The sequence below is a fragment of the Lates calcarifer genome, linkage group LG24 (genome assembly GCF_001640805.2).
Source record: "Lates calcarifer isolate ASB-BC8 linkage group LG24, TLL_Latcal_v3, whole genome shotgun sequence".
Lineage (NCBI taxonomy): Eukaryota > Metazoa > Chordata > Actinopteri > Centropomidae > Lates > Lates calcarifer.
Window position 1 is genome coordinate 5502973 of NC_066856.1, and position 144179 is coordinate 5647151.

Genomic DNA, 144179 nt, shown 5'->3' on the forward strand with positions numbered 1-144179 from the left:
TTTTAAGTTACAATTCAGTTGAAACTAGATTTTTTTTATTGTTTTGAGTATTGAAATCCAGGGCACAGGTGGGGAAGGCTAATGGGCTGAGTGCCTGAATATTTTCAGCAAAACCACCATCGCTCACCACATGGTGTATATATCATATTGAATATGAATAGGCTCAATAGTTCAGGCTTTTTGTCCAATTTTGTGGTTTATTACCACATATTTGCAAAACTACGGACATTCTCATCAGCCTCAGCGGTAGTTGGTGTTGGGTGCTGTTTATTAGTTCCAATCTGTTTATGTATGAATATGCTTTAGCAACATATTTTTCAAAGGACAGTTATGCCAGGAACGCTTTATTATCTTGAATTTGCTCATATTTTTATTTCGATGGAGACAAAAAAGTGTTAATACTGGAGGATGTCAATTAGAACTTCATATCATCAAAGGTTAACATTTGGGTGACAAAACATTGGAAATATCAGAGTTTAATGAACGCTCTGTTTTTCTTTAGCACCCAAAATGTCAAAAAAATTTTTGCCGCTTTAATGAATACCAGTTTCAGTGGCAGCTTCTTAGAGGACTTTTAACACATGCTGTAATTGGTGAGGTTCACCCACTGTCTATTGAACACACTACTAAACTCTCTACTAAACAACTATACTTCTATTTCACTTTTTAAAGTTAAGGTGAGAATGAAATGTTTGTGTACCTGTGGATACTGGCCTCAATAACCAGTACTGACAGTGTTTGGATGGTAGCTGGTCATTAGTTAATTCATTAAAGCCCAATGAAAAAGCCACTACAACATGTAAATTATTAAAACCATTATATGCCAGATCCCAAAGCACCTGATTGCTCTTCTCTCTGGTTAAAGGAACAGTTCAACATTTTGAGAAATAATGCTTCAAGTACAAAGCTGGAGTTAGGATGTGGTTAGCTTAGCTTAGCATACTTACTGGAATCAGGCTCAAGTTCACCTGCCATCACCTCTAAACCTACTTGTACCTACTGTTTACACAAACACACACAGCTATGTAAAAGTGGCAATTTATGGTTGTAGTTGAGAAGATGGATACAAAATATAAGTGAATTATGCGTTGGTATGTAGCCACCCTGTCTTTATGCTACACTGAGCTTATTGCTTGTGTGTTGTAGCTCCAAACTTAATGCACAGACATTAGTGATATTGATCTTTTTTTTTTTTTATCTCACTTTAGGAACAAAAGAAAAAAGGTTTGAACTGTTTGTTTAAAGATAACATAATCAATGACTTTTAATGTGAGATCTGGATGAGAAAGGAGCTCAATTTAAGATCCCAAATAATTTGTAAATGTATTCACATACACTGACCTGTACTTGATTTCCGCTGTGTGTCCCAGCATGTTATTATTAGGCTTCTTATCAGAGGTTCTGTGCCTAGAGTCAGGAAAAATGAGGTGGAGAAAGGTTGATGTGAAATATAGAACAGTGTAAAAAATAGATTCACTTAGGACAAGATGATGTAATTATAAGCAATGATGTAATTTTTCCCACGTTTGTGTTTGCAGCCCCTTAAGTCATCCTTGTTAACTCTGACACGTACCTTGCAACTGTGTGCAGCAGAGACTGGATTCACATCTGATTGGTTTCATCATTGATCATTCACCTCAGGTGCTGAATCTGAGAGGGTGTGTGTGTGTGTGTGTGTGTGTGAGAGAGAGAGAGAGAGATAAAACAGGAGTCCCGGGTTGAATTTGTATCTCAGTGGATTGAAGATCAATGTCTCTGTCCCCGAGCACACTTCACACACCTTATATTTGGAAAAGTTTTGAGCTGTGAGCAGAGGTTTTGGGAACTTCTGTAACAAATGATACATCAGAGCAGGTCTTAGTGTTCCTTTCCAGCCTTCAGGCCATTCTGCAAATACATTAGTAACTGGTACAGTTGTTGAATATTGCTTGTTGTTGCTGCATCTGATGCTTTAACAATGAATCTGATTAAAAAAAAAAAACAAATCCCATTTTCCCATCTTATTATTTTCAGTGGTGAGGCTACACATTTTAAATACCAGGTGTTGAGCTGAGATTGTGTCTCACAACAGATCGTGATGAAACACACTGATAGTTGTGGTATTGCTCTTTTTATATATATTTCATGAAATATGCATCATGTTTTTCCATTTTTTTTTAATTAATGGCACTATTACAAAGTCAAACACAGCGATGATGCAGAGGAAAGAATGAGCCATACAAACCGTAGACAATTTGGTAAGAGAGCTCAAACATGATATGACCACAACACACACTATGAGTGACAATGGTCCTGGGTGTTATCATTAGAGAAACCACCTCAGCTGATTGGACTGACTCCTGGAGGCTGCCGGAGGGTTTACACACTCATGACAGTTGGCTGGTTCAATTTCACTTCATTACACTACATTTAAATCATATGGAAAGACAGGAGAAATGAGTTCCCTGCTAAAAATAGTCTTCCCTCAGCTTCCAGAGGACTGCCAAGTTGGCTGTAAGGCATGAAAAAAAACAAAAAACATAGTGTAGACAAAGACTAACATTTTGGGAAACTGGACTAGCTTTCTTTCTGAGAGTGAGATATGTTAACATACAGCCACTTTACTTTTGCAAAGATCTGTCATGTTTGGCTTTTCCTGCTAGCACTGCCAACTATTTTCAATGTAAAATAGCTTAAACCTGCACAAAAAATTCACTCTTGTAAACTAAAACTTTGCTGTAGCAGTAATATTTACTCAGACAAACAATGGGGTGATTGGTCTTTTAAGGCACACTTAAAGCCCAGCGTCGCTGCATTTAGCATGTGGGAGCCCTTAGCATGTCGCACACTAACTATATTATCACATGAGATTATGTTCAGGATTAAGACACTTTACAAGCTTCTCATTTTCATGAGTCAGTCATGAACATTAAAAGTTTCCAGCCAACTGATGACGCTAACATTAGTTAGCTAACGGATGAATAAACTATTGCTTGTTAACGATATAGGTCCAACAATATCTACCTCTAAAACCACAAACTCTCACTCTTTAATAGAATACATTCCTCATGTACAATGTATATCTAAGAAACTAGATACAAAGAGTTAATTGCTGGGCTTTAGAAGTGTTGGCATGTGTATTTTTGAGCGGATATAAGATTTAGATCAATCTTCTCAACTCACTCTATGAAAGAAAGTGAATAAGTGTACTTCCCAAAATGTTGGCCATTCTTACAGTTGAGAAATAATTCATTAGAAGCAGAAAATATCTGTAAAGGAATCTTTACAACTTCAGCTAAGTTTGAATGTGTGAACTCTTTAATCTTTAGTTTTTTCCTCAATGTGACATGAAATCAAATTTAACACTGAAAACATAAAAAAGCAACCAAATCCTTGTTGGCTCCAGAGAACAAAAACATAACAATAATCATATTCATAATAATAATAACAATAATAATACACATAATAGATGGAGGAGCCGGGGTGAGGGTTCCCTGCTACAAAGCTGCCTAGCACAATAATACTGTTAGACAATGGGACACATTGTGCTGTACAGGCAGATAGACAAACACATAGACACGGGACAACACACATTGTAGTACATTCTGGAGTAGAAACACTTCATAATTGTCATCATGCAATAAAGAATAGCAACTATTTGTTTAAAAAACATGGCACATAGGTTATTATTATCTCAATCCATTATCAGATACATATCAAATATAGAGACATTTCTTAACAAATATAAAGTTATTGCATTTTTATTATTACTTCATATAAGACACTATATGCAAGGCATACTGTGGAAAATCTTCTCTACCCAAAATGGATTGTGGGTAGTGACTAGCTGATTGTCCTTTTGTTATTAAATGGCTTCTAGTTCATATGTACAGAGAGGAAGCATCCCTTTTAATGCTTTTCAGAGCTACTGGCCTCACACAAAGGGAGTGATGATCCAGGCTTTTCCACTGCTTTAAATGATAAAAGACCGTTCACCTACTGTTAGGGAATGACCTGATAGCGCTTTATTAGAAGTGGTGCTCATAAGATACTCCAGCACACGTTTCCCTGACACACCTGTGATGCCTTCTTCTAATCCTGCTTAAACAAAGACAGAATAATATTCTAGCTAATATTAAGAAATTGTATTGATTTTAAAGGCCCATACCACCAATTTTTGCATGTTCTAATCCATTAAAGGGACAGTCCCCCATTTGTACATATCTAGATCAGTTTGCTCATCAGGAGACTACCACTCAGACTTTAAGAACAGTTATACTGTATCCTCTATTATAATGTTGTACATTCAATACCTTTGTGTTTTGAACTGTGAGACAAAATAAGACATTTAAAGACCTCACCATGGGTCTGGGACAAGAAAAGCAAGCCAATATTTACTCAGGAGCCCTCGTCGCAGGTTGCATGTGTCTATCATTTGTAAACAGTTTAATCAAAGAGCCATGTTCCCCTCTCATATTGTTTCATTCAAATAGTTTTTTGATGCCTGAGATATAAAAACATCTAGTATTTCATATCAAAATAACAAAAATTAGATAAAATAAGAAAATTTGTTTATAATAGTGTGGCATTTGGGAGGAGCTGACCACCTGGAGGGACTGGTGGGAATCTAGGAAATTCTAGGAAAGTCTAGGAAATTGTGATGGCTGTTTTTCACTTCGAATTGTTTCGAAGTGAAAAGAAAATCATCACATAAATCAATAGCAGTTAAGCATTAATTTAAAGAGCAAATGACTTGTACTTAATGGGCTACCATGCAGAATCACAATTGTATGGTCTATAAACTGCCTTATTATCATAACATTAACTTATACTGTTGCTCCATTCTGTTTTATCCCCTCACACTTCTTGTGCAGTGTGAATAATACAGCATGTTCTGATATTTATTTCCACGCATTTAGAATGTATACATAATATATGAATGACATTTTATGAACACCACATCAGGTAAAGTGTTACCAGGTTTGTTTTGGAGAAAAGCCTCATATCATCAGGCATAAATGACACCTAACAGATTTCCAAGATCTTTTTAGATCATAGATCGTTCAGTACACTGCTGTGTGAAACAGAACAGAACCTGGGCTCCGTTAACATTTGAATGTTTTGATTGGCTTGTGATCTGGTCAGATTTCTGGCAATCTGTTCAATCAGTATATAAAACTGACTTCAGAGGCTGGATTAGTTTCATCTGAGCTGGCTCAGTCCTTGAGCACTAACACTGCTGAGGTTAGAGGTTCAAACACTAGGTCCATATACACCTCACATGTATATACATGATGCACTGTAGTATAGACTGTGCATTCTTATTTATCAGAGGCTTTGAAAGTGTCACTTAAATGCTGATCTGACTCCATCTAATACATGATAAGAGTGAAGTCTGGATTTAGTAACACCAATCGTTTTGTTTGAGTGCGTGTGAAAGTGTGTGTGGCCGAGGGAATATCGGGTAATTTGTCAGACAGATGTGCTGCCAGACAGGGATGTTTTGTCCTCATCTGTCTCCGAAATCCAACTGGACATACGCACAGACACACACATGTATAAACACACACACACACACACACACAGTGAGTCATGAAATTTACATTCCCACTTAGCAGCTTTCAGAGGAAAGCAGGCTGCTGGGACTAATGGATACACACTGCTGGTATGAAGTCAGATGCTTCTTAAAGGTCAAACACACACACGCATTCACACACACACACACACACACACTAAAGCACACCTCACTGGAGGGAAGGCCCAGCAAGTTACCCATCCACTGAATAATACTGTTCATCTGTTCATACAAAAGCTTTCCATAATAATAGCTTTTCCACCGCCTTGATTGTTTGACGCGCAGGTTGAGTTAATTGGAATGATTGTCGAATGACGGTGCTGTTGCCCAAACACACTCATCGTAGGAAGGGGGTGGGGGGGGGGGTGGGGGGTACTTTGGAACACTCAACTGTTTGGGGGATGGGGGTGGGGGGGTTAATGAGCACTTAGAGCTGACGGAGGCCAGGGGCTGCGGCGACGAGGAGGCCGAGGAGGAAGCACAAGCCTGGGGGCAGAGGTGAACTCGGAGCAACCCCGGAGGAATGGATGGAGGAGGTCTTGATCTCGGAGGTGAGGAAGGCAGAAAGGGGGACTTGGGAGACAAGTGTGGGGCTGGCATAGTTGATGAGGGAATCGATCTTCTCGGCCTCCTTACTGCAGGCTTCGATCTGGAAAATACAAGAACAACACTGATTTCCAAACTCTTCTCTCTCTGAGTCAGCGCAGGAGCTCTGCCAGCCACTCTCTGTTTCTTTATTGATCTTTTTATTAGTTTTTAAAAGCAACTCGGTTTTATTATACCATTGTCATCCACCTCTTATGATACACTATGAATTTGCTTGGTTACATGTTTGTTCTAGAATTTTATCAATACTAATTAGTGTTATCCTCGATTCATTCAAAGGCAGTTTGAATGAATGAATTGTGTTTGTTGGATTTGCATTCGCACAACATTTTAAAATAATTTTGAGAGTTTTATGTTAGGACCAAACTAGTGCACGTACAGTGTGCACAGATGTGATTAGGGATGCAGAAACTTTGCTTTGGCACTGCCTTCGTTAACCTGGGGATGAATATTACATTACATCACAAACAAGTGAGAGAAGCTGTTGCCTAGTAACAGGTAAAACCAAAAGCCTACCAGAAGAAGTTTACCTTAACCATTGAGACTGTTGTTTGCTTTGTGTTTTCTCAAGTTTATCCTTGTCTTTTTAGTACATCTTCTCTTTAAATCCAGTGCCATTTTACCACTTGTGAGAGATTCTTCCTCTACATCCTCTCATTTTCTGCTACTTTTGAATCTTTTGTTAAGTTAGTTTCATGATTTATTGTTCACATTTATTATTTTCAGAGAGAGGGTTTTTTGTGCCCATAGTATAACAGCTAATGTAGTTTCAATATCAGTATCAGTATCAATATTATTCTCAAAAATGAACATCAGTTACCTATACTTTTAAACCTTTCTTAATTTGCTTAATTTACTTTTCTTAAAATGCTAAACTATACAGACCCTTCTTCACAGTGTTATAGTCTGATACCTCTCCTGCTTTGCTACAGATACGTGTTTTTAGAAGCCTGTCACACTTGGCGCCATGCATTTTTAAGTATAAAAGTGTAAAATAGTAATATCTGCCAGGCCTACAGGTTTGGTTCATTGTTAGCCTAGAAAGAATGAAGCAAGAGAAAAACTGCAGGTTAAAAATGAAGGTGAAAAGCCTGCCATCAGAGCCCTGACGGCAAGACAAGATTGCTGGAGGGGAATATAGAGATGTTTTCTTCCCAACTGATCAACTAAAATGTAGCCTGGGAAGACAGATTGTGTCAGACTATTTGAATATATTTTCCATTCGGGCAGCATGCACACAGTGAGGAACAAACCTGTAGAGGCACAAGCAATCTGAGCCCATTGCAATTGCACTGAAATGAGAGAAATTCAACTCTCCTCCCATATGCTATGTTAATTTTCCAAAATGTTTTCAGCTACATTACCGTGCCGATGGAGGCAATGTTGCTGAAAACATCTGGGGGAATAAAAAGAACATATGGTGGCAGTATCCCTTTCACAAAACACGAACCACATCCATCAACCTTTCTTTTTCTATCAACTTGTTGTCATTTCTTACAAGTGATACATGTTCTCTTTTCTTCAAGACCTTGCCTGGTAATTACATGTGACATGTATCTGGATATTCTATCTGGACAAGGTAAAACTCATTGCTGCTGGTACAGAATGCAATCAGATCAGCTGCAATTTTGATAAAGGCTTGCATTATGATCCAATCTCATCTATGTTTAAATGAAATCCATACAGTGAGACCACATTCTCAAGACAACAATCCCCTTCCTGCTTGTTTAAGCAAGACTGGCAAAAGCTATAAGTAGTAGCAATAGCTAGAGTCTTTCTTCACAAAAAAGTTATTTAAAAATTAATGACTTCCATTCATGGCTTTGGTTGCGGTTGAATGGTCAAAAAATTATGTCATTTGTCTTTTCTAAGCACTTTTTAAACCAAGATGTGAAGGACAATTCATAAGGACCTAGGAAAAGACAACACAGTGCTAAGAGAATCCAAATGCACCTACACTAGGCTATGTGATTATGTGATGGTGGAAGGAATTGTGGTAAGACAGTATCTCTTTTCCTTTCATAAAGAGGTAAGAAAGAAGCCACTGAAACACCTTTCCTTGGCATTTAGATATTTCCACCTGCTCTTATAATAGCTTTTATGTATTACGTCATTTCACTGAGTAAGGAACCCTCCAAAGCAAAAAGGACTAGCGGCAGCCACTGCCATCCTTGGCCTGGGATGCACATTATTCAGTGCGGTCTATGTTAAAATTGTTCCTGTTGGTAGAGGCTGATTGCTCGGCTCGCGTTAATCCGGCTTGCAGCTTTCTTGAGAACATCATCCAAACATCTTCACACTCAACACTTCACTTCCTTGGGTCCTGACCAACACACTGCTGGAGTTGGCTGCTACGCTCAGATAGTGCCATGGAAAGTGCCGTCACAGTATATCATCATCATCAGTTGAGTTCCACCTTTATAAAAACCCTGGCATGTGTGTGCAGTAACTTGTCTGGGTGCTGCATTGCCCTCGTTTTGTAGTTCTGACTTTTAGAAAAGCAATGTTTGAAGCAGAACCACTCATCCAAAAAAACTTCACAGTCATCAGTCTGATTTTTCAGATGTAAGTGAGACCTTAAGTCCAGCTGAAATCTAAAAGGTCTTAAGAAACGTACGAAGATCAGTCAAATCAGCAGCAGTATTTAAAAATTGAGAACATTTAGGATCTAAACTGAACTAACATATGTTTGAGTTTTTAAGCTATTCATTGTGCCACAGGTGGCTACAGCTCTTAACAATGCATTACTACAAAAGTTGATTGAGGTTCAACTATTTTTCGCTGGATGACTGTGCTGGCAAAATGCTTTAATTGACGGTGCTAATGCTGGTTGAACCCCTGAGTCAGCAGAGAGGGAGTCTGTCCACTGTCTGTTTACATATGAACCAAACATCATGTAAGCAAAAGATGAGCCACAGTTTGAGCAGCTCCTCAGTCTTTCCAACTCCCTTAAAAATACAACTGTAAAAGACATTCTGTTTGCTTTGTTAGGAAATACATTTGTATTTCAGTAGGACATGTTGGCTTGGAACTGATATTTAATGAAAGACACTGGACAGGAAGAAATCTCACAGCCATTCATTTCTTAGTCACTGAGGCCAATCATTTCAAATGCTCTAAACAGTATATTAATACCTTTTTTCCAGTGTAACTTTCCTTATTGAAAATACAGTTCCTATGAGGTCACAGTGTTTGTTCATGGGGACAGAAAGACCTTGGGCTAAAAAGAGACGCTAACAAAAACTGAAATATCTGCACCATCATACCTGTGCTTTCCTCCCACAGGCCCTGCTGTTTCCTGAAAGGTTTCAACTACAGTACTGAGCTGTTTTTCTCCCGAAATGACAAAACTAATGTGACCTTTCTTCGTGATACATTTCCTCTGCAAGAACATTGAGAGAATACTCTGCTGCTGTTTCTGCTGTTTATTCTTTCGATGGAAGTGTACTGTAAATTATATTACTGCATACCAAACAAAAACTAGTTGGGAATAAAATTTCTAAAGATCAAGTCAGACTGATGTAATGCAGGTGGCTGAGAACTCTGACCAAGGGTATATTTACTCACTGACTTGTGTAAATACAGTGAAAAGCCTGTCTAGAGTTAAACTGTTTGACTATCCTAAACTGAAGGTTCTCGATCTGTTCTTGATGTTGGAATTCAATCGATTTTTTTCTTCTGACAGTGAGAGATTTCTCTCCTAATACAAAGTCTCACTCCCTCTTGTATTATTCTATCTTCAGATCTTAATTTGCTTGTCACTCCCCTTACTTCCACACTTTACTTCTTCCATTACATTTTATCAGTCTATCAGCAGCTTTTTGTATGAAGCATGTTCAGTGCTTTTGGGCATGAACTGATTCTGGTCTAAGATTAGATTAGATTGCTACCACCAGCAGCAGCAAACACCAGCCTGAAGACATGTCAGCTCCAGATAGTGTGCAGCTGTACATGTACAGTGTTTTTAACCCATTTACTCAGTGACACACATAAACCTCTCCCTATTAGATAGAATAAGCTAACACAATCCCCCTTTTTTTACGAGCTGTTATGAGCTGTTATTTACAGGGTTAATGTTTATACATCTTTGACAACATACATTTACATCTGGACCAATCACTGTACACTTTGAAAATGGTCTCCTAAAAACTACAATTGTTCCCAGCTCTTGCAATGCAGGCACTACAAAAAGTCTGAACTGAATACCATATGTCATATTGACACTGAGCACAAGGTTAAACATGAACAGAGACAGAAATGGAGTAAATGCATGTCTTGTCCCACCCTCTAGATCTAGATTAATTCATTTGATAATAAAGTGGTTCCTTATTTATCATCTTACACACAAAGAAATTTTAAAATAAACTATGAGACATCATGAATGAGCCAATTTTACATTGTTAAGGAGATTGTTCTCACATAACATCACTCTATAAAAATGTTTTTTCCTCTCACAGTGCAGGGCTAAAGAGGTTAAAAGACCACTGTACAATCACGGTAATAATCAGACTGGCAATCCTTTTGTGCCATTTTTCATTTCCATTCAAAGTGCAATGTAGAGGGCAATTGCCCCCAAACTTTTCAATATTTCAAGGTCCTCAGCTGCACAAACCCATAAAATGTTTTGCTGATTGAGCAATGCCAATCTTACCAATTGTGCAACCTTGTGAATTGTGCAAAATTTCTAGTAAATCACTGCAATGACCAGAGCTGAAGTCATGTCACTTCCCTCTAGCCTCTGTCCCACTGACTTCTCTTATTCAGCATTTGTTTCTTGGATTCCTGGGGTTTACTTTCATCTACTTCAGCAGTCAGCATATGAAAGTGAAACTGATTTTAAGTTTAAGTGACATTAAGTGATTACTGTGAGAACACAGAAATGATGAATCACATGACATACTGTTGAGAAAGGCTCTGTTCTAAGGCTAAAGTTTTAATTATTAACATATTTACAAATACCAGTGGGATTTTGTTTGGAGGTTTTCTTACAACTGAAACATGAACCTGGTAGTTCTAGTCTCAGTTTGGCTTGCTATTGTGGTTACATGATATATTAAAGAGTTATAAGTCAGGAGGCAAAGCCTATAAACCTTTGGCAACCATTTATAGAAAAAACAGCATTGATAAGGTTTGGTGATGAATTGAAGTGAAACAGCAGTATATTTAGTCCAACCAGGAGTGAAGTATACAGTTAGATGCCTCTACTAGAAAAATGGAATCCACAAAAAGACTTTTTCTTCCACCCCTTCATTAGTTCATGTGTTAAATATAGCTATAGCCAACTACATGGTGGTGCAATTGGTTAAATGTTTCAATATATAAAGAAGGTGTATGCAGTGTAAATCACATGTGACTTTTGGCATGGGTTGGAATAGATGCTTTTGGGGACACTGCCACTATTCAATAACAAATCTGGATTAAAAACTGACAATAATTACACTAATTGAACTAGATTGTTTTGGTAAATTATGAGCATGTTGATAATGATGAGCAATACTTACTTCTACTAGTGACATCATTTTATTTCCATCATTATGAGTTAATTACTAATCAGTCAAGGTGCAGGAGGAGATTTTGCAATTCTATATGAAAATCAAATTAGTTAGCTAACATTAGTTATTAAATTTATATGATATAGGATAAGGTTTTAATAAATATTAGTTATAGTTTGAGGATGTTTATTTTTGAAACATATTTGCTGCATTTGTCAGTGCCATCTATAATAAATAATCATAACAATAAAATAATGCAAATAAAGAGGAAAAGGGTGAAGTAAGACACTGAAGGAGACAGATGCATCCTCCCCCTCAGTTTACCACTTTAATCACTGTGAGCATGAATATTTATGTCCAGAAGGAGCGAGGTGGGTAATTAGCAGAGCTAAACATGGATATGTTGGGGAATTGCTCGCACTTGTCTGTTTATAATGTTTGTGTGTATGTGTAAAAGGAAATGGAAAGAATGAAAGAGCTCCTGTTGTCTGCAAAACCTGTGCAACCTGGAAAATTAACTTATTCTGTGACTGAAGGAAATGATTTTAAGTAATGAATATTTATGATAGTGATCTATTTATCAGACCACACAATGGATTCTGCAGAAATATAAAGAGACCGAGGGTCTTGACCCTCACTGCACAAACATTTTAATGTAAATAAAACAGAGGTGACAATTACAGTTGGTCATAGCTACAAAATTAGCCATGAATATGTCTCTGATTTTTAGTTTTTAGTTTCCAAAGCCTTGTAAAAATTATTTTTCCTGAACCATAATGCTAGACTGGGGAAATATAGGAAATGTTTTTTTGTATTGAAGTATATGAAAACAGCAGTGTGATGTGTATACTTGGGTGAATCCAGCACCTTAAAGGAAAAGATTAAAAAAAAAAGTTATTTCCTTAAGCTGGATACTAGTTTTTATTTGTGGTGGATTATCTTCAGCAGGGGATTAATACACATTTGGTGCTAGACTGAGTATTTCAGGCAGCAGGATGGTATATGTATGACTGAGTCTAAATGAAAGTAATGTGTGTTCATGGTAATGATGGAACATGTCACCCTGTACAACACTGTTGCTCACTGATGTATTGTAGTAGTTTTTGAACAACACTGGAGCTCTATGGCACAGAGGAATATGATATGCTTGAATACACACATAACACTTGTTAGCAGCATACTTTACTTGTTGGTTTTGGTGTATTTTAATTTTAGCTTTGATTCCTTGCAGGAGGATCTTTTGACACTCTCAAGTTGGTAATAAATGACATTTAAAACACATTCAAAAGTGTGAAAAGCAAACAAAAACAGATATGAACCTGCAAAAAATGGCTAAATGACTGAATCTGAACAGCCAGTAGATAGACCACAGTAGAACTGGAACTGTACATTTGAGCATCAATTTGAGTTTCAGACCTTGGGAGTGTGTGTGTGTGTGAGTGTGTTTTACCTGCAGTGGTGTTGGCTGCTGGTCCACCGGGGCAATGAGGACCACCAGCTCATGGTCGATGCTCAGGTAGCCAAAGACATCACACTGCGGCACCGAGACGTGAAGCCGCAGGATCTGCAGGACGTCGTGGACCGTCACCGGCTGGTTCTTATTCAACTGAACAGAGGGATGAGACAACATTAAATTTATGTTGCTGTGTTTCTCTCTAACTCTAACTTTCTTTCTAACTTTTAAAATGTCAGTAAACGCTGCATGTTGGATACATTTAATCTGGGATAAAACCACTTGCTTTCTTGCATTTTGAATGTAGAACAGTGCTTCAGAATAAATATCCACCAGGGAACAGCTTTTTAAAGCCTCGATTAATTATTGTGAAGTGCTAAGAGCTATTGTTACCCAAATTTCCTGATCTGACGTGAAGACAAAAACAAGGAAAACAGCTGGGGATGGTCTGAATATTATGATTTTTATTTTTTTTTTACACAGACTGGAATACTAAAAACACAGTTAAGGGGAAAAAAATGTATGAGATTTTTATCACTTACATTTATATATTCAAATGAGTGTGACAAAGAGAGAATATAGTGATATGAACATATAGTATGGGTTTGACTAATGAATATATAGCAAGCACAGCTGTTTATCTTTATATGCTATTTCTATTTCTAATTTCTAGCACATATAAACAGCATTAATCATTCATGTAAAGAATAAAATCATCAAAAGGCAGTAAAGCAGACTGAGCTGGACTGAGAGTGACTGAGAGGAGCAACTGTGTAAAACGAGAAAGAGAGTGTGACTTAAATATTTAACCGAAGCATTTGTCTCCTCAGACTCCTCAGGCTTTAACAATTACTTTGATATGTGGGTGCTGGGATTCCAATGAGTGAAAAACATCACCAAAATCTCCACAGTGATTAGATGAAAAGTGGCTTGGTTCCACACTTCTAAATTGCTGCCCACATATCTGAGTGATAACAAGACTAAATGGTGTGGAATTCAAATTAAAATAGAGAAGAAAGTAACTGCAGTGAAAGATGGAAAACAACATATAATAGTCAATATATGGAAATGATATCATTGCATGAAACATAATAACACAGCAATGAGCAAAATTAGTTATATAAGACTTTAATATGCATTTGACACAGCAGTACAGACCACCCTTTTCCCTGTGCTCTCATTACTGTGGTTCTGTATTCATTTGTCTCCACTGGGGCAGAAAAAAGTCTTTCTGTCTCTGCCTTCATTTGAATACGGTGCCAACAGTTCAGGTGGAATAAAACTTCTTTGTGTGTTTTATGTGAATATTAAGAATCCAGTATGTGTATGTAGTTGTAGTGCCTATTGCCTAATACTCTTCTCTTGTTTTTTTGGTATTTCAAACTGAATCATTTCCTGTGTTTTCCAAGCAAAGACATTTAAGCCACTAGGCGGGCACTTCAAGTGTAAAACCAGAGCTACCAGCAGGAAGACTGACATCATGTCCTCAGTATTTCCTCTGGGAATTTGAGTGTTTTAGGAACCTGGTTTACATTTTATATCGGTGAATGTTTAGTGGGCAGTTTCCAATATGTTTTCATTCAAGTAAAGAGTTAATTATTTCCTCATACATTCCCAGCAACGTGCTAACATGAATTCCAGTGAAGACCTTGTGCCTCCAAATTTGGTCATAAAGCTGAAAACACTGCATCTGTAAGTTCATGGTGCGGCCACAGGACAGAGATCCTAATGACTGAAAATAAAATTTACAGGCAACATAATCTGAAGTGGGTGGCACAGTGGTGTAGTGGTTAGCACTGTCGCCTCACAGCAAGAAGGTTCGAGGTTTGAACTCCAGTTTGCCCAGGGTGGAGTTTACATGTTCTCCCTGTGCCTGTGTGGGTTCTCTTTCATAGTCTAGAGACATGCAGGTTAGGTTAACTGGTAACTCTAAATTGCCCGTTCATATGAATGTGAGTGTGAATGGTTGTTTGTCTATCAGCCCTGTGATAGACTGGCAAACTGACTAGGGTGTACCCTCTCGCTAATATCAGCTGGGACAGGCTCCAGCCCCCCTGCGACCCTTAAGGATAAGATGGATAGATGATGGATGGATGGAACAGAATCTGTACTGATAGAATCGAATGGTAAAGGACAATAATAATAAAGATTTAATAATCTTTATTATTCTAATAATTTTGGTGTCCTTGTCAATTTTTTTCTGTGGGAGAGAGACTCTGAGTCATGTCCTCAGAACATCTTGGCAACATAACATATTTATATATATTTTATATATATAACAAAACATATCACACAACCAACTGCCTTTCAGCAACACAAAAATATATAGGTAAGAGCTACAACTGTATCAAATCAATCAATCAAATTAGTTTTCACATATGCAGTAATGCTGCCCCAACAAAATCAGTGGAGTTCCCCTTTATGATCGAATGGCCCCCATCCTCCATCTATAAAGATTGATTTTATGAATGAATGAGGATACAGTGCACAGGTGCTCTCAGCAGGCTTAGCCTCATAATTTAGCGCAGTAACACAGTTACTACACTAAACTCATACGCTCATGTATCTTAGCAGCTGCAGATTAAATCTCTGCTTGTGTTTGGTATTAAAAGGCTTAATGCTGAATCTTACTATGATGTGCTTGTGCTGGGGATTACGGCCAAGTTTGACTAACAGCCAAAGGGGCTTTGTTGTATAATTAAGCTGATCAGAATGAGATGCCAGTGGGACTTATTAGCTGCTAACATGTCAGTGTTTAGGCATCGGCGGCCTTCAAGAGGCTGGGCACACATTCAAGGAGGCTCAAGGGAGGCATGTGAGAGGACACTGTGGTTAAGCGTGGGAGACGTAACCACATTGAGAAAATTAAGTCAATGACGTCTCCATCAGGATAACACCTATGGAACAGACTTGTAGCAAACAGCGGTGGGCATTTGAAATAGGATTGAAATAGGATGAAAAACGATGTTGAAAAGTCTCAACAGTGATACACTACTTTTGTTGAAATTGTATTTCACAGTACTTTACTTCAAAAGTAAGTGTCCTGTTCAGTAACTATACTGTTAATGTAACTGACAGTGTGTTACACTGTGTTCTTCTGAGTGGGATATGTGTGCAGGCTGCTTGTGGCTGCAGTGGGGAACTCTTTAGATTTACAGCTCTCCCAAGTGGCCAAGATCTGTAATTACATCTAATATCACTCGCAGCATCCAGAATGAACTCTGTTAAACCATTCTTAGTTGAACCAAAATCCACTCTTAAGTTGCTTTAATAGCCAATCTCTTTATAGTCTATATATTCTCTAATAACAATTTAGATTTTAGCTCTCAACATTTTTTTTCTTTTTGAGCACTACTGAAACTATACCATAGAATTAGACATAAAATTCTTTGTCTTCCATATACATAAAACCTTCAAGCAACATTCAACGTGTCAAACTCTTGATATTCCCTTTACAACACGACATGAATGATTCGATGAATACGCTGCAACTAGACACTCACAGAAATCCCTACCTTAGAGAAAGTGTTCATCTGTTCTTTGTTCCAGAGAATCTGCAGCATGCTGGCACAGATTGGACAGCATGCTCCTGAAAAGAGGTCAGGGATCAGGGGTTGTCAAAATATTTTCAGACACTAATGCTGTGTACATGTCATATTCACAGTATAGCTTCAACCTGTCTGAGGATAGTTCATCAAGTACAGGTGTAACCTTTCTATCTGAGGTGTTGGTCCACTCACCGGGTGGTGTGACAGGGTGGCAGCCTGGAGTGGACAGAGGTGGACAGGGAATCAAGCTGCACGCGGAGTCGGGGGCTACGTCAGACACGGCCCCCACAGCGTGGCAGGGGCCCTCGTAGTCCACAGCTACCCGGTCAGAGAAGGCATCGCACACTGTGTTGTAGGTCTCACCGTTATGGCCACAAACTTGCTGCTGCTTCCTACAGGCATCCTGAGAACAGAGCACAACAAGCAAATGTAAACACACACACACAGACACACACACACACACAGACACAGATGCGATCATCATGAATGTGATTAGTGCATTATATGTCAATCTGTTCCATTAGAGTGCAATATTTCTTGTCTGAAGCTGAAGTTTTGCCAGACAGCAATGAAAAACACTCACATTCATCCTCTGGGAGTCATGAATGATGTGTACTATACTCTGTGAAAAGAGCTGTATAATGTCAAAGAAAATAGTCTAAATTCAAGATCCACTTTCTAACTTTTTCTGAGTGTATCTCAAAAGGAACAGGCTGGAGTGTCATTATACGTCCTGCGTGTGGAACATCAGTCACACGAACAGTCGTGACCCTTCTCTCTGTTCGAAGAAGATGTAACCAAGACTCCTGAAAAGCTAGTAAGAGGTCCTTGAGTTGAGACTATTTCATCACACATGCTGATTCCAAGGTCAAAAAGGAGCTCCCAGTCCTAGTTGTAAAATGTTCTCCATGTCTCTGAAGAATCTTGGTCAAGTCTGAGAAAGTACCTCTTCTGATGTCAGCCATAATGTCATCAGGGTTATCTCATCTTGGGATTGGAGACAAATTTATAACAGAAAGTCTGAATTACCAACTGTTCGCATGGAGTCTAAAAGACGTGGGCATCAACCAGACAACAAGTGTTTAAGGAAAGACACTATTCCCTACATACCATACCCTATTAATTTTAACTATTGTGTTTTTAAAATCTGTCTATCACAACTTTATCAATAAATCAGCAAACTGGGTCAAAATGATGCCTTATTTAGTCAAATACATTATTTTGTGGCTAAACTCCAGCATGTAGATATTATTCTGTAGTGTAAAGATAGCTTGCTTTGCACCAGTGGGACCAAAACTCCCACTGACAAAATAACCATCATCATTTTCTGAATATATACACTCAACACAAGAATAAATCCACTGATTTAATTTAGAGCTTTCCTTTTAGTGGCACCATTGTGCTAACACTTATGCTGTCCTGCTGTGACTGCTCTAGCCTCTACAGCATGTTGTGTTGACTCCGAAGGCGACAGCTCACTGAGAGGATTATTAGATTTTGACAGAGGACTGCATTCTACTGAGTGCTTTTTAGCTTTAACAACAGTGAGAGCTACACAAGGTTTTGCTCTCAGGTCTGTACCACACAGATGAATTTAAAAAAAAACAAAAAAAAAAAAAAAAAACATCAAGATGAAGACAGCAGTCCCCGAGCCCTGCTGTCTCCTGCTCTCCAGTGTAACCTACCTGGCAGTGGCCCATGTAAGCTAGAGTTTTCCCCGCCTGCTGCAGCTGGCACAGACTGGGGTGGACCAGGCCGTCAGTATCACAGGCTGGCTCCACGCTGTTTTTATCACACGCTGCCGGCCGGCCAACACACTCGTACTGTGGGCAGTCTGATGAGTCACTCAGACACACACGGTACTTTGGGATACACCTAGAAATACAGACACCATATAGCTTTGATTATTCATCTGTACTAACTTTCTTTCCATTTGTGAGGAAACCAGTTGAGAAGTTCCTGTTACATGGAGTATGTATATGCCAGTATACATAATAATTGTGCACACAACCATCGATATATATATAACACAAACACACAGTGAAGGAGGTAAACATGACACATTTAGCAGTACATTTTGGTGAAAAAAGCTTGAAAAAGAGCAAAGAGCAAAGCAACAGGAGCAAACACATAAAGAAACCCTGCTTTATCACCATAGCAACCGCCAAGTCTCCAAGGCTGGGCACCAATCAGGTGTTCAGCAAATCTGAGTTGGCTTGCTGACTTTTACTGCATTGTTTACCCTCAGAACAAAGGGAAATGGTTTAGACGTGGTGTGATCATGTTTGTGTGTATTTGCACGTGTACCTGCACTCATTAGTGTGTCTGTGTGTGCGTGTTCGGTCTTGAACAAAGAGCAAGAGTTATGAAGTTATGCTGTAGGATACAGACGTCATGGTATTAGTGGTGGTAATCAGCTGTGTGTGTGTGTGTGTGTGTGTGTGTGTATAAATGGCAAATAAATGTCTTCCAGACCACATCCCTCAGTGGAAAAAATAATAAAACTCTCATTGAAATGTGTCAACATTGAGGACAAACATGCTAAAACACAGCTTTATAAGTCTTCCATTTTTTATCATTATACCATGGCCATGGAAAATTCTGGATTATGATTGGTTGGAGGAACTTCATTTTATGATGTTTAAAATAGGAAAGCAAGATCAAAATTTGTTATATGAGTAAATTCATGACTGATATATTTAGTTTGAATGCATGTGGCATTTTGTTGGCAAGCAGCCATGGTATCAGTGGGATAATATCCTCCAGTTTTGGGCTTCCAAAGATTGTAATGGAGACAAACCCTCCACTTTGTGTCTGGTGGTTTTTAGCCCCCTGTATATTATCCTTTACTTATCTGGACATTGCAGTTAAGACATTTATCTATATCCACTGCAATTTCTGTAGAATGCAGCATTGCTGGAACTAACACATAAAGGCAGCCTGTACTGTTTTTGACCTTAATCAGTACTATTGATGAGTGGGTCTCATCTGTATTGTCTTATTTTGTCTGTATTTTGTGCACAAGCACAAGGATGCACAAGCAAGCAAACATTAGAAAGAGTGAGATAAATGCCAAACATTTCACACTAAGAAACCTAGCAGAAGAAGACAAAGGAGGCAAACATGGATTCAAACACTGAGGGTTTCAAATTATTAAGAAATCTGATGGTAAATGTTTTAATTAGACAATAAACTAAACATGCTTCTGAAGGCACACAACAGGGTCATTCCAAACTAACTCACCTGGGACCTCCCAGATCATGTTGGATTTTCTAGAAAAATTTCAACTAAAAACTTCTATTAAACTTATGTGACCTTGCAAAATCTTATAGCGCTACTTCAAGTAGTTTTTTAGTTTAGGAATTTTTAAAGTTTGGCTCTTTTATATTTTTTGCAATTCTTTGTAGGTGTATTCCAAACCTCACTAGTTCAACAAATTTCAACCCGGTCCAGTGAGGTGGAGTATAGCTATAGGATTTTGCAAGGTCTCATGAGTTTAACAGAAGCTTTGTATGTGTATTTTTTCGAGAAAATCAATGACATGACCTGAGAAAAGTTCTGAATTCTGGGTGAGTTTGCATGGAATGACCCAATTGGTTTTGATGACAGACACTGAATGTAAATACAACCGTGTTTGTTGACAAGAAAACTCCACAGGAAACCTTTAATTAACAACCAGTAGTGTAAGGGATTATGCTCTTTGAGCTGCTGGAAGGCTTTCATGTGAGAGGTGTGCAGGAGTGTTGAGTTTCACTGACAGTAGATTAACACCAAAGAAGAATTGACTGGATTAACTAATGACTGAAAACAGTGCCACTGTTAAATAAGAAAAACTGAAAGCAGCAGGGTGGTGAGTATTGCATGACTGATGTTGTACCTGATAGGAAGTGCTGCAGAGATGTTCATTATACTGAATTTAGCAAAACAATGAGTAAATTTTAAATAAGTGTTGAATTAGAATTAACAGCAAGCATCAGATCAGAAAAGAGGGAAACATTTTACTAACCACATCTGCAATGATCTTAGATTGTTTTTTTCTGGCGCTCTTCGGCAGTAGCTAACATTAGCTCAGCTTGTTTCTAGGTTTCTTCAATGCTTATCATTCAGGAGGTCTTTACTGGGAGCCAAATAATCCACACAGGTCTTTTTTCCTCTCCAAAACAAACAGACCAAAGTGATTAAAAATGGTAAAAACACGAAATGAAATCGAAGCGAAATCTTTGTCTAATTTTTATTTTTCACACTAGCGTTTAGCACAGCCATAAGAACATACCACATATTGCTTTGAATTACACTTCCTGTAATCAACCTTATCCTTAAATCCTTCAAAACAGGAAAAGTTAGGAATAAATGTCTACCTTTGATTAAAGCTCATTTAAAATAACTGCCTTTCTGGAGATGAAGTAACTAGAGAATTATGTTGTGTTGTTGTGTTGTATAAAGCTGAAAACACATAAGCCCCTAACGCTCCCTGTGTATGTACGTGTTGTAAAAAAGCCTCCGAAACAGCAAACCTGCAGTGCAGATGGATGGAATGGGGGTGGTGAGGAGTTGGAGGTGATGATGATTCGTAAATGAAATGGGATAACAAACCCTATACTGATGAGGGCCTTGTGGCCAGTTACCCACAGCCACCTGAAGCAGCAACAAGTTGTCAGTCACACCCGCAGAAAAAGAGATGGCAGGAGGAGGAGAGAAGGAGAAAGGGAGGAGAAACCTGAAGCTGAACCCACCTCTGGTTTCTCTGGCAGGGCTTGCTGGCGCAGGGGTTGCTGAGGTGGCACTGGCCGAAGACAAACTGATGGTCCTTGAATCCTATACAGCGAGCCACACAGGCGCTGGGATAGGTTCGACCATTAGAGGCACACACTGGGATGAAGCGATCTGGACAGCTGCAGGGAAGACCTGGGGGAGACAGGAGAGAGATGATAATGTGTTCATTCCATCATTTGTGATGATATGAGTATTGTGAGCACATGAAAACTTTCTGTTATTTCTTTCCTTACTGCTGCCTCCTTGCTTCTTCTCTGACTTCTCTGCTATGTGATTGTTAACCTTGTATATCAAAAAGCATTCAAGCTGGTAAAAAAGTAAAAAATCTTGTTATGAAATCAGACTGAAATACACCTTGTTTTATCTTGTTCAGGGATTTTAATTTCGGCAAGTTTCTAGATCCTTCTAGCAGTACACCAGTCTTATCTAAAATAACCACCACTTATTCAGACCATCACTTAGACTGACCGGTGAAGTGCCGTCGGTCCTCGTCTGAGTTGCCAAAGCCAAGACATTCTCTGGTGGAGCAGATGGTGTTACCGGCGAAGCAGGAACAAGTGTGGCAGTCAATCCTGAAAGACGTCCCATGATCTGGTGATAACACACAAAAACACATGCAGCAGGGAAAGAAAAGAGAAGAAAACATTTAAATGAGATGTCATAGTCTACATTCCAAAATGATTTTATATTCCCATCTCTTAAAATATATTTTCTACTTTTTTGTAGTTGATACTGCTCTAAGGGGTGCTAGAATTAAACATAAGACAAGAATAAGATAGTTAAGCTCAGTGCTCTATGTAGTAAAGACGCAAATAATTATCCATCACAGCATCAGGTAGCTATAAAATTATTATTAAACCTACGCTCATGGGTGTGCTGAGGCAGTAGCATCTCTAAACGCTTTGTTTTAGCTGTAAACCGTCATGCTGCCAGAGACACATAACCCACTGACTTCTTTCATTCAAGTGCAATATTTTCATTACATTCTTATTGCATATTTCTGCTCTTCTAACTATTTTTGTGTCATTACATTTTCTGTGGGTGCATATAGTATTTAGTACCTTTTTATTTTGTCTATTTAGTGATTTATCTATGATGAGCTTCTACTAGTGTGGTCATATAGTTTGATTGTTATGGTTCCTATGACCATTCAAGTCATTATTTTTGAGTTCTTAGTGAAATTTATTTGTAATTCATGTCTAGTCAAGTCTATTCTTAAAAAAGTGGAACTTTTTCTTATATTCTTTAAGATAGTATATTTTTCCAGGCACCCCAAATTTCAATTTCCATGGTGTGATTGCTTAGAAAATTGTGACATGGCACCACTCCATTTGGTCATGTTGACCCACACTGATTGAGACCTGAAAGAGACTGAAAGAGACCAGAATCATCCACAGAGGGACCAGAGTTTGTTTGATGGTGTGCAGCTGTGGAGGAGCGATGGAGTTTGATGGTGTTCAGGTACAAAGGAGCAAGCCGCCCCTTGCTGAGTGATGGAGTGTGATATTAGTATGAATATATATATACATCTAGTGTACTACTAGTATTTGACTTATTGCTTGTTATTGGTGTCAAGAATGATCATTAATCTACTCATTCCTACATGAGAGCAGTGATGTATTACTACCATTACTGCCCTGCTGGCTGTTCTTCTTTTCTATTACATTAAAAATTCATATTTATGAAAATCTTTGGGAATGTGTGCACCCATAAAAAGCAACCTTTCTACCATTCCTCATGCTGCACCGGAGAGAGTTAACTTTTTTCTTCTCATTTAGATGACTTCATACTGTAGAGTTTGGGTTTGTCTGTATAAACTGAAGCACGACAATAAGTTTAAGTGTGTGTATCTTCCTGCTAATGAAAAGGGAAACAAATAAATGCATAAGGTTAATGGAATGTAGGGGGTAATAAGGGCTTTGTTCTCTTATGCTCTCTGGCAGACACACAATAAATGCTTAAATGTTCACCTGGTCACATAAGGATGTTTGTTATTGATCTTATTCCATATGATGTTTATCATATTAATTCAGTAATGCACATTAAATAGAAGCTCGAGGAGCTCAGACTTAAAGGGAGCCAAACTTCCACTCAAACACATCATTTTCAGTGTGATCTACTCCTTAGAATTTCTCTCAACAGTAAGAGAAGCGAGAAGAACTGATAGAAATGCAGCTATGCTAATCTAGTTTGTCAGTTGTTACCCTGAGCTCACAGCAAGCAACAAGCTTGCAACAGGCAAAAACAAGCAATTTATAGGTTTCACTTCTCAGACTACATAAAACTTCCATCTAACCGCTCTAAACACACACATTTAAAGGCTCTTCAAACGACAGACACTGATTATAACTGAAAACAATGAACCATGCTGAGAGGTAGGTCAGACTGCATTATAAACACAGCACCCTTCCTTTTGATGTGAGACTGACCTTAATTCTTACTCTCCACGGTCTGAGGCGCAGCAACGCCAACTCTATAATCAAACTCAGTGATATACGCATGCATACACAACACATATTCCTCTTTTTTTTAGCATTAGTTTGTATCCCTATCTGCGTATAAAGTAAATTATAAATCTGACAAACAAACCTGTCTTTGTCTAAAGTTTACTCTTCTTCTAAAGAGATTCTGAACTGAGAACTGGCATACATTAGTTTGTGTAAAGGAACTGGAGCCAGGAGTCCCATTCACAGACCTGAGATTGACATCAATCCTCTAATGTTGAGGTATTGCCTTAAATCACATACTGGTGCTTTCTGTTGCCATAGTGACCAGCCCATCATTTGTACAATGATATGTATGTATATATATATGTGCTGATCAAGGATTAGACTCAATAAGAGTGCACTGGGTTTAAAGAACTTATCTGGGTGAAGTAGCACTTCACTGAACTGGTATCTGCTACCACCTTCAGTTATGTGTTTTTGTGGAGGATGATGCTATAATAAGCTACAGAAATTTTCACTGTACTCAGAACAAAAAACATGCTTCTGCTAACAGCTTACCTTGCAGTCAACAGGCCAATACGATGACAGCCAGACCTTGACTACCTTTTGAGTGTGAACTCTCTCTCAGTCATTCAACTATTTCAATTATTCAACTGAAATATAAACTATTCCCCATTTATCATGGTGCTGAATTGAAGAGAATCTCCACTCACTATCCCTGGTGTTGGGCAACAGCACATAAAATTCGGAGAGGAATTTGGCTCGATACAACACAGAACAGCATGTGTCCAATTCAAACCAAACATCTGTCTTCAATAAGAGAAGAACAGTTGTTAGAAATGCAAGCAAAAACAAACAACAAAACACAAAGCAAGGAGATCAATAACCCTTTGTGGATAAAGAGCGTGAGTTGGTAGGGATAGAGAGAAGGGGGTGACACAGAGTGTAAGTGAAAACCAGGGTCTTTGCCTTTGCAAACAGAGACAGATTATCAGTTAAGTGGAATGGTTTGTTTGTGGAATGGGTACTAATTAATTAGAAATTGCTAAGTTTCTGAAAAATCACACTATAGCAGTCAGTACATTTTCAGCACTTAACTCATGTCTGCCTTTACTACAGACTTGATTTAAGGGAAAAACCCATACATCATTTTGATGATGTTGAGAAAACTGTTGACAGGAGAAGTCAGAATCATCAAAAACCTGGCTAGAGCACACTTCCATGTACAGAGCTGCAAGAACTGTCTGTGCCTTCACTCTATGAAAGCATAACTGTTATTATTGAGAAGTTGACTCTTTTTCACACTTTACTGGCTCATTTCTGTTGATGTCAAGTCTGTGAGGGTTTAGTGATGTGGGCTCACAGTGATGCTCATGCTTATAGAGATGTCATAATTCTGACTTTCACATTTGTAACAAGCCTTTGTGTCAACATTCAAGTTGCAATTATGAGTGGGAAGGTGGGACTTTTCTGAAAGCACTGACCAGGAGCTTAACAATACTACCTTAACAAACAGTCCAACACCAAGCAAATGTGGATTCTGCCCTAATGAGCTGCTAATACACCTAAATTTATCTCATTATATGGCTTTTAGTGGACAGTTTTAGTGTAATAAATGTGCGCTATCTCCCGTTGAAATGAAGCTCTTTAGCTTTCCAGTATCCTTCTATAATTACAACAATATATAAAGCTAAACAGATCCACAATTGACTCTTTCAATAGTGTATTTATTTAAAAAACACACTCTCAACACACTCATCTTCATGACCTACGGGTGGTACATGTACTCTTAAAGTGATCGATGGTTAAGTGGAACCTGTGCTGCTGCCTCTAAGAACTTGTTTTCTGTTTTACAAAACTGTGACTATGCTGATTTTAAGCCTGTGAGAGCTTCAAAGAGGTTACTGCTCTGATCTAGGAGCAGCTAACAGCAGTAACTGACACGGTCTGTGGGACAGATAATAACATTCTGCTTCAGTCAACACCTTAGAGGATATTTTGAGCTTCAGTGCCTAAATTGAAAAGAACTGCAACTCATTAATCTCCACTAGAATGATCTGTGAATGAATTTATGTGGTGTCCCATATAATTTGTTAGGCAGAGGAGGCTAGTGATTGATAACACCTCTGGCTTCTTAATGACATAAAACTTTTTCTTTGATGCTGGCCATCTCTCAGGCCGAGGCTGGATCATGGATAGTTGCAGACTATGATAATTTGTTGATAAATAAATTGATCGATAAATTCTGCTTTATTCTACTTCAGTATTTGTATCCTGTACTCTAAGTCTGGGATAATATGGATGGGTAAGATATAATAATAAGAATGGGTAGATGGTTCACCTGGATGGTTCAGAAAGAAAAATTTACAACAAGCCATGGTATTAGAAAAAGGATAAAAACAGAGTTTACCAAAACAAAGAAGTGAGCTAGAAATAAGCAGATAAAAGACACCTGGTCTGGGTTACATCAGCTGTTTGTAAATCCATCAATACGTTTGTGTTAACAGCTGTAAACTAGTTACAAACTAGTGATTTACTAAACTGCACCATTAATGAAACATCCAGTCACTGAGCTTAAAATTCTGTTATGTGCGATCATGTGATAACTTAAATAAATTCAGTCTTGGGTACTGTGTTCATTTTGGATGAAGTTGGCATTTGTGGCATACACATTGTGACAGGTGGGCTTGTGCCACCCAGTTTTGTGCAAGGCGTCCACAAACTCCCCATGCAGGCTATACATGTTGAAAAAGAGTTTGTAGAAAACGAGTTCTCAAAGCAGACCAGGTCTAAGAGGTACACCCAAACTGATATTCTGGCTACACAGCAGAGGATACCCCTCTCCCCAGCCATGCTCGTGGAGCGCTGAGCCTCTTGCCAGACTTTGCAAAAGCATCTGCAAACGATAATACCTGTTATCTTAAAATGTTATTTCATGTATGATTTAATTAGGCAGAACTGAGAGTTTGTCTCTTCCAGGCTTATTTCAGGCTAGTAGATTTCAATTAACCTTGTACCACCCAATCATGCGCACTGCCCAACTGCAACAACATTTCTGGCTGTGCCACTGATTCAGAGTGGGGAAAAGTACTGCTGGAACCTGAACCAGCAGCTCCTCCTTCCATTTCATGGTTGTATTGCTTGCTAGGAAAAATCTGCAACACAATTGTGATTGGGAAAAATCCAATTATGTAACGTAACCAGTGCTATTCGGTTAGTTTGTTAATAGTGTAATTCACATTTTTGTAATTAGAGCTATAGATGTGTCATTTTTTTCCCTCTCACATTCATATTACCTGATACCCATAACTGATATGGGTTGAATGTAATGTCACTGTTGGTAGAAGGGCATGAGAGAATCAAGTCACAGTTTTTGTGCAACAAACCATCCACTGCAATCTCCTCTCTTTTGATGAAACTACATGGCATGAGGAGAGCAGTGCCCCACTGTTCTAATTTAAAAGCTGCAGATTAATTATACCTGTCCAAATTTCAACCCTCTCTCCACAGGAAGTGATGAATCTAATGACTTATTTCAAATTATTTCATGACTAATGAAATGAGAGTCATCAGGGGACATCAGTTCACCAACAGTGGCCTAACCTTCATCGCTTCTATCTCAATCACGCACCTGCAGATTGAGTTAATAGAAGAAGTTCTTCAGATTTCACAGTATTCATAAACCTTTACAACATATAGAGCAATCTATTGCTATATCTAAACCTTTTGGACAGAAAAAGACATGAAGGAGGTCTTACTCTTCCTCTGTCCTCCTACAATGCAGGGCTTGTTGGTGTCCACGCAGGGCATCTCCACACAGTTCTCCAGACGCCCACTGGGACCACAGCTGCACACCTCGTAGCACCCAGCCGGACCAGTGCGAGTCGGCACCTGGATACGAGCGTCCAGTTGCACCAGAAACTCAGAGGCCTCACCCAGTTTACAGCCTAAGAAGAAAAAACACATACACTCAAAGAGCGAAGTGAATAAACACAGTAAAGCTGATCTGTAACAGTAGTTGGTCCTACCTGGTACACAGAGGTATGGCTGACAGTTGAGTTCGTCGAGGCAGCCCTTCCTGTTGACCTGGCATAAGTGGTTGCTGGGGCAGGGGTTGGGGTTGCATGGATGGATGACCTCTTCAACGATGTTGTTGCCTAGGGAACTGGGGGCTAGAGAAAGAGTGTGAAGGAGTAGAGGTATAGGCAAGGTTTGAAAAAGGGAAGGTTCGAACAGGGTTATCTTTTTGACTTGGAATAACTTAACATCTTCTCCAAACCCAGAGGTTAACAAGACTAAGAGTCTATGGCTATACTTGCAGCTCTGTGAGGTATGGTGCTTTGAGCTACATGCTAATGTCAGCATGATAAAATGCCCACAATCACAATGCTATCATGTTGGTGTTAAGCATGTTCACTATCTTAGTTTGGTGTGTTAGCATTTGCACATTTGCTACTTAGCACTAAACACAGGTATTTTGCAGGTATTTGGTCATTTGGACAACCATAAGTCACCAAGGTTTTTACAGTTCATCCTCAGGACTGAACCAAATGTTACGGCAATCTATCCAATAGATGTTGAGATATTTCACTAAAAGCAACATATACCTTACAGTGGTACTAGATGGAAAGTCAGGATATTGCTCAAGTGGTTATGATTCATCCTCTGGGTACCATGAGTGTCTATGCAAAATTCTATGATAATATGCTATTTTGGTATGGACCAAAGTGGTGGACCAACCCACTGATAGGAGCCAGTAACTGTTTATCTTAAACTTGACAGACAGACATCCCAAATGAGATAATAATGTTTTTCTGTGTCGGTGGAATGATAGTCATAACAGCTTTATAGGATGACATAATACAGTGTTGAGTCTATCACCTTCTGAGCCTCTGTGCTCCTCTGCCCTCTAGTGCCCTCGAGTAGTCAAATCACTTTACTTGCAGATTTGGTTGAGTGAGCATGATCTGAAACTAGTGTGGTGCTAATTCTGTGTTGGAATTTCCATCTATAACTGAGCCCCTCTGCATCTCAGTACATGAGAAAATGACTGCTGCTCAACACTGTAGCTTCATAGACATTTCAAATTCCCCTCAGAAATATGTACTGTGTGCAGTGACTCACTGAGGTATCTGTGGAGGGGGATGCAGCGTTCAGGGTCATCAATGGGCGACAGCAGTTCACAGATCCTTTCTGGTGTTTGTCCTTCATGGAAACGTTTCCTGTCCCCACACTGGGTCAGGATGTCCACACAATCTGACCTGAGGACAGATAAAAGATAATAGAACACAGGAACAGAACGAGCCTGTACGTACAGTGTAACACTGCTTAACATAACATAAAGTGGTCGTGTGTAATTTTATGTTAGTGAGCGTTGTAAGCTAGACTGTGTGCAGAGAGAGAGGCTCTGTCAACACACATAGCCTGCAGCAGCATGTGCACAATGTGTGCTGGTGTAATGACATTCAAGACAAGTGGAAGATTAAAACCTGAGAGGGAGGCCATGTCTGACAAATGACTGAACAAGAAATATAGCCTGGGGGGGTGAAGTGCTGTTATGCAGCACACACACACAAATACACACACATATTGACACGTGACACAGCAGATCCTGATAAAAGGGCAGGACCTCAACCTGTCTATCAAAGCCAAGGTAGACATATTTACACTCTCATCACTCATTACTGGCTACATTACCTTATACTGTGCAGAGTGGGGTGAGAGAACAGAGAGCAGGAAAAGAATGACTGATTGAACCTGATGGTAACTAGGTAAACATGAGCAAGCTGAGACAAAAATACACCACAAATGAGATGCAGAGAACAAGCAATTAAGAGTAATTACACCACAGCAAGTCCATAAAAATGCATATTTTATGATTTGAGCAGCCGTAATCATAATTTCAATGATTACAAAATGGCTTGTGCTGCCAGTAAGAGGCTCTTGTTTTGATCTAGACATTGGAAATGTCAACAGGAACTTGCTGGATTTAATCTAGAATTCAGAAAAAAAAAAAATCAATAGTTACTCTTATTAATCATAAGCACAAGGCTCCATGGCTAAAAATTCACTCTGGTCCCCTGAAGTGTATCAGCAGCGTCTAGTGTCTAGGGACCACTAAAGTGCCTTTAAAATCTACTTAATTTGTTAGAATAGTCCAATAAAAGAGCTTGTCGGATGGCTGAATAGTTTTTGAGCCCCCCTATCCCGTCACACTTGTCTGACATGGAAATTGGGAGAGCTGTGTCTGAAGTTCTGATTTGTTCTTATCTCTCTAGAGCTACTTTCACACGTGCACTGTAAATCTGAACGTTCTAGACATTACTCAACGGAACTGTACGTGAGAACGCAAATATCTGAATCAGTTGGACTTTACCTTGCCAGCTCCCTAAAGTTCGTGCAGTGTCCGACTGAGTCAATGTGTAAATACAGCAGGAAACTGTCTGGAGAATTTACAGCAAGCCAGTGGGCGTGACAATGACATTTCTATCCTGTCCTGGAGTGCCATTTAATGGCACTGGTCTCCTGCACACTCGATCCAGGTGCCACCCATCGCCTAAACCCGACAGAGTATTTCCAGTAGGTGAGAATGTGTCTCACGCAGACATTCTCCGACTGTGTGCCGCGTGTGTGAAAGGGAGTTTAAATGTGGAAATGGCTTTTTGCATTTTAAACTGATTCTTTTTTAGATGTCTTAAAACATAAATGGATCCTTCATACTGGTACAGTCCTGGACTTATCAACACTGAAAACTACAATTTGTGAAAACAATGTCTTACCAGTTATTAAATGTAACTGTAAATGAAGCTGCTTTAGATTATGTAGTAATGTAATGTAACCAATTTATCCATCAGCATACTGAAAACATAAAAGCTAATCCCACTAATCTGCACTGAGTAGGAATATATAACACAAAGCCTATGCATATGTTATATTGTGCTGTTTAGATATGGGACTTGAAACTGATTCTTGACCTGTTGAGAGTGGTTATTGTAGTCTTGTCACCTTGTCACCTGTTAGGTGAGTTTTCTTTTTTCAAAAAACATTTGGATCAACAATACATGGTTGTTGAGCAAAAAAATAAATCTGTTTTTTTATTTCTTTTTTTTTTATCCACCCACCACTACATTTGTAGATTCTCATTTAAAAGCCAGTATTCAAATAACAGCTGAGTCTGAGGCCTGTTGTGATGTTCTCCTTACCAGAAATAATGTTTTCATACTCCAATCCATACTACCAATCCTTCCTGCTTTGCCATACTCCTGATCAGTGTTGCTACCATCAACAAAACTCTATACTTCCGTTTTTCACATCAAAAGCCTACTTATATAGGGAATGCTGCGAGACTTTAAATGTGAAGATCTGGGAGGAGTCGTTTAGTTTCCCTTTGCTGTAAAAGTCAAACAGGAACGCCTTGTTGTGATGGAGTTCCTGGTGTGGAATTTATCAAGACAACAAGTAAACACAGAGGAAGTGCTGAGTTTGTATTATTTGGGGGACACAGGAAATTAGAAAGAAAAGCTTGTATCTAATATGAGCCTGCCCAAAGGCCTGGTTCTCTCTGCCACTGCAGTAAATAAAGGCCCTAGCCACTTGAGAATTTGTGGTATACAGACAACACTATTTACATCTCCATTTACAAAATGTAGAGTGAATGATTAGGACCTAGATGTTGAATGGTAGTACACCTACTTGCATATGACGCTGCCTCTGAACTTGCTATGGCAGGGTTTGATCTGCAGGGAACATGCTACAGCCTTCCACATGTCTGGCAGACACTTCCTGATGTCCAGCACGGGAATGTTCATGAACGGCATCTTGATCGTCCCATTGGACCACAGCTTGATGTCGTTCATGGCGCCCTGGTCTGACTGGACGTTACAGCTGCGAAACAGCTCTGTGGGCCTGTGGACGGAGACAGACAGGTATCTTTACTGGACTTAAAAGTGAAATAAATATTGACAATGAAAGAGAGGGTGATTTTAAGAAAGAAAAAAATATCACATGGTCATTATCTAAACACCCGCAACTGGCATTATGCAGAACAAGGTGAGCTGGCAGCTGTAGCCTGTCTGCTCTGCCAGCCTTACAGAGGGAGTTCAAGTCCCTCTGGATAATGTGAGGGTTGTTTTCCTCTTCCACTGCACCAGGAAGTGTCTTTGATGTCTGATTGGTGGGTTTGGTCTCAAGTGAGTCAGCTAATTGGTGGTGTAAAGGGAGAAGGTTCCAGGCAGAAGTTCTGGGTGTGGTTCCACCATTCCATTTGCCCATGATGAGTGAGTGTTTTGTTTATCTTGAAGCAACCGTGTGTGTGTGTGTGAGTATGGAACCCTGGATCCTTAACTTTATTCAACCACCAAAATGGTGGTTTTCCTCTCAAACCAGGACTAAATGGGGCAATCAGCTGATTCTTATTAGGAGCAACTCACTAAAGATCTTTCCTGTGTTCAGTAATGGAGAATGGCAATCCAAGCAGTTTAATCAGGGAAGAGAATTATAGTCTGCTTTTCAGGCTTAGAGGAACAAAAGAAAATCCCACCTTTTTCCAGGAAGCAATTAGTTTCTATTCATCTCCAATTAGGTGGAGATGAACCTGCTTGAAGCTTGTTTGTTTGGCAGTCATGGTGAATATCACATCTGCTTTTACTGTTGGCAAATCTGTTATTGTTGCACTATTATAAAAGGGTGGCTAGAGTTTGAATTCCACTGGCAAAAAATGATAGACTTTGACAACAACAAAAGTTCATGTGATTTGTGCTTTAATTTGCACTGATTTGGTATCTCGAAATGTAACACATCGCATGAATGCATTAAGCTTGATTTATAGTATCCACATTCTCATGGCCACAAGGGTCCAAGTGTAAAGTTTGTGAAGGTCCGCGCAGACCTACCAAGTGCAGGTGCATGTGAAGTCTAAACACACCGATATCCTGTGTGAACGTGTCCATGTATGCAGACCCCCAAAAAGTTTTTCACGCACCCTCTAACTGTTTCCATTTTCCAGCCCATGGAGTCGCTCTGTACATTAGAGTCCTCCAGCTGAAACCAGATGACTTTCTGCTGACTCCCCACCCACATGAATAACACAAAAACAATGTACTGATACCACTCTTCAAGACTTTCTTAATCTTAAGTGGAAGTAATGGATGAAATTGTGCAATGTCACAGTGTTCATGATGCTCAGAAAAATATATATTGTGTGTGGGTTAGGGTTATGATTGTGTATGGGAAAATGTCTTTTTTTGTCCAGTGGGAATCATATAATCTCAAATTCTGAACGGCCAGTACACTAATATTTTCTCAGCCCAGCATTGCTCCTTGCATTCTTTAACCATGTACTGTATGTACTATTTATCCCATGCAGTGAACGTCATGAAACTTGTTACCATAGATATAGGAGTTGGCATGCTTCAAACTACATGCTTTCTGGATTGGATCATCATATGGCATCTGAGATCACCTTTCCGCCTACATCTTTCAACAGCATGAACTGAGACAGACACACTGAGATGCTGTCAGGAGGAGGCTGTGATAAAGCCCTGCATGCAAGTGTGACAGTTGAACAGGTAGATCCACTTTGGATAACACGTTGTCGGATAACATGTTGTTTGTTTCAAGCATTAGAAACTTCTTTGCATTTTTTGTTTGAGGGCATTTTCCTGGTGATAAATAACAGACAATGCCCAAATGCACCATTGTGGATACATACTGCAGTGCCTCATAATAACCACTAGGGACAGAAAGCCTAACCATGAGAGAAATAATAAATCAATGACTGAGTTATGTCAACAACACAGCCTGACAGATTTAGGGATTTGTTTCTAATTTAAGGCTGAAGAGCTTTTCTTTCTCGTACACCCACACAGACACAAAAAGACAGGCGGACATACACACACAATTATTAGCCCCATGCTCCTTCGCCCCGAGACACCACCTCCAGGCCAGTGTTTGTATTCCATGCTGCTCCCGGCTACACAGTCCAGTGTTTGAACCCCTCAGGGGAGGAGAAAGCCATACACGGCGCTCCTGGATCCCATCAAAGGAAACACAAAGAGCCTTACATGCAGTTTGTTCGCCTGAACTTCAAGTCCCACAATGCCACAGCATGAGCTCCATGCCATCATGATCTAACACTTGTCAAAGGGTTTCCTTTGTGAAAAATAACAGAAAGCTTAGGGTACAATCCACTTTGACTTTGAACAACACATTGGAATACTTAAGGCGTATAATAGTTTACCTATTATATTTAACCTTTTCTAAATTCATAATACTGTTCCCTTTGTGAGAAGGCTGTTGTTTGAGCTCAGCTACAAGTTTTTGTGATCTGAATATTACAGTTGCATTCAAAAGTTTAGCCACCCCTTGGCAAACTCCATAATTTATTGATTTTTGAAGCAAAAAGTAATAAATACAACCCCTGCAAGAAATAGGCATTAAAAATGATCTTCTCCTGTTCATGAAATGTGACTTTTTCTTTCATGAACTTAAAAAATAGAAAAACAGTAACAGTAATTGTGGTATGTGCAAATGTTTGGGCATCCTTATTCTTGTAAAACCCTCAAAACTTTCATTAAGTCATTAGGCCCTAACTGACTTTTACAACTGGTCAAAAACTGTCATTAGGAATTATCAGCTGATGGCATTTCCAAAGCTGATAAATTCTGTGATTCAAATCATGTGGTAACACTCAGTGATCAGGGGCTCGTCTAAGCAACTGACTGAGGATCTGAAAATGAAGCTTGGGAAGTCTATAAAAAGGAATCGAATCGCTTCCAAGTTAAAATTTCTAAAATGTCTAAAATGTCATTCAAAAATGGCAGTTAATAGGAACCGCTGACACTTGAGTGGTGTTTCACTTTGAAGTATGCTTAACTGGATAAGTTGTTGTTTTGGAAACAAATGTCATGGGCAGATGAAGTTGTAATTGAGCTCATTGGTCAAAATCACAAAGGAAGGAAAAAACACCTTGCCAACTATATTATGGGTTACTTAGTATGAACTTTGTAGGGTGCCCAAACTTTGACACATATCAAAATTACTGTTTAATTCCTTCTCTATTTGTTAATCACGTGAAATAAAAAAGTAACAGTGTATTAACATTTGAAGAAAGTGGCAATCTGTGGCCACAGTGCGAACTGGATAATAAAGGGTCAGCTCACCCAAATTACAAAAAGATTTTCAGCCACACAAGCAGTGTGACTCTAGGAGCAACGTCACTAAGATCTTTCTGTGTTCAGACTCAATATGTCAAGGAATCCTGAATGACTGACATGACATTTTAATCCAGGCATCATGATCCTGAGAGGATGTATAGTCTGCTTTTCAGTCCAAGATTAACATTCAGCATTTAGCTCAAAGCCCCAAATAACCCCTTCAAACAGATGGGATTGAAAGTATATTTCTCCTATGCTGTACCAAGCTGATCACAAATGCTATATGCTAATACACACAGAGTTAGCATATGTTAGCATGTTAAGGGTTAATGGATTCTCCTCACAGAGCCACATTAAGCCCCAGCAAATTTTCTATTTAGTGTGTTTGATACTCAAACTTAACATTCAGCTGCATCTAACTGAAATGAACATCTCCTCTCTGGTGCAAAAAAAAAGATCCAGGCTTTTCAGAATGCTCTAAAAGTGGTGTGCGAACATTTGTTGTTGCCTCTCTCACCAGGTGATCAGCAGACTGCTGTGTGTACGTGTGAAGTATATTTGAGTTTGTTTTGATGTGTGTGTGTGAGTGTGACTTCCCAGTGCAGCCTTTGAAGGCGTTCCATTTGGCCTTTGGCCCCATCTGTAGACAGTGTGTAAAACATGCTGTGGTACTGATAACTCCAGGGTCACTCACAGTTCAGTATAAATCTGTCCTTCTGTTTTTTGGCTCTCTGTCTCTTCGTCTCTCTCTGACTCTTTATACTAACTCAGGAAAATTTAAGTGTGCTCACTTGTGTGAAAACTGCAGGCTGTAAACACTGTCAACAGATGAAAATGTATTTCTTGCATATGAAATATCATACGGGTTTCAGTTGAAGTTGTAGCACTGAAAGGAGCTGAAGTGGTAGAACTGATGCTCTGTAAGCTGTGGACTTCGCATGTAAAAGCTAAAAGCAGCTGAATTGTCAGTTAATACCTAAGCAGTGAAAGCAAATGAAATGTCGTTTAATGTTAGAGCACTGAAGGCACTTAAATTGTCAGCAGCTGAGAGATAGAAATAAACGCTGGGCTGCCAGTTGAACTGTAAACTAATAAGCGAAGCAGAGTGGGAAATAGTTGAAATATTAGTCTGTATGTACGCAGAAACAATAGTTGAAATTGTCGAACTGTCAGCTGAAGAGTAGGACTTGTCAACAGATGTGCAGACTGAAAGCTGAAAGCAGTTAAAATGTCGGCTGAAATGTAAGAAAGTAAGGCAGCTGGACTGTCACTTCAAGAATAATACATGACAGAAGAAGAAAAAATTAAACCAGCTGAAATGTCAGCTGAGTTGTAAATGCAGTTATTACATTAATTAAAAAAAAAAACACCTTAACCAGTGGTCTTATTTTTAAAGCCCTGCTAGAACAAGGTATCCGCACTAAAACAGGGTGTTAAGTTGCTGTTCTTCTAGTTGAGAGGAGAAGTGGGCTACCATGAAAACCCCCTATCATTTTAACCCTGGTGAAAAGCAGGAGTCTGACCTGTTGTTGAAGTTGGTGCAGTAGGTGAGGCCCTTGCAGCCCAGCTGACAGGGTTCTCTGACATCAGCCAAGCAGTTGATGAGCTCAGTCTCCACTGGGTTGTACTCGCAGAGCTGGTCGAAGTCCTGCCACGTCTGGCTGCCCCAGTTAGTACTGATCTCCTGACACATGTCCCTGTCACAACAGAGTAGACAGAGTAGAGAGTGTGGGTTCACCTCAGCCTGTTCTCTGCCTTGGAATACATGACTATAAATCAGCTGGTGGATGTCATGTGCTTAGCAGTGCGCTGTACCTGCAGAGTGAGGTGTTGGCCTTGGAGCAGCAGTGCAGCTTAGCACAATCCATCTTGGCGGGATGGGGGGTCTCCTCTTGAGGTGGGGAAGGAGGGTGGGCGCTGCCCAGGAAGCACTGCCACATGGGTTCCTGAGGGAGCGGCTGGGAGCCACACTCCTCGATCAAACCCTCCATGATTTCATGCTCTGTGCTCATGGTGCGAAGGATTCTCCGGCAAGCTACCTGGCAGTGGGTGGCCTCCGCCCGGTCACAGCAGTACAGACCTGGATGTGAGGGATGGATGGACTGCTGGAAAACGTACTATAACTCAAATGATACGTGCTTAAGAACATAGGTGTAGCCTCACATTTTCTGAGGCAGCTGTGATGGACAATATTTGTACTTATTTTGTCATTTTTATTAGAAATGAATAAGTTTCCCTTTATACAACAACTTGCCAAGTTCTCATGAAATAGCTTCATGCTGAAAGCTGAGGTGAACAGCAGTTTCCAGTAGGAGGCTCCCATCTACTGTCTTTCCCAAGTAAAGTGAATCAATAATGAAAGATGGATAAAATGAGGGATGGATTGAGAGAATATATCAAAAAGAAAAAAAAGTACAATTGGAAGCAATATATAAACTGTATAAATGGCTCAGTCTACTGTTTTGGAGCTTCTTATAATATCACATAATCTTCCTCAGCAGATGGAGTTTCCCAGTTGTCGCGTAATTATAGATGTATATATTTCAGAACACTCTCAATCAGAACTTTTAATCTAACGTAGCCAACCCAAAGTCATCAAATGTTTGGAACATGGGAGTTGGGGATTGTTTTGTCAACCCAGTAGACGATGTTCTACCATTTTGAGAATATGTAAATGGGATTCAAACTACGAAATATACTAGAAAAACAGAACATCCTTGTATGTGGTGGTGATTTTCACTGTGTTCATCAACTTGAAGGATATGTCTACATTTTTTCAGGCCTGTATAAAGACAACAGTCAGGTGACCATATTACCTTTCTAACATGCTTCCAATGTAGATGATGGGGACTAAAATAATTTGAGGTTAATATGAGGCTTCCGCAGACTGACTTTGTCAAATCAAGAGTATCTCTTCCAGAGTTAGAGTGTTTTGTCCCCCATTACTTACACTGGAATGGTGGGAGGAGATTTTTTTAATGGCAAATATGACCAGGAGGAGTTATTATAGCAAATGAAAACTGTTTTGATGTTTATTTTTTAATACAGATTTGAAAATAGGCGAACCTGATTTTTAAAGGAGTAGCCGGCTAAAGATCTTTTGAATTCCAAATACTCATATTTATGCACAGTCCTCACTTAACAATACCTGGATACTCAACTTCTGATAGAGCCTCAGGGCCATAAAGGGTGGCTGTGCAACAGAATGTTCAATGTGAATTTTTGCTGTTTTGTAGAGCAGAGAACATACTAGAGTATAAAGACAAGATGTGGTTTGATAAGTGTCCATGGATGTTAAAACAAATATTTTGCTATGACTCTGTGTCACCATTAATATTTATTGCACATGTAATTGTTGTCAATCCAAGCAGACTGCAGCTCCTCTTCACTGTGAAGAGGCAGGATACAAACTTTTCCGAGCCAGCTTTCATCTCCACAGGAGGTGTCTATGATAGTAGGTGGGGTAGACCTTTAGGAAAGCTCCCACCAGCTACTGCCATCATAAAAAATATGCCTGCCTTTGAGTGTTGAATCCATTACTGCTGTAGAGAACCGTATTTTCCTGTCTGAAGTGTAGAGTAGAGAGGAACTTACTGTCTAAAGGGCTGCGTATGGGGTAGGACTTGGTGAAGTTGCTGACACAGCTGAGCAGCTGAGCGCTGTGACTCTGACAATACTCTTTGACAGCGTTGATCTGAGACACAGTGGGCGTCGAGTCAGTCCTGAAGATGGCTTGGCAGTACTCCCTACAGGTGGTGTGACGTCCTGCATAGCTGCAGCATGTGGAGCCCACTGGAGGAAAACACACACAAACACACAACCTATTAATTTCTTTTGAATTCAGAGCTCCAATCCTTGAGCAGATAAACACTTGTCAGATTTCATTATTCTGGCTAAAGCAGGCTGACACACATTAGACCTTAGACTAGACTAGACATCCTGCTAGGCAAATAACGAATAACAATGGCTCTGCTATGTGTGTGTGTGCATCTGTGCATGTTGTGTATTTACAGTATGTGTGACACAGCACAAGAATGAGACAGAGAGGAGAAAGAATACAAACAAGCCCATCTATTGCTACAAAAACAGTGGTGTGCTCAAGGGGTTTATTTATTTATTGGCTGGAGGGAGGGATGAGATCAGTGCTTGCAGTTATTGGCTTCTTCACTCTTCATGTTGTGTATGCGAGCAACGACTTACTTTCATTTTTGGTGATGCAGTTGTAGAGGGAATTCTAGAAAGAGAAGAGAAAAACTGTCGTGATACCGGCCACTGTTGTGTCATTTAAGACCAAATAAATCACAGTTAAAGCTCTATCTCAGTGGTTCCCAGCCTTTGTGACTGCTTACAATGACTAAATAAAAGGCTAGTGTGATTGATGAGCAGTTTTTCCTTCTTAGATTGTTTCAGTATGCAGTAGACACAGGAAAGATCATTAAACTCACTGATAAAAAAAAAAAAAAAAAAAAAAAAAACTCTCTCATTCCTTTAAACCTCTTGTGAGCCCTCAGATTCATTTTGGGACCTCACTTGGGTTCCCCCACCCAAAGTCAGGAACCACTGCTCTATCTTTTCATCAAGATCACATTTTTTTTAAGAAGAAAGTCTTGTTAATTTCTAAAGTATGGCAGATTTCTCCTTCATCACCATTCTTTACCCAATTTATCTTCACTTCAAGAAAACTTAAAATACGTAAAATCAACAGTTATTAGTATTGCATTATTGTTGACAGTAGTAGTAGCAGTACCGCTAGTGAAATGCGTTGTAGAAGTACAGCTATTAAAAATAGCAGTAGTAGTATACCTTTTCATTTATTCTGATTAGACATCCTAGGCCTATACATAACTTTGCTCTTTCATTAATGTTTTCAATGGTAATAGATGTGAATTACAGCTGACAGAACCAGGCAACCTGCAGCTACTGAATTGGTTTTACTTTACTGAAGCTCTTGGACTTACCTCTGAGGTTTTTTTGCATACTTTTGTTAGGTCATTTTTAGATGATGCCTGCCAGGGACAAGGAAAGAAAATCAAGGCAGGAAAACTTTTGAATGTAAACAGAACAGACAACAGCATAGGTCGACCTGACCTAAACATCAGCAAAGGTCAGAGCAAAACTAAAACTTTTGGGGCCGTCTTCTCAAAAAGAAAGTGGGACATCATCTGTTTATAGTTTCTCACCTGTCTGCATTCCCTGCGACACTCAGCTGAGATAGCCAGCTCACAGCAGCCCAGCCCCACCCAGCCGTCTGACTTCCTGGATACTCCTGAAGACAAATCAAACAACACAGAATAAGCCATATGCAATGCATATCAATTTTACACTTAAACTTGTCTTTGTTAAAAGCTTGATATTCCAGTTGTCCACTGCCACTCTGGTGCATGTTGCTTGTTTTATTACAGATTTACTAGAGCTAATCTGATCAATCGGCCACAGTGCATATTGCAGATATAAAAAGTTTTCTTCTATGCTTTTGTTTCCCTTACTACACCAACACATACAGAACCATGACCCCCAAACTTGTACATACTAAACTGTGGATTTTGTGTACCATTACACCCCAAGTTTCAACAAGCTCCACTGCATTTTGTAAAAGCTGTGGAAAGGTATTTGGTAAAACGAGGGGGTCATTAATTGAAGCTAACGTGTAGAGGAGAAGCGGTTACACCACCACAGTAAATCCCTAAAAGCTGCTGGAATGCGGTAAACATCAGAGAATCGATGATATCTTACAGTCTGAGAGGGTCTGAGGGAGGTATTTTTCTTAACAGGTTCAATCTTTTCCGGACTGCTGAGGCCGTCTGGACGTCAGTGTTTAGCAGGCACAAAAAGGTAAGAATAACAATACCTCCCAATCTGGAGGCAATTAGGCTTCTGACAGGTAGATTTGTTCCAAGCACAAGCAGCAGGATTTAGGCCTTTGAGGCCACTGCCTGCTTTCTGCTCTGCTGTGCTCTGGTCAAAGTCAGCTCTCCTCAAAGCTTTATCAGCTTCGCTTTTTGTCATATCCTCTCATGCATACACATACACAAAGTAGATACAGCTTAGGTTGAATGTCATGTTTCATGTCATTACTAGAGTCAAGGTATTTCCTTTTGATTTAGTGTATGCACATTCTGTTCAGTTACATAAACATGATGAGCGCTCAGACAAGAATGCATTGGAAAACCTTCCAGACAAAGGATTTAACTGTGTCTCCATGTTAAATTGAGCCACATTCTATCACCTGTACAATGACAGACTTACCCTCACTCAAGGTTTAATATTGGAGTAAAGATGAGACTGAAAACACATCTCAATATATGACTTAAAAAGTCTGGTAGAGAGTCTGTCTGCTGTTTGGTGCTGAGCAGGTATTGTACAGCAAATTAATCAGGACTTTTTAACTGAAACAGCACTTTCCCCAACCTGTTTCCAGCAACAGCAGCAGGCAGCCAAGACTGAATCAAAACAATAATGTTGCACGCTCTAAAAGCAAAACAGCTCATAAAGGCCTAAAATGTTCTAAAGAGCTGAGGAGAACTGCAGAGTTGGTGAGCTGATTTCTCTGTGTATCCAGTGTCCAATTTAGAAACTTTATATGTTTTGGCTTGAATATTAATATTCTCCCATACCTGGAAGTGTAGAGTTGATGCACATCCACAGTTCATTCTAAAAGAGATAGAAGAGAAGAAGGTTAATGTCAAATGTCTGTTGAGGTTTAACCCATTTAACAATATGTCCTTAACAATATGTCCTTACTAAAAGCTTTTAAAACAAGATCTCTGTAAAAGAGAAAGATAATGTTATCTGTCTTCTAACTGTTCACTAGACTCCAGAGGCGGGTAGTATCCATTGTTACATGTATCAGTAAATAGCCTAGTGGTTCACACCTCACCACAATGATGCTCCAATGGGTGCAGAGACACCCGCAGGTCGCAGCTGTGTTTTGAGTGGTTATTCTGTTGCAAAATACCTCAGGGTGATGTTTTAACAGTGACAGATTCTTCAGCCATCTGGTGAAGATTCAGACATTCTGTTTTTTGTGGATGTTGCTAATGAAGTTCTGGACTTTTTTTGGGATTTTATGCAGATTAAACCTGCTCCTCTCACATCAAGACAAATGTTTGAATGTGATAGTGTGTCGGTGTGCACTGCCAGATACACCATTCCCTCCTGCTTGTGCAGAGATTGGCTGCTGTTGTGGGCGATTCATTGTATCCATTGTCATTTGACTCTCTGCACACTTTTTAAATAACTTTAAACAGCTAAATTGTAATGTTTGGGCATAGGGAGGATATCAAGTCATCCTAAGTCAAAATGCAAAAATCATCAGATTTATTGCTCAAGTCTGCCTCAAGTCTAAGTTGTGTGACTTGAGTCCACACATGTCTACCACATGTGGTCTCTCCAACAAGAAGACACTAAGAGGGTTCGATTTGGGTTTACCACTAACCATCTGGACAGATACTGGGACAAGAAATCCCATATCAGGCCAGAGGGGAGAGAGTCTGGTTGGAGCTGAGATGGACAAGTGGCCACTATTGCTGGCTGACACTCCTGTCAATCAAGCTAATAAGCTCCAAAATGCACTGTACCACTCTCAAAGCCCCTATCTTGTCTGAGACACAACACTGGTTTGAACCTCAACCGAATCAGATAGAAAAAGTGACACAGGAAGTGATATTAACTATTAAGACCAGAATGTTTTGAAAAACCAAATGATCGCCCTTTTAATTTGAGAGAGAAGTTGGAAGTTTTTCAAAAGAACATCAATAGAGCAACAGATTTAGCTGGTTAGTGGTACTGCGTCCTAATTCTGTATGGTTCTAGTGATGGTCTTTGCACTCTCATGTACATCCACAAACCTCTGCAATTATGTAATTTTAGCTGGCATGCTGACCCGCCATGTAGCTCTCCAAATCTGAAACGCTGCAACCCACAGCTGCGTCATCATGTGTGCATTTCCTTGGTGATAAATGGCTCATGGTTTGTACAACCAGCATTTGTAATCAGCCGGCGGTCACACAGGACAGTATTCTTCTGTCTAAGGGAACATTATCTTAGAACTCCTGTATTTGCTTCTCGCTGGGTGACAGCTTGATGGCTCACCATGGGAAATATGTCAAATATGTTGGATGAGCTGCATATAAATTGCAGTAGTTGTTTTATGCCATGCTGTCATGATTATGTCATGCAGCCAAACAATTAGCATTGTACAAACAAATCAGTACCTTTTCCATACTTTAAGACAGTATACCTTTGCTTTACCTTTTAGCTCTTTTCGACCAGGAAATAAACATAGAAACTTAACTAAGAACTAAAAGTCTATTCCGTGCTTCCCTGTTTTTCTGCAAAAGCCAGGAGAATTAGACAAATTAGACCAAGAGAGAAGAGAAATATTTTTTACATGTTAATACATTTTGCATATTATAAATCAGTATATCTTTGGTTTACCTTTGATGTACATGGTATAACTATGTAATGGTATAACTCTACTTTAACTTTGATTAACATGTGTCTATGAAGATTCTTAGTCAACCACTAGTTGTGCTACAAGTCCAGCTTATAGTCAAGGTGGTGGCATATGGCTTCAGCTTTATCTGTTAAGTATCACATTTGTACTGCCCCAGTGAAATGCTTGTGTAATTAAAAATGTCTAATAAACATATTTAGGGCTAGGGTTAGGGGCAGGCTAATTGTCCAATAATTCCTTGGCTTGGAAAAAATCTGTTGCCAAAGATTCTACTAAACAACTGGTTGAACTGTTGAAGAGACGAGAAACGTTGGTGAGGAAGTGGTGAGAAGTTTCTCTAATTTCACTGAGAACAAACATTACATTCCTTGGTTCAAAACAGTTTTCAAAAACAGGAAAACATATGAATCCTATGAAACTCCCACTGGTTTTGTGGTCAAATGTTGTGGGATTAATCATCACCAACAAGTTTGTCTGTCTCCTCTGCCTAGGGTACAGAGAGACACTGTTAGGGACATCAGCACAGAGAGACATGGAAATGGTAGAAGTAAAAAAAAAAGCCTTCGATGCTGTTATGCTTCTACAGGACAGTCATTTCTGTAAACTTAACACGTCACTGTTAACACTCCCCCTGTGTCTCTTGGCTGGAGAACAAAGGTTCCCGTCAGCGGGCGTCAGCATCATTTATGAGGCAGACTGAGAAGTAACAGTGTCTTTACATGAAGCATAAACATAATTTGTGATGAAGCAGGGGCCAATAAGGCAAGAACATGCCAGGAAGAATAATGCTGCAGTTTACATGAGCCAAAGCAGAAATCCTTCTTGTCTATCCAGAGAGCCAGGGCCTTTGTGTGTACATCTGATACAAATTGTTGCTTTTTTTTTTTCTTTTTTTTGTCTCTCATTTTTGTAATATGATTGCAGAATTCAATAGCTCCATGAGTGACCAATTAATCATTGCTTCCTTTCTAGTCAGGGCAAGCATATATACTTTATATAATGCATTCTTTGCATACTTAATATTATAAGATGAGATTGCCCCATAAAACAGTACACTGCATATGTCCCATTGTTAGTTCCATACAGCAATATCCTAATGATGACTTTCAACTCCCTTTACAACATAAGCGATCAGTTGGGGAGAAGCCTCCTAAACAGAGCACAACGTCTTATCAGTGTGGAGGAAGATGGAGAGGGAATCAGTGGACGGCCCAGGAAAGATCAAAGAGCACAGTCAGTGAGCTCCATGCACTTAAGTAACCGGTTTACAGTCAGTTTTCCTCAGCAAGATGATTTCTTAAATGTCACGTAAACAAGAAACAAGGATCTGTAAATAAAAGCAGGAAATTAGAGAAACCTGGTTTCTCCATCCAGGAAGATTGCTCCTGAAGAATGCCGAATCCTCGGTCATGTGACATAGGGGTTTCAAATCGGCTCTGTTACAAGTACACATGTGCATGACCAAGGCTTCACAGGGGGAGAGTTACAGCAGAATGGGAGGATGAAAGGAGAGATTAGTATCTTTGTAATTAGAATTATTCCATTCAAAGTTTGACTAAAACCTAAAACTAACACAAAGTATATTGGAGTCCTTCAGAGGTCGGTCAAGTTTTTGGTTTTTACAAGGCCATCTGATTTTAACCTTACTTTCTTATTGAAGCCTTGAGTATGTCTGCATCACAGCAGTCATGTTTTGTGTCTGTTAGTTGAAGGAAACAGCCCTAAGTGAATGACTCAGCTAAATTCAGTGATGTTGAAATTACCTTATTTTACCTTAGTTTTGAGCTTTTGTAAAACTTTTTTTAGTTTTGCACTTCATGGTCAGGTTTAGTATCAAAACACATATTATGGTATTATGACCTAAAACTAATGGTAAGTTTATTGCTACAATTTAATTACGATGGTGTCTGAAATAAACCTCTACATACTGTAACATCAGTTATAAGCATTGTTATAACTTTAGTTGTCTGCATGCAAATAAGGAATAAAAACAAATACTTATGTGACTTTAACTGCATATATTGTGTGTACTGTACGTGTGTATGCATTTCTTGCAGTGTTTTGCATTAGTTTAGCTAAATAAGAAGAGGACACATGTTCAAATGATAGAAAACTTTTAAGTCCGCCAAAGTCTAATTACTGGTGTGGTTCTAATAGACTGTTGGAGAGAGACGAGACAAGCACCAAACCAGCCTCCCTGCTTTGTAATTAGCTGTGGTGGGAGGATGGACTGAGCCTGTGTGTGTGTGTGTGTGTGTGTGTGTGTGGTTTAACCAGGTGCTACAGTATTCTGGTAACCATAACCACTAAGCCACTTCCTGTATACAGCAAGTCTAATGAGAGAGTTGATACTAATTTAACTGAACAAGAGTTAGCCTTAAGCAACACAATAAGACATCAGAATTTCACATGTGCTCAAAGCTCAGTCAAAGTTACATTTTACACCACAGTTAACACTATAAATAACTATTCACACTGTGATAATTCATTCAAAAAAGTTTCAGAAATAAAATGTACAACATGCAGCATTCAGCCAATCAAGGAATTTGATTTTTTTTTTTGTTTATCAGCAGATTGAGTTTGCTGTTAATGTTCTATCATTACTTTTAGAGACTTATAGTCTGTGCACAATAGCAGTAACCTGTTTCAAAAAGCTAGTTCTCAACCTGAACGGTCTACATGTGATTTTAAAATGAGTGTGATCACATAACAGAGGTGAAGTAGTTGTGCCATTCTGCTCTCATATTCAACTTTCAATGACATTCAACAACAGACAGTAGTGCAGACAAGAGAGAATTTTAACTTTCTTAACAATAAACCAATACAGCAAGACCAAAACATCAGCGTTAACCCCTAAATGCAAAATCAGTTATTCAGCACATCTAAGATTCATCCATTTGGACTTGATGCAATACAAAGCAATGTGATATGATGCAAAACCGCACAACAGTGAGTTCTAAGACGGGCTGTTTCATTTCACTGCATCTATTTGAACCAGTGATGATGATTACACCCAAGCCAGGTTAAGAAGGGGACATGTCTGCACATGAAAATACTGTCAGTGCTGTTAGCGTACAGACAGTGGACTCACCATAGACTCTGGACAGTAACTGGGTAACCTCTGGAGGAGATGCTTCAGACGAGACTCACTCTTTATAGTGGCGAGCTGCAGGACGGGAAGGAAAATACAGAATTAATAGGTGCTGTCTCCATGGCAACACTGAAGAAAAAAAGAGAGCTCAAATTCATTCATTTATTTGTTTGTTTTATACTATCAACACAATACACTTTCAGGGCAATTTTTGGTTGAAGCAAGTAAAATCAGGCAGATTTCCATTTTGCTACACCTCTGACTCACACCTCTCTCTGGGTTTAATTATCCTGCAGACCCCTGTGTTTCATGCAGATATCACTTTGAAATTGGAATTTACAGTGGGAAAAACACCTCCACAATCAGCGGCCCCTCCCTCATCTACTCTTTAGAGTCATTGGTACCGATCAGCAACAGCAGACACACTATATTATGTTCACTTTGATATATGAGACAGTAAAAATGTGCTTGTTGCACCTTTAACCTTGTGTTACGTTGTTTTCCAACACAGAGGAATGTGTTCCAGCCATGAGAAAGTGCTGGATAAAGTAGTCAGTCCCAGCAATTCAGAGATATCTTCAGTTAGACGTCAATGAGACATCCACAAGCCTGTGGTGTGTATCCACACACACACACACAGACACAATCTCAGCCATAACACATCCAAGTGTTGTGTGAACATGCAGGGTGAGAGCCTGGGAGAATGCAGCAACTGCCAACACTCTCTGGCTGAAGTGTGAAGTCATGAAACCAAGTGAGTGAGATTTACAGCTTCACACACTCAGGCCGATGGGAGGGCTGGTTGTTTTTCGTGGATTATCTCTTTTCTTCCACAGCTATTAGACATTAGAGTGACTCCAAACACCGTGAAAATTAATAGGCAGATAATACTGAAGATGCTTGATGGTCTGCAGTCTACAGTGTCACGATTCTGATCGTCACTGAAGAATGTGGACAGAGACTGTGTTTCCACTCCTGTCTGCCTGGCTTTTGTGGGAAAATAAAACCATAACACAAACAATAAACAGAGATGTTTGTGAGCTGAAACTTTGTGAGCTAGGAAATTATTCAGCAGTGTGGGTGATTTTATCAAAGTGATTATATGAAAACAGTGTTTACATTTTATCTTACTGTCTTACGCTGTTTCTTTATTACTTTCATAAAAGTTATGTTTGTATTTCGTATTCTCTTTGTTGTTTATCTCTCACTTGAGTAGGATAAGTGAGGATGTCTCATTTTAGCAACTGCTCTCAGTTCTGTTTGGACACCACTGCCAGTTTGGAGCTTATTCTTTCCTCTAAGCCAGGCTGCAGGTGGTCATAATGTGGTTGTAATCAGGTGTTCCTGGACTGTTCTTTGTTCTTGTTCTTAGCAAACCAATTCAAAGGAATGCGCGGCAGATTAACAGTAACTTCATCTGCTTCCTTTTCCATTTGCCCTTACATCCCAGCTGAACTGACAAAAAAAAAAAAAAAACACAAAAAAACACAACACCAAGCTAAGTGACAATGATTTGTTGGCGGATAATCAAACGAAATCCCCTGATGCAACAAAAGACCAACTCTGAAAACCAACGAGCAAAGTGGGCCATTTGTAAGACTCTGTCTGTCAGCATGAAAGGTGAATAAGTGGCGGCTGGCAGACTGACGGGCTCTTTCTCCAGCACTGGGCCTATCAAACTCTGCGTGCCTAAGAAAAACGGTTCCGTGCGGCAATGGCTTCCAATCATGTGCCATCGAGATCTAAGAGTCAGCAGGTTTTCGTTCCCACAAAAGTCAAAAAGAGCTGATTCCACTGATTCCTTCAATATGTTTGAAGGTTTGTCAGTCAGAACTCCTGTGGTGTTTAGTTGGAATGAAATCCTGCAGGCGTATAGATTTGTTGGCCGTAAAGAACCTTTTAGAAAACATTAGGAAACTGTAGTCTATAGATACTGTAGCACCAAATGGAATTTCATATCTTTATATGGTTCTACTAAAAGAGTCCACATTTACAAATTATGACTTATTTTTAGTTAGTTCATAGTTCATTCTGATCAGTTATCACATTTTATTCTACAAGTTAACAGAGGTAAGGGGGGAGGAGAAAATCAGCCACCAGAAAACCAAAGGAATGTGTATGCACAGAACATTGAACAGGTATTATGATACTATATCTGCATAGGTTTGATAGGGTTCAACAGTTTATGACCCAAAATCTGGCAATACAAAAACTTCATACAAGTTAGAGAACTATGGGTAACATAAAGACGTATTCAGAATGAACTTTTCCTTCATTTTTCTGAGGACTTGTGAGCACTTTTCAACATCCAGTATAGGGAGAAAATGTCAAGGTAATCGACAAAACCAAGACTTTTTAGCAGAATTGTAAGGGGCTCTGTATTCTTTGTTTAACAGTGTCTGAAAACTGTCTCCAAACCCACCTTTTTAACAGTGACTGACAATCCAACCACCACATTCACCTAATGCTATAGAGAGTTAAGAATGTAGACACTGTTTGAACTTTGTTATCTCTTTCGTTCTTCATCCTTCACACATCACTTCTGTCACTTCTCATATCTACAACTGAGTTCCTGAATTAATGTATTTGAGGAGAGACTGTTTGAAAGTGTGCCCCTGACCTCACTTTGAGCAGTTTATTACATGGAGACTACTAATACACAAAGAAGACAGAGTTTTTACAGAGAGAGGAGAGAGAGAGAGGAACTGGAGAGGCAGTATGATGCAGCCAGGCTATGATGATAGACTTTTTGCCCTGCCTTTGAGTGTGGCCTTTCTGAACAGATATAAGCACTTTTGCCATAAAACAGTCCTCCATCAATTTAGCAGTGTGCTCGTATGACACTGTCAAACTCATGATGGACAGTTAAACAAAAAGGATACAAATCTTTGCTTTTAATAGACACATTCTTCTTTCTTGTCAAAACCTGACGCAGACCTACATTACCCACAGTGTAACTTGCTAACAGTTCATCTGGCAGATGGGAGTACGCTAGTAGCTGCTAATACCCTAGAGTCTCTAGCCTCAAGCAGAGATATGAGGGGTGGGCCACAGAGGTCTGGTAAGCTCTCCTCTGTCTAACTCCACACTTGTTCACACACTTTTTAATTGTCAAACTTTCAGCCTTCAAACTCAACAGACAAGTCACGTCACTTAAGGGTATTTATCGGATTTCACACAACTCCTCTGGAGTAGTCAGTCTCCACACTCAACAAATGAAAAACACAAAAAAGTTTCAGTAAAGACAGTAAAAAAAAGACGTGTAAAAAACTATATCAAAGCCTGGACCCAAAGATATTTCACTATGACCTGTATATGTTAACACATCCCCAGAAAACTCTAGGTTGCTGAAATTTGTGACATTCAGCTTTACTTAATTTTATTCCCCCTTGATATCAAATGTACCAGAGGAGCAGTATCAAGAGAGCTTGGAGCCACAGGGCAGCCTTTACTCTTGAGCCTTTATTGTTCTATATATAACCACCCAAACCTTTGAAGAACCGCTCATTTTCGGGGTGTAACCGGGCACAAGGCAGCTTCCATTAGAGCTAAAAATGGTCCTGTGATTACAACGTGTGCCTGACACCCATCCCCTATACCCCAACACTAAACCACACCCACCCATACACTCAAGTCCTTAACCACAATCTCTGAGGGGTGTTTTGAGGCCATTACACTTCTAAAAGGCCATTATCTCTCCTTCTCCATCTTTTTCATCTTTATCACTCTTTTTTTGCTTTCTTTTTTCCACGCTCTCTGTCTTTAGAGACGCCCCTCCCCCTTCTCCACTACTTTTTGTCCATCTTCATCTGTCATTTAACGTCCTTTTCTATCCATGCTCTGTCTTTCTTTCTTTGGCTGGCAAAATGATGATGTCAACCAGTGGGCGCACAATAAGTTCTGTCCAACCTCCCTCTTAAATTGCCCCCCCCCCCCGTGCATGCACACACACACACACACACACACTTCAAAAGCAGGAATAAGGTTTGAACTCTCTGCCTGTTTGTTGCTTGCAGAGAAAAGCTTCTTTCACATCTTCTTTATGTCTCTTTTGCGTAAAGAAGAACATGAAGGCTTCAGAGAGAGGGAGAGGGAGAGGGAGAGAGAGAGGGAGAAAGCGTCACCTGCTCCCAATTGAAACAGGGTGAGGCAGAACTTTTATTCTGCACTTCAAAGAGCCAAGAGACAAAAAAAACTTCCACCACTCACACACCACTCCCCTTCAAAAACCTCTATTCATGGGCCGACTATAATGGGCTGAGGAGTGAGCTTGTGTGTGTGTGTGTGCATGTGCGTGTGTGTATGTGTTTGTGTGTTCATACCTGGTCACAAGCTTCTTTACAAGATGAGAACTCGGCAGCATGGTGGCAACAGGCGGGGTCTGTAGACAAAAACACTGGTGGTTTAGAATATCATCATTTGTGGAACTAAAAAAACAGAGTTTGTCCTGAGGATGGTGCTACAGATAAGGTCATGAAACCACAAAGTGGTTCATGCCTCTGGGAAGATGAATGCTAAATGTAATTTTGCCACTCATAGAATATTAAGGCTTCTTGTGTAGCTACAGCCTGATAATGGGGGTAAACAAATTCATAGAAAATTAAAATTCATACATTCACACCCTACGTAAAGTTCGGTCATTAGTTTTGGAATTTTTTTCAACAACCATTTCCTAATTTCTGCAGACTTAAGCCGACTTACAACAACTTATACAGCTGCCCCAAACTTATCCATGCTTGTCACCACTTCATAGCATTTTTTCTTCTAAGAGTAGTTGGTACAACAGAGTTAATAAGAAAACTAGCCAATACATCAATGGGATGGATGTACATGTCAGAGTTCACCAAAGCTGAACTGTATGCAGACTCTGTGTTGGTGTGACCGACCTTTACAATGTTCTGATGTGATGATACTGACTACTTAGCTGTCAACGTGTTCCATGAAATAAATAAAAAATGAACAAAATCTAGTCCATCTGAAGTGTATAATGACCACTGTTGTTCAGGCCCAGAGAAGTTAACTACCCCAGCATTGTATATTACATTATATGGATTTCCCATGGTTGTTAAATATAAAGTGTTTATTTGGTATGAATATTTATGTATAAGAAATTTGCTTAGTCTCCATGCACTGGCTCTCCTAAAGTCAGTCCCAGCCCAAAACACTGGTTGAGTCAAGTTGAAACAGACTCTAGGGGATGACACTGGGGGAAAGATTCTCTAAAATAGCAGCCATTCTCTAAACACTGACTGTATGTATTTGTGAGATGAAGCTTGGTTCTGTGGCAAAGACATAATCATCTTGTGCACATGCAGAGTTCCAAGGCACCATTTATATCAACTATATAAATAATATCCTCTTGTCTGAAAGCTGGACAGGAGTAATAAACACACACACGCACAGAGAGGAGATGTTGGCTGGCAGCAGAGCTCTAAACCACAGTCCAGCCCAGGGTTCCAGTAAGTGACTTGGCTCAGTTTGCTGTCAACAAATTGCTCCCACCTCCTCATGTGTGGATTTCACAACGCTTTAACACTGTGATGCTGAGCCAGACAGATATCCAACTCCTCAGATGTGCTGGCAGGTGGGCACTATCTGCCACAGTATGTGTCTTGTCTTTAATACATATATATCCATAATATTTACTCCACTTTATAGGTGAAACTCAATTTAAGTTGTCACGCCCACCAAACAGTCCGTCAGGTACTGCAGGTCTATCACAGCGCCAACTGTTATGTAGAGACCTGTTATTTCAGGTCAACATTTCCACCCTGACCAGCGGTCAAGTAGAAAGCGAAGCCATTTTTAAAAAGGTGCACCGCCACATAAACATACTAAGCACACTAAGCATATGGAGTGTAACTGAATGGATAAACTGTTTTGACTGATTACACACCGAGCTTGATCTAAGCAGAGAAAAGCTCTTCAACACTCTTTGATCACTGATACATCGTTTAAGTACAGCTGCTCATGAAGTAAAGGTGTTGTCACTGATGTATCCTACAGAGGTGAAAACCATAAATCCATCTGTTGATTTGAATTGTTTTGTTCAGTTTAATTCCTGGGTGAAAGGTGAGTTTTATTGCATATGTTACTTTAAGAAAAGGTGGGTTATTTCTTTTTTCAAAAGTTAAAAAGTGCTTTAAAGGCACATCAGTGTGCACACCATTGCTCACATGGACTGAACACCTTTGAAACGAATGACTGTGACAGAGGATTGTGAACGCTACATGCTACATGCTTAGTGTACCGTAAATGCTGTTTGCCCACCTCACAAATCCTGAAATAGTGATTATGCAGCCACCTCTACTCATTTAATATGAATTTAATTTAATATATAAAGTATCAACTGACACTGCACTTAAAGCCTAACTGTAACAATTTCTTCTGTAGCAATGGAGTAACTATCAACCACCACCCAGTCAAGCTCTGAGGGTACCTGAAACAGACCCACCCTTCGTGCTGAAGCTAACAGGCTTTAAACACTTTCACTAAGCAGAGAGAGAATCAAGAGTTCATAACCTGTAACCTCATAACCTGTAACACATCAAGCTCTTAATACACTGTAAGTGACACTGTAAGTTTGAGCACTGCTTACTACCATGTCAGATTTTTATATTCCCTGAGAGTGAATGACAGAATGAGGAGAAAAGATACAGAAAAGAGGGAGAAATTCAGGATGGAAAAAAGCATACAACTGTTTCAAAATTAAGGAGGAAAAGAGAGAAACTGATTCAGAAGCAGCCCAGGAGTCAGGTGAGGCATTCAAAAGACAGTAGAAGTGTACCCCGACATTTGTTGCCATCCCCCTTTCTCTCCCATTATTTCTTGTCTTGCTCAAAAAAATATAGAGTAGAAGTGACTTTTTGTAATACAGTAGTTTTACATCTTGAGGGCATAGTCTAGGAGTGGATTTTGAACCTATTCTAATTAAAACTAATGTATAAAAGCTTTACGCATCATAGTTATTTCAAACAAGTGTCCAAAATGGATCTAGCTGAGGGAATAATGAGTGGTGACTTAAATTCTGCTGTATCCCTTTCCTTATTTGGAGCTCTCTCTTCCAGTCCCTGTTGCCCCCACCAAGCAACCAGCAGCCCCTTTGTTACACTCCTCCCAAATTGACCGCTGCTGGCAGGCATTATGAGACTTTAAAGAAAATGAATGTACTTGACAGGCCTGACACAGGCAGATGAAAGCCATAACACCCGCTTATCAGTATATTCATGTGCGTGAGGAAGTGTGTGTGTGACTACATTTGTGTCTGCATGTGTGTGTGTGTGTGAGAGAGAGAGAGAGAGAGAGAGCAACCCGCCCAGTAGTGTGTCCTCAGCTGCCTAACACGGGAGTTTCTGGATTCCATCAGTGGGTCTGTTACACTCATCTTTGATGCTCTAAAGAAGAGTAGGCTTCCACTGTGTGTGTGTGTGTGTGTGTGTGTGTGTGTGTGTGTGCTTGTACGTATGAGATGTGGAGAGTGTGCATGAATGAGTAAATAATTAAGAGTAAAACTGAAGCCTGCTTTGAACTCTAAATTGAGCTTTTTACGGTTGAAAGTGACCTTTATTTGGTTATATTAAACAGTGTGAAAAGTCTCAATATTGTTAAAGCTATAATACACTATTTTTGTGGCCACTTGGGGGCAGAAGAAATCAGTCACCTATTTAGTCATCCAGCAGACACAGAGAGTGCATTAGCATTCATTAGGAGTTGTGTTTGTGTCCACCTGATGAGTTAAATCCAATGTTTCTCTCCTTATAGCTCTACTTTTGTCTCCACCAACTGCTGAGAAAAATATCTGGCTCTTAAACTGATAAATGCTTCACAGTGCTCACTAGCTAGTTTCAAATTTTGCCTGTCTGCTTGTGGTCTGCTGGTTGTCTAGTCTCTACAGGCCTCTACAGATTTTGTACAATTTAGAAAACAAAGTACCTCCAGATGCTGATTCTCAGATGTTTTGGTGTTATGATTATGCCATCGGAACGGTTTTGCTTGCAAGTGTCCTCCTCTATTTGTATTTATTAGCTTAGTTTACTGATGGGTCAATAAAGCAGAAATAAATCTAGCTGATTTTTAAGAATGCCCTCTGGACCACAAAGCAAACCACTTCTAATTCTCTGTCATGCTACTACAGCGTAAATGTTTAATTCAAATAGCTCACGTCAGTTCAGTTCAGTTCGAACTCTTGACAAAAAGTGACAGCCCTGGTGCTGGGCAGGTAGTGTACAGTGGGTTCAAAGCTTTTTCACTGAAAACAGCTGCTAGTTAATGAGAGCAGAATTTGCAATGCAGGAATCAAAACAAAGAGCTACAAGACACAAAAAAGTTCCATATGTGGTGAAGCTGAACTTCAGATCTGTAAGTCTCCAGTTTCCAGGAGGTCTAAAAGTCAACATCCATGACCGCATTATCTTCACACCTTCTCTCCTCATTTAAAGCAGGTTTTATGTGAGGGTTAAGCACTCTGAACTGACCCAAGCCAACAGTCTGTAGTGTTGAAAAATCATGTTTTCTTGACCTAATTTCCCTGATTTTGTTTGTCTGTCTGTGTACTTTCTGGCCTGAATGAACTGAAAACAAATGAACTCTCTCCCTTCCTCTCTCTCTCTCTCTCTCTCTCACACACACACACACACACACACACAAAGCTTTTCCAAACAATGGCAGGTGACATAATAATTTGAGGGAGGGGGAGGGATGATGGAGGCCATTCAGTCATGTACAGTATGAGGCCCCTGGCTGGCTGCTAATGAGTACTGGCCCCATTCTGGCTCTGCATACGCACAACAGGAACACAAACTCCCCCTCAGCTACATTGTTACATTCAGAGGCACTAGAATGAAGCACAGTGTGGCAAAACCTCTCCGCTGCACCTCATTCAGCAACCACATTACAGTTTTCCATTTCTTGTAGAGTACTACACAAAATACTGTCTTAAGAATCTGTATTTGAGAATGTTGGACTGCAGCATGAGAGTTAATGTGTTGACAGATGATCAGATGATCTAAACAAACCTCCGGGTTAACAAAATGTATTGTAGTAACTTTATTTTAAATTGGATGACAGATATGGCCTTTATTATTCCAGACTTCTGGACATACAGAACAACTACCAGATATCTGTTTTAAATAGCCACTTAACAGCTTACCTTTAAACAACAATAAACACAAACGTTATAGTCCAACAAATGTACCTTTTAAAATGTCAGCATGTCTGATCTCTTTGGGGAATGTCTGCTTTGACGTGCTGGAGTTGTGCATAAATGCTAATATGCAGCGTCGATCCTAGTCACATGACCAAGTACTCAGCTGATGTCCTATCACTGTCGTGTTAGTGGAGGCAAAACCAAACTTTTGCATAATCTAAATTTATATTTCTGTTGTCTTGACGACATACTTTAATTACACAATAGTAGACTATCGAATATTGTATTATGGAATTAATTTATTATTTGGGATATTTTCCACTGGACATTTTGGCTGCCTAATATAAATTCTGGGTAGTTGTGTAAATACCCCACCACCACCACCACACACACACACACACACACACACACACAAACAAAACAAACAAACAAAAAATCCGAATTAAAAAAATAAACTAAAGCTCATACTTGATGGATAAATATTATATGAGAAAAGGAGAACTGTCCTTTATTAATATTCAATGCTACTTTTTAAGAGAAAATTGACAGTAAAATACATTGTAATTTATAATGCATTGTATTATACATTTTGTTCTGTTATTTAAACTGGTTTATCATATTTTTCAGGCCTGAGCAGAGCCTGCATTCTTTCTCTCAGCCTGCAGGTACAGTGGGGTTGGGACCTGGCTGCTGGCACAAGATGGATATAGTATTTCTATCCGGTGTCATGCTTTCATGCATAACACTTTGTCTGTTTTGTATTCTGTTTGTGGTTTGTTTTGCATTGTCTCTGTTGTACTTGTTATGCATGTGTTTCGTGTTTTTTTTTTTTTTAATGGTGGAATATTTATGGTGGAATATTTGGACAATATTTGCACACTTCTTGTTGTCAATGCTTAGGAATCGCTTATTATCTCGGCACAAAAAAATAAATAAATAAACTCAGTTTAATAAACCACAGAATACTGTGAATGAGTCCATTTTCACATTGTTTTCTGAGAATCTGCTCATGTTCTTAAAGTAGGAAACACCAGGCCTGTGGACAAAAACGTATGAAATTGTTAATGACAGGCTGCATCCATCACTGATACAGAACTAAGTGTGTTTACATAACAGGCTCCTGTGTCTAAATGACTAAAAAACATCACTTTAAAAGACAGATAAAGCCAGCAATGTCACAGATTTCATGTCTGAAAGAGGCTTTTGAAATCTGAACCGCATAAGTACCTTTGAAAACGTACACACACACACACACACACACACACACACCTTACTCCCAGAGATAATGTCATGTCAACATGAGGTCTGAGATCTCCGCAGGAGGAACATGTGGCACAACTGTGGGGGGTTACTCAAAACACTATTATCCGCGTGTGTGTGCTGTGATGATGAAGTGTGTTGGGTGACGGAGAAAAACAAAGCCATGTGGGGGGTTTGAATCAACACTGAGAGACAGGCTGCCACTCAGTGAGTGAGAGACAACACGCTGTAAAATGTATCTGTGCTCAAAATCCATCCTGCGAATCACATTAACACTTTTTTTAAGCACTGCATGGTCAAAAATTGCAGCTTCAACCAACAACTATGAGCATTAGCCACAGCCTAATCTGCAGACATAGATGTCTGCATCTCTGCCGTGTGTGTGTGCTCATCAAAGGACATTTTAAGAATTCAAAACAACATCACATCCAAATAATACACCATCTAAGAGACAGAGGAGGGAAAATAGAGAAACCAAACAGGAAAAGAAAAGCCATCCTCTAAATGGCAGTAACAGTCATAGTGCATGAGAATTGCACATTAACTCCAAATCTGAATTCTCATTGGAAACGATGGTGACATGGATGTGGTGGAAATGTGGTGTAAAATAGTGAATGTGGCCAGCTGGTGGCCATCTTTTAGCCAAACTAGATGCAGGGAGCATCATTCCAGTGTGGAGTGAGAGAAATATCTGCTCTGTGATGGTAAACACTGCTGCGGTTTGTGTGGAGTGGAAAAATCACATAAGCTGGGAACTGAGAAGATTCTGCCTTTGAGAATTTTCACGAAATGTTGTGCAATGTCTAAAATACAAAATATTTGTCAGTTTCAAAGACTTTTCAAGGCTGATACAAATTCTTTAGATCCAAAAGAAGAGAACTACTCCTATCTAATTTTCTCAACATAAACACTGAGAGAGAGTGATTTCCTAAAACAGCTGGTCATTGTAGTTCTTAGCAAACGTTACTCAAATAGGAGGGAAAAGTGCATTTGTTAGGGACTATTTTCAGCAGTGGATTAATACACCATTGGTGTGCTAATGAGTAATTTGAGGGAGCAGATGTAAATGCTGGACTTTGAAACAGAGTCATACATTACATTGTAAATTAGTTGATGATGATTCTTTTTCAATTTACTCAAGAACATTTTTCACCTGTAATTTTACTTCTACTTGAAAAAATGGATCTGATTCTGACCGGTTCATTTTGAATATGTACCTGTTTCCACACATTATCACAATTTACATATTCCATTATTTTTGTTCGTACATACTTCACAACTGTAGCAACCCCGTCTACCAAAGCCTCCATAACTACAGAATCAGTTTACCAATGGGAAAGTAAAATCAAGATGAGTCTTTACGCAGTCTGAACGCATCATCAACAACCTTTAAAAACTTCTATGTGACAACAGCTCTGATTTACAGCACACATTTCCAGGCAACCACAGTTTAATGGATTTAGTAAACTGAATACTCATCATTAACATTCCAAAAAAAACATTCACAATGTTGTTTGGCATTCCCTGACTGTTGATTCCCACTGGAATAAACTGAGTTCATCTAGAGGCAATATGATTCCTGCTTCTTCCTCCTCTGCCACAGCTAAAGAGACAGACATTTCTCTCAGGAGTTGGTAGAAAGAGAATAAATATTATGTTACAGTCGTCAGGTGGACACAGACAAGTGCAAATGAATGATAATTGCTCTGTCTGCTGGATGTGTAAATAGGCAACTGTTTGCTAATTCATTTGCCATAACAGCTTGGCAATATGTGCTAATATGTTAAATTGTGTGTGTGTGTGTGTGTGTGTGTGTGTGTTGTCTGCTGCCCACAAGTGGACAAAAGATTACAATAATACTGGTACTTCAGTCTTCATTTTTATGATGATTTTTATCTTTATCAGAGGTGATCACTGTTTTATGCTTGCTGAGGGGATGTAGCATATAACTGAACACACTGAATAAAGAAAACAACTGTTGCATGAGTAACATTCGCTGACAAGACAAAGCTCCTACAGTACTACAGAAGACATTATACAACTGTTAACACCTGATGAGTATTCTTTGTGAAGTGACTTTGACATATAAAATTATTGGAGTGCCCCTTTAACAGAGACTACATCTGCAGTATTCATGTTGGCTAACTGGCTAACACTGTGTTCGTGTCAAAACAAAATGTGTTCACTTAGTGTTTCCACACTATTTGTGTAGCAACCTCTGTCCGCAGTGAAACATCTAAACACCATTAAATTGTATGACTATTAAATAGTTATTTATTCGCAGCTGAAAAAAACATCCTTATGTTTTTAATTTACACTTTTTTATAACTGTGATATCATCTGATAAAATCAACATAAATCCTGGTTAATGACAAAAGCCCTGCAGTGTGTTCAACTGTTTTGACATGTAAAATAAATAATTACAGAGAAGGTTAGAGGCCACAGACAGTCTTTCTTAACTCTACTGGTTCACAGCAGCCACCCCCCCCCCAACCCTCACTGGGCAGCTGAGGTCATCGTTTTGCAAAAGTGCAATTTACCCTGAACGCCATTTAGAGATTTATACACTGTGGAAATGGTTACGGAAAAGCTCAACTTTCGGACAAGAAAAATGTTTTAGTCTGGACTGAGGGCTGAAACAGAGAGAAAAAGATGCATTTACCTGGGACCTACTCAGGAAAGAAAAACAGGTTGCAAACAGCAGAAATGTCAGAAACTGACTGTACTTATAAATGGACTGTACTTATATAGCGCTTTCTAGTCTTTTCGACCACTCAAAGTGCTTCACACTAGAGATCACATTCACCCCATTCACACAGCACTTGCTCTATACATTAGTGCTTTCTAACACATACACATTTGCACACCGATGACACATCGGAGGCAATTTAGGGTTCAGTATCTTGCCCAAAGATACTTCGGCACGCGGACTGGAGGAGCCGGGAATTCGAACCACCGAACTTCTGATTGGTGGGCAACTGCTCTACCTCCTGAGCCACAGCCGCCCCCAAACTGAGAATTAAAGAATAAATGGAGCAGTACAGGACAAAATGGCAGATGGAAAACTGCAAAACCCCCACACCTGTTAGCATGGAGAAAATTAAAGTATTGTACTAGACATGATAGACCTCAACAGGAAAGTACAGCACAGGAATCAATTAAGAACAGGACGCAATTGGACAGAAAAGTTTGAAAGAGCTTGCTATTTGTACTGTTACCAGTCCAACTTATCACAGCATGACTATTACAGAAAGCTAATTTCTTCAGTTCTGTTTTCTCTCCACCAAAGTGCCACGCATCAGAGCCACTGGGCTGCTCCACTTCAAATAGCGAGGATAAAAAAGCACTATTTCAGTTATGACAAACAATCTGGAAATAGCAGCAACGCTAGTGACTGAGAGCCAGCTGCTGCGATGATAAGGAGAGGAATTTCAGTGCACCCCCTTCTATTTAAATGTAACATTACTCTGGGTTTCCTGCCAGCCAGTTTCCTGTGTGTGTATGTATGCATGGGTATAATGGTGTGACTTGGCGCTCTCTTTCAGGATGTTTGGAGGTTTCAGAAAGCGTTAAATTGAACCTTTTTAAGATGAAAATGATTTTTGTTCAATTAATGATTAGAATTCAAAGCATTTTTTTTCCTGATTGAGCAGCCAATTAAAGTTATTATTGCATAAATGGGCTGCAGTGTATGAAAAGGACAGCAGGAAATAAACTGCTGCATATTAATCAAAGGGAACGTGTATTTCTCAATCAGACTGGCAACCACAACAACTGTGTCAAATACTGTGCTTTATCATTCTCAACCACACTGCCATACAGTTACAGTTCATTCTTTTATAAACCAGCTTAAAAGAATTGTGAATATTCAGTTTTAATACCTGGTTCCATTATCTGTTTTCATACTCCCTAAGGAATCATAGGGGGCGTAGTGTGAGCAGCACGTTAGCAGAGCAGGGGCAACTTTAGTCCTCCATCTGTGATGTGTTCAGACACAGTACTGAGTGAAGGCAATCCGTGTTTGGCCAGTGCACAGAGCCCAACGCGCAATCACTGAAAATACGCACGTAAAAAATGAGCTATTACACAGCCTGTGTAGACACTGCAGAGTGCACTAACTGGGTGATTAAAGGTGACAGGTTACATACACAATGCACAGTGCACAGGAGGAACAGGGGTCCAAAAGCCCCCTATTGGTTCAATTTTTGCCACAGGGCCTCATTAGTGAATTTAATCTAGCCCTGGTCTTTACGTGTTTACTTTGATACACTACAAAACCAAATAGAAACCAATAGCTGTCTGGAGCGAAGGAAAATACTAAAATTAGAGCAGTAAACTACAATATCCTTTGAGGAATGGTTGGTAAATGATTTGTAGCAACACAAGCAAAAATGCAGATACCAATTATAACTGTTTTTTGGGGAGGTTGTAAGTTTGTTTGTTTTTTAAAGCTAAAATCAGTAAAACTTTAACATGCTACTGTGATGAATTTAGTACACCTGAAGGAATCTACTCAACAAAATTCACCGGTAACGATTATATCTAACAGGGGACTATTAAAAAATGTGGCTTGATTTTATGGGAGACAATTGGGCACACGGATATCACAGTGGCGGGGCATTTTGATTTTAAATGATAGATTTGCTTTAAAAAAGAAAAAAAGAAAAAAAGTGCTGTGCTCACATGGCCATATGCACCCCAGTGTCTTACACTGTAATCCCATTGTAGATGTAGACATGTGAGTATTGTATTAGGACAGACTTGAAAAACTGAACCCCTCAAGGTTCATTGTCACAATGCTGTACTCCAGATCAAACTACTTAATTGTCATGATCTGTTTGCTTAAATAAAGGAATGGCAAAACACAGTAGAATACTACAATGTAGACTTTGTGATGTTGAACTAATTCCACACTAACTTACATTTATTTAACTTTACTGTGTGTAGGAATACACAGCCACGCATACACAGAGCAGAGAAGCCTCTTGTACGCTACCACCCTCCTTCCTGCATTCCTCAGCGCCGCTGCAGACTCTCTGGGGGGAGAGTTTAATGGATGGAGGTCAAAGGTCACTTCCTGTGCATGGATTAATTGAGATTTGCCATACGAGGCCATGCATTAAAGATGTGTTTGGAAGAGAAGATTTATAGAAACATGCTTTTTTTTTTCCACCATGCGTTTTCATTCAGGTAAAACATTACCAAGATCAACCTTTTCTTCACCTAGGGTATCAGCTGAGTGTTTTGCAAAAAACGAACAGAATTCAGGAAAGCTGGACAGGCAGGACAGGCCTATGTCCTGCTCTGTTTAATATACTTGGTGAAAACAGGGCTTTAACAGGACCCGTGTGTGTGTGTATTGTCCATTGTTACATCAATACATCACTATGCAAATCAGTTAGGAGTGGTGAAGTTCGGGATACTCACAACAAGTTGACTTTTAATAGGAGACTGCGTGCACGCACAGTCACCTCACTTTACATGCCCTTTGTACAACATTGCTGACAAGGACTGAGCGGGTACAGCACTGCTCTCTCATGGCGTACTGTGTGACGATCAGGGTCAGTAAGAGTCTGTACCTTTGGTAACTACACTTGTGCCATGTCAGCAGTTGGCTGAATTTACAACTTTCCAGTACAGAGTTACAAAAATACAACACATATAAAAAGTAGCTAGCTAGTCATTAGAGTAGAATTTGCATGCCCTTTCAGTTAACCATAATTAATTACTATTATTATTAGGCCTATTTAAACTTTTAAGGGCAGCACACAGCTACAGATGACATGCATTAAAACACTCACCCATTGTTTTCTATGAAAGCCTGTACACCGGCAGCAAATTGATATGAGTCATCGTGTGTTAACAGGCATCAGCTCATCAGGACACACACATATCCATCTTCCCTTCACTGACATGCTAAGCTTTGGAGATTTTGTTACCGATGGATGTATTGGTGACAAAATTTGGAACGTTTTAAGCAGCTCTTTGTTGTTGTTGTTTTTTTAAATCTTTTTTATCTGGATCTTGCAGACTTTGTTTTATCGGGGGGGTTAAACTCCAGCAGCTGACAGTGTTTCTATTTATATTTCTACAGTTAAATACTGGGAGAAGTTATGGTTTTAAAGCAGTTGATGTTTTATCACTGTAATTGTGGTTATGTGTGTTTTATTAGAGGGCACAACTTTAATGATTTGTCCATGAGCATATGATGTTGGCTTACTAAGACCTGCAGTGAGCTGCACTTCATTAATTCATCACTGAACTCTTACCCATGGTTGGCTACTGCTGCTGACAATGCATTTAGACTGATAGGTTACCAGGCCATCTCTGTGGCAGAGAAAGAGTGCTCTTTGAGTTACTATGATCTCAGCTTAGAAAGACCAATCTCTGATTTAAGTCTTACAACTGTCTTATTACACGCTGTTAGACACAGATTACTTCTATTTCACTGGTCAAGTTGAGATGTGTACTGTGACTGTTAGCCAGTTCAAGCAAGATCACACACTCACACACTGCACTTTCTCGTGTGTGAGTGTGTGTATGGATATATGGTTACGCAAGGAGTAGGAGTGACCAGTCCAGGCACATGCTAACCAGGTGTGCACTGAGTAACCTCACACCACAAAAGCCGTACAGCCACAAAATCCTCCCAAACACCTGAATCCTATCAGAGAAAGAGCAGATGTCCAACACACACACACACACACACATGCCACAGACACACACACTCCAGATGGTAGTGCATGTCCTGCCCCTTCATTTCATATTCAATTAGCAGAATCAAAAGGAGGATGCAGACCTGACCTACAGTATTCTGTGTGTGTAATGGGAAATGACATAATGAAATGCATGTGGCTACGAAGAGTGAGGAAAAGGGGGGGGGGCAGAGAGAGGCGATTTCGCAGGAGGCAAAGTGTTCAACGTTCCTGCTACATTCACCGACGGGATGGGCGCTAAAGACGAGGAAGAAATCTTTGTAAATTATGTCAAATAACTGATGCTGATAAACCTGTCAAATTGATGCTCAGTGCACACATTTCAATTATAAATAAGCCCATTGCTCAAACTGCACTACACACTTGACACTCCACATATCATTAAATAAATCATTGGGGCTATAATCAAAACAATGATAAGGCAAAATTTTCTCATTGTACGCAGGGTGTTAAAAAGATCATGGTTTCTCCTCCTTGTGTTGCAGAATGAAAAAGGCTTGTGTAACGAGAACACAGCATTAATTCATGAATAACTAACTTTGCTTATCACCATCACTCAGAGACTCATTAAAGCAAAGTGGCGTTCTGAACTCCAGGTCTGGGGAAGAGGCCGAGCCAAAGCACATCCTTTACTTAACTTTCAGCCAAGTCTGATCAGATGATGATAATAGCCCCATTAATAATCTGCTTCATTTCAAGAACAGACCTGCAGCTGTACAAAGTTGTGGATACTATGGTTTCTCTGCTATTAGCAGAAAGGCTGTCCTTTCCAGCTGGAGACTTAGAGACAACTCAGGAGAGCATGCTGACTCCAAAACACAGTGGGTGCCAAGTTATACTTTCATTTGATGAATCTCACACAGGCTGTGGACTGACATGTTTCCAACTTGTTCCAGTTAATGGTTTGAAAAGCTGTATTCTCTTTACCCATAAGAAGAGTACATTAATCAACATTTCTGTAATTGCACTTGCTGTTCACCAGCTGGCTAATTTTCATCTGCAGCCGTTTGACAGGAGGTTCTAGAGCCAACCTTCAGCGATACCAGTTAGCCTAACTAGCAATTATTTTTCATATTGCAGTTCAGTGGAGTAAAGACATGAGTAAATGGTTTGGCACACACTTTGCTGGAGTGAAAGCCTGAGGTGACTAAACTGAGAACTGAGTCCAGGCTATAAAAAGACAGATATTTCCATTCCTGTATTTGCTTTGGGAAGGTCAACTGTCAGAAAACACCATGTTATAGAGAGCTGAGGTGAAACCATAACTTCTAGGTTCTAGTCCAGAAATAAGAAAACCTCATTCAAAATCTGACTGACATTTGTAACTATGCTAATAAGCCATACTACTGCCTTGAAACACAGCCTTCTCAATAGTATGTCATGTGGCTCCCTTCATTTGGCTAGATAGGATTGGTAAGTTTTTGAAAACCTATTCAAATATATGATATTTATTAAATAGTCATGTTTTAGCAGCCTTCAATTAACATTTTTCCCCATAAGCTCTAGATGTTTGCAGGCTAAACTTCAGAGCTTGACAGAAGAGTCTTTTAAAAAATGATTTAGGAGTAGGGGTATAACGAATATGAAACCGAGACCAAAACCACGATACAGATGTCTGCAATTTTGTATCACAAAAGTGGAAGACATATACATAATATGCTACCACCAGCAGCATGCTGAGCTCTCATAAAGTTACTAATATAACTAATATAACTAACGAAACAAATTTTTATCTCACAATTAACACTAAAGTCTGTGTAAATCACAAAATTATTTTTATCTTTAAAGCTGGGAAAGCTGTACATTTTGTAAATATAACAATTTACACCCATTTTATTTTCTTCTAACTGCATGTGTCACATGACTATTTTGGTCCAATCGTGATCTGCAGCCATTGTCTTAGAATTTATCTTAGAATACGGAAAGAAAACAGGAACGTGATTCATTGTTTTAGAAAGACCAATGAAAGAAATACTGAATGAGAATTCTGTATGGTCCGTTAAAATGCTGAAAAGAAATCGGTAAAACTAGTTGTTGGTTCACATCCCTGGATTAACTGAATGTGAATGTGTGTGGGAACACTAACTGTCTTCCCGCCGTCCTATGCTATTTTTTCTGAACAAGAACAAGAACCTTAACCCCCAACTGCTCTGTGCTCTCTGTGTGAATATGAAGCAGAGCGTCACTGGAAAAGAGCACAGACTATAACTGGATAAACAATGGTTAAGAAAAGGCTGAGAAGTGTGCAGTAGGAGGCTGGAGTAGAGGAATGAAAGAGGAAGAGAGTGGCTGATGAGACACTTTACTAACATGAACAATGACATGCACTCCAGCCCGCTGCAGTAGGAGAACAGTGCTCCACACACACACTCAGCAGTGTTTTAGGAAGTCCTGTTTGCTCTACAGGAACAACATGCACACCAGCCTCAGACTAATGTGTCACTCTGCCAATATATCAGACTGATTGCAGCCACTTGCAGTGATCTGGTTCTAATATGATAGAGGTTTCCTCTCTGACCACAGCTCACATACAGACCACAATAACTAGAGCATCTAAAATGCACAACACCTGCTCCAAACGGTTACCATTCAATAATTTCTGTGACCAAAAACACAGCTGTCCCGCAGATTTGTATTTTAGAAACACTGAAAATGCTAGAGAGAGACCTCTTTTTTGTTTCCTGCTATCTTTGATTTCTATGTCTCCTTAAACCAATCAACTATCAGACCACATTCTCTGTGGCTCTGTGAGGGTCTGCATTCTCTGTCACAATCCAGTCAAACCAACGAATAGCCAGCTGTACTCCATTAAAATTAAATGGAAAATAAAGTTTGATTGTACACAATTACAGCTTAATTGCATTTCTACTTGAAGAGCTTCTGGCAAAGCATTTTTCCAAAATTTTTAATAGTGGAAAAAGATATGCTGAGATAAATAGACCAAATATAGCATGTCACAACAACTATAAGAGCACCAGGAGAAGATCTTCAGGAAATGAGCAGAAAATGTAATTATCCTGGAACAGACCTTTAATTATTTCCCATACATTGAAGAGATACAGGCTCAAGATTAAATTACATTTTGTTATGTCTTGTGTCACTATAAATTATAAATAAGGCCTAAATTTCAGCCTATATGAAGTTTAATCACATAATATCTACAATACAATACAAAGGAAGAGTTCATCCAGGGTTCAAAACAGTCAGTCAAAAAAGTTAACTTATAAATAATCATGGCTACTTTTTTAAAGCTATGCTTTGTCCTGATATTTTTTATTAGATATTCTCTGCAGCTTTATCTCATCATCACACCGAGGCACCTCTGCACTATTATTTCACCAGGTTCTGTGCGCAGGCTTCCCTATCATCCAATTATCACTTTAGCTGATGAGTATTTTAACCACCTTACCTACACTGTGTCTCTCTGCTGTCATTGCAGTCTATGCCACTCGCAACTTCGCCCCTCCACCACTCTACCGCCGCCTGTGTCAAGGCTAAGTCTGAGGCTATGTCCACACTAATTTTAAAATGGCGTTTTAAAAACAAAAATGATATTCACTTTTAGCTCTCTTTTTGGAGAGGTGTTAAGCGCTCAGTGGCTATGGTTTAAGCAACTGACTTATTTTTAACTACTTCACCTACCAGTCCACAAGGGGTGGGTGGTATGACAATACATGCTGTCAGACAATATAAATTTGTCAGCTGTAAGAAATTTTACTATGCTGTTCATACCATGCTAGCTGCCCCTTTACTATATTTGGTAATATCAGATCTTTGTAAGTACCACTGCCTGTCAATGAGTAGTACTGTGATGTGGTCACATTCAATTTTTAATTAACCATATAAGATATACTTTATTTATTCACTTTTTTAAATCTACTTTATTATTATTGGAAATTTACATGTTACAGCAGCAAGAAACAAGGGTGACCAAAATAGAAAAATAAAGATATAATATAGAAAAATAATAAATACAAATATAAGAAAGGCCCAGAAGGGTAAAAAAGTTAAAGTACAGCAATCAGCATTAAGTCAGCATTAAAAAGTTTCCTCAAGGATGTGTGCTTTTCACACTTAACCTGCATTAAAATGGAGTTAAAACACATTTAGTGTGGTAACAAACATTGTGTGGAAGGGTCAGTGGCGCTGACATCTGCTACCATCAACATAAGTTAACATCAGTTAACCTGGCTTTTATGAAATCCAAGTTGGTTATAAGAGTTGAGAGACTAGCAGCAGGTGCATTTAGATTTTAATGTATCAGTGTAACCCCTGCCACCTGGATTTGATACAGCTTATATAGTTTATCTGGCTACACTTGCACTCTGAGAGCTCTCCTGTTGCTCTGTAAATGTCTGTGCTGTTTACTAGCATGTAGACCTCAACTATGACGAGACTGCTGATGCTGCCTTCGATAGCAAAGTGCTTTGAACTCAGCATCTCCAGGGAGCACAGCTAGGGCAGTGGTCTTAGCAAAACTGTTCCAAAACAATTAAAAGTCTCCTTTTGATAGGGTGAATTGTTGGCTCATATTTTTGAAACAGCTATAATATCCTCATTTTTAATCAGAATTCTGTCTCAAGCATATTCTGTTTTTGTTGTGGGGGGATTTTTATTACTTCAACTTTATTTCTCGTTTGTCCTGATGTACATAAAAGGGGAAATTCTCAACCAAAGAGGTGTTTCCTTTTATAATTTCACTGGGTGTATTTCTTTTTCTTTATATTTAGCCTTGACAAAACATTAGCAATGGGTTGCTGGTTGGGAAAACATTATATTTCATGGTCAATTCAACAATCACTATACCAAGGGATGGCCAAGAAATTCAACTCTACGCTGCACTTTAATCTTGTGTTCACAAAACTATAATTACTTTTGCGGGACTCCAGCCCATGCCTGCTCACAGTGGACATGGAAAGAAAAGGGCTGCCGTTCACTTCCCTCCTTCCCCTCCTCTTCCCCTTCTGCTTTGAGGAGTCAAATTGGTTCCAGATGCATTCTCTCACGGCTAGGTCCATAACCAAATCACAACATGAAAGAAATGAAGGAGAGAAGTTTCGCAAAACTCCATAGAGGAGAAAAATGTATGGAATTTCTACACAGAGTAAGTGGAGGTAGGTGGTTGGAGAAGAAGCCATATCTTCCTAAGGGCGAAATCGGCTGATCACTTTTCCACATGTTGCTATTTATCACACCGATAACCGTTTTTAGATTTTCTGAGACCTTCATTACTGTCACAAGCCTTTAGGAGACAATGTGCACCCCAAATGAGGATCTGAGAGCTATGTTTCTTTCATGTTCCAGGCAGATGTGCCAGGAAAAAAAAACTGTACAAAGTGATATTTAGCCAGAGCAAATCCACATCCTGCACCCATGTGGACTAAACATCAAAGACCTACCCATGAGCATGTTAGACCAATTTATAACCCTGCCCATGGAGCCCCCTTAGATAAAACACTCACTAAGGGGAGCTAGGATACTCGTTGGACAAAATAATATGAAAGCGTGATAACAGCTGAAGGTCTGCTGAGAAGACAACTTGCCAAATGGCTTAAAAATGTAGCAACAAAGTACAAAGTGGCAGCTCCATGTTGACTCAGCCAATTAACAAGTGAAAGCAAATTCGAGGACAGTTGTTCTACAGCATCAGCACACACCTCTGTGTTTGTCTAACTGCCTTAACAAGTCCCAGTGAATTAATTAGCACCCTGAAAAGCTAATACACTTATCACTCAGACACATTTTGCTTAAATGCTCTGCTTTCTTTTTGCGACCAGACTTCATTCAAATCAGCAGGCAACTTTATTTCTTGCTCTCCTTTCTTCTCACCTGGAACAGCTAATCAAACATGACTTGAGACTAAATCATAAGCTAAATAAATTGTATAATAATAAATATGTGGTTTCTATTAAAATAACTTTAGAATAGAAAACTTGTCAGTGCATACTAAGGTCTGTTTTGGAAAGAGAATGATATGGGAATAACGCGCGAACCAGCTGAAACATGAGGTATTTTATGGAAGTATATGTGTTTTAATGGTATGGGATGAATGCGAATTGAGGAATACTGATTCGTAAAAAAAAAAAAAATCAGGACTTATTCTTATATGCGGTGTGTTTTTGCCAATAGCTAGGGAGGCGTAAAAGTAGTAGGCTGTCCATGACGTTTGCCATAGCGGTAACGGTCCCTTTTTACTCTCCCGATCCTCTATGTCAGCTCTGTTTCCTTCCTATCACCGGCTATTTCTCACTATTTCTCGGTCAAGGAACCCACCAAACCTTTCAAAACTATTAAAGCCCAACAGCATGCAAATACTGCAAGAGAGAATGAAAAAGTAAAGTCCATATTAACGCCGCCATACTTGTCCTTAAAACTTCAAAGGCTCGTCCAAAAGATTTTCTTGTTCTCAGAAAACGCTACACAGGATGCTAACCCCATACGCTGCGTTCCTCGAGAAGGATTGAGCGTCATGCTAACATTCACCCCGACAATGGATTTACTCCATATATCGCTGTTTTGCATTTCGGCAAAGTTACACGCCAGAAATTCACCTCTAAAAACTTTCTTCTGGGTGTCAAGGATATGCTGTTCAATTCGGCGTGTAATAAGTACATTAAGTCCAACTTTCAAATTTGTTTTTTCCCGTTATTCCCACAGTCATTTCACACCTAGACACACCGCGGTGGGCGGTAGCTAGCGCCCTGAACTAGTTAAAACGTAAAGGTTTTACTGAAAAAAGCGCTGGGTGTTGGACCATGCCCTCGCCCGAATTTACCAGCGACCTTTTATCATTCAGAATACGTCTTAAGAACTTGTCTGCAGTGTGTTCAAAGTCACTAATAAGCGAGGGAGTCTCACACTGTAAGACTTGTGAATGGAGTTTGGCGTGACATTCTCCATACATAAGAGTGGAATCTATCGGCCGCACAGGATGCCAGCTATTACTGAATCAACAAGTTAATCCCGACCAGCCGTGTATAAAAGTACATGACCCTTATGCCTGACTTGTAAGACTTTTCACCAAGTTTACCAAAGCAGACACAGACGGCAGTATGGACATATGACTTACAGCTGTAGAGATGAAATCACAGACATAGACTTACCCTGAGCTCGGAGCGGCTGGCAGTGAAAGTTTAAGGCGAAAAGGAAACTGATTATCTGGAAACACACACGCATCTTATTGAAATTCTAAAGTGCATCGTGGACAAGAAGACATAGAAAACACTAGTGCTGTGATATGCTCCATGGATCCCCTGTTACCTCTCTCTCTCTCTCTCTCTCTCTCTCTCACTCACTCACTCACTCATACACACTCTCTCCACTGCCCCCGGTTTTGTGTGTGGACCGCAGAGGGCATGCGCAGAACGGAAAACGGGCCCGGTTAACGGTGACAAAAGCGGGCTTTAAAAGTACCGAACGTCAAACTCAATTCAGCTGGACACAGTTAAAAAGTTGTGGTAGGCTAATTATACTTTAAGGAGCAATAATTATGCGTTGAGAGAAGTTGACCCCCCCACCCCACCCCCCCATAAGACTGAGATCAATCTTTCTGATACATATTCCCAGGACTTATACCTTTAAGAGAGTGTATTTAAAAATATATCATGATTAGGGGATTGGGGGTTTGGGGGTCACAGTACCTTTATATAGAAAACTAGTATGTTTGGCTTACAGTAAACTACATGCTCTCCTTCATATTTACCAGAATTACTATTCATTATATGGGCAGCAGATGGATCTTTTTGGAATACTGAGACCATGAGTCCTCCTCCCCCAGAAAAACTGACCAGACAACAAAAATAATGATCTTATTCATTCAGCTAACTGTTCAGTTATATTTATTGAGTCTCTTTCATGTGAAAACACACTTTATAATACTGGTCATGATTTACAGTGTAATTTAATTATCTGAATCAGGTACCAGTAAAATACTGACCACTTCCCATTGGCACTAAAGTGCATGAATTGAATCCTGTATTTATTTATTTGTTGGTCCAAAAGAAGTCAAAATGGAATATACTGAGCCTAACTGCACCAGCATCAGCCAATCCATTAGTGTAGCCTATAAACTCCCACAGGTTGCTAAAACTTTCCACAAAAGACACAGAGGACATGATCTCAGTCTACAGAGTGGATCAGGGACAAGCTAGTGTAAATGAGCACTTTGTGGCCTTGTTGGATCGCAGCAGTATTACTAGTTTGAAGCAAAACACTCTATCAAATACATTTGCATTCCCTCTCAGTAATTTTGTATTCCCTCACATTAGATTTGTGCCGTCTTTGAAATACTGACATGCAGTCATGTCATTACTTAATAAGCCAACCCTGTCTCCACAAATGTAACTGACTACTAATTGTACATCATAACATTGAATATGTTTTGATAGGCATATAATGCAGTCCAGATTCAATTTCTGGGACCGTTTTTAATTAACACATCTGCAAAGATGCAAAACAATCACACTAAATATCTGTAAAACATTCACTGGAAACATATTTGTTTTCCTACAATGTACGTCTGTGACAACTAAAGCATAATTAATGTTTTTTATGGTTTGTGTTTCGGCAGCTCAAAGCGCTTGGTCTGGTCGACGAAAGGGCTCAGACAAAAAGCAATATTTAACCAAAGACGCAATTCTTCTTTAACCTCAGCCGACATGTCTTTGTAGTCTGGTGCAACCACACAAAGGACGGCTGCCCACAAATCCTGCTCATCAGTGTCAAAGTCGTACAGGAATCAAGCACTTTGTGGATAGGGAAAAAAAAGAAACAGTACCAGAGATAATCCATGCAGCAACTACATTTCCTCAAAACATGCCACGCAGAAAAAATGTAGTAGTATGTAAACTTTTTTTTTTATAAAACAGGGTTGAATAATCAGAGTTATAGTATGTAATACGGTGTTATGACTTGTTTCATGAACCTTACATAATCAGAAAGGTTAAGAAAGAAAATTACATTTGGAAAAAGCATGGAATAAACCTTAGTCAGACCAACGCAGAGAGGGATACCCAACAGGAACTGAACTAAGGAACAGTGTTTCCATACAACCTGAACCACTTCACTTTCCATAACAGCTTATTCCCATTCACAGTCACAGGAGAGTTGGAATCTATCCCAGTATGCACTGGAAGAAATGCTGGGAAACACCTTGCCTAGGTTCCTAGTCCTCTGAACTAGCACACAGGCACACAAACACACTCACACCTACGGGCAATTTAAAAGTCTCTAATTTACATAGCTGTGTTTGGAAACTGGAGCACCCAGAGGAAATCCATGAGACAGACAAAGTGCTCAGTCAGTACGAATAAATCTGCATTCTGTCATTTTTTAAAATAAAATAGCTGTTTTGTTCATGTTGGCTCATCAGTTGGAGTTACTGCTCTGATGTACTTGCCCTGAAGTTGTCCAGTGAATCAGCTTTAGACTGTGGGGGGTATTTGAGAATTACCACACAGTCACAGAGCTGCTGTAAATACTGGAACTATGAGACATTACACCAACATTTTGCAGCTTGAAACACATCAAATGATCAGTGGTAATGCTGCCCTTATAGAAAGTGTGTTGACGCATCAACCTTCCCTGCATATGTAATTATAAATGATTGAGGTTTCCCTGGCATCCTGCACCAAATACAAACCCCATTTAAAAGTAAATGCAAACGTTTTATAATATATTGCATGTGTGTGTAATTATGCACATGTATAGTGCTCATAAGGAATAACAATCATTGGTTGGGTGACATTAAGGATTGACAAATGTTTCTGAAGTGAAACTTTAATAGAAATGGTAATGCAGTAGTTTATGATGCAGTGCTTCTTTCAGAGCAGTGGCTCTGGCACTTTTGTGTTTGTAACCCCTTAACACAAATCTATGTTTCCTTGGGACCCCTCTTCACAGGTTCATCTTCACTGTAAAGAGGATTACCGATGAACTTTCTGGCAGCCAGTCGCCTGCTATTTGCCCCATTTTGCATTGCAGTATATTACTGCAATATAATTACACTCAAAAACCCACTGCTGTGTATCCATAAACAGTGAAATAGTGTAGTAATTTTAGACAGTAGAGCAGTAAGTTACTGGCAGGCAGTTGCCTGCTAGTTACTGTATTTAGCATTGCTATGTTGCACCATAATTTATTTACAGCATTATAGTCAGCACTGTGAAATAGTACGGCAGTAAATTACTGTGTTGTGCCAGATGCTGGCAGTGTGAAGCTGTGGTGCTAAAAATGAGTCTTACCCTCTAATTCTATCAAAATCATTAACATACAAATAAATGAATTAATGTGGGTTAATGCAGGAGGCTTTTCTTTACACTTCACTTCACACTTGACTTTAACACAGTATTCATCTGTCTATCTATTAATATTAATATTTATCTATTTAGTCTGTATTCTTCTTGTAAACAGCCATTATGAATATAATGGATGCAAGGCCTACTGTATTGTGTCCATCATATCTACTATTTTGGCTGATGTCTTAAGACAATTTTCATTTTCTTAACTGGGTCTGAAAGTAGAGCAGTGTTCATTTTCCCTTGATTTTCATAACCTCAATTAATCATGATTCCAATTCATTGCCTGTCACCACATTAAAACAGGCACCCAGTCGCCTCTTAGTAAAAAGTAAAGACCAGCTCTCGTGTGAGTCTGATATTGTTGGAGCAGGGTTTGCATTGATTGAGTGGTGCTGGCATATGCATGTGATTTTTCATCATCTACTCTCCCTCTGTCAGCTCCTCCATGTCCTTCTGCATTAAAAATATCTACCAAGACTTGCTGCTTGTCCTCCTCCTGTCCTCTAATGTCTTCCCCCCACTGGTATTTCCTCAGACTGCCCATTCAACCTTTCACAAAATCTATTATTCACAGTACGGCTGTTGTCAGAGTTGTCCTCTGTGCCACCATTATTCTGTCATTTGTGTCATCTAAGGCAGACAAGCGTATCCTTTCTGTGAAGATTCTCCACTCTTGTTTTGATTTGTGAGCGCAAAGAATAACAGTCACAGCCAAATTCATCCCCCTTTTTTCCGAGTGATCCATTTTGCTATTTGGAGACTTATCCGTGATAGATTTGGTAATTTGCAGCCACCGACTTCTGGTTTGGTTTTGACAGATTTCCCTTGTAGCATTAGCAACATCTCTTAACCACTTTTTTTCCCCCATCAGCTGCCTCCGGTCTTTTCCCCTGCAGTATAGCTAGTCAGGTGTTTTCACACCTGAAAGTCCGCACCAAGTTTCATGTTTTTGTCACATTGTACACATTTACTAAAGAACTTTGCATAACACACCTGTGCTATGTGTCCCTGTGCTTAACACTGATTAGCTTATACACAGGCATCCATCTGATGTCAGCTTGTTTACAATTCAAGTCATCCTCTCTGAAAATAACTTAGGTTTCTGCATTTTAATATGTCATTTCAAGAAAATGATTTTTTTAAAAATTCCTTGGTAACAGCTGCTATGTCAAATATGTAGCTAACTATAAATGTAAATGTAAATTTTATTTAACCTGCATAACTGTGACTTTTACCTTTAATATCTACTATAAATATATCTTTACTATCAATAATATTTTTGAACATAACAGTTGGTCAGAGTTTTTTTTTTCTTTTTTAGTTTATTTATTTGTTAGGGACCATGTACAATTTTAAACACAAATGTTGCCATTTGATGCATTGTACCAGAGTTAGCCTAAGGCTAATTTACATCTGCAGTCCCCTGGCAGGTCACAAGTAAACAAACCACATGAACATTCAGCAAACAACCAAACAAGTAGATGCGTCACAAACAACACTATATTGCACATAAGAAACTCACTCACACTCACACATACACACACTGTCAGCACCATGAGAAAGAGAAAAAGAAAATTGGAAAAAAAAAAAAAAGAAAAAAAAAACTTTCTGCATAAGACAGATAGTGATTTTTCAATATACCCATCCAGTGACAGGAAGTGTTGTTTTCCGGGGTGGTGGGCTCCCAGTCTGTCCCCTCATTGTCCCCCTTAATGCCCGTGTCAACAGGGCCAGGCGTTTTTTTTGTGCTGCACAGGCGTCAAACAGCAGGGAAATCTCTGTTCGGGGAGACACCCTCTTTTGTAACAGGTCAAAGGTTGTGAGCGAGGAGGATGTCAGCGGCTAGAGTCAGCACTTTGGCCCCATGAGGCTACATCATGCTGTCGATAGGAATGAATAGTGAGGGGCCACAGGGAGAGGTCCAACTGGCAGCAGAGGGGAGGAGAATGAATCATGTATTCATACTGATGTACTGAGGTCCTCTGGGATAGACAGTCCTTTGAGTTAAAAACATATGTCATCAGCTCTGTGTACTACATTGTAATATTGAGTCAATACATACAGAAATAAAATAGAATATTTAACTTAAAAAAAAAAATCAGGCTTTTTTTGCCTTTATTGTCAGGGCAGTGAGAGAGAGACAGGGAAACAGGGAGAGAGTAGGGGAATGACATGCAGCAAGAGTCCGGCCGGATCAGGAGTTGAGCTGGGGTCTGCCTGCTCAGGCTACTAGGGCCCTAACCATTTGGCTATGGGGGCGCCCAGAATATTTAACATAAAAAAAAAAAAAAATTTAATACATTTCTTAGATATTCACATAGTGTATTTTAGTGAGTAACACTCACATGCTGAGGTCACTGAAATTATTGTGGAAGGACACAGCCACTTTCAAGTTGGTGGTTACTATTGACACAATGGATTTATTGTAGAACAAGGCCACATTTGTCCAGGACTTGGTCTTTTTTCTTTTCTTTTCTTTTTTTTTAAATAAATTGGGATGGTGAATTAAGCTGGATGACTGTGGCTCACCTCACCTCAACAGTATCTGAAAACCCCTCCACCCACACCTTACTAATGTGGCTTGACTTCCACTGGAGTTATGTTTGATTTAACTTATTAAAACCTCTTTAAACTGTGTCCCCTGACTGTCTAGCCACAACAGTCCACAGGGCAGAGGAGAGGAGTTGATAAAGAATGTTGACATGTTCGACTGAGTTGCCTAATGAACTACATCTACCATGTCTACATGTTTTTTGGGGGTAAAAATTTTTAAAATAATTATAAATAATTATCTTTACAGATAATATTTTAAGATACTAGAAATGAACATCAGCCAAGACAAGTATAAGCAGTAAAAGACAGTGTTTGTTGCTTTGTTTCTTTTGCTACATCTTCAAGTGCAGTCATTTGGATCAGGTAGAAACACTTTTGATTTTTTTTTTTTCCCTCAATGAATTGAGATGTTTATAATCCTGCTAAATAAGTTCATCCCATGGTGTATGTTATTAAATGATGAAATCCTTCAGGTTCTAGATGTCTGCAAGCCCCACCTGCCCTTATTCCTAAATTCTGGTCCTGCACGGAGATCTTGATCTTGATAGCGGTATCTGGGTGGCGACCCATGGGTGGCTCCACTGTATACAGAGTCCATGACCTTCTCCTGACACCCAACCAGATGAATTCTTCTAAAATGGAAAGCCATTCCACCATTGCCTTAAGGTTTGGTGGAGGAGGACATGGCTCATTGAAGCGTTCAGCACCCTTCTCATTGTTCTACCACAACAATGTTGGAGGTTTGGCAAGGGTTTGGAGATCGTTTTGAACAGAAATTCCCCTCTGTTGATGCTGTGCCACCACCACAACAACTCCATCCCAACCAGAGCTGGTTATTTTGCTTTGTAGATTTAAATTCAGTTCCTTTGCAGTGGTGTGTAGTCCTTTCACTGGTGCATTATATGTAAAGTGGGGCACTGTGTTTATCTGTCAATATTTTATATTTGTCACTGATGTGAAAATTACTAGAAACAGTAATAATAAGGAGCACACACACACATCTGCCCACAGCAGCAGCTGACTGACCAGGAGTCTGGAGAACCAAGTGTCTGTTGAAGAGAGAGTCTCTTGTTCTCTGTCGGACCTACAGTTCAAACCCCGGGGCCAGAGGCTCCATCCGTCACCGACTGGCCAATTGGCTCCCAGCTCCCAGCTTCGGCATAAAGCTCCATTGTCGTGGCAGATGTACTCAGACACCATGATAAATTCAGTGTTGTTGTTTTCCATTAGGTCTGTCACTGTCTCCGCTAACCAGATGTTGTTTAATTTCAGTTATTATAGAGCTTTACAGATGTCTGCCCCGGGAGTGTGTATGTGTCTGGACTGTGTGTGGGTCTAAATTAAACCCATATACAGCACAGAGCCAATGTGGGCCTGTTATTAAAATGTAGATTGGACCCAGTCAGTGTTGTCCACCTTTGAGATGAAGCGTATAATATGTTAATGGGACATGGTTCATCTAGGCTAAGATGTGCTGCAGGTTGAGATGCAGGTGATGTAGGTTGATTCTTTATCTGTGATATGTGAAGAAAATGCAGAAATTAACATCAGTGATTTGCATCATCTGTATTGGTATCAGACAAACAATGCATGCAGAGACATGAGAACAAAATTGAAAAGTCATCTGTGACATACTTAATACTGGCAGTTAAAACTGTTAGTATTTATATGAGACTTCATTAAGTCACATCAATTGATCTTGAGGATATTCAGAAATTGATTTAATCAGTAATAGGCTGTTCTCAACAAAGAGCAAAAATAAATGATAAAAGGAACACTGTTCAAGTAAAAGTAGTGTGTTCCTCAGCCCACTTACACACATAGCTCACTGATATAATAACAAACAATAAATTCCATTCACAGTTTCAGAATCTCATGTCTGCTATGTTCATGGTTGATCTACAAGCTGCACTGACACACTGCCGCAAGGAAAAGTGTGTTACGGAATCAGTCACATGAAGGAGAATGATGGTACACACACACACACACACACACACACACACCACGCTCACCCACATTCAGGCAAGTTGGGTGGCTGAAACCAGTTTACATTTGAAGCATCTGTAGCTGTGAAACAGGGACAAAATAATTTCATAATAGAATATTTATTACACTCCTATCACAAAGTCTTAATAGTCATTAATTCAGATCAAAGAGTGAAACTAGGGGTAATAGGATGCAGTTAGAAATGCAATTGAAAAAACGTAAGCACCATTTATGGTTGTTGAAAATTTACCAAAAATTTAAAGAGGAACTCCACACATTTTATTGTTTTTGAGCTGCACACATCATCACTTAGACTTTTGTGTTGTTGGCACATACGCCACACATACTGCGTGTGAAAACTGCTTTTTTTCTCCTCAAAATTAGCTTGTATGTGTCTGTTTGGATATTGAAGTTTGGATCAACTGAATTCTCCCATAGCTGGAGCTAGAGATCGCACATCACAATTAGCATACAGGAACTACAAGATGAGGTTACAGAGACTGGGGTCAGTGGCAGCCGTCATAAATTTTTATCAGTCACAGTTGAAGTGAACTCAACTGTAGAAGTGACTCGTCCTGACCTACCTAACCCAATTTGTGCCTCTCACACACAGTCGCTTGTTGGGTTACCATTAGCAAGACTGGTAAGCACTGATGGACAGACAACGCCATACATGAATGACATTTATCCCTCTGCAGTGGCAGCAAACATGAGGCCACGCCTCCTACAATCGTTGCTCCTCACTCCTCTATTGCATGTTAAATATACCATGAGAGATTTTGAATTCTACCAGAATTTGAGGATGTACTACAGTTACCCTGTGCCAAAGACAGAGACTGTCCCTCCAAGAAAAACGGCAGCATCAGTCGATTTCAGCCAGTGCCCCAAACCATAGCTTGACCGCAACCATTTCCAAACCTTAACCATGAGTTTATTATTGTCACCATCATGACAAAGCTCCCCTAACCTTAGCAAAGTAGTTATTTTGACCCAAAAAAACAATGTTTCCTAACCTGATCAAGCTTTAACCACAGTGTTGTAACATCATGAAACAGAATTATATTTCAGCAGTAATTTTAGCAGCAGATAAATAAAGTCAGCCTGCTGATATTGGCGCCATATTCGGAAAATGCTTGTGTCAAAGTATTTTGTCATTTAATTTAAAGGTCTTGTTGGGAGATCCAATTCCAGGGGTGTAAGCCTATCAGAGTAACACCTGTATTTCCAGGCTTAAGAACATCCCATCGGAATTAAGTCCCATCCCATTAAGTTTACAGATGCTGTGGTTTCCTTGCAAAAGCAGATTAATTAATGACATATATAGCCAAAGAGATAATCACCCCTCTGTCATGAACAAAATTTAACTGTCAGTGCCTGTTTTTCACAGTCATGTTGCCCAAGAGCTGAGGACCTCCACTACAGTATCACCTCCAGGGGGTGTATTCATTACATCATTTATTAGTACATCATGTAATGGGTCAGATGTTTTAGTGCTGTCTCATATGTTGATTAATGTAGGGTTTATTCAGCTGAAATGAAGGATGACTTATGCTCTGCCTTTTCAGCAGAGATCCTCCATGTGACCTGTTGGTGTGCAGGGTTTCCATTCGCACCTATGCAGCAGCCCGAGGTGATTAAAAGTACAGCTGTGTGTGTGTGAGTATGCCGACAACGTGAGAGCTATGTTTTTGTGTCTGTCCCCCAGGCAGCATTGCATGGCCTTTCACCACCTGTCAGTATGTGGAAACACGCACACACACAACATCACACACCCATAGACAGACTGAGGCCTGAGTTACAGTGAAGGTGTGAATGGAAACCCTACATTTCCCAAAGCAAACAACATCTGTCAAGTTCACACTAGCCGCTCATGTACTGTATGTGCTCCATGGCTCCACGGCTGAAGCGGCACGAGCACACACGCATACATGTCTAGGGTGCCTTGCACTGAAAAGTGCATGTGTGTGTGTCAGAAAAAGAGAGAGAAAAGGCAGAGAAAGAGAAAAGAGCAGGCTCTGTCAGTGTTTTGGTGTCAGCCTTGATGGATGGGAAACGGGAACATATGGTTTGCTATTGTTACCCAGTAAATCCCCCTTCACTATTGAGCTGTTTGCTTGGTTTCCAGGCACTGGGTTTGACATGACTGAGGTAGGCTATGACTCACAATGCCATTGCAAGTAGAATGAAGGAAAATAACATGAGCCACCTGTGGCCCACTGTGGAGCCAAGACTGTCAGCTGAGAGCACCCTGTCAGTTGTTGTATAGCTATACTCGAGAGGACCAAAAGGACACACACATAGGGAAATCCTTGAGTGAGACCTTTATATTTTACAATGACCTTCTCTCAAGTTATTTGTAAGTTTAGGGAATTATTTATTGAAAATAAAGGTCTTATAATCAATATTTTATATCAACAACTAACTCTCAACAAGCACTCTCATCAGCCTCATTTCCACCAGCAGTTTCAGTTTTCAGTGAAAAGCCTCTGATAAACACACTGTACCAGCAGACATAGACAATTAATGTATACCTCTTTAACTAGGTAGTTAAAGAAGTATATAATTTAGCTGTTAATAATTTAGCTGTTAATGAGACATATAATTCTCTTAGAAGCTGGGCAGTGGCTATTGAACCAAAGCTGGATTTGTAGTTGTGCGTTAAGCAAGCAGCTTCTTTATCTACACTGTAAGTTACATGGTACCTAACATGGTCAGCTTGTGTCTTCAGTTTCCAGATGCCATTTGAGATTGTTGGCAGGTGAACACAACATTATGGAGGTTGAAGAAACACAGTAATAATTATATTGTGAATTTTCACATGCTGCTCAGACAATTCTTGAGCAGCAAAGGCTGTGAAACTTTGAACTGGACAGATACAGGAAATTTACACACTGTTTACGACTGAGACTAATTTCCCTCACGATAACAACTTTATAAAGTTTATGTGTCAAATCTGAGTGAACTGCTTTTCGACAATAATAAATTACTGCTGCATTAAAGCTGCAAATCGCTGATCTTTTGGCCACCTGTGGGGCAGATGAACTCCACAACCAGATGACAAACTCTCATCCTGACATATTCTAACTTTTTAAAGTTGCTGTGGCTAATGTGCTAACAATTGCATGTCTATTTACACATTCAGCAAATATAGAGTAACTTTATTATCCATTTGGAGTTGTGTTTCTGGCCACCTGACAAATGCAAATCCAATATTCAATCTTATGTTTACTTACTCTGTTTTTGTTTTGCTAATCACTAAGTTCACATGTAGCATTGTCAAGAGCTTCAGCCATCATTGCGTTTACAATACAAGATGTTAAAATACACCCTCTGAGCAGCACCACTTCTTCAGTGTAGACTGGACACTACAGCGAGTCACTTTCGCAAAGCGACGAGACGAGCCAGAGCTAGTTGATTAGCATGATAACTTCAGTAGAAGAAAAAAACAGGCAGGACTTGAGGCAAAACATTGTCTTTGTTTTCCACTGCTGAATACAGCTTTTGGCAAGTGATGAAGTTTGATGCTGAGCTCACAACATTTCCTCTAGACTGTTATGTAAACGGCTGCTAATTAATAGTAATGTGGGCCGTGTAGCGATAGCAAAACTTACAAATAGCTCCTTTAATGAAAGCTCAGATTTTGTGATTTTCACATCACACATATTTGACCCATTGCTAATATATAAATATGTTGATTACTTCATCTTTAATATTATAAATTATTGGTTAGCATGAACAAAGCTAAAGAAAGTTTATTTTTACTTCAAGCTCTTTAGAGTAATCACAGGGAGATGTGTGTGTGTGGCTACAGTGCATGTGTGTTTGAGGGGGGATCACAGAGGGCGAAGTGCACCTTGAGGCCATATGTGAACCAAATGTGCCCAGAAACACCATGGAGTGAAAAAAAACCCTCATGCACATGCAAACATAGGTAAAGCAGAGCAATGTGGCCTCTGTACTTTGTGGTTACAGGATGCCAATAAATGAGCCAGAACTCTGTGATTGAGTCTCATTTCATCTGACACCAGAATGAGTTGAGGTCTACTCACATATGCTCCAACTTCCTCTTCCTGGTCTAATTTGGGAGTATGGCTCAGTTTCTGGTTCGTTCTTTTGTGTTTCCCAGGCGCTGTGTCAACGCTGATTAGACCTGAATGACACTAAAATCAATGAAGCGTCTCTCTAGTTGTTTCACTCAACATTCCAATAATATGGCATATCAATCTTCTTGGTTTCTTTAGAACTCTTGTAATTTCCGTCTGAAGCATTTATTGCTCTCTGGTATTATACTAATTATAAGAAGACTTCTCTAAGCCACATGATTAGCTGTTGGGGATTTTCTCCCCCTCCCTCCACACTTAGTGTATTAGAATTTTGTTTTATCTTTGAATAATTAAACGAAACCTGCATCATTTTCAGATAAATGCGTGAAACCATTTAGCTAGTCTTTATTTCTGTTTAATACTGTGGTAACCTAACCTTAGAGAATGTGTCTTACAGAAAAGTCTTACATTTCACAAATGTTCAAAAACCACACATACCTGTGAGTGAATGCATTAGATGAGAAAAAAAGGTTAAATATACAATACTGAGACCACTTTTTAATTGTACAACTTAATGTCCCCTCATATTACTAAAGCCCCCAAAGCCTGAAATTAGTTTTGGCCCAGGCTCAAAACTATCTGTCCCATCAGACCATTTCCATGTCTCTAAATTCTCATGACCCCAGCAATTAGACGTGTCATATCCCTGTAAGTATAGGTTTGTTTTTTCAAGAAGATGAAAGAAACCCCTAAGGAGATTGCATAGAATGGACAATGAGTTTATGCCCAAACAGTTTAATTATTTTTTGAAACGTGAAATACTATTAATCCTTCAAATTTCCCACTGGCCCACCTGCATTGGATGTAACCTCATATGGCATTCCAACCCTATAGCTGGGAAGCTCTGCTTATAGGCTGTTGATGAGGGTGTTTACATCTCCTGATGTACATTCCTGGTGTCTGGGAGGTCTTTCCTGGACAAAATCATCTGACAGTGATTTTTTTTTTTTTCACAGGCTCAGGAGAGAAGAACATGTTTACTGCTTCCTTATTTCTTATTTGATGCTGTGCCACTATATACTGTTAATCCCCAGCACATACTACATGAGACATTAATTCTTAAATCATCACACGGAGAAAGGTGGTGAAAATTTTGGTGGAAAAACAAATCATTTGGAGTTTCAATAGAGTCAATGTAGCACAGTTGAAGTTTTATTTAGCATCTAGTAGCCGTTAGAGGAACTGACATCTTGAAATCTAACTCTTAATGGACATTGATATTATGATTCAACAAACAGAGAAGCTGACCACAAACAACAGGTGGCTGCTGCACAAGAAACTAAAGGTTACTAACACACTGCAGGCAGTCTGATCCTACCCTCTAATAAAGTCAACCTGGTCCCAAACAGGAGTTTAACTTTGGCACCAACTGAATCACAAAGGGCAAAACATTGCTGCTGAGTTGTTCACTACAGGCCAGAGGCGCAGCATGTTGAACCTCTGGCAACGTACCAATCAATGATGTCACAGCAGGTGTTTGGTCGATGGGAAACACCTGCTGTGACATCACTGGAGGTGAGCTCACACTGTATTACAAATGTATTAGGGAAACAAGGATGCATTCTAGTAGTCAATAGAACAATTTTGAGGTATGTGCACTTTACTTGAGTATTTACATTTTGTGCAGCTTTATACTTCTACTCCACTACATTGCACAGGGAAATATTGTACTTTCTACTCCACTATATTTATTTTATTTATTAAAGAATAAACCAATAGTTTCCAACCTTTTTGGCCTCTGACATCAAACCAACTAATGATTTTTCCCTTTAAACTTCTCACATGGTTTCATTTCCATTCAATAAATGTGAATAAATGATCCAACATGTCACTAAAAATCAAAGATTAGAGAAAAAGTCCAAAAACTGAAAACAGATTTATGAATCATGAATTTTTTTTTTTTTTTTTTGTTCTTTCCTCTCCCATTAATCATCTCGCAACCTCTCTGATTTATCTGGTGTCCCTGTATATAATAAAACTATATATAAAGTAGTCCAAACTAGCTCCACTCCCAGCAGCTACAGCAGTAACATGCTGTTTACACACTGTTGTCAGAGGGATCAAACCAGCACTTTTACTCGAAATGGAAAATTTTACATCACTGCATTGGTACTTTGACTTAAGTAAAGGATCTTAATACTGATGGTATCATCATCATTGTTATCAATGGTGAACAAGCTGGCAAATTTTCATACTGTTGCACAAGTTTGGGTATTACCAAGCTTCAAAAAGCCATATTAGTTCCCAACTATAATATTAAGTCTGTCAAAAGTTTTTCATGTGTCCATTTCTTCTTCTGCTTTCTGTCTTCATTCTTTTTCTTACCAGCCTGGGTTAAAAACACCACAGGCTCATAAAAGCCATGTAAAAATTCAAACCACATTTTATATTAACTGAGAACAGAGACACAAAGTTCCTACCCTCTTTGTGTGCCTTGTCAGTTGACATTTAGCTGATCCCAGAGAAAAACACAAACACAAATAAGATCCGTCTCTATTTGCAATGTTCCAACTCGTTTGTTTCCAGGTTTTGCGTGCGTCCATAGTTCTGTGTAAAGTTCTGTCTGATGAGCAAATACAGTAAATTAATCTGACAAGCATATTCCAAAAATGTTGTATTCCTCCAAAGGAGAGGGATTAAGCCTAGCTAAACCCATTTCTTCCCAAACTTTTGATTAAGAAAATAGATTTAGATAAATCCCATGATTTGAATTAAAGAAGATTCAAACTGGCGACTTCTAAAAGCTGTTTATTTAGCCATATCCTGGCAAAACAATAAGCCAGAGAGTGGATTGTCCTGCAGCAGTGGTTTGACATGTTTGTCTGGACTTTTAGTTTTGATGCTTTTATTCCATGAAAGAAGCTGGTCACTGCATGATCTATTGATCTATTATGAATTCATGCTGAAGAATCAACTTTTTAGAACCACCTTTCAAAATTGTGAACGTATCCTTCAGGATTTTACTTTGCAAAAACATGTCCATCTTCATGTTTTAATGAGATTGTCCATAGTTTAACACTGTATTTTCATTCACAGTACATTCAGGCATATTCTAACCTTGTAACACTAAAATTATGAATTAACCAACCAACTATATAAAGTAAATGTATTTAATTTGACATGTGGGTGTTATAAACCAAAAATAAATCTCGAGTAATTTTGCTAATTCTACTACAGAGGTGTCCACTGCATGATGATTTAATCTGAACTCACTTGAGTGTTTTAGCACAAGTGCTAATTCTCAACACTTGTCCATAGGAGGCTTTTAAGAAAAGAAAGTACATGTTAGTAAAGAAATATTTTATCATCCTGTAGAAATAGTTTCAACAGTTTCAAAATGAGTGTCCTTAACATAGATGATTTTATTCTCAGAAGTGAATATTCTCATGTCAACACCTCCGTCCAGACTTTAGCCACTTTTTGAGGCTTCTGTTAAAGAAGTTCATATCAGTCTCCAGCTTCAGTTCGTTGGGAAGAGAGCTCCACAGTCTCGCTCCTTTAAAAGAGAAGCTGGACTGTCCAACAGAAGTCTTATACATTGGAACTATACAGTCCCCACTGACAGAGCCTTGAGTGATCGATGCTGTGTATGTATAACTGTATTCCAGGCTGGGTTTGGTTTCCAGGCTAGTGTTGTGTTTGTGCCTCATTGCTGTGATGTTGAGTTTCTTTTGTCTAGTATTTCTGGGTTGTTACATTCTCTCCTAAAGACACAGCTAGTTTTAAGATAAAGTTTACTGGATGCTCTCCAAACTACAGATAAACATAATAATCCTATCAATAAGAAGATAGTGAAAGAAAAAAAAAAGTCATTATTCTTTGTGGTCCACTGTTACCAGCTGGTCCAAGGCTCACAACTTCCCTAGCACACTGAACATCATGTAGAAGGATTTAATGTTCTGAGGCCCACATCTGCTAATGTGTGTGTGTGGTATGCACGCTTAATAAATACCTTCTTATATGTGCGTGCGGCACTCCAAAACAGCAATGTGGGCAGCACATATGTATATACACATGGCCTTCATTCATACTGAGGCAACTGCTGGGATCAGAGGCCATCCACTGCTTTTTTCTATTTAGAGCAAACTGCATATAGTTCTCAATTACGTTACGTAACACAGCAATAATGAGTACAAGAGCTGGAGGTAGTGGTGGACCAAGCCATTCAATAACTTGATAAATGTTTACAAAGACTCTATATTAACCATGTCCCTGACTGATGACATTCTAACTGTGTGTTTGTGGAAGAAAAAAAGACTCATTCATTTTCTGTTTCACTTCAATGCAGTCTTTTGAAATCTTTCTGTGAATTATATTTTGACATTTGACTTTACTGTGAATCCATCAGGCTTTAAAAATACTGCATAATCTGTGCACGTGGCTGTGGTGTGAATGATGGCCATCCATCATACTGGAGAGCTGCAGTATGTGCTATGAAAGACTGGGGAGTGTGGAGTTAGCTGCATCATCTGTAAATACAGTATATTTAAGATTCACCACCAGTGTCTGTTTTACCTTTTGTAATTGTTACACCAAGCAATGTGTCTGCTCGGTTTAAAGACATAAAGAGTGCTGCTTTTCACCAGAAAGAGGTGGTTTGAATGGCTATGACTCATGCAGCCCCTGCCACAACTACACCTAATGTATTCCTCCTAATACCATCCCGTTTCATACTCTGCCATGATTGCAACATGTTGCCGGTCACGATTTTGCCAAAAGTCAGAAACCATGCTCTGTGCACCACTGACCACTGCACTTGTGCAATGCCCCCCTGAGTCACAAAAACAGAGTAAGTATAAAAATATGTTCAAACAGAAAATGGTTTTCATATGTGGTAAGCAGAAATGAAGTGGTGTGTATTTGTGGTACTGTATATGACTGTTTATATGAGACAAGATCAATGGATTTACAATACAATAACATATTAGTACGATCCTGCGCTGGTTGTTCTTTGGGGGGGGGGTCAAGTCATATTTATTCTGATGTGACTTTCTGATCTGATTCCATTAAGTCTTGCATGAGAGCATTTGGAAATTGTTAATTTTACTATGTTCCATTGCTGACACCAGCATTAGAATACAGGCCTCTATTTCAGGTCTAACTTCTAGTATTAACTTCAATTTTAAAGCTGCACTTTTTTCTATTTTAACAATGGATCATAGTGACAAGCCCACAGAGAATCATCACCAGATTCTGAAATTCACGGTTTAGTTTTTTACAGCAAAAACTTGGTAGTGGAGCATTTAACATTTGGTTGGGGCCAAAACTAGAGTGAATACTGTTACAGTGCTTAGGTGGCCAAAACACAACTCTGAAGGAATGTTGATCCGTGTCTGCTGGGTGTGTAAATAGGCATCTGTCTGCTAATTACTTTAGCAGACGCATCACTGAATATATTTAGGTAAATATGATCAATCGTGTTTACATTCTACTGCCCCCAAGTGGAAATATAATTTAATATATAAAATATATAATATATAAAATCCATTCAGGTGATGAGAGGCAGCTGGAGAGCTTAACCTCTATCCCCTACAAAACCATTTCAGCATTATCATAACAAATGACATCAGCAGCCCATCTGTTTTATTTATTCAGTGAAGCAAATAATACATCTCACCACAGAGTCTTTACCCTCTGTTTGAAAAACATCTATAAAAAGACACATTTAAGGCCACAATTACCAGTTCTCTGCTCTCTCTGTGTGGCTATATTTAACCCACTACTGTATAAATAGGGTGGATACAGCTGGCTGCCTGTCTTAGTGGAAAACATTCAAACTTAATGCACTGTGTAGATTGTGGACTATATAAGATGAATGTCTTTCCGTGTTTATCTCTTGTTTCTGAAGTGATGGCGTTCAGTCAGTGCCACGGGGTCTAGGCAGCAGCTACAACAGTGAGCCTCAAACTTTGAACAGTAGCCCAAATTAGTTTTCTAGCTAAAGTCTCCTTTTTATTTACAAGCATAGACACATATCTTGTGCTGCATCTTGGTTGCGTGCACAAGCTACCAAACAAATATCTGTAGGGGACTAGGTGTAATGCTTTGAATATCTTAAAAAGTGTAAATATGTACTAACAACTTCCAAGACTAATGGTGTGTTCATGAGATTTTAACGGCGACAGCTGCTATTCATTGTGAATGAGACATGGATTTGAACCCCCCCCCCCCCTCCCCCAGCTCAACAGACTTGAAAAGCGCCCAGGTACACTACAGGGGAAAGTTGAGAAAGGCTCAGCTTTCATACACATGCGCGCTGATGCAGCGTGAGCGATAGCCAGACGAGAGCCAATCGCAATCATTCTGATATCAGCAGAAACAGAAGCACAGAATTGTTTACTACTCCACTCCAACTAGGTGAAGTAAAATGGATGAAAAGTTCTCTACGATGTACTTACCAGGACACAAAAAACAAGCTGTTCAGCATATTGGGTATGTACATGCTTAACACAACGCACCCACAGAACTAAATATTCATGGGATACATGTAGAGACAAACAACCATTCACATCTATGTTTAGAGTCACCAATTAATCTAATCTGGGTGGCACGGAGGTGCAGTGGTTAGCACTGTCAACTCACAACAATAAGGTTCTGGGTTCGAGCCAGAGTTTTAACAGGGGCTTTCCTGTGTGGAGTTTGCATGTTGTCCCTGTGCCTGTGTAGGTTATCTCCAGGTACTCCTCCTTCCTCCCACCATCCAAAGACATGCAGCTTAGATTAACTGGTAACTCTAAATTGGCCATAGGTGTGAATGTGAGTGTGAATGGTTGTTAGAGTATACGTGTTGGCCCTGCAGTGGACTGGCGATCTGTCCAGGGTGTGCTGTAAAGCTCCAATTAAAACTGCAGAGCTGGTAATAATTATTTGTGTGTTTGTTACTACAAGTGACACCTTTTGCTTTACGCATTGTTATTTTATCCACCAGTAATATTATAATATTGCTCAGTGCAGCTTTAAGTTTCCTGCAGACGGCCATATCAACATCCTAACATTGACCATTTTTACTGGCAGTACGTGGGCATCATCTTCTTTTTTGTTTTCCCCTAAAATCAACAATAATTATGGTAAACAGCTGTGCCCATATTGTCATACTTGCGTAAGTAAGCGCTACAGTTGCTGTGATGCTGTACCATCCCTTCTCAGCCAAACCCTGGTCTTCAGAGCCGCCCTCCACTGACAGCACACAAGCTGTAATTTCCAGCTAAAACTGGGATGATTTAACCACATAGAAAAAAAAAAAATCACATTTAGAACCAACACTCAGTTTGTGGTGTAGAGCTGTTTCCAGACCACTTTAACCCAGAAATAACCCAAAGACTCAATTTAGACAAATTGTTTTTTTCACTCTGCATTCTCCTTTTGTTTGTAAGCAGTGCATGGTGGTCAGCGGGATGTGTGCAGTTGGCTGAGCAAAGACAATATCATTTTCCAATAAAATATATTGAGAATTCCATTTGAACTTCAATAGAAAACTGTGGCTTTTGTTAATTTTTTAAAAAACATGGATTTTAAAATGAGCCGTGACTAGGACCTCGAATGCAGGCATGCACACACACACACACACACACACACACACACACATTTATTAAATTTAAAGAACATTTTCTTTAGAGAATATACTAAATAAGATCATGTTAAATTAAAAAAGAAAACAAACAATTGCCAAGAGTCAATAGATATGTGGTATTGATTTGCATCTAAGATCATAACTGACAAAACACTGTGGGGCAACTGAAATCATACCAAAGTCAACAGAAATTGGGTATAAGCTAGAATCAGTGTAATAATTGCATTGAAATTTTAGAGACTGATAAACATATCATCAGGTAACCAGCTGGGGGGGACAAGGTGCGGCCTCAAGAGGAACTGGAAGTGGCAAATAATAGATGGATGGATGGATCAGCAGTAACAGCTAAAAATACAGATCTAGAAACTGGCAAAGTGAGTGGAATAACAGTTGGATGACACCATAGTCTATCTACTGGTAGTAATACTGGTGTCAACACTGTACCACAATACAGTACCAGTATTATGTTACAGTGGCTGCCACTATAACAGCATGTTTACAGTACATTTACCTTATGTGAGAAAACACCAACACCTGTGAGTCCAGGTTTTGTTGTAGAGACAGACTGTAGGCTACTTCTCTCTCACAATTACAATATGTATCTTTTCTCTTGTGGCAGGAGGTGTCCTTCCATCTCCTCCCTTCTCATCATCTGTCACTCAACCTGACAAACTGTCTACTTCGAAACAGCATCACCTCTGAGGCTAAAGGAAGTGGCAGCTGTAAAGTCCTGATATGACTCCAGAGTCAGATTTGTCAGCTGCTCATGCTGTGAATCTCCTACTCTGCCACTTTCCAAAGGCGTTCTATACAGTGTTGTGTGGGATTCAGATCTGGTAACTTGGGAGACCACTTAAGTAGACTTACCTCGTTGTCATATTCATGAAACCAGTTGGAGATGACTTGGTTTGTGACATGGTTCATTTTGGTGAGCATGTGCCCGCAGTAGCCTCAGATTTCTTGGAACCAGGCGTGGTCTTTTGTTGTTGTAGCCTGCCATGTTTGACGTGTTGTGCGTTCTGAGATGCTTTTCTGCTCACCACAGTTGTAAAGACTGGACTCACTGGATGTTTTTTGCAGCATTCTAACTAAACTTTGGATACTGTTGTATATAAAAATCTCAGGCAATTAGCAGAATCAGAAATACTCAAACCAGCCCATCTGCCACCAACAATCATACACAAAACAAAGTTGCTGATGTTTGATGTGAACATTAATCAAAGCTCCTGACCTGCATCTTCTTCGGCTAATGCCAGATGATTGGCTGATTGGACAACTGCATGAATAAACAGGTGTACAGCTGTTCCTAATAAAGTGCTCCATGATTTTATATTAACATTGATAGATGACATAATCTACTCTGCATTATGTTTCCTTCAAAACATATTAAATGTTGCTAATTGGTTGTTTATAACCATAATCTCTAAGGTACGGAGTTGGATATACAGTATACACTTTAAACAGTAAAATCCATCAGAGCATGTGCTTGCAAACACAAAAGACAACAAAGAAGAATGATTGACTCATGAGCTCCCTCTCTGGTTTTGGTAGGCAGACACATTTTGTTATGTTGCTGCTTTCTCCCAAGATGCACAATGTTGGCTTTGAAAGGAATTCTTCTTTAATTTCAGAATACTTGGCATACCCATTAAGGAAGTGATGCTCTGTCTCTAATCTTTTGGTAACCACCTATCTGTTCTTTCATTGTGTATAATATGGTTGAGTTGAAATCAGTGGTAATTTTTTATACCTATTTGATGCCCTGCTGGTCCTCAGTGTCTGTAACAGTGCATGGTGTCTTAGTTTGAGGTACATGTTCTTCCAAGCTAGGTAATGAAGTGAATGGGAGATATTTGTTTTAAGGTGTAGCCAGATTTTGTCTTTAATTTCCATGTTTGATCGATGGTCTGCTTATATAATTACACACTCTCAACAGTAAATCAAAATATGTGTTACATTTTCATATAGTAGCTCTGTTTTCCCTCCAGAAAAATATGCAAATAAGGTAAGAGTAATCTTTTCAGCCTTGAGTGATATCTTCAGATCTTTCTCTCAGGTTACCACCAGTCAGCACCAAACAGATGGTTTGGGCAGCCTACCTGCATATTCTTAATGGCACTGTGAAAACAAAACAAATGGGGGAATAGAGGTACCAGTATCACATGTCATTTAAAGGAGGCGAGCGTGTGGAGAGTACTGCATTCAGAAGAAAGGGTATACTATTTTTCCCCTAATGTTTATAAGACAGCCAACAGGATTAATATATTTTTTCTTCAGTACACAACATTATTAGATGTGACACTGGCTTTATCAGAATATATCACCATGGGTGGAAGGTAAAATGATGCACAGCTGTGGAGCCTGGCATTTTAATTCTAATCTTATTCACCAACCAGAGTTTGAAATAAATTTAAGAGAACAGCTCAAGTTTGTATTTACAGAAAATTAATCTCCTGAGGCATCACCCAGCTTCTAAAGCACAGGAGTGGAATGATAATTTCACTTGACTCTAAGCAAAAACAGGAGAGGCTGTTTGAGCAAGGTGAGTGAGAGGTGGATATATATAATATTAAAGCCACTTGTGATAAATCAGTGTTTTCAGTTAGTGAAAATTTGAAAAATGAAACTGAAAGGGAGAAAAAAATATATTTTAAAGTGAGTCATTGATTGTTTCACCCAAAGAAAATTGGGCAGCGTAATGTCAGCAACATGAATAATTAATTCATATTTCCTAAGTCCAAGGGTAATCAATCAAACCTAGGCTATGGGATAAAAATCACTGTGGTATACATGCTGTTTTGGAAAAGGAACTGAACGGTTCATAGCTCACATACTGTATATCAAGTCATCAGCATTGCACCCATTGCCATTGACACTCATAACCACAAACCAGCTCACTACATACACTGCAGACTACACCCATTTTCTATTCTCTGCATTGCCAAAGTCTATTGAAAACCCATATTCAGGGTTGGAATATAGAAATAAAACCATTACAGCCCATAGAGGAGCACACAATCTGTGAGCTATGCTATGCTAAGGGTTTTACATGGCAGTATATTTGATATAGTAATGTAAGTTTTGATTGTAACTTAGAGGCAGAAAAATAACTGTAAGCATACTGTAGAGACTCAGCTTTTGACAGCTAGCCTGGATCTAGAGCATCTCATTTAGGGTGGGGGTGGAATGCTTAGTCTCCAGTGTAACTTAATGGTTAAGATGAAAAAATGAATGCCTTTAATTTGGCTTCAAATACAACAGTTTTAGCTTCCATTCCAGTGCTAGTTGAGGAGGACACTGGTTTTAAATAACACATTTTTTTCATTACTTTTGAGCTAGCTACAGCATTGAAATGTGTGATATATTTGAATTATTTTTTCCAGAAATTTCAAGAAAAAGCAGCAGAGAATGTTTTGACTTCCTAACATTCTGTGCAAAAAGTTTTTAAAAAAATGTTGCCTGCTGATTGATTTGGCCTCTCTGGTATTCACGTTGCCTAAAAATGTATGTATAATGTAGGTTTCTCCCACTATTGTGCTCCTAGAGTGCTCCCTCTAAAGGGGCAGTCTATGTAAATACAGACCCCAGTTGAGTTCCTCCAGGAGAAACAGACATGCCTGTCCCCTCATGCATCTGATCAAAGACAGAGAGAGTAGAAACAAAAACAGATTTACAGACTGAGTGAAGGAAACATCTCAAAAACAGCGAGCTGAAAATAACACATTCATCATCATCGCAGACCCAGCTGTGAATGCGCTGGAATTAATCAGGAGTACAAAGCCATGAAGAAACAAGGTCTGTGATGCAGGCCAAAGGAGGCCCTGCTAGACTTCAACTGAAACCCACTGTGTTTACAGGCTGGTTTCAAACACTGTGACATTTCCCAAATACACCTGATGATTATGCCTACAGTAGTTTAAACACTGAAAGACACGAAGGACAGGACAGAGTGCAAGTCACTGGACTGATAAGCCAGCTGATTGGCTCTCACGTTCATATGGCAAATGACATATATCTGATTATAATTTCATTGGACATCTGTTGCAAAAATATTGTTTACTTCCTGTCATTAGCCAATTCTGTTACAAAAAATAAACTCGAACACATTTAGGCTTATGATTTATTTGCCTTTTACCAAAGTGTAAATCTAGGCAAGCAGCTGCAGTATGAATGGTATTGTTTGTACACTTGTTTGCATAATTTGTGTCCATACTTTGGGATGCATTCCATTCAGCTAATTGTGCTTCTTTCCATTCTCTGTCTTGTAGGCCTCGAACCTGGAATTTGAATCGAGGATGATCCAGTCCCTTAAACGCACTTCAGAGCCGATGAAGAAGTGAGGAACCATGAATGTTTTGTAGAAAATGTTTACCTGAAGGGCAACTCCCCTTTAATTGAAATCTGTTTGGTAATTGGTCAGATGATGTGGGAGAGTAAAAGAAATAACTGGACTGCTTTGGAAACAGCATAACTGTAATAGATTAGTAGTAGTTTGCAACACGTTGTCACAATGCGGGTTCAGGAAACAGGTGAAGGACCCAAAGTGCAGACTCTGATTTATTTAAGATCAACACAAAACAAAAGGAGAACCAACAATAACACACAGTGGAAGCAGTGGAAATCCAGAAAATAAGGAAAAGAATAATAAAAATAATAAGATTGATGAAACAGGAAAAGAACAGGAAACACAGGAAACATGAGGAACATGAGGAACATGAGGAACATGAGGAACATGAGGAACATGAGGAACATGAGGAACATGAGGAACATGAGGAACATGAGGAACATGAGGCTATCACAACATCAGGTAATACTCTGGCAACCCAGGAGGGCACAGACAAGACTATATATATACACAGGGACTAATTAACAAATTGGACACAGGTGAGACAGAAAACTGTGAGGAGGAAGTAAAACCACAAAAGACACACCAGGAAACCATTACCAAAATAAAACAGGACGTAAAGACACAAGAAACACACCAGGACAAGTGAATTACAAGGCCAAGAATCATGAGGGAAGGGAATACCATAATGAAACCAGAAACGCAGAAGAAATGATTACCAAAAATAACACATGAACGTAAACACTAGAAAATACAAAATAACAGAAACAAAAGGTCACAGCGACAGGCGGGCCGTGACACATATTCATCTTCTTTTTCTTCATTAAACAAAAGGCTTTTTTCTTCGTCTTTTCTTCTTTCTGTGTCAAATGCATCTTGGCCTATAAAGGAGAAATCAGGTAGCCCATCCAAATATTTATCATTCACAGCTGCATAGTTATGGTTATTATTGTTCCCATAATATCTGCCTGAAATACACAGCCTGGACAGATTCACTGTCCCTGCAGTCTTTCACAAAGAAATTCTAGTTTTTATTAGGAGCATTTACGGCTCATTTTATTGCTCCTTCACATCCTTTCTGTTGTTTCAGTTATGCATTCTAATTGCCTGTTAGCATTTTTTTGTCAAATTTCTTTTTGCCCTGTGATATCTATAATTTTAGCCAAACCAATAGTCATTGGAAATGTTGTGATGCTGTGTGAAATGGTAACACACAAGGAGGTTACTATACTATCAATGAGATTATTTTTAAACAGCAGAAAAAAACAGAAGAAGTAACATGCTACCTTAGCTTCTCTTCAAACTTTTCTACCATTGTTGTTGCACTTTGTTGTGCTGTGGAGCTTATTTCCTTTTCTGATATACTGACTTCATTGCTCACATTCTTAATTATACTTCTTCCTTTTACAGACCCTTATTTATGACAATGCATACATAAATAAACATGCTGGGTAGGCATCATGAGGTAGCAAACCCAAGATTAAAAGCAAGTATATCCGTCTTAGAGAACAACCATAGCCCACAAGTATTACTTCTGACCACAATCCTATTAAACAGGGGGACAAAGTAATCATTTCCCCAAGTACTAACAATCACTGTTAGTCTTAGATCATGGAAATGACATCCAGAATCATATCCCAAGTTAAAACCAACAAGTATGTCAACTCCAAAGACGAACAAGCACAAGTCTCAAATCAAGACCAACAAGTCAAGTCCACAGTAAAGACCAACAAGTCAAATCCTAAGACAAGAACAACAAATAAGTCCCAAATCAAGACAAATCAAACAGTCTGCTGCTGTTCCAAACATGTTTTCCCCTCCTTTGCACGTGTAGGCTTGATCAGCTGCTGTTGGATTGATTCAAAGGATATCTCTTGTCAGGGGACATGAAGAAGAGAAAATTTTAAATGAGTCTGGGGAGGACTTCAAGTCATTTCTTGTCAAAAGTTCAACTGAAGCTTTGAATCACTGGTGTTAAAGCCACACTGAAGTCAAAGCTGAAGTTTAGATTAGATTCTATCCGACTTGAGTCCAAGTCATGTTATTACCATACCTCTGCTGTTTGGTGTCCTATTGCTTACAAATGTATCCATATCAGTGTAAATATGGTGTTAGATTGTACTTCTTCCCTCCTGTGATGAGTTTAAGTTGTTTCATTTGGTTTACACTTGTCTTAAAAAAGTTGTTTGTGTGCCTTGGAAAATGCCTCAAAATACTTTGAATGAGAGCAAATGTAGTAACACATGAGCAGATGTCAGTTGTATGTCTGCAGTGAACACAGTGTGTGTGGGGTAGGGGTTGAAGGTAATTATAAAACTTTTACTTTACTTTTATGATAGTATCAGAGTAATACATATCAGCTGTGGAGAAATCACAGTCATGCAAGGAACCATGTGAATGCACATTCACAAACACATTTAATGAGCTATACCTCCACTTCTGCAACTCCCTGACACATGCACATTTAAGAGGATTTTCTTCAGATCTGAGACAGGTCTCTAAGCCAAAGTGGCAATGTTAGATAAAAGTCTTATTCCTGGCACTAACTCGCTGTGTGTTGTATATGTGCCGGAGCTCTGGAAGAAATTAGGAAACTCCTCTGCCTCAATATGTTAAACATGAATGAACCTGTGTGAAAAGCCGGGTTTTAATCAGTGAGGCTGGCGTTAGGTTTCACATACCTTTCGTTAATTGCAATCTGGAGGGTCAGGATTTGGCCTATGATTGAGAAGTTCAATTAGTCCTTCAGGAAAGGAAAACGTTTCAGGTGCTATCAAAACCTCAACTGTTGATGGCTAGAATGATGCACTGTTCAAATTTTATGATAGCTGATACCCATTTATATTGGAAAATAAAACCATGCCACTTCACACTGTATCAGTGAATCATCTCACAACAGTATGACCACTTTCAACCATTGCACTTGGAAGAATTTTTTATATAATTAAAATCTGTGTTCTCATTCCAGCATTACAACAAGAACTCCCATTAATTAGACATACAAACAACTAATAGAGCCAAACCCAAAGTAATATCATTTGGCGTCTAAGTAATGTCACAGTATTAAATCTGTTGTCAGTGTGGGTGTTTACAACCGCAAACACACAAAAGCATAACACTGCAGTGTTATGCCGCTACACATTGCCAACATTTGGAACAGTGTACTGCTTTGGGATAATTCTTATAAAAGAAAAAGAAAATCAAACTATTGAAGTTTTAACAAAGTCATAAACTCTCTTGGATAAAAATTTGTTTGGGAATATGCATCACTAAAGTACCATATCCAGTTACAAGGGATTTTTAACCCTTCACACAGTAAAATACAATGGAAATAAGAGAATAATAGTGATAACAAATATTGATGACTATGATAACAAATGTGTAATGTGTAAAACAAAATAATTTGACATTTTTTACACATACACTGAACATTTTTAAGGATAAATATCTAAAATAAGTGACATTGCAGTCGTATGAGAACAACAAGAGGTAAATCAAGTGAAAAGTAAGTCAATAATTCAGACTTGTTCATCTGTGTTTAGGTGCAAAAGCACAACAGTTTCTTTAAATGATGGATCCTCTTGCTTCAATCTTGATGCACGTTCACAGTGATCAATGATACTGTCAATGTCCACGACAACTTTTCTGAAACATTGTCACCAGTATCAGTGTGGCTTTGGTAATTAGTAACAGTATTTGACAGTAACACAAGTTTATGATTAGAAAACTTATTTCCATGGCAATATAATGTTCTAGTAGACTTATTTTTGATATGCATTCACAGCAGCCCACTGTAAGCTAATATGTTTATGTTTTAACTAGATATCCCAACTCAAAATTTAGTCTACACACATTTTAGAAAAGACAGGGTAGAGGCCCTGTATTAAAATGTTGCTTTCAGATTTTGATTTCTGTCGATGTTGTTCTTACACAGTGCATACTTCTACATAAATCTGTGTGTAATTAAATTACTGCAAAAGCAAGTCACCTGAAGAAAATCTGAGGAAGAGGAGGTGCTCCAGCCAGAGTGCTGGTTGGTTTCTGAAGCTTCAGAGAAAATACTGCCATGTGTTGTCTGCATGTGCACTGTACTTGACGGTTCTTGAATGTGACAGGATACATACACAAATGGACAGAGAGTGGGAGGAAGTGGAGGGTCCATTTATGCCTTGGGCCCCCTTGGCATGTGAATGCAGTCTGTGTATATTTTTAATTCAATAGTATAAAAAGATTTGTCTCCTTGATCATGTTTCAGGAATTTCAGGGGTCAGAGATGTCAGCACTCAGCCCACTAGCCTATTGTGCACTTTTTCTTCAGTGTTTCTCTATTTGGCCTTTTTTAATTATATTTAAGTATATGTGATGCTGATGATAAGAAGTATGGAAATGAATATGAGGGCCCTTTTGCATGTGCCACTGTATTTACTATAAGGCACTGGGCTCTAAAACTGTCCATACTTCACAGACCAAATCTTAAATTAAGACAGTATTTGGCGCCCTCCAGTGGCCAGCCACTTCTACTACAGGTTGAATTGTGCATAACACATCCATGGTTTTTGTAACACAAGGAGTATTTAATATATATAGTCAACACTCAAGAGTACCAAAACGTTGGTTTAAAATCCTACTATACATTTCAAACCAGTTTTTAGGTGATAGAATTATGACCTCATGACAACAATAGGTTAATAAGGCTTTGATTACTTTGATTACACTTAATTTCCCTGAGGGAGTCATCCCAAGGGATCAATAAAGTCTAGTCTAAGTCTAAGTCTCTGATAAAGTCATTGCTTACATTTTTTTTAGTTTATTAGGACTGGTGCTGTGTTGGACCACTGAGAAAGGAGTTTTGTGTTTTTTGGTAACCACGCATAAGGTGCTGGACAAAATATTAGAGCCACCACAGTGTAGTACATTAAATAAGCATCAGAACAACTCAGTCTAAACCAAAATGAACTATTGTTGTTGTTTTTGACTGCATTCTGAGTTTATAGTTATAGTCAAGCTAAAATTATGACATTATGGCAATTATGACCACAGACGTAGCTAAACCATGGATGTATTATTAGTGCTGGATATGGTGCCACTGCTCAGCCTTGCAGATTTTTTTTTTTCCCATGACCACTCAGTATTGCAGCAGAACCTCCACTGCATCAGCATTTTCCCCATAGGCCACCATTGAAAAAGAGACACCTGTGAAACTGCTGAGAGGACACCTCCAGTTATACACATAACCAGCTACTCTTTGTATTATATTTTTAAGCCATGGAGTTTTAATCTTTGTAAAACCTTTTCAGATCTTTACATATTGCATCCTGGTGGACAGTTTTACAAATTGTTGAGAGTTACCTATATGAAAGTGCACCTTTCATGACTGTAGATTTGCTATGCTTGATTGCATTTAACTCTTTGATATGTTGAAATATTTAGGGTAGGAGTACAAAACTACTGACGTCTGTATCTGCATATTTATAGCTTACACCACCCACAAGAACACTTCTAATCTTGGAAACATTAGCTCAGTGTTTCAATGAGGTCCACACTTTGGACTTAAGGTCTTGTAGGGGACCTTATGCTGAGATTTGAAGCATTTACAAGAAAAGCTGCAGACAGAAGTGTTCAGTTCTTAGATGAGTGTGAAACTGGCATGGATAGATGATGTGATGGGCTGTTTTCCAAAAGGACTTCTAATTTCAGGACGGCTGTCATAATAGATCCATGTAAGAACTGGAGACGCCTTGCAGCAGTTTGTCTTCCAGTGGCCACTGGCCTTACAACAGCGAAAAATCTCCTTACGTTTTTTGTCCAAGTCAACGTGATGACGCTATCTAGCTTACGTACGGCACATGTAACCCACGGTTGTGCAACTCCTTCTGGGTAACATAGTGGTTGTCCTGCACGTTGACATTGGGATAGTAACCCAACAGAAGAACACTTCTAGGCTGACTTCTCTAACAGGCAAGTTTTGTCTCTCACGTTTAATTTAATTTTTTTTCTCTCTTTCGTAGCGTATTTGATTAGATATCAAACAAAAGAAGCGCACTGAATGTATCACTTACGTGCTACGTTGAAATGACGTTAGGGTTTAAAGAAGACATATCAGCTAACGTTAGCATAACTGCTAGTTAGCCTGGGTAACGTTACATGAAAGCAGCCAATGCTAGTTCCTACTTAGCCTGAACAGTCAGACTGATTTGCCATTTCGTGTCACTTAATTCTGTTCATTCTCCCTGAATCGAAGAAGACATCAAAGATATCGGGGTTCAGAGGTTTGGAAGCAGGCCTTAGCTAGCGTTGCTAAGTTAGGTAGGTGAGCTCCACCGAGGCTGTGGTGCTAACGTTGCATTTAATGTTGGTTATTATATACTTATTGTGTCTTCCTATTAGATATCAGGCTCTGTGGGTCTGCAGTTCTGAAGTTGTGGTTTTACATTTAAATCTATTGTTATCTTCAGTCTGATGTAACCTGTATGTGGATCTGCCTGTCGATCTGTCGCGAGGTTAATCAAGGATAACGTCTGTCAGGATCAAATGTCAGCCTAGTCAGCCATTCTGCCGCTTAACCTTCATATTTCATGTTTAGGTTAGCCATAAGACCTCACTCTAGGAATTGACTTTGGACTTACACATTAGCTCCCATCACGCTCTCTTAGTCCTTTTAGTCGTGGTCGTTATGTTTCGTTGCCCTTCAAGTGGGCAAGGTTGTGAAGACAAGTGGACTGATACATTAATTAAAAAATAGTACGTTCACGCCATCTCTTGTAGGCCTGTCAGGTGAATAATTATTCAAATAAATGGAACTGTGTATTGTACAGAAATTTTAGATATTGCAGCCAAAGCAGTGTTTGTGTAAGGGCTGTTGCTATTCATACCAATGCATCTCACATAAAATGTATTGCCTGTTTTAACGTCTCACATGTGTTGTTTCCGCATCAGACAGGGCGGGATGGGAGCTTCTGTGTCCACACCTGCTGCACCTACAGTGAAGGCAGAGGCCATGATGGCTGCTCCTCCTCAGGGCTGCCCCATGCACCAAGAGGCCCAGCCTGTCAAAGGTAGATATCTGTGGGAGGGAAAAGGCTGATCACTGTTATTATATTATATTGTACTGTTTTTTAATAATTGCTGTAAAATTGTGTTTACATATTGTCATTTTTTTCTGTCTTTCTTAGTGTCTCCACCTTCCTGAGTGCCCCATGCATCAAGCTCAGCCTGTAAAGGGTAGGTGTATCACTTTTAGGATCAATGCCAGGCAGGGCTATTAAATTATTACATGTCTATAAATGATGCATTATTAACCCCCACTTTAGCAAATACATTTTGCTCAAGTGATTGGTGCTATTCCGTGCTGTTGCCTCATGATCATTACACAAGTTTATCAGAGTTTCCCTTTTTGACTGTATTGTTAAAGAAATGATTAAAAGCTTTAGGCTAGTGCTGTACACACTATGCCTCAATCAGGTGTTCATGTCTCCCATAGCATCTCCTCCATCGGAGTGTCCAATGCACAAAGCAGAAGCAGGTCCAGCCCACCAGAACCGGGCCTATGAGTTTGTGGAGTGTCCCATGAAAGCTGCAGCAGGCATGAAGAGTGACATCGACCCAGCAAATATGGTACCTGCACCACCTTAGTGTAGAGAAAGGGAGTTGGCATATATGTGGATGGGGAGAGGAGTGAGAGTGTGGAAGCCCAAGCAGGAATAATGCACCCCAATGAAGAGATGATAAAGATACTGTAGCAGCTAGTGAAGAGAAAATGAATCAGCTGTTTTGATGATTGATTCATTGTTTTTTTTAGTCAGTTTTCAAAAACAAATGTCAAACATTTTCTGGTTCCAGCCTCTAAAATGTGATGATTTATCAACCGTTAATGTAATCGTTGGTTGCAGAAACATAATGTGGTGAACAGGGAAAGTGTAGCTGTTAATAAGACTCAGTCACACAGCAGTTCCCAAGCTGAAACAGCTTTAATCAGACTTTAAATGACTCCACCATCTGTTCTGCTCTTGAAGTGTGCAATGAGCAAGACATCCTTAATGAAATCAATGATCTTACAACTTTTAGTTTTAATTATAACGGCATCATGATTGTAGGAGATTTTTAAACTTCATAACTGTCTATTTCCTCTCCATTATACTGTATTTAAACCATTTTCCACATTATCATATACACCACAGATTCACTCTGTTGTCACATTTTAAAGATTCAAGTGTGAATTTGTCTCTCTTTCCTGTGTGTGCACAGATGCCTCCTCCCAACCAAGTGCCAGCTCTAGACCAGCCCTTCGACCTGTCACTCACCAGGGAGGAGTCCACCATTCCCCGTCACGGCACAGAGAAGAACTGGGTCTACCCCTCTGAACAGATGTTCTGGAACGCCATGCTGCGCAAGGGGTCAGTTCTTACTGAATGGATTTTTATCATCCAAGCAACTAATGCTAACCTCAGTGAGAAACCTATTGATTCAGCCTCCATATCTGATGATCTGTAGCCATGTTGGAGAGAAGAAACTCTAGTTTGGTTTGGTTTGGTTGGGATTCTTTACTTGGTTTAAGAGTCCCTTGTTTGTGTGTGATCTTGCACTGCAGGTGGCGCTGGCGTGATGATGACCTCGCTCCTCAAGACATGACCAACATCATCAAAATCCACAACCAGAACAATGAGCAGGCCTGGCAGGAGATCCTGAAATGGGAGGCCATGCATGCAAGGTAAATCATGGAACAACAAGAGCATACAAATCAGCAGGAAACATCCTGTTCTTCACAGATGTTACCTGCTCTGTCTGTCATCAGTATTATAGTACATAGTAGTTATTTGATGAGTATTTTGTCTTTTTTCCCCAGTGAATGTCCATGTGGGCCGACCTTGAAGAGATTTGGTGGGAAAGCCAAAGAGTTCTCGCCCAGGGCTCGCTTCCGCCACTGGATGGGGTCAGCTTTTTCACAATTATCTGCCTGAATTTTTATGTTTTTTGCGCTTTTATATTTTCATAAGATTAAAGTCTAGCAAGAAATTCCTTTATTTCGTGGTATGGATCACAAGTATGAGAAAGAAATATCCTCAACCCCATTATGTCCCTCACAGTGCGGAGACTTTAAAAAGTGCAGCTGTTTGATGTTTGAGAAATTTTAGAACCAGCTGATGCCTCCATCAAACACACTGAGCAGAGGAACCCAGATGAAACTAGGATGTTCATTTCTTCTAGCAGCTCTCATGTCCACTGAATGCAGCTGTGTTATGGCTCTGTCATGGTCCCATAGTGCAGTGGAGGAATTTTAAAAAGTTAGCTGCTTCAAGTAGCTACATTTTCAATGTAGTTTGGTAGAAATGGTTAGAATAGCAGCATGTTCCAGATACAAGATTAAAAGAACTTAACTGTCACTGTGCAAGCAGGACAAAAGTGCAGCTGTTTCACCCACAGCAGTGCATTTGTGTTTAGACTCATATATTTACAAAGAATCTTTTCGAACAATAAAGTATAAATTAGACAGGAATGAGGTAGGAAAAGTATCAAATATAAAAAAATTATTAGCAAAAAGGGTGTAATATACAATTAACAGAATTCTCTGTTACCTCAGCTACGAGCTGCCTTTTGACCGCCATGACTGGATCATTGACCGCTGTGGGAAGGAGGTGCGTTACGTCATTGACTACTACGACGGTGAAATCGACCAAGCAACCTACCGGTTCTCCATCCTGGATGTACGCCCCGCCTTTGACTCTTTAGGTGCCGTCTGGGACCGCATGAAGGTGGCCTGGTGGCGCTGGACCTCCTAAAGGACTCTGACATACATATAGGTCACAGTGTGAACTTCATACACACACACACACACACACATGCAAAGACTGAATATGGTGTTCCTTATTTCAGGTCTTTGCTACATGTGTGGTGCTGTGAAAAGAAACAAACAAGACCCATGAAGAATACAAAATGACTATGAGCGTTTTAGCAAAAACCTCACTCAGTTAGGCTGTATGAAGCATCGTCTGCTAATCATATTGATTTAAGTGAAAAATATAATTTCATGCTTGCTTTGCAGTTCATACATCTATAAAACAGCATGTGCAGTCTGAGCTAGTGGAAGTGTTTGTCAAACAGGTCACATGGGGTTTCAAACAGCTTCTGGGAGTCTGTCCAGGCTTTAATCTGCTTTCAATTTAAATATAAGTATAGGAACAGCTTGCTTACATACAGTTTTACAAATGAAGTTCATCATGAAGAGTGATGAATAACCTGAGAAAACAGTTTGATGACTTCTGTGTCTCTGGAGGAGCTTTATGAAGTCTAACAAAATAACCCTGATGTCATAGTGAAAACTGGATGGGGAATATAGGATCCAGCACCTACGGACCTTGACCCATATTAGTGACTAACTTGGGATATATTGTCTGCTGCTGTTTTCTTTTTTTTTTTTCTTGCAGGCCCATATTACATTTATTGAAATACCATACTAAACTAGCTGCAGTGCTCCTTGAAGCTGAGAGCACCAATTAGAAGTGTTCACATACCTGAAGTAATTTTTTAATCTGCTGAGACTTTGTGATTGATATTTTTGTGGATCAGATTCATCACACTTGTCAGCTTTGTCTAGTAATCCAGTAATCTTTTCAGAGAAGTTCAAAGCCACAGCATTTTAAAAGTCACAACATAGCATTTGATTTAAATAGTTCATGCTGTTCATTGAAATTTACTTACAGTTCATAAGTATTTAATTATTGGTGATGTCAGACAAACTGTAAGCATTTTTAAAAACGATTATGTTCTTGGCAAGCAAGATTTATTTGGTAGTGGTAGTAGAGATAGAGACAAGTCTGTGTACACAGCTTGTTACACAGCAGTTTGTCCTCACAGAAAAGTTGCACCTAATCAATAACCTGCAGTGTTAGTTACCTACAGGCAGACTAAAGCTTGTTCACAGCGGTGGTAATGACTCCAGTGGCAGTTTATTATAGTATTTGTCTTTGCTTCTACACGGTGACACAACCTGCAGGACAGATCCACTTTCACTAGTCTGACCTCTCAGCCTTTGTACAGCACATCTGATGTGACTGCAGCAAACTTTACCACTGTCATAATTGAGAATGAGGAGTTAACGTTCCACCAGGATCATCCTTTATTGGTGAGAGGGGTTGACCGATTAACATGACTGTGTAGTGGCTTATGGGTGTGGATATATAGCTATATTTTTTTAAAGGACCAGGATGGATATCAGCCCTGCAATTAAACCCTGTAACTCTATAACCCATTTCCCTTTCTCTTTCTTACTGTGGTTAGATTTCCCTGACTTCCTCAGTGGGACATGAGGTGCAGATGTTTGGAGGTTAAATTGAAAGCCACGAGGTCATTTACTGTATTGTTATGTTGTAACATTCTCCAAATAGTATAGGGATAACAGCTCAAAAGTTGCTCAGTTAAACTGGATTTTCATCTCGGATGTATTTCAGTGTAACATTTCATATGCCACTTCTCCAGTGCTGTCAGAATCCCATGTCTCAGCTCTGGTATGTATTTTTTTGTGCTGATATTCATATTTTTATTTATTGTTTGATGAATGAGTGTAGATTTCTGTGTGCAGAACCTTTTGAAGTTTCTGTTCTCAGAAAGTGTTCTTGTACCTTAAACTGATTTTACTAGCTCTGGTGGTCAACTAAACTATCAATAAAGCTGGTCCTCTTCTGCCTCAAAGTAATACTAGTCTTTCTCTTGGAAGTTCCAGCATTTATATATGTATGTAGAGACCTAAAATTCATCATGCATCATCATGTTCAAACATGTTGAAACCTAAGGAGGAGTAGGAAACTAAGGAGCCTTGTTAAATAATAAATCCACAAATCACACCTGTCTATGTAATGTATTTTTAGCTCCATCCTCTGGACATAATGAAGCATTGCAGTTTGTTACCAAAGGGTTTAATGCAGAAACAGCGTGGTTATGTCAGTTTTTTGTGATTTAACATATTTAACGGTAACAGTTACAGGGGGCCTTATTTCTATTGGTTAAAACCTGAATTCTGGAGTGCTTTATTGGGGGGAAAAAGGGGGAAACTGAATCAAGAGAGAAAATAATACTGTACATGAAAACAAACAAACTTAAGTGCACAACCCAGGTATAACATCAAGCAGGAAATAGTGTGATATGGCTCGACTGAGACTTTGTGTGAGGCTGCTGCAACATCTGCAAAAGCAAAATCACCTTTAGGTTTCAGTCTTGACCATGGACCAGCCAGATGTCCCTACTCTGAAAATCAGAGGCATCTCCCAAAGGTTAGAAGGCATAGCAGCTCTTTTAGATACACAGGGGCCTGATTATGTAATACCAAGTATAGCAAAATTCTACAATAAATCCTACAAGTTAGATGAGGCCAGTGCAGAGAAACTGAAACTGCTGAAGGATGAGATGTACATCTAGTTTCTGATACAAGCTTCGCAGCAGAGATCTGGACTGGTTGAAGCCAAGTTGGGAAAAAAAAAATTGCTGAGGCTGTTGAATAAGGTGTTACAGAAAGTAAACAAGGCATGATGTAACAAAAGCATGGATGATGTTTTCCAGATGAGATTTTTTGCAGCGCAGTTTTAAAGCTGAACACAAGAGGGAGGTGTTTTGCTAGAGTTGGCACTTTTGATGTGTACTTAACCGTTAACAGCAGTTTGGACACTGCCTTGAGAATAACCAAGGCCCCAGTGTAACTTCAGTCATACACAGATCTGATTCTTCTCTGGTCACATTCTGACAGGTCTTTAAGGGCTAAAGTGAACACAGGAAGCACCCAGAAAACAAACTGGAGGAAAATCCACCCTTAACACCTCAGTTTTTAGATGTCCACCTCTGACATCAGGTATTTAATTTGTTAAGAAGTGTGGTTGGTTTTATTTGAAGAAAGCTCTAGCACTTAGTGGATTTCAATTATTAGATTATTCCCTGTGTATTTAGTATATGTTGACCTTTGGATGCCAAATGATTTATTCTCCCACAGACATAAAAGGTGCTGTCTTCATATTATCTGCTCTAGATTTTTGCCCCTAGTGGTTCAATCAATAAATGATGAGGTTTCCTGTGTCAAAGCTAGTTAGTGGCTAAGTATACTTTTGGAGGCACTGGGTTTACCTTTACAGAGGTGAGAGGAATTAGACTACTTATTGGCTTTGGCTCATTATATGTCAGCACACCCTGACTACAGCGCCACTGTAGAACCCAAAAGAGCCAAATATCTCAAAAGAAAAATATCTCGTTGCAAAATATTAAGAGTTCATCATCAAGTCAAAATTTCAGTTAATACTGTGGTTAATGACCAAATACCTGCAGAATCACGTTCCCATCAGCTGTACTTTTTAATGCTAATTAGCAAATGTTAGCATGCCAACACTACATAATTGCCTGTTCAGTAAAGCCTCTTGGAGCTGTTAGCATGTGTTACGCCCCACCCTTGGGTGGCCCTATGGGGCACACAACACTCCACCATTGACCCAAATCAACTACAGAAAACACAACCAAGACTAAATCAAAGACTACAAAAGACAAGTCAAAAACACAACAAAGAAACAAGCTGAAAGGCAGCATGTCTAGCAGTCCCACACTAGGAGCCTCTGTCTTCTGATACTGGCAAAGGAGCTTTTAAGCACTTCATTGATGCCAGGTGCTGATCATTGATGGCTCATCGGGTAACACCTGGGTGGATCTACTGAGAAGACAGGAAAAGGACAGAGCACCACAAACATACAGCTGTAACATATGGCTGTTGACTCTTACTCTTAAATGTATTTGCCCGTTCCACTTAAGTGCCTTGAATTAGATTTTTTTATACACCTTTCTACCCATGGATGATGGGAAATTTTCATCCTCTTAAAAATTACTTTGGACTCTTTACTTTGCCTAAAACCACTTTCTTAATTTTGGCTTCAAGTAGTCTTTTCTCTCTGTCCTTAAATGCCTTTAGATGACACCAGAAAATATAAAATAAGCACCATCCCGATGCTCCCAGCCCAAAGTGCACATATGGCTGTGCTGAATTTTTGATCAGCTGAGGGTTATTCATGTAGGTGGAGAGAGCGAGAGCTTGAAGCACAGTGAGGGCGGTGAATACAACATGTCTTGTGGCTGCTGCATTGCATTCTGGTCTATTAAGGCTTTTGTCAGTGAAGAAGCAGGTCTCTCTGCGTCTTGAGTGATGGATTCTTGCCTGTATGATTGTTGAACATCAGTGCAGGAGGAAAACATTTCTCTTTAAATCTAAAGGGGCCTGACACCTGACATTTACAGTCCAGGTTGAAGACAACATGATGTCTCAACATGACGTCTCATTGACTATAATTGGCCAGTCAGCCATAGGAATGGGAACAAAATGGATCCACGATGTGTCATATATCAGCAGTTGCTCTTTTGGGTGGATTTCTCCTTTAAATACATGACTGTGTGGGTTGACCACTGAGCCATGCCTATGTTGCCTGAAATAATGTGTGCATGTTGATTTCCCATGTGTTTCAGAGAGGCCAGATAGCTGCACAGCACACAGCAGATGTCCAAACAGCCCCTGGCATTCTGTGTGAAAGTCAGATATTTTATCATATCTGCTCTCCGCAGTCCCCATTTCCATACCAAAGAAGGGCCTTTTAGCACTCTGTCTGCCACCAGCCACCCCAACTCCCCCACCCCCACCCAGCTCTGTCCACATGTCCGCTCGCTATCAGTGTCAGGAATCATCTTGTTAGAGAGGGAGGCTGCTCTGTTTGCTGTTTTACATCGACGGGATGTCTTTGCTGGCTTATCAGCTAATCAGTTTGAACATGCAATCACTCAGATGTCTTTGTGCATGTGTGTGAGTGAGTGTATGTGTGTGTGTGTGTGTATGTGTGTGTGGTGTTGGGACCCGATGTCAATTCTCAAATGTTTCTGCTTGAGCTATTATTTCAGCTCTGTATTGATTTGAACCAGGCTGAGATGAAGAGGCCTACATTTGCTTTCAGGTTAATCCCAGTTATTATGATTTGGACATGCTTGTTTAAATAAAGCCATTAAAGCATATAATGAAGCTGGTAAAACCTGCAGAGGAGGACAAATGGAATACCTAAATGTAATGAGTCACTTACCAGTAGATAGGATAGTAGTAAGATACAGTGTACTGCAACAACCACATTCTGATTCTCATTTAACTGAATTATCTTAATGTCAAAAGTGTATGGTGACAAACAACTTCAGCCTTGTCTCATCTCATGGTCATTATAGTTCAACAGAAGATTATGATAAGTTAATCATCTAGGCTATTATCAACAGACATAAGCACACAGTAGACGTAAGGAGAGACATTTTCCTCAGCAGTTGAGAGACCAAAAACAGAGCTAAAAGAGAGTGAATGTTGGACGTTACATTGATATAGTGAATGTTACTCTGTGTCTGGATGTGTAAGTAGGAAGCTCTTTGCTAACATATTCACCATATCAACTTTATGGGGTAATAGTATGTAAATGTTGCGTTTACAGCTTGTTCTGCAGCCTTCAAATGTCTAAAAGTCAGTTAATGGCTGAATGGGAGTGTACAGCTGCATGTAGCTTTCAACACTGGATATATTTCCACCATCAGTGAATAAAAGAGAACTGGAAACTGTGTTCAAAGATGGTGCATTATTATGAAAGTTGCTTGCTGCGTGCTGATTGGAAAAACTCTTTTTGGGCCTGTGTGCGTCATATGATGATCCTGGAAGTTGCAATACCCAGACTGGCCATCACACCAGGAGTTACCTCACAGCCCACTGTTGGAAAAAGGACAGCAGCTTTTTTTTTTTTTTTTTTTTTTTTTTGCTGCAGCTGCCACCCTCCTCTCACTTTCCAGGCGAGGCAAAATTAATCTCAAACAAACCTAGTGTTATTGCCATGTTCAGTTCATATTGTTTAAACTATAATTGCGAGCAGCTGAGTGGAAAAAAAAACAAACAAAAAAAACATTCATGTCAGCCTCTGTCAATGATAATAGGTGAAAAGAACTACAGACATGCCAGCAAACATTAAATGGCTGCAAATGCACCCCAGCTGGCAGTTACATCAAAATAAAATTCAATATTAACACTAATAAATTGACGCGGCATAAAGACCCTGTTTTTACTTCACACCTAATTAGAGGCCTTGTAAGGATTGTGTGTTTAATCAGTGTGTTTGACTGACATCTCCCCGACCCTCTAATTTTATATTGTTATTGGTTTGTGAGGTTTGGTGACCTCAAGTAACTCCAGCATAAGTTTGTCGAACTTCATCTGTGCACAGGTCTAATCAGCCGGAATAGTGACACTATGTGGGCCTTTAACGTTATGTTTGGTGGTCAACAAATGAGCTGACCTCACAGTATCTACAGTAATGTATCTAGATGATAATTCTCATTTTTATGGCTAATAAATCCAGCCAATTTATGCATGTAGCATACCATTTCTTCTTCTCTTAAAAACAGTTCTATAGTGTTGTGTGGTCTCAGAAGTTTTATTTATCTGCTATCTACAGTGGTGAATGATTTGTATCAATGAAGAGAATACAGATGAGTAAATATCCAGCTGACAAAGGGATGGGGGTTATTTTTGAATCTTGTGAAATGTGAATTTATTCAGAGGTAATCTTTGTCCTCATCATAGAGATCAGTTAAAGCAGAGGGTTTATCACAAGATTTCAATCTTTGTTTAGATTCCCAACTTAACTTTTCACCATCTTTCAATGAGCTTATGTTTTATTTTATTTGAAAGATAGAATTAAGGTAAGCAGCTTAGTTACACTGAAGTTCAATGAATAAATGAATGTTATAAGAGTAGTAAATATGACATGAAAAATGTATTTTGGTTGAAAAAATGCAAAGCATTTGGAACAGAGCTAAATAATCATTATGCTGTAGTATATTCAGCTAAATATCCCTGCAGTTACAGTATGTAAGTGGGCTTCTACATTTAAGTGTCAAGTGGCTCAGTGTATTTGAATTCATGAATACAGTTCATCTATTTTTTACTCACTTCTTCATTTATTTTTTATTGATTTACTATTTCGATCTACTGCTGGCATGAAGAGTGAAACTACTTTATTTAAATGAAGGAGCCTTTCAGACGAGAGGTGAAACATCCTCAACAACCTCAAGCAAGTCCAAATGCTTTTTGTATAGCACCTAGAAATACTTTATTTAACATATTCTCCCCTCTGTAATGACTCCCTTAGGTTGTATGTTTGCAAAGTTTTTGTAACTTTGTGTGTGTGCTCATACTTTTAGTATGTATCTGTGAATTTGGCATGTATGTAGTGCAAAGGGTTAGATCAATAAACACTTCAGGACTCCTGTTAACGGTCTGAAAAAGTAACTTCATTTGGGACTAGTTGCCTTTTCAAATAAAATCCCTGAGGAGTCTGGGAAATCAATAACTTTGCATCAGTGTTTAGATGTGTTTGTAGCTGGCTGCTTACCCTGGTCGTGGATTCCTTTACCCCTGGTTAAGCTAGTCTTAGATGTGGCTATAAAGTCAGGGGCAGGGTCTTGACAACATTGGACAAGTAGAGAGAAACAGCAGGTCCTGCCCTATGAACACAAATGTCTGTCCCTGACTGACTGATGAAGTTATACCATTGGCTGGCCAAGTAGAAGAGTTTCTCCATTGTCCATTTCTCTTTAGAAATAAATCAGTCTTAACAGTGCACCTCAAACTATGTGCCCCTTTATATAGCTCACCAGTTTTAAGCTCCCCCTGCTGGAGCCCTCTGGTTTCTACTATTGGATCTGGCTTTAGACTGGAAATAGGCATTATTCCTGCCTTCATGGCGATACAATATCCTTCTGCTTTGTCAGCGAATGTATTTTTATTGCCTCACACACAAAACAAGCAATTGCTTTGAGGAAATCTCCAATAAACACATTTAGAGTTGTTGAAATGATGTTGGTCTAAGAGTCCCCTGTGATTTGTTGAGGCCTTTTTTCATGTTTGTGCAGATGTAGAGGCAGGAACTCTTAGAAAAGCTGACAGCCTTGTTCAGCCTCATTTGCAGCTAACCAAGGAATGTTGCAAGTTCAGCACCAGACTTCATTCTTTTACTTGCCAAGAGCTGTGTCCAGTGGTGGAAAGCAATGGAAATGTTTTGCCTCTACTTCTATTACTTCTTCCTCTACTGAAGTTAGCATGCTAACCAGCCAGCCTGTCTCATTGCTTTCCGATAGTGACTCCCTGTGGCGTCTAGACTGCACTGAGGGCGTATTCTAACCTCTTGTATTGTAAGCACATTAACAGCCAACAGTATGTACAGTTATACAGTCACGTATTTACTGCTCTCTTCCTTAATCTGTACTAATACTCTGCTCACAAGCTAGGGGGAGAACATGGCTTGCGAAAAATATTATCAGAGGTAAGAGTGTAGCTGATTATAATCTGGCAGTTTGCTCATTAACTGAAATATAGCACTTAGGGAGGGAAAACAGTGGCATAAAGCTCTGTGGGAAGCCAATTCTCCCAAGAATACAGTGAACTCATAGGATGACAGATGAATTTGGTGGGCTAATTGGTCTTCCACAGAGGAAAGGGTTTGTCAGTTGTTTTTGGTGTGTGTGTGTGTGTGTGTGTGTGTGTGTGTGTGTTTTTTTTTTTTTTTTTGTGGGGTAATTAGGGGGAGCAAAGTTAAGTTTCTTCAACAAACAAATACAACAAAAGTTGTAATCATTGCATTTAATGAATATACTGTGACGATCAAATACATTTGTTGCTATTAATTAATTCAAACATAGCTGGTATTCTTCTTTAAAGCCCTGGCATGGTGTCCTCCTGTACAGACCTCCCCCACCTCACCCTCTCCTTAACTGTGTGTAGTTTTGTGCCCTGTGGTCATATTTTGCTATGAAAGTAAATACTTCTCTATTGAAGCTTTACCACAAAAGCCATGAGAATTTGTCCTTGTTTAATTGATGCCCCAATGTTTTATATTTGGCGTTTCCTTGGCCAGCTAAGCAGTGGGACCCCACATAGCTCTGTAACTGCTGTAGGTGGTGCAAGTACATTATTAAGAAGCAGCTGGGTTTGACAGCAGGACTGCTGGGGAGGAGGCTCTGACAGCTCTGATGCTGGTTAAGCCTGCACCCCCTCTGTTTGTTACCACAGAGGCTTTAATTGTTTGCTTATGCGTTCTCATCAAAAAAAGAACTCAGCATCAGCAAAGTCCCACAAACTTTTATTTTTTAAGGATGCAACAAAAGTAAAATTATAGGACATCTTGCTATTGTCACACAGTGAGGCACAGTCACTTATGTCAAAAGCATGCAGACTGAATTACAGTCAGATTAGATGTTCCACTCATGCGATACTTGTTGTAGTTTGACAAAAATCTTGACTCCAGATCCCCTTAGATGTGGTTGAAAACTGCAGAAAATGCTAGTAAGTGGAGCTTGAGTCATTTATTTTTTGCAAACTACTGTTTCCATGATCAAGAAAGATTTTGAATACTCCAAAGAGATGCAGTTCAGTTTAAAGTTAATGAGGACCTCTTCTTGGATAATGCTTCCAGTAGCAGAAAGTGTGGAAGAAGACAAACACAAATGAGCTGCCGATCATTCAATTCTGATGTTGACTCAATGATTAAATCATGAATCAGTGACATTAGGTAGTGCGTTTGTACATTTCGCTGACTTTGCAACTAATTTTGCCTAAAGTAACATTATGTTTTGCTTTGAAATATCAGCAATCATTATTTTGGTAGGCTAACTTGGTGCCTCTGTCAATCCCACTCTATGTCCCAAAAGCCTGTTCTTGTACTTTTAGTGAGCAGCTTAAAATGCTGAAACAAGGCCCCACAAGTTCAAGAGTAATACCAATATCCAGTGAGATAACTTTTAAAATAATTTCTAACTGGTTATATGTCAGTCAAAAATCGCCAACTTAGTATCTCTAGCAATTACGTCCAAATCATATGAATCTGAGCTGAGTTTCATGCAGGAGCTTGTGTCTCACAGCAGACCACAGTTTTAAAACTGTAATTACAAAGTTTTCATGACCATAACCACATGGAGTTGCCATATGCCAATATTTTATATTCTGATCTGATGTCGCCATCAGCAGGATAACATAAAGTCCCTGTTTTATGGTGTGATAATACTATGACTTTATCAGGTTTAAGAAAGCATTGCCTCCTGTGACTGGATTACCAGTTTTTTTGGTTTTTGGGGGGGGATTCTGTTTCTGCTAGTCTGCTCATCCATCCCTCTGCCTATAAGCCAGTTTTAATATATTAAAGACTACTTCTCTGCAGTAGCCTGCCTTGCTATGTGTGCGTTTGGGTCCTCTGCCTGTGATTGTGGCAGCAAAACTTGATAAAGTTTGAGGGAAGGTTTGCAGTCAACAAACAAAGAAAGTTGACTGTTAAAGTGAACACCAGTCTTCTGCATTAAAGTCTGATGTTTTGTTGGCGCATGACCTCCTCCATCCATCTGTAATAATGTCACTTGACTTCTCCTGTTACTAACAGATGTCTGTTTGGGGCCCTTGTTGAAACAATTGATTCTTTCACTTCACTTTCTTTCCACTTGGGCAGGGAGAGCTAACTAGCCACTGTACGAGTAAGAATGTATTTTCTTTAGTCATAACATCTAGGAGTTTTGTATTTTATATTTCAGAGAAGAGCATATTCCACAACAGCAAAATGAGAAAACTCTTATTAGAAACCATGGTATCAACAGTTATCCATTAATCCCCATTTGCCTTCTGGCATTTTTACTGAGTTTACACTCTGGGGAAATAAAAAGTTGCAAGTCTTCCTTCCTTTTTTTCTTTTCCATAATAAAAAAAACACACACAAAAAAATTAATGACATTTAAAAATGTATTTTGTAAAAGTCATAGCAGCCTGAAAAAGTGGTAAATACAGTCATACCAATCAGAAGGTGGCATTCACCCGGCTGCTTGAAAAGCCAAGAGATTAATTAAAGAATGAGTCAGTGTAAGACAGGGAGAAGAATGACGTCCAAACACAGCAGCAGCAGACAGAGTAAAGTCAGAGTTAACGGAGCAGTGATAGAGGAGGGCTAAAAGAGATGGAGTGCCGGATGAAATAGAAGTAGACAGCTCGGACGGAGCCGAGAGCTTCATCACACATCTCCTCGGGGACGTAATCAGTCCTCCTCCAATTTGGCGCTCACCGCTTATCGCACTACCGGGAGCCATGACCCACCGACTTTTACGGTGTGGTCGACTGGCAAATGGAGAGATAGGCCCCGTCTGCCTGCCAATGTCTTTTAATGAGCACACTGATAAACAGCTAGGAGGAGGACCAGGGCTGAGGCCCTTTATAATTACTTCTCCAATGATCACCCTATTTCACCCTGTATACCAGATCAATATTACAAGACACGGCCTTGATGACTTACAAAGTCACTTAATCTCACTTGATACTGCCTTCGCTGAGGGAGGAAGGGAGGAGATGCTGAATGGGGGTGGGAGGGAGGAAAAAGTAGAGATCCACTGTTTACATTTAATAACTTCAGGGAAGACTAGGACATACCAAAACATTTCAGACCAACTTTCCTTCCATCCAGGTTTTAAAGAAAATCATGCAACATGGCCTAATGCAATTCTGATATCTATTTTCACACTCTATTTTAGGTGATTAGGAAAATAAAGGCAGCATTCAATTAGTATCCTGCCCATGAATGAATTCCAATTAACTTCCATGCATTTTTACACATCCAGATTTTTCAAATAATTTCCTTCTAATTTCCGAAACGTTTGGAACTAATTATGCAGAAAATAGGAATATCCTTAAAAAGTTCAATTTAAACCAAAGTAATCATTCATTATTCATTTTCTAATGGAAAATATTTCCTTCACATGCATTTGTTTAATTGTGTTCTCCTGTACAAATTTCACCTTTATCCATAATCACTGACTAAAAAACTATCTACATTATGATAGCAATTAATTTGACTGGAATTGTAAGTGTATTCAAATGAACACAGTTTTACCAGGAAAGCTGATTGGAAATATTTAAGAAATTATAGAGTAAGAACAAAGAGCATCACTACATCTCTCAGTTTGAGCAGCAGGTCAGCTGAATACAAAAATGTGAACTGTGCCTACAGGCCAGAATACAATTCAACATACCTGGAGGATTCATGTATGTAATAATAAATAAATGAATAAATTATTACTTGGGTTTATATGGAGCAGGGTTTTTTGTTTGTTTGTTTGCTTGTTTGTTTGTTTGTTTTATTTTGCTTTATACACTAAACACAGCAAATTAACTAACTAATTAACTAAAATGACCAAATTACAGTCCTCTTCGATAAAACTCCTCAGGACTACTAGGAAACTACATTTGAATGAAATAAATCATTACCATGAATGGTCTGTTTTGAGTAGTGGCACTGGGACTAGAGGATTACCAGGAAAGCCTGAGTCCAGCATTCTTACTACCTGAACAGTCATCTGAGTTGCTGTGTAGCGATAGCAGAGGTATTGCAGTTGATGTTCACTTCCTCTAGCACGCTGATGTTTGTGTGTTTGATCTGTCCAGCTGATACTCAAGATTTTTCTGAGACATCTCTGGGAGCAGGACTCTGGGGCTCTTGTGTGTCTACACTGTAGGTGGTACAGTTAGAGTTGGGAGAACAACTGCCTTACAAACAAGCAGCTTGGCTGTCATTTGTATATAGATCTCAAAGACTCAAGGATTGGTGTTGTCATTGTTTATTATAAGTGGGGAGGTGGTGCTTTCTGGAGGCAGCTGATGGAGAACTTGTGTCTTCTTACACTCAGGGCCAACCCTATGTGCTTCAGCAAATGCATTGAGAATTCATTACAGATCTGCATGGGGATAGATTGGATTATGACCACCATACTGAAGCTCCAGGATGGATATATTTGGACTTGATCTAATTAAAGAGTTTACCATATACCATCAGAATAATCACAGTAAAATTAAATACTAAATATTACCACACTAAAATTCCAAATTGCAGTTCAAATCTAGTCCAAAATTGAGATTGTTTCATGCAATAACTGGTTTAAATCCCCAATAAATAAATCCTAGGATAACTCTACAGTGTACTTGATGTGGCAAAGGTAGTCTGAAGATTGGCCTCAAGTATTTAATACCATTTTTTCCCCCCATATAATCATAAATCTCTTTATACACCACATAACATCCAGAAAATGCTTTATAAAGCAGTGAAAAAAGCAGCATCCACCTCCAAACAAGTGCAGTTCACCTCATGGGAGAGAAGCTCCACTCTAGCAGCGGTCATACGTACAGTAATTAGACAGCAATGTTCCAACGAACAATACCAGCAGTGTTAGACGAGGCATAACATACTGTATCCCCCCCCACACACACATACACACACACACTTGTTCATTGATGTACTGTATTTTCCTTCATATTCCAATTTGTTGTCACTCTGACCCCTATTCTCTACCTATGCATGCATGATGAGCGATGCATTCACCCAGTGTCCATTCACATCACCGTTAGCCATTGTTTCTGCTCAAGCAGAAACCACTTGTCTGGCAAGCACTAATTACATCCTTGATTAGGAGGAGAAGCAATGAAAGAAATAAAGCGCTCAGTAAGAGATAGGAGAGGTAACCTCAACCTCCCGCCTCTTTGTCTGGAGGGACAGAGACACTCACTGGTGTCTTAGGTGTATGTACGTATTTGAGTGTGTGACACAGAAAGCGAGCATCTACATGGGCTGTGTCTGTATATGAACATATACTATGATATGCCATTTTGTCATATTATACCAATATACCAGTGTGTATGAGTGTGTGTATGTGTGTGTGCTTGCAGGTATTTGTTTTTGGCAGTTTGCTCTGCAAAACTGAAATATGCTGCTAAATGCAAAACAGCAGCATACACACAAATATTCATCAATAAGCCAAATGCAAGTCTGCTTTGCCTTAAGTCTAGACCTAGTGGATGTGCTATGAATAATCTTCTATGCATCAATAAACAACCTCCTGAAATTGCAAATAAGATAATAGTCCATGTGCTGACTAAATGAAATATGGCTGTTTTCAATGTAAAAAAAGGATTTATTTTTTTTGTATATATGACCTTACTATTGATCATGGCTTTAGACCCCAAAACTGTGTTTATCTACTTCATTAACTGCATTTTCTAAATTTCTCTAATTCATCCACATTAGTTTCTGTTTATTAGAGAGAACACATTTTAAACATGTTAATGGGTCAACTCATAACTTGGGTCACTCTTTAGACCTGGTAATATCGGCTTAACAATTCCTTCTGTTTCTTGGTTCTTGCATGCCATTGCAATATAGTTTTTATTGTTGCTATTAAAAAATTATGTCTTACTCCCAAGGTGACCTCAAACTTCTTAGCACATAATGCCCTCCTCATTTGACAGTCTTGTAAATACATTTAATACCACGTTGGTTAGAGCTTTTAATGCTTTTTGCTCCCGTATAGATTATAAAAACTGTTACAAAGAGAAGCGTACCATATAAGAATCATGACACAGTTATGGTAGAGAGGGGCTGCACAGCACAAATGGTGCAAGACTAAACTACATGTGATAGAAATTGTCAGAAAAATTTAAAATTATAATAAATCAGTTTTATTAGGCAATTTAAAATACCAACACAAGCCACCCTGGAGTGTTTTAACACAGTTGGTCACCTTGTTAATCCTATTACAGTGCATAGCAACCATTGTTATTTCTATATGTGAGGACTTTGCAGATTACTTCAGAGAGGAGACAGCCACCATTAGGTCCAATATCTGTCAACTACACAATAGTCTAACAGTTGCAGAAACATTCAGAATACAGGGTGAGGACCTTATGTATTTTGTTCACTCGATTTTTTTATTGTATATGTCTGGCATAGTGGAAGGTTTCTTGATGGTGCTGTCTCAGTCAGTATTAATGCAGGTGGTAAGATCAAGAATAGAATATTCTCTGACCATCAGTATGACATATAAAGGCTGTGGCATTAACAGCACATTACCATAGATTCCTCTGCCGCCCAGAACTATACATCAATTACAGGATGGAAACTTCTTTTCTTCTGTGGAAAGAGGCTCAAGTACAAGATAAGTGTAGTTACTGAAGCATATTTTCTTCTTTTCATCATTACAAGTGTTCCAAAATGACTGTATAATTTAATCTGGTAGGGTAAGAGTGAAAAGTCTTTTTTATTAGGAGGATTCCTACCGTAAGTAGAGAAGAGTGAGTGAATTTATCCATAAGTACTGAGGCAGAGCCATGCTAATAGCTGCAATCATTCTTTAAATGCTTTAGAAATTATCCGTTATTTTTTCCTAGGAAATACAGGAGTATGTAGATATGAAAGGAAGGGAGATACTGCAATTCCAGAGCATGTTGCTTCATAAATTGTATAAGTTCAGTTGAGTTCTTGTGTTTTTTCTTATCCGAACTCTCATGTTAAACTTACATGAAGTTTCCTTCCACTTATTGTGGACATCACTGACTAGAGAGTCTATAATCTCATACAGCTGCTATCTCTCATCAAGCTCACAGAGGTCTTGACAAATATCAAAATAACAAGATTTTTAGGAAATCCCAAGGCAGACAATCAAGTGTCTCAGATTGAAAAGACAGCCTCTAGAAATGATTTATCTGGTTAGTTTTCTTCTGAGTAACATACAAGGTCTTCCTAGCGTAGTTTAATTGGATTGAAATATGACAACAGCCCTGTGTTGCCTGGCTTTTCAAGCCCACTCATAGATTTGATCTGTAATAGATTTCAGAATAAGAGCTCTACAGTTATAGTTTATGTCAGTGCTGATATCAAGTAATTGTCATTGCAACAGAATATAAAAATATGTATTTTACACTTTTTGTGCATATTTTCGATAAATCATGCATACATTAAATGAATGGTCCAACATTTTGTCTCAACATTTTGTGAAATATGCTTAATTGCTTTCTTTCCAAGAGTTAGATAAAAAGATTAATACCACTTTCATATCTGTTCTTTTGAACAGAGCATAAAGACTGGAAGCAGAAACAACACTCTCTATCCAAAGTTAAAAATGTGCTTACCAAACACTGAGTAACGTGCTATAACTACTTTTTGGTGAACAACAGTGGGGTGCAGTGACTTCTAAGACTTGCTATGACTTTACTTTACTAATGAGTGAGTTTTAGACGTGTTGGTAGGTGTGTTTTTGAACCATGGACGTAGCCAGGCTGTTTCCCCCTGCTTCTGGTCTTTGTACCATGCCTGTTTGATTGACTTCAGTTCTTTTTTTTTTTTTTTTTTTTTTTTTACTGTCCTCTACTTACCTACTTTACAGAAGCGAAAAGAGTTTGTCTAAAATAATCCCCTTAATGAAAATTCCATACTGGTTGAGTCAGAGTGTCTAAATAATACTATAGCAAGTCAGCTGACTGACAACTGTCTGTGACTATGATTAGTACTATTCAAGTGTTTTAATTATTTTTAGGTGACCGCCACAGTGGATCAGAGCAGAAGAAGCTTGACATTAACAGTAGAAGAGGAACTTCACCTGGCTGAAAACATGATGCTGAACTGCATGTGCAGATGCCAGCGGACCTAAATATGCCAACAGCAGCAGCAGCAGCATGGGGAGAGATAAGCTGGCAGAAGACACTGGGAAATCCACAAGATTAATAGCAATCCACCAAGGTACTAGCACACCTGGCTTTTAAAGGAAATGGCATTGATATATTGCATGTTATGCCCAAAACAGACCTGTGATTAATTAAGAGACTAAGTACAACCCTTTTGAACCATGTGCCTGGTGCTGTAATGTTTTTTTTTTTCTCCATTTTTAAACTAGTAAAAGTGCATTTGGACACACCCTAAATACACTTGCTCCATGCACCTAGACTGTTAAAATTGAACCCCGTATGTTCAACAGCATCCTCAGTGCCATGTGAGAGGGTGTTTTCCGAAGCTGGGGAAATCATTTGTAAGAAGATGAACCACCTTAAGGCAGGCAGAGTGAAGTAAGTTCTGTTCCCCCTCCTTTTTCCTGCTTAGTGTAGTCCCCCCCCCTGCGCTGAATCCCAACACAAATGTCACCCTGTCATTCATATATATTAATAAGTCAATGACATAATGAAAAGCATAGTGGTAATAGAGGGGATTGCAGGGCTATATTGTTCTTTATAATAAAAGGCTCGTGGATGATTTGGCTGCTGCACGTTAACTTGCACGTGGACCGCAGCAAAACAGGCAGGAACAGTACACCAAAGTCCAGAAATTCACATTAACACAGGAATGACAAACTGACAAAGGCTGTGAGCAGAAGGCAGGTATATATATATATATATATATATATAATTGCAAATGACGAACAGGTGAGGTGGGTGTGGGAGTCAGGGCCGGGTGATTGACAGAGTGAGAACAGGTGTGCAGCTGAGCAGGGAAGGTCAGGTCGCCATACTGGAGGGAAAGAAAGCGGCAGGGAATGGCAGGTCCAGAGGAGAGAACTAGAGAGCCCACACAGATTTTTACTTTGATACAACCAAGTCTTCTAGAAATTACATTCACATACCACTAATTTGCAACAGAAAAGAAATACCCAGATTATGATTTTTTTTTTGTTTTCATCATCATAATGAGGATGATGTTTTAATGACCTCATCACTGTTGAAAATGTTCGCATAACAAAATGTTTAATTAGCAGCAACTGAAGCAGGATTCATGTTATTATGGTTCTCTTTAGGCAAATCAGTGGTCTTAGTTAAGGTTTGGGAAAGATCTAGGTTAAATACCGACACAAGATTGATACAGGACAGAAAATGTTTCCTTTTTTCCTTTTTCAAGTGCTTTAGCTTAAAAGTATTTTAGCTTAACCCCAATCCTCCCTAACCACATCCCTGTGACTTTTGTGTGCTACAGCTAGTCTATGTGGACTGGAAACAACATTGTCAGTGAGTGTAATCCAAACAGTGTTTACACTTCCTTCAAAATGAATTTGGCATAATCACTTTTTAGGGTTGACAGTATCATAAAACTCAGATATACTTCGTATTGTATTTACAAATGTATAGTACCTACATACACACGTATTTGATACAAACAACCAGAACATGTTTTCCTTTACAAACAGCTAACAAGGCACACAGGATAACATAGCTCTGTGCATTATGCACCTTGTTTGCTATATTTATGCAGACCACTTGCCTTTTATCTTGTCACATCAAACTACTGCACAATCAAGGAGCAATACCTCTGGAAAGGGGTCTTGAAAGGACTGGCAACAATAGTAGCTCCCTATTCAGTGCAACCTTACACGCTGCTAATGTTAGATTTTCTCCATACCATCAAAGACAGACATACTACCGCATGTGTCTTTCAAAGTGCTTCAAGACATGAGAGGAAATGGCAAAGGCACTTGCCTAGTGTGCTAATCAAATTCTAGCGATTTAGTATTCCCTGCTGCTGCTTGAGGGATTTTTTCCTAGATTAAAAAATAAAAAGAAAACACGATTGTGCCCCCCACACCTGATTTGCTGAAAACTTTAAACTCCTAATCAAATCCTGCATCACCTGATGCAGCATCTCCAGCACGCTCCAAGTATTAATTCCACTAATACAGAGGGATGGTGGAATATCATGGGAGGATATTGGAAAATAATTTCTTGCTTGGTTATTCATTGCGGAATTCATTAAAATCCAATTTTGTGAAATTGAAATAAAAACAGCCATTTGCTGTGATAGACTGGCATGCTACACCGGCAAATATGAGAATGTGGGGGAGAAAAGGGTGCAGGGTGTTGGGTGGAGGGAGTGGGGGTCAGGAATATGTTAATAAAAGAAGATAGAGAAAGGAAAGGAGGAGAGGAGGACAGAACAAAATGCAAAGAGTGAAATAAAGACACAAATATATTCCTCTTGGTTCTTGCATATCATAAAAGATGCCTAGGACATTTGCTGGCTTCTGTGCAAGGCATTCTGGGATAGTCTTTAGATTGAAATGGTTTTCGTTGGTACATCCTTGAGATGTTACCGTGCCTCCCCAGCTTGTACAGAGAGTAATACCAGCAGACACCTGTTCCTATTAGCCCTTAATGTTAGCTACCACTTCCCCACATTAACCGCTGTACACGCTCTTAATTGCAGTAACAGTGGGACTGCATTAGCTCATTAGCATGCTGTGCCACGCGCTCAAGAATAAAAGCAGAGAAACACAAAACGCTGCTGTGATTAAGCCAGAATGGTTGTTTCGTGACAAAAATACACAGCCTTGCAATTAAATCAAAGAGGTTGGCTGTACTTGTCAGAGATTAGAGTTTCACCAAAATCACTGCAGATATTTTGGAATCTGCAGCATCTAATGCCAGTATCAGGAAATATGATCTAAAAAATGGCAGTATTTTCATGCTAAAGTAAAACAAATACTTTTTTTTTTTTTTTTTTTTCACAGACATCAGCATCAAAAATGAAAAGACTCCACATAAGGCAGAGTGGTCTCCAAACTGTACCCATTCAATGAAACTCCGGGACACAGTAATAAAATGAATAATTAATCAGTTATACTGAAGATTTAAATTGATTTCATTTCAGGTTGTCCAGATTGTTTATGTCTCTGTTGTCAGGAAGGAACCTCTCTTACATCAGTGTGACAGGCCAGCCATAAATATTTAACAAAAGGCCAATATCAGCTCTATATGCATCTAATTTATCAGAAATATACATTTTGATGGAATAAAGCTGTACTAGAGGAATATGTCTCTAGTTAAAAAAGACTAAAGAAGATTTATTAAAAAGATACCACAAAAATGACCACTATTGTAGGATTGTAGAAATTATTATGGATATTTCAGGTAGTTCAGATAATCTGGGATCTTTGGGGCGTTCTAAGTGAAAATTGACAATCATGAAAGAAATGCTATAATATCAATCCAAAATGGTAGTCCCAGTGATTGTTGCCAACAAACCAACCAACCGGAATACTGCATGACATGAGGAACAATGCACTGGCCATGGCTGACATTGTAGGTGCCATAGATGTAAACGTAGATAACACACTGATGTGTACACATTTAGCCATACTAGCAAATTAACTGTAAGGACAGCAAGTATAGTCCACCACTTTGGTCCAGACTGAAATGTCTCAACAGCTGTTGGATACATTCCCATGTAATTTTGTACAAACATTTAAGCCCCTATCAGAATGGACTATAATCCTCTGACATTTCCAGTCATCATCAGGTTAACATTTAATTTGTCCTTTACTTTGGTTTATGACAAAATACCTTCAAACATATTGTCAGTCCCATCAGCCTCAGCTGTATTTTGTGTTTAATGCTAATGTGCATGTATACCTGCTAACTTCAGCATGTAAACATAACTGTTAGCATGTTGGCGAGCTTACGTATGTATGTATTGATTGCAATCTACATTCTCACCACTAGATGACACTAAATCTAACACACTGGTCCTTTAAAGAACTGGTGTGTAATGCTTGTGTTTTGCTGCGTTTTCAAAATATGAGAGCAGCACAGCTGGATGATGTGAGCTGATGTTGTGCCTTTGTAAACATCGTTGTTCCAAGATTTAGCAGGCAATCATCACTCAGCATAAGTACTCTCATACACTCATATACATGAGAATATTTTATTCCGTTGTATGTATGTATCTAACTACAGTGATTCTATGTTAACTCACTACTGTGCATGAATGCATCTAGTGCAGACACAGATGAATACATCTCCAGTAACATGCCTCAAAACTGTTACCATACATGATTCAACCAAGATCTCACACAGTTTGACATGTAGTGAGTCTGTGTGGTCACTGTAATAACAGAGTGTTGGGGCCTTGACCTGTTTGATTGTTTTTTACAACTGATCTGACTGACTGCTGCTGTTTTTGCCTCACAGACTTTGTTGACATGTTCCAGGATTTCTCTTAATGACTCTTGTGAGTACAATGTAATCATAACCGATTACAATGATGGCTCAAACTGCACATATAAGATTCAAGCTGCAATGAATCAGTGCCATGCAGATCTGGAGTTGATTGTGGAGAACGGCTCTAATTTGAATGGCAGGCTGCACAGCCACCACCTCCTCCCCAGTCCAGCGTTGTTTAGGATGCTGTGAGTTGATAGGACTGAAGCACTTTTGGTCCTCAGCCAACTTCCAGTGGGGTCAATCAGAGTGGACTGACACAGGGTCTGCATCATGCTCACACACGACTCTCTCAGGTCTTCATTAATATTATTTTCCTGCCGAGCCGTGTCACTGGCTTATTGCTCTCCTTCATGCTTCACATTTCAATGAGGGCTACCTTGTTGTATTTTTAGGTGTATCTATTTGAGAGGGAATTATTCATTTTTGATGAAGAGCTTTGATATGCACATGAAAGCTTGGATGCACAACGAAGCTGGGCTGTTATGGGTCATCACAAACCTTGTGTTCAGTCTACATGCCTGCAGGATTGGCAATGCTGTGGGTGCAGGAACACATAAAAAGACATCCATGTAGCTATAGTGTACACATGAGGAATACTGTTTGGTGGTGGCTCTTGTGCTGCAAAAATACACTTTTTCCCAAACATTTGTTCTTTCTGAATTTGTTCCGTTTTATTCATCTTATAAAGTCTAAAAGGAAAACAGCTGTTGTCTTTACATTAATGCCCATTTTCTGAAGCACATGGGAGCGTTGCAATTGCTGATTGTGTTTTTCTACTTTCCAGACAGTCTTCCACTGTAGTCATTTTAATATAAAAATCTACTTGCAGAGACACATCTCTCACCGTGAATACATGATCAGCTCAGAAGGAAGTTGAAAACTTTACTGCTAAATTATGGTGCGTTCAATTACTGATAAGAGCCTCTGAAATTTGAGATATAATAGTAGGCTGGTGAACAGTAGGCTTTTCTGCAGACATACAGGAGTGTATGGAGCTGTGAAATGTTTAGTGGTAAACAAATAAATTAGGTAGTCACATTAAACTCCACAGAATAAAATAACCAGCTGTCCACCTTCCTTGAAATCATCTGTGACTAACTCAAAGGGCTGCTGGTCAGCGCCAGTTAGAAGTATTCTTATTCTTTGGTTATTTAGTATAATAATAAGCAGAAATGTTTGTGCTAATGCCTTCCTTAATGTGCAATCTCACAGCTTAAGTGTTTGAGGTAACAAGTTGTGCAATTACACACCTTGCAAAATGTTACACTATGAAATGAAAAGCCAAGTTTTTTTTCTAATTGCATCTTTAACATTCTAAAATACAAGTGTGGGTTAAATCACAATGGGGAGAAAAAAATTGCAGGCTCGATGGAACAGTTATTTGTCACTGGAAGTTTGGGACCCCTGCCCTGAAGGACAGTGCACCTTCAAAATTTCAAAATTTCAAAATAAAATGCACAAGGAAATGTTATACAAACATCTTAAACTACAAGAAGCTTAACACTTAAGGATACTATCTTACAGTCATCCCTTTCCTGGAGGTCAGAACCCCCCCAAGTAGTCACAAGACACAAGAGGAAACTGCTAACAAATTGCCAAGACTCTCTTTAATTAAATGGATATAAAACAAATCCTCATTCATCCCTCAAATTCAGGATATCGGCTGTTTTATGGCTCACTCTGAGGAACATCAACCCTCACTTGGCTGTGTTAGTACCTCACTGTTGGCAATGAAACCCTTAACCCTGGCAGTGCAGTGCATTGCTCTACTCCACAGCACCGCATAAATCAGACACTGAGAGTTATTCGTGGAGTAGATTTTTCCTCCCCGACACCTGAAAATCCTAAAAAAAAAAAAATCCACTAGGACCCTAGGTGACATTAGCCTTTGACACAGCGCTACATGTTTGACCCTTGATGCAAGTTGAGTCCAGCCCAATTAAAAGCTGTGCAGCCCATGACTTGCGTGCTGCCACTAGAGGCTGCTGTTGCACTGTGCAGCACCAGCGTTTGGCTGGAGCCGTCAGAGGCGTGGGAGGTCCCTGTCAGCGCTCATCTTGCCTGTCTTTCTATAGAAACGCAAGTTAATGAAAGTGGAGAGAGAGATTATGTTGAGCATTATGTTTAATTGGACTTCTTTAAATAACACTAGAACATTTTTGTTCCACTGACAGAGTGCCTCCGTGTGTGTGTGTGCGTGTTTGTGTGCATGGTTGCGTTCTCACACTAGCTGAATGGGCAGTATACTCAGTGCATGTTTTCTTTCATCAGTGTGTGATAACCTGTGTGTTGCCATATGTTTATCATCTCACATATATACATACAAGATCCTTCTCTCTCTCTCTCTCTCTGTGTATGTGTGCATATCGGTTCATTCTGTGCAACTTAATTTCCCTGTGGGGACATTGTGTTGTTGCAGCGAAAGAAAGGAAAGAGCATAAATGTGAATAATAGCAGTGTTATAAGAACATATATTATGCCTTTAAACACAATGTGAGCTCAGAATTAGACTGCAGCTCCAAGATATCAAATATTTAACATCTGTTGCTGCTTTCTGCTTTCCATCTTTTTTTTTTTTTTAAATGCAACCCATCTTGGATTACGTATGTGTCATGACCTTTTGAGTATGCATTTTATTAATTATTAACAATGAGGTTTATTTCTGTGTTTACATGACAACTGGGAATGGGTGATATAAATAAAAGCTCTAATAAAAGATACTACACAGAGCTCAGGATGAGATTGTTTTCTTCTGAAATGGATTTAAATGAAATGGTCTGAGAAGGGAACAACAATCTTTACTTCCAACTGGTCACGGCTGAAATTCAATCAGGGGTTAACTATTTAACCACGTGTGTCAGAAATGAGTCAGAAATAAGCAAATCATACAAATTTGTGTAATTTAATTTGGCAGCCAAAAACGTTACTGTACTAAAAAGAAGAAAGAAACAAAACATTTTACATAGAATATATTAACAGAATATATGAATTGGAAATGCAGCAAGTTGTCACATGGAGTATAAAAGCTGCACTGAGAATAGTGTCATGTAATTCAACTAAACTGACATACAGAAACCATAGTGTTTCATATGGTCTCTCTTTATTAAACTCCACTCTCCACACATCTCTGCAAAACTTCCAAAGGGAGGTCACTGTGAACTCGCTCTGTTTGAAAGAGGACACACACACACACACACAGACACACACACACGTGTCTGTGTGTGTGTCTGTGTGTGTGTGTGTGTGTTTGTTTTTGGCATTTGGGAAGCTCTGACTTGTGGCTCGAGGGCTTGCCGATCAATTCTGTCTCTTCCGTTTCCTCTAAATAGACAAAAGTCTTAGCTTTAATTGCTACAGCAATGAGCCACACACAGCTAAACCTTTAATGTCGCTGCCCATCGGGGTCTCTCTGCTTTTATTCTTTTACCATTAATCTCATTCCATCTCTCGCTCTGTTTTACCACTTCACTCTCTCCAGGGTATCTGCAGGTCCCTAAGAAGTCTGAGAATGCTTTAAAGGGTAATTCCAGTTAGTCACATTTGACAAACTGGTCCGACTCAGATTTTTGCCATTATGAAGATTGCATTTGAAATTTCATAATTTCCCCTCGCTGCAAAGCTTTATGTACCTGCCGCTCTGTGAGAGGACTAATCTCCAATATACACCCACAGGGCAAACACAGTCTCCCGCAGCTGAAGCCAAAAAGCAATTAAAACACAGCCTTTAACACCTAAACAATTCTACAGCCAACTTGTCTCCTGTTCTGTTCAAGAACTGTGAGGCTGCATTCAGGTGATATCAGATGGTCTGTAAATACAAATAACCCACTATTAAAACCTGTTGAGGTGAACTTTGTGCTGGTGATTACGATATGGGGATGTGGGACTGTGTGCTTCTTCTCCCAGTGACACAATAATGACAGTGTAACAAATCATTTCTACAAAAAGATGTGTTATTTATTAATTTATTTTGCTGTATGCAAAAACAGCTGGAGCAGTTAAAAATCACAATATTCACATTCTGTTCCTCAGAAAAGGATAATATACTTTTGTTGGTGTGGTTACTATTACAATTTTGTTAGTGGAAGACTTACTCAGGTCCATTTACAGATCTGAACCACAGCCTTTTAAAGCAACACTATGTAACTTTTTCTGAACAGTGGCAACAGTGGCCTCTGCAGGCACAACTGGTAATTAAAGACGTTGGTGCATTAAATTCTGTGGGGAACTAAGTTCGAGCGGGTGCAGGTACTGGAAGAAGGGTAACTCTTGAAGCTAATAGGTAACAGGTCATTCACAGAAAACAAACCCTATCAATCCCTCAGGTAACAAACACAAAATTCATCTAAGGGGTTAATAAATGAAAGAGAAAGAATTACTGAGCTAGCTTCTTTTGTATGTGACCTAGTGCTGTAGAGCATTACGTACACAACAAATGTTGCTCACTTTATAAAATTGTTGTGCACATCTTGCAGAGGATCATTCACAACAAGTCTGAGCACTATCACAATGATCTGAAGCTGTTATTTGAGGTAAATACTTGCATAATGTTGCTTTAAATGACTGATCAATTAGACGTTTACTATGCACAGAAGACACAGTATTGGTATTGTACAGTATAGGTGCTAATATTTAACTGTATTCTGCAAATTGACCATGACAATGCCATATAAATAAGGGAAAATTGGTATCATTGTTCTGTATTACCAAATACAAATTGAGGTAAAAGATCAGTGGGAGACAAAAGATTTGGATTGTTGCATCCCTAGTATCAAATACTAAAATATTCAGCATTTATTAATGTGTGAGAACAGGGGTTTGTTTTATTTAAGGTCCCAGTATGAATTTTACATAAGGTCAGATGTCTGGCAAAATGCTACTCACATCGCTGGACAAAAATACTGATTCTGCAAAATCCTAGATTACACTGAATGACAGTTTAAAACAGTTTTCAAACTAAGCTACCTTCTATGGTAGCTATGTGATGCAACAGTGATATGATGGATTGGAGAAGGTGGTCCAGGCCGGGGCACTGCTGGCCATGAACATTGCTGGTTTGAGTCTGGTTGGGAACTTTGTTGCATTCCCTATCTCTCTCTCTTGTCATTCATTGTGATCTCTCCATTGTGGTCATTCAATATAACCTTAAAATTCCCCCCACAATAATAATCATATTATGATTACAAGGTATGGGTACAATATTACAACTGAAACACTAGGTTAGGAAGAGATTGCATTAGTAGTAAAAAAACAGACACAAACGTTGCAGATTGCAGGTGATCCAGCAGAAGGTTCTCTATCAGTTTGACCGATTGCGTCTATCTGTAAACTAAACTAATGATAATGCAGTGTTTTCGTTAAGGCACAGTGAAATGTGCCAGACTTCAGCTGATTGCCATGGCCCACTCAGTTACAATGAGGGAACAGTTCCCACGAAGAGGTTATTAAAATGATCATAACCTCCTTAACAGTTTATACTCACTTTTGTCCACAGTCACCAGTGCAACGTGCTACCTAGCATGCTGCCATGCCAACCACCATATACCTTAACAGTTTTCTACTGCTGTCCCATCTCAGCAATCAGCAAAGCATACACTTCTGGATATGAAGATCATTCTACCAAACAACCAACCTCATCCTAACAACATACCATGCACCATACACACTTCTCTATCCTCTCATTCTCCACAGTATTCCTGGGAATACTGGCCTGGAATTATGATTGCACAACACACGATGGCATAAATAAACGCAAATTTATACACGTAACAGCCCTTCATATACAACTACACAAACAAACACACACACACCCAGGAGAGCACATAGGAGAGTGAATTTCTCTTTGAATTCTGTACTTATCAACAACCTTCCTTATTTTCACCTTTTCACGAATTTTGAAAAAAAAAAAACTATGCATTCACTAAATTGTTCACTCATCACTGACGGTGACAAATCGTTACCAACAGGAATTAACGGTATACACTAATAAGGTGTCATGTGATGTTCAATCACACTGCAACACGAAGAGTATACTACTTTCTAATATTAATGTAAGAAGTGATGTGGTGTCCCATGGGCGAGTGTCTGCATCTTCACTTAAAGAAACCCATTTTCACATACCCAGTAACCCAATGTGAGATTCTTCTACTGTAATGGCCAATTTTTCCTCAAAAGACGAAGTTCGAAAATAGCAAATATACAGTATTTTCTAGTGAAACAGCAGCTGTAGACCAGCACACTACAGTAGACAAAAACCTGTGCAACATTCCTTTTTCACAGCAGACATTTTAGCTTGTCACAGCAGGAAAAGTGCAGCTGAAACTAATTTCATTAATGATGGCTTGAAAGCCATGACAGTGAGACAGCATGTACAATACCATTACCCTGGACCAAGCTCAAATAAATGGATCATAGCCACTGTTAATGTTATTAATTACACCTGTGCTTCTGCTATAAGGTGCCAAAATGTCTACTGTGAAAACGTTTGATCGAATTCTCTGGCATCGCTCGCTATCAGTCACAACTGAGTGAAATATCAACCAGCTGCTCAGTGTGAGGGCAGATTTACTGTGGTGTCTTTAAACTCTGTAATATTGATTCATCTTACTTTTATGGATTTCAGTTCCTCCATTAAGCAAGATAAATGAAATACTTGAACTAAGGAACAGCTAGACAATAAAATGTGATGTCACTGTCAAATTTGTGGCGCTGCTAATTTTTTTTTTTTTCCAGGAGGAATGGCTCCATTCGCAGGTGTAAGACTTAGTGCTGCTATTAAATGAAACTATTTTAAAAGCAGTGCCGCTGAACTCTCTTCACTGTCATTAGAAGGACTGTAGGTTCTAGTCTGCGTGTTCACATGTATCGATGGAGATCACAGCAACAGAATGGTCACTGTTACACACCATCACTCCTCACTCCTCATGTGAACTAAACTAATAAAGCGCTGCCAGTGTAGTGGACTTAAGTGTGACACATTCCTCTTCCCTCCATTGGATGATGGAGGGAGGAGGAATGTATAAGACCCTTTTTTCCATTTCTCACCTACCAGTGATGCTGGGGAAGGACTGATAGACTTCTCTTAATCCTCTTTGTAGGCTTCAAGTCTTACTGAACCACCAGAGCTGCAGGAGAAAGGATTGAATCTCGTCTGCAGCTATTTCCTTGACGGCTGGAGAAGAGCTGTGTCAAGTCAGAGGGGCATTTTCTTGGTGTCAGGTGCCTAACACCCTGCTAATGGAAGGCAGGAATTCTCTGGGGCTTTTCCCTGGACGCAAAGGCTTTAACATTTACTTTAAGTCTCTCACTCAAATTGTGGCATGATTGACGTGTGGATATTCAGGTGAGGGTTCAACCTGGTCTGGTGAAGTTGGCTGAATAGCAGCTCACTACAGAGATTTTTAATTAAGGCATTTAACATAGATCTGCCTGAACTACTGAGCTGAAATCTCTTTTTTTTTTTTAAAAAAAAAAAAAAAAGAAAAAAAAGAAAAAAGAAAAAAAAAGGGTAACAGCGTTTTATTTGTCACAGTGTAAATTGTTCCTAGTGTTTAACCTTCCTGTCATGTTCTGGTCAAATCTGACCGATTTACAACTTAAAACATAACTCATAAATATTGTGTTTTACATCTGATTGCCTCAAGGCCTTATGATATCCTCCACACTGTGCACTTGAACATATAAAAGTGATGATCACCACTTTCATTGATTTTTGAGTGTTTTAGTCAACCTTGTTACACCTGTGGTGTTCCCGGTCAAAAGTGACTGCATGGAAATGAATGGTATACAGATATATCATCCATCAGATGAGAAAACATCCCATACACACCAAACACACACATATTCAGACTGAACAATGTCTTTGTGGTACACATCTCTTTCCTGCGCTTATGTGCAATCCTCCACATGAACCAACTTCCTGATGAACAATGTATATTATGTTATGTTATTTTCACACAGACTAGACGGTGTCTGTTATGTGAACCCATCTCTTTCTCGTGCTTTTGCCCCCCGACCACACCTTCAATGTATCATATCTTCACACAGACCCCCAAAATATAGCTTGATGTTTGTCTTGCACTCCTTTTACTCTGAGTACAATGAGTAGGTGGGTCATCAAGATTTTTTTTTATGATTTTGTAAAATATAGACAATATACACACACATACACACACAAATAAATGTTTGACACACTGTTGACAAAAAGACATTAAATTCAGCTATAAGGCCTGTGACAGAATGGGATTAATAAAATGGGAATTTGAGAGGATTGACTGCAGAAGTCACTGTTCTGAAAATGTTTAAATGTTTAAAGTAATTTCCAGCAGTTTTTAAAGGGATTTTAGTAAAGTTTTGTTTTTCATAGCACTCTTAAGATTATCACCAAAAAGTCTCTGAATGTTCATTGGGAACTCCCACTAATCATGCACCCATCTTCATGAATAGTCTGGCCATCCCCACTGGTAACATCAGTAATGGAAGTGTGCAAAAAGTAGAAAAAAATACACCTGTAACACTGCAGGAATGCACATAAAATGAGTCCATTGATCTGTTACCCCAGTGCATGAAAGTATGTTCTCTCCTGACGATTGTTGTTTGACCTAAATTCAAAATAACCAAAAAACAAAAAACAAAAAACAATCACCTTAAAAGCCAACATTTAGTGACTTGTCAGTCAATAGATGGAACACAACTTAACTGGAGGACTGACACTAGTTAAAACTACTACTATTGATGATAATGATAATAATAATAATAATAACAACAACAATAATAATAATAACAATAGTAACCGAGTCAGTAAAGTTCTCACCACACAACAAATGGAATATGAAAGGCTGTACAGACTCCTGGCCGGGCACTCTGCGGGGGGTCGTCTGAGCTTCCCAGCAGGACTCCTGAGTCATCTGGTGAGAGGAGGAGCTGCTGCCTGCAACATGAGCAACACACAGAATGAGGAAAAGATAAGATTCTCAATTAAGGAAGGAATTATAGTTAGTCCAAAACTGATGCACTGATTCAGGTGAATACCAAGAGAGAGAAGAGGTTATAAGATTTAATAATTATAATTAACAGTAGAGAAACAAGTGTAGTGGGTACCAATCACCATGGGAACTATCAGTTGTTTACATATTGAAATATTAGCATTGCTGCATTTTATTATCATACAGTGTATTGTATTCTGACTTGAGATGTTGGGTTGCTTTTGGGGTGTTTGAAGTGCTTATTTATTGTAGTGCCACCAGTACTTATCATTCACTCCCTAAAGCAGGATGATTGTGAATTGTGACCAGTGATTTCCCAATTTGTGAAAACCGGACTTGTGCAACACTGAGATTCACAAAAGTACAAATAATATATATATATTTTGTTCATTGGGATTCACAGTTGCTGCATGTCAGATGTGGAGCTGATAGGGTGGATGGTCTAGGTGGGAACAAGATCAGGAAGTGGAAGTGGGGGATCTCCACTGTTGTCCAAAAACAATAAAAAATGCATCAAGTGAATCGCACTGTTGCACTGGGTGACATGGGTAGTGATAACATCACATCAGTAACTTTTGAGTAAATTGTTTTTTAGGCAAGTATTTTGCTGAACTAAGCCATTGCTTCACCATGACTCTGTCCACCACAGAATAATGACAAGAGAAAACAAGAGTATGGACTTCAAATAGCGCAATAGTTTCAATAGTAGGCCTACAACAAACTTAAAAAAAAAAAAAAAAGAAACTATGTGTTTGAGAGGTGTTCTAGAGTTATGTCTTAAATTGGAACCAATGGAGTTATGGCTGAAAGGAATGTCAGAAAGTATAAAGAAATGGACTAACATGTTGTTGGTTCTGGTCTTTTGATGGGATTTTTTTGGCAGTAAGAAGAAATACAGAATGACACCAGCTTTATCGTCAGCACAGCAATATAACAGCCTGACCTTAACTAAAGATAAAATCTAAAGATGGAGGAGGCCACAGGCTGTCTTTGCTCGTTCCTGGTCAGAACATCAACTCTGTTGCAGTGTCGTACATTCACAGGTAGTGTGCATTCTAATTGAAATTCTAAGATTACAAGGTTGAACGCTGCTTTTCTGAGGTACAACCATTAAGCATATATTTAGCTTTCCACGGATGACAGGACCTACATTCAGAGAGTCAAAAGTCAATAGGCAGTGTATTTCAAGCAAAAACAGCTCCTCTCTCCTCGGTCAAACCCTCTGAGCTACAACCAGCAACCTTTAGTGACCATTTACTCTCATTTAAACATAATTCTCTCTCCAATCCCCCACTCTCCGCTTGCACCCACACTCCACTTGTCTCGCTGAGGTTTTTCTCTCCGCCAAGATTACTGGGCCAGCCTTTAAAAGCACACCTCTGCTCTTTCTACTTCCACTCCCATTCCCTCCCATTAAGCCCTGAGAGTCCGGGGCTACGCTTGTCTTCTCTGCAGGCTATTGATCAGCGTCAATGTTGGCTGGCTAGAACTCCTCTCCTACAGATAGATCCGGAATGGGCTCAGCCGCTGGCTTTTCATTAAGAAAACACCGCAGACGAATGGCAGGGAAGAGGTAAAGGGCATCAGGGCTAAGAGTCTGATAATCAAACTTGATGGTTCTCTGCCAGCCTGTCCTCTGTCCTTCCTGTCGGTTTATTAGTCAGGCTGTTTGTCTGCTTTCTTGACCCGTCCAGCTTGTTTTGATTAAGGGAACTTGTGAGAAAAAAGGTGCTGAAAATAAAGTTGCTCATCAACTTTAGGGAAGCTGTTGAGAACATGTTATCAACACGAAACAAGAAAGACTTTATTTTCTTTCTATTTGAAGGTCTATCTTTACCCATGTGACTTTAGCAAACATTTCAGTCCAGATGGGAATTTTTGATTCAAGCAGTTCAGCTTGGTGGCACTTTTATTTGAAGTCCTAAAAACATTGTGCTTAAGGGAAAAAAACTAATTTCGCTGCGAGGCTAATCCTTAATGACTTTGCCCGTATCAGATTCTCCATTTTATCACAGCCATCATGCCACTCAGTGCTAATGTGTTAAATAAGAATCAGTAAATGTCACATGTCAGTCTGATTGGTGAAAACTGAAATCTGAACCTGGAGGAGATGAATGTTTAAAGGTAAAACAGACAGGAGATGGTGACAGCAGTTAAACAGACGTAAAATCGCTCCTTTTTCCGAATCTGTTTGAGCCCACTAATAAATTCCTTTCAGTGAGAGTTAAGCTGCTCTGGATTACTTTAAAGCACACGTTTTATTCAAGTGAGAACAAAATGTAACAGATCACATCTGTAGTTTCTTTTCCTCCCCCCTTGACTCTCTGCTTTTCTCTCTTTCCAATGGGTCTGCTTTTCTCTATCCCTCCTGTTGTCCTTTTGAATCCAAGCTGACACATTATACGCTTTTCTGTTTGTCCTTCTTCTTTATCTCTACTCTCCTTACACTTTTCATTAGGCGCACAGTCATACATTTACTCCCAAAATGTCCACAGGAATTGGCTGGATTGTGTTCCTGTTTCAGTTGTGGCTGCCAGAGATGATCTGCTGCCACTCTAAATGACTCAATTAAGTGTCATACACACAAAGGCAGTTGGTAGAAGATCCTTTATTATTAATAGTGCTGTGTAAAAATAATCTGCTACAAGTCCCACATTTGAAATATTACTTTACTAGTAAAAATTCATGACCATAATCTGAAAAATGTACTTACATTACCAAAAATAAAAGCACTATATTATATTATACACTTTTCACTTATCACACATTTCCCCCACAGTGAAAACAGTGGGAAAACAGTTTAGTTATATACAATGAATTAATTCATTAGGAGACAGAGAGATTATATTTTGTGTCTTCTGCTGGTTGTTTTGTCGTACCTGTTCAGGAAGGACAACTTATTGTGTTATCGTACAGACAACTTATTGATTAAATTATTAGTACATACAATTTGATGTAAATTATGAGCAGCTGAGTGGGAAAAATCACCACTCTCTAACTTGTAATTCTGAGTCAGAGATATCAAGACCAACAATACCTCCTACTTGGCGAAAGAACTACAAACGTGCCAACAAACTGTTGACAGAAGTGGTTCCAAATGCACCACTGCTGGTAGTTACCTCAGAAAGAAATCCAATATTAACACTCATCCAACAAATTCAGTTTTATTGGAGCTACATACAGTCTGTCTGTGTTTTGTTTCACTTCTACAAATGCATAACAAAAATGGCTTATTTAGGCTCTTTACCTGGTGTGACTATAAGGTTAGGATTTGTGCTAACTGCCTTGGAACGATGTGTGAACAATACCACGTTGCAGTTAGAGGTTCCCATTCTGCTGACATGATGTGAATGAAGCGTAGATTAGAGGTGTAATCAGCCGGGGTAATTGAAAACACTTGTGTGCTAATTTGAAAGGTAACTAACCACACCTGCTAGCCAATCAGAATCAAGAAGTGTACTATGGATGTTGTTGATTTGTGATTTTTGCAGGACAGGGCACTATTAACATCCAGATTATTACTGCAGAGAGCACGGCGGTATTACATACACAGTTTCACATATAGATCTTTGAAATTGAAACAGAAACAGAAAATAAATAAAATATCTATAATTTATTATATTTTTAGTCTCACAGGAAAATTTTGTAAACATAGGAGGGAAAAGAAAGCAGAAAAGTGACAACGGAAGTCAAGTGCTTCAGCCTTGCATTTTACCCCCACCCCACCCCCTCTCCATCAGGCCAAATTGCTTTTTGCTTTCTCCCTGTTGTCGCTCGGCGTAATCCTCCCTGTTGTCTTAATATCAAGTGGAGAGAGGACCAGATAATGGAGCAACAGGGGAGGAGGAGGACATGGGGGCAGCATAGACCTGAAGACCATCCTCAGGGGGAATAGCCCTTTCTCGTGTCAAACACACAAGAATACTATTAAATAAAAAAAAAAAAACATCCCCTCCTCATGCTTCCTCCCACCCTTCCTCTCCATCTAATACATTTACTTTCCGCACATAATAGCTCTCATATACATAACAAAAGCCAACACACGGGAGGAGAACTCCAAATGCTTGTGTAATGGGTGTGTAGTGAGGTTATTACATGGCACTGAATCAACCCACTGCTGCACTTTTACAAAAGGCAGCAGCAACAGTCTGCACTGCTGACCGATGCTGTTGTTAAAGTGTGTGTTTTTGCTGTCATTGTTTGCCACGATTGGTGCTTGTGTGCAACGTAAAGCACTTGTAAAGAGGGTGGGCACAAAGCCAGCGGTGATATTTGATCGCTGTATAGAAGATTGTTTGGGTTTCTGTTTCTATGCTGTTGCCATGTAGGTTTTAACTGCAATGGGCAAACACACACACACACACTCCCACAGACAGACAGGTAATAACATGCTAGCTTTTTAACCGTTTTTTGGTTATATGTCAGAGGGCTTTTCGGAGGAGAGATTCTGCTGAAATTTTGAACGGTATTAAAGGGTGATTCAGGGTGAGAGGTCTCTCAGTTATATCAGATAAATCTGGGTAAAGTTCCTTGGAAGGTAAAATGGACACCAACTGTGTCAGGTGTACACTGTGTCTCTCTGATGATTACATTCATTTTTGCCCCACTGTTTGCTGATGCAGAGACAAAAACTTGCCTCCAACGCATTTCCTCATTGCGTCACTATCCTCATCCGTGTGTGCAGGGGCACTGAATCTGCCAGGTTTCAGTAAGAGGCTGCACACAGGCATTTCTGTACTCGCAAAGATTAAGTACGTTCACCTGGAGATTGTAAGGTTTATTGCGGAGGGACTGATCCTTGGCAAGAATGATAGCAGGCGGGCAGTAGTAGGCAGTTTATTTTCTTCCACCGCACCTTCACACAAATTCTGTCCTGCTCCACTTTCATGTTCAGAAATTCTTAAAATTTTCTTTTTCCGTTTTATACAAATTGAGTCTTTTTGATCAGCCAGTGAGCCCTGGTTGATGCCATTGCATTATCCCTAAAGTCTTGGGGAAAAAACAATGAGACCCCCCTCCAACCCCACTATGTCAGAGATGGACTTAAGGCATAAGGTAGCCCACCTTGCTCAGCACATTCAGGGCAGGATAAAATACATAAAAACATGCCAACACACTTCTGCTCCTCCTTGAATCTTGGGTCTTCTATCCTGATGGAACATCTGCAGCCAACCTACTTCTTAACAGCTGGTTTACTTGGTAGTTCATTATGATGAATGAGTTAAAATACTGGAACATCTGCATTCCTGTACTGCAGTTTCATGTTATTTATTTGCCAGCCCTGCCAATTTATCATTTGGGTTCTACTACTCAGCTCTTTTTTAACCAAATAGTTCCTGGAAGTGACTGCACATGCGAGAATTCATTCAGTGTAGTGTAAACAGAGCCACGTGCTAATGCAGGTTTGCCTTGCTGTCCATGTCTTCTTCATCAGTCTATCAGAGCTCATACTGTGTGAATGAAACTGTAGCAGTTGTAGCAGCCTGGGGTTTGCAACACTTACGTTCGTGAAATTTATATTCAGACAGACCGACTAAAATTCCTTCAGAAAAAAATGCGGGTATAGTCTAGAATTCCTAAAAAAAAAAAAAAAGGTGCTGAGTTTCTGGGAAAAATTGCCGCTGTGAAGAAATTACTTTCTTGTGAGTGTAGAGGAATAAAGTTGTGGGAAAAAAATACTTCACTAACTGCTTCTAATGACTGTGCCCTCATCAAACAGACTTAAATAATTTTTGAGGGCCAGCAGAACATTAACATATCATCACCCTTTAAGTTGAAATAGTGAACTTGTTAGTAAATAGTTGCTTATTTCTACATCCAGCACATTTTTATTCATCTGACATTATGTGTTGTCCAACTGATGAATGTAAGTCCAATGTTCATTCTCTTTTAGCTCAGTTTTTGTTCTCTACCGACTCCTGAGAAAATGTTTTGGCCTATGTTCGGTGGATTTTACAGCTTTTTCTGTGCAAATATCTGCCTCCTGCAGCTGAAAATGCTATGCGAGTGGTAAAACTCACAATAAAACTTTGAAAAGCTGAGGCAAGCTGTAAATTCAGAATTCAGAACTATGATTCAACTTCAGTGAATTGTAAATTTTAAAGATTGCCTTAAATAAATTTTTTCCCAACTGCATAAAATGCCATATATAAATGGGAAATGGGGAAACAACACACTGTGGTGATTTATCTTGGGCAAAGATAGAGAAAGGTGTTTTTACTAGCTTTGAGGCAGGAAAACCTTTGGAAGCCTTGGGTTTGACTTTTATCAGTTCATGATAATTGGAACTGTCTTGAACATTGATAATTTGTTTTTAGATTGGTTGTTGCAGCTTGTGGCTCCCGTATAAAGATGTGAGTGTGATATCTGACAAAGGTCCATGAACACAACCTTGCACCTTTCTACTGAGTGTGCATTAGACAGTTTCCAATGAGCATAAATTACAACAATTCAATATATACTCTATGTGTTCTGGTTAATGTGTCCTATCTGATCAGTGGTTAGTGTAACAACTACAAGTCTGCTTCTTGCTACATGTGTTTGTGTGCGTCACTGTGACCCAGCAGTCTTCTAGAGAACAGTGTGGGTGCTGCTGACCTGCAGTCTTCACAAAGACCCGCACACACACACACACACACACACACACACACACACGTACACGCACACACTCTCAGATGGACCACAGTGCTGCTGGGTCAGGTCTCAAGGATAGCAAGTGAAACCCCTGCTTAAAATGAGATCCTCTGTCTGCATACCAATAGAATGGCCTCAGGGCTCACCATGCGTGTGTGTGTGTGTGGTCTTACTTTACAGTGTAAGAGACTGCCCAAAGAGGAGAGAAAACTATTGATGGTGTGATTTAGAAGAAGTCAGTAGATACCTGTGGTTAAAGTGGCATCCAGTGTCTTTCAGGGGCCCCTGAGGGTGTCAGAGATGGGTTGGGGTGGGTAGTGTGGGTGGGGTGGAGGCACTGGAAGGTTGTGTCGTGGTTATTGGTGAGGACATACGCCAAGGCCAATGATAGCAATACAGCATGATTCCAAGAATGATATTTCTTTTCACACAGCTGACACAAATACAGACTTTAAGCCGTAATTTAAAGTCAGGGACAATGGCTGTTTCAATGAAAAATAAAGCTATTTTGCTGACCAACTCTGTGAGATAGAATTGATTCCACTGATGTCCATTTCATCAAAAGCTCCAACAATTCCTCTTTTAACTCCTGGGATTTTTCCCAAAGCTACAAAAATCCCCCCACTCTTCTAAACCTGCACTCGACATGCACATAGCTCACATTCATTTCACATTCAATTCATTCATTGGCTGGACTAAATGAAGGGGTGTTACAAGAGGACCAAAAAGCCTTATTTCTTTATTGAGCATCAGAAAGAGGCTTGTTGAATTTTCATTATACATTTGGCACTAATTTGTTTTCATCTGGATGTAATGATCTCATTTTAGCTTGAGCCACTTCAAATATTCGCAAATTATATTCAAACCACTCACAGAGTCCACATAGTAACGTGATCCCTGACAATTCTACACAACACTAAGCTAGGTCTGATTGGTACTCTGTTGTCCCTATATTTTTATCTTTACTCATGGTCCACGCAATAACTTTTTTTAATGTGCTTGTACCAGCAAGTAATCCAACTTGGTAAAGACAAGCAACTACCCTTGCATATGACCCATGGGAGCGCACCAACAGCAGGTATACTGGACCTTCATTCTAATGGTAACAATAATACACACCCAGTTAAAGTTGTGGAACTGTCATGGTTTGGTTAGGTTTAGGAAAAGGTTTAGGCTAAAATGAGTTCTTATTTAAGGTAAAGGAATACCCATGACCTTTGCTTGTCATGGTTGGGACCTAATAACCTTAAGGTTGCGGAACGGTCCTGGATAAAAGACATAGTGCTGATTATCAGTTTCATACGTGAGAGAAACAGCAGTCTCTTGTTTGACAGTCTTCTGTGAGCTGGAGTTCCTGATAAAGTGTATTTATACATGTATATTTGTGTCCAGGCTCAGTGAGCTAGGGAGTAAATGATCATACATGATTGTAAATATTTTAAACAATAACAGTTACCTTTAAATTGTTTTATCATTGTTTTTCTTTTTGATGATTTTTCACTGAAAAAGAAAAAAAAAATGTTACCCTCATTACTTCAGAGTGGAGTTTCATTAGATAATTACATAACTTAAATAAATGGTGTTTTTAAGTTTTTAGTATTATCTGCAATGTGGAGAAGTCTTTGAAACAACTAAAATCTAAATCTAACTCAGAGTTAAACAGGTAATAAAAGTGATATGATCATTTTGAATCTGATATTCTTTTGGTGGCATGTCAAAAATGTCTGAGTTGTTGGGTTGTTTGAGAGAATTTGGACTCCTGACCTCAGTGGGTAAAATCCTGCCTACAGCTATGCACAGTCCATTATAGAAAACACCATACGCTCATGCAAAATGTAGACTTTTCCCTCATTCCCTCCTTGCTGTTTTAGAGACTTTTTTTAATCCCCAAAAAAATAAGCCTATGTTTGAAAATGACAAATTTTCAGTGCTTCTTAGAATCTTGATCATTAATTTAACTGAATATATGTGATGTGACTAAATTAACCTTTGTCAGCCTCATTAGATGCTCCCAAAGATGTTTTTGTCCAATAATCCACCGTAAATGATGATGATGCCAGACTACCTCATAGCCACTGATAATACACATATCTGCATTCAGAATGACACCAGGCAGTGCAGCGCCTACACAGGGAGTCATTAGAAATCTCTAAAACAAGTAATTAAAGTAAATCTAAAGTGAGTCAATAAAAACTGTGTGTAAATCTTAATGGTCCAGATGAAAATGAATAACAGAGGCTAAACAAGTCAGATGTGGGTCAATAGAAGTCCACATGAAGTTATTTTTAAATCTCTCTCAAATAAAATCTGGAAAGCTTTCTTGGCCATTTTGCACACTCTTCTGAGATGGCTCCTAACAGCAGCTCATCAGTTTCCCATCCACCACACTGCAGGGACAAATATTCAGATGCTGGTCATCAGTTTGTTATCTGTTCATATCCAGATAATGTATTTGTGTTTGTCTGCGTTGTCGTCAGGGTGAAACAGGTCTTTACTATGTAAAGACGCAACATTTCTTCTTTTTCTCTGACCTTTTTATGAGCAACAGGAGGCACTGACACGCACACACACACACACACACACACACACACAAGAAAAGGTCAGTCATGTCAGTGTCACCTGGTCATTTCCTCTAACAGTGGGTAGCAACACTGAGCCGTAAGCCTGCAGCAGTCCATCTCTCCTTCACTTTTTGTTCCTTCTTCTTCACTATTTCCCTCTGGCTTTCCCATCCTCTCCCTTTCTGTCTCCCTCGTCTACTGTGTTTTAAGACCAAACATGCCTCTGTTTGCTTAAGTTTTAGGTGAAAGTGAAAAAGAAACTGAGCAAGGACAGGGGAATAAATTTCTGATGCAATATCCTGGTACAGGGTTGTGTGACACTGAGCAGGAATTCGCTACTGACGGCTCCTTTACGGCCAGATATTTCCAATGCAACAGTTTCTTTTGTCTCCATCTGAAAAGCCTTGTGTTACTTTTAACAATTTTCTCACATGGACCAAACATTAGAATGTGACTGAAGTGTTTTTAGGATCGAGCATTGTGGTAATATTTCAGGGCGTTTGAGGGCTTAATATGCCCGCTCTGTCCAGCCTGCTGTTGCTGATTGAGAGGAGCTCTCTGGTGCTTTAAAGCTAAATAACTGCTCTGCCAAGG

At 39.3% G+C, this 144179-nt stretch overlaps 2 protein-coding genes and 1 long non-coding RNA gene across 4 annotated transcripts; 2 read left to right on the forward strand and 1 right to left on the reverse strand.

The window, feature by feature from the left end:
• Window positions 1-5919: 5919 nt before the first annotated feature.
• Window positions 5920-71011, reverse strand: reck (reversion-inducing-cysteine-rich protein with kazal motifs). Its single transcript, XM_018698322.2, has 21 exons — window positions 70797-71011; window positions 50895-50953; window positions 46573-46647; window positions 41641-41677; window positions 40207-40292; window positions 39985-40032; window positions 39227-39260; window positions 38621-38818; window positions 36842-37106; window positions 36550-36723; window positions 31566-31778; window positions 28998-29134; window positions 27902-28045; window positions 27632-27820; window positions 21895-22017; window positions 21387-21558; window positions 18339-18528; window positions 16846-17056; window positions 16621-16694; window positions 13103-13258; window positions 5920-6203 (listed from the first exon to the last, which is right to left on the reverse strand). Exons 1-21 carry the CDS (start codon window positions 70867-70869, stop codon window positions 5982-5984), a joined length of 2880 nt encoding a protein of 959 aa, XP_018553838.1. The 5' UTR covers window positions 70870-71011; the 3' UTR covers window positions 5920-5981.
• Window positions 71012-100375: 29364 nt separating this feature from the next.
• Window positions 100376-106237, forward strand: LOC108898461 (holocytochrome c-type synthase). The gene is given in 9 exon segments (XM_018698323.2): window positions 100376-100506; window positions 101489-101603; window positions 101721-101734; window positions 101736-101769; window positions 102029-102162; window positions 102793-102941; window positions 103136-103255; window positions 103391-103477; window positions 104126-106237. Coding segments are annotated over 8 exon segments (846 nt in total). The 5' UTR covers window positions 100376-100506; window positions 101489-101494; the 3' UTR covers window positions 104325-106237.
• Window positions 106238-120764: 14527 nt separating this feature from the next.
• Window positions 120765-132838, forward strand: LOC108898447 (uncharacterized). Of its 2 annotated transcripts, none has more exons than XR_007809412.1 (3): window positions 120765-121166; window positions 121402-121489; window positions 132505-132838. It is a non-coding gene; the product is annotated as an uncharacterized LOC108898447 (long non-coding RNA). The 2 variants fall into 2 exon arrangements; XR_001963440.2 differs by lacking the exon at window positions 132505-132838 and adding an exon at window positions 123916-124214.
• Window positions 132839-144179: the final 11341 nt, after the last annotated feature.

What these genes read in the sequence shown, in the direction of transcription:
- reck (XM_018698322.2), bottom strand. Translation starts at nt 70,869, where the DNA reads ATGCGTGTGTGTTTCCAGATAATCAGTTTCCTTTTCGCCTTAAACTTT. An exon ending in CTGCATCACCAAAAATGAAA is followed by an intron (nt 38,819 to 39,226) that starts GTAAGTCGTTGC and finishes GTTTTCCTCCAG; the next exon opens with TGGGCTCCACATGCTGCAGC. An exon ending in CCACCCTGTCACACCACCCG is followed by an intron (nt 16,695 to 16,845) that starts GTGAGTGGACCA and finishes ACCTCTTTTCAG; the next exon opens with GAGCATGCTGTCCAATCTGT.